This window comes from Mobula birostris, chromosome 13 (assembly GCF_030028105.1).
Source record: "Mobula birostris isolate sMobBir1 chromosome 13, sMobBir1.hap1, whole genome shotgun sequence".
In the NCBI taxonomy this organism is placed as follows: domain Eukaryota; kingdom Metazoa; phylum Chordata; class Chondrichthyes; order Myliobatiformes; family Myliobatidae; genus Mobula; species Mobula birostris.
Genome location: NC_092382.1, coordinates 106,116,668 through 106,260,059, shown reverse-complemented (window position 1 = coordinate 106,260,059; position 143,392 = coordinate 106,116,668). Strand labels below are relative to the sequence as shown.

Sequence of the window (143,392 nt, the reverse complement as noted above, 5' to 3'; positions counted from 1 at the left end):
CCCTGCTGTGGCGTCCATATCCTTCCTGTAGTGAGGTGACCAGAAATGAGCCCAGTACTCCAAGTGGGGTCTGACCAGAGTCCTATATAGCTACAACATTATCTCTCGGCTCCTAAATTCAGTTCCACTCTTTGCCTTCTTCGGGCAATACAGTTCTGGATCCACAAAGCGATGTCCCGTAGGATCCCATGCCTCTTTACTTTCTAAATAAGCCTTGCATGGGGTACTTTATCAAATGCCTTGCTGAAATCCATATAGACTACATCGGCTGCTCTTCCTTCAACAGTGTGTTTAGTCACATCCTCAAAAAATTTAATCAGACTCGTAAGGCAAGACCTGGCCTTGACCGAGCCATGCTGACTATTCCTAATCATATTATACCTCCTCAAATATTAATAAATCCTGCCTCAGGATCTTCTCCATCAGCTTACAAACCACTGAGGTAAGACGCAGTAGTCTATAATTTCCTGGGCTATGTCGGCTCCCCTTATTGAATAAAGGAACAACATCCTCAACCCTCCGATCCTCTAGGACCTCTCCCGTCCCCATTGATGATGCAAAGATGACAACTGTGTACAGTTATGTACCATACACTTGGAGAATCGAGGATCGGACCGCACAGGTCTAACGTGAGTGGAGAAAAGGATTTAATTGGGGAGCCGAGTGACAACGTTTTGTTACCCAGATGGTGGTCAGTATGTAGAACTAGCTGATAGAGGAAGCGGTCGAAACAGATGCATCAGAAACTTGGTCACTCCGGTGCATGACACGTGACCCCGTTAAATGACGTCATTTCTACGAACCCTGACCTGTACTTGCAGTGGGTGACAGCCCGCCGGGTTCCGAGGCAATGGGAGGATCTTCGTCCTCATCGATGCGGGGTTCCTCTTTCCGAAAGTTCAGCTCTGAGTAGGTCGAGTTCAGACCGGCTGGGAGAGAGAGTCAGACAGTCAGATAAGGGACAGAGTGAGAGCGGTAGAGAATGGGGGAAGGAGTTGGGGAGAGACAGAAGAGAGCGGGTGCGAGGCAAGAGAGAGAGAGGGTTAAGTGAGGGGAGAGAAGGAGTTAGAAAGTGAGAGAGATGGTGAGGGAGAAGGGGAATGACAGGACAGAGACGTGGATATAGAGAAAAGGCAAAAACAATGGACAGAGAGGAGACCGCGATGTGGGCATTGGGGAGGAAATACGAGAGAAAGAATGGGGAAAGAGAAAGGAGAGGGGTACAGGGGGAGAGTGTGTTGGGTTAGAGCGGAGTGAGACGTGTGAGAGATGAAAGCAAGGGGTAGGAGAAGGGAGAGGGATGGAGAAGAGAGAAGAGGACATTTTCAGAGAGCGGGGACAGAGCAGTGGGAAGAGCGTCGTGGAGCGCGAGAGAGGGGTGGATATAGAGGAGGACAAGGCGTGGAGGGGAGATCAGAGGTAAACCTAGGGATAGAGAGGGGTGGGAAGAACAGGAGGGGTGGACGGGGGAGGGTTGAGAGTGAGCAGAGAGAGAGGGATAGATTGCGGGGGGGGGGGTTCGAGAGTGGTGGAGACGATGACTGTGATAAAGGAAAGACGGAAAAGAGATGGGGTAATGGGAGAATACGAAGAGAACAGGACAGTGGGAGACAATAGGGGAAATTGTGTGAGAGAAGGGCAGGGGAAAAAGGCAGAGAGGAGATGAGGTGAGAGAGGGTGAGGGAGGTGAGATAAGGGGAAAGAAGGAAAAGAGAGTGGGGTTAGAAGACGGAGGTTAGAGTGGTTAAGGTTTTTATAACACTCCTTTCTCACCGGCGCTCCCACTGTGTCCCCACTCAACACCCCTACGCGGCGCTATCTCATCTCCACCACCCCTGCCACACAGCGCTCGCTCCTCATTGCCCCTTCCTCCACACGGCACCTCCCATGCTATCTCTCCCCACCGACCCTTCCCACAGCAATCGCTCCTCAAAGCATCCCACGACGCTCCCTCTATCCCGCCCCTCCCAGGGCGCAACACTCCTCACCGACCATCAAAGAGAGATCCCTCCTCCTCGCATTTCGCGCGCGTTCCCACCGTCTTTTTTTTTTCGGGTCAACTATGCGCTGCCCTGAGATCTCTCGGCAGCATTGGACAAATCAGCTAAACAGTCAAACCAACCAAGAAAAAACTGACCTCCATCTGTCCGGACCAGGAGCTCAGAAACGGTCTTGAAATTAATTTCAACGCACGATACATCAGGTTCAGCTGGGACCAGAACATCTAGGGTCAGACACAGAGTGAAGTCCCTCCACACAGTCCGATCGCACACTCCCGGGGTCAGACACAAAGTGAGACACCCTCCACACCGTCCCGTCACACACTCCCGGCGTCAGACACAAAGTGAGGCACCCTCCACACCGTCCCGTCACACACTCCCGGGGTCAGACACAAAGTGAGGCACCCTCCACACCGTCCCGTCACACACTCCCGGGGTCAGACACAGAGTGAATCTCCCTCCACACCGTCCCGTCACACACTCCCGGGGTCAGACACAGAGTGAATCTCCCTCCACACAGTCCCATCGTAAACTCCCAGGGTCACACACAGAGTGAAGCTCCCTCCGCACCGTCGTATCACACCCTCCCGGGGTCCAGACAGAGAGTGAATCTCCCTCCACACAGTCCCATCACATACTCCCGGAGTTAGACAAAGAGTGAATCTCCCTCCGCACGGTTGTATCACACACTCCCAGTGTCAGACAGAGAATGAATGTCCCTCCGCACCGTCCCATCACACACTCCCGGGGTCAGACACAGAGTGAATCTCCCTCCGCACCGTCCCATCACACACTCCCGGGGTCAGACACAGAGTGAATCTCCCTCCACACCGTCACATCACACACTCCCGGGGTCAGGCACAGAGTGAATCTCCCTCCACACCGTCCCATCACACACTCCCGGGGTCAGACACAGAGTGAATCTCCCTCCCTCCGCCCCTCTGCTCCACTCACATCGTGAAGGAGACCGTGACTCCGTTTTTGTGAACTTCACGTTCATGTAAGTCTCTTTGTCGTCCATCTTGTCGAGGATTCTCTGCGCTCTCAGCTCAGAAAGGGGAACAAAATGTTTTCAGAGGAAGCCGTGTCGACACCGGGTCAGACCGGCGCCAGCAAACAGCGGAGGAAGGGCTGATAAAGAGACAGGCCGAGAGCAGGGGGGCGGAGATTGAGGGTGTGAGATCTTGTGTTCTCCAAAGGGGAGAGTGGCGGTGGAAGGAGCTGTGATTGTGAGGTTGGGAAGGGGGTTCGGAGAGAAAAAAATGGGTGACTGCGAACAGAAAGGGGGGAGCCGAGAGGAAGTGGTGGGGGGGGGGGCGGGCTGAGGGTCAGGTGCAGGAGAGAATCGGTATAGAGAGGGGGGAAATAGTTGGGGATATTTGAAGAGAAATTAGGGGAGAAAGGAGTAAAGCAGAGGGCGACCTGACGGGGAAAAGAAAGAGAGAGAGAGAGAGAGGGACATGGAGGGAGCGATAATTATGAGAGGGAGCAGAGAGAGTGCTGCAGAGAGGGCGGAGGGATAAATGAGAGGGACGTTGGAGGAAGATAGAGAGAGAAGGGAGGGAGAAAAGAGTGGAAGAAGAGGACTGGAGTGAGATGAAATGAATGAAGAAAGACTGAAAGACTTTCAAGTGATGAAAGACTGGATCGACGAGGCTTACACTCGTTGGAATTTAGAAGATTGAGGTGGGATCTTATTGAAATGTGTAAAATCCTAAAGGGACTGGACAGGCTAGATGCAGGAAGATTGTTCCCGCGGTTGGGGAAGTCCAGAACGAGGGATAATAGTTTTAGGATAACGGGGAAGCCTTTTAGGACCGAGATGTGGAAAAACTGCTTCACACAGAGAGTGGTCAATCTGTGGAATTCTCTGCCACAAGAAGCAGTTCAGGCCAGTTCATTGCTGATATTTAAGAGCGAGTTAGATATATGCTTTGTGGCTAAAAGGATCAGGGGGTATGGAGAGAAGGCAGGTACGGGATTCTGAGTTGGATGATCAGCTATGAACATTCTGAATGGTGGTGCAGGTTCGAAGGGCCGAATGATCTACTCCTGCACCTATTTTCTATGTTTCTATGTTTCTATGTGTCTCTCATGCAGATCACCTATTGTCTGGGAGAATTTTATCCCAAGGTACAAACACACATGGAGAACAAGCGAGCCCCCACCATCCGAGGGAAATGAAGAACTCCCCACAGTCTCTCGCTCTCTCTCTCTCCTCTCTCTCTCTCTCTCTCTCTCTCTCTCTCTCTCTCATTCTCTCTCTACTAATGGATATGTGGGCATTGATGTTTACAGGAAACCAACGCGCGCTGATCGGCATCTACGGTTTGACTCTCATCTCCAATTAGAGCATAAGTTGGGTGTTATCAGTATTTCAGAGAAGTCCAGAAAGCGGGCGGCGACACTGACTGGTTCTTCATCGAAGCAGCAAAAAAAAAATGCTGGGAAGTCAGCCCAACAGAGGGAGTTCAGGAGCTCTTTCAAACACCCTCCATTACTTCTTGTCTATCCCTTTCGCTCTCTGCATAAGTCACTGTCCCCCTATCTATCCCCACGAATGTACCTATCCCGCTTCAGGTTCGCAACTCTTTCCCGCTCCCTCTCTCTCTCTCTGGACACCCACTCGCCGTGTGCCTTTCCGTCTCACTTCCCTCCTCACTAAGCCTATCTTTCTATCCCCACACCTTCAAAACACCACCTTCACTCTGCCCATTCCCTCCCGCGCACACTGAGCTTCCACTCACGGAAATTTAACTGGGTCGTTTCCAGGAAAGTTGCCGCCTGCTTAACAGCTGGGATCGGTTACATTCTCCACAGTCAGTAAGGGCGGAGGCGACAAGAGAAGTGGGGTTTGGAAACGAGGGGGGCAGTTGGCGAAGAGGGTGGTGGTAGCGCGGCGATGTGCTGGAGCGGCTGTGTGTCTGTGTGCATGTGTGTGTCTGTCTGTGTGTGTGCGTGAGAGAGAGAGAGAGAGAGAGAGAGAGAGAGAGAGAGCGAGAGAGAGAGAGAGAGAGAGCGAGCGAGCGAGCCTCGGCATCCTCAGAACAAATACTCTCCTAGTCAGACACGGAGAACAGCACGTTCCAGACCGTCGCATCACACACTCCCGGTGTCAGACATCGAGTAAAACTCCCTCCACGCCTTCCCATGACACACTCACGGAGTCGGACACGAAGGAAATGTACCTCTCCGCCATCCCATCACACATTCCCAGGGTCAGACAAAGAGTGAAACAGAGTGGGTCAGTGGGACTAGTTTAAACACTGACACATGGCCAAGGAGAGAGTTGGACATTGTGATTAGTATGGAGACTGTCACCAGGCTGTGGAGAGAGAGCGGTGTAGTTTGGACAGTTTGGGGACAGACGTGGAACTCTGGACAGTTCCAATGCACTGAATGCAAATCGTCCAGTAAGCGTTCCCATTGCAATAATGATAAGCACCATTTCATTTGCGAGACGGCTGCATCTGTGTGCCTGGATATTCCTGAGGTGATCCACGATCTCTTGAAACAGCCAGTACAGGAGATATGAATCACGTGACAACCTCCTCTTTCTCCTTAGTCTTTCAAATTCACTGTCAGCCCCCACCTGCCCCTCTCCCCTGCTTTAAACGCCTCTCGCTCTATCACTCTCTTTCCCCCAATCTTGCCCACTCTTCCCGCGTCCCTCCAACGTCTCACTCCCCAATCTCATCTAATCAATCTCTCTGCTCTCTCTCTCACGTATCAGCAGAAACCTGTGCCCTCTTATTCTCGATTCCCCGAACCTGGGGACTGTGCGTGCCCAACCTATCTGTGCACCTTGTGGTTTTATGCACCCACCCCTACGCTCCAAGGAATAACGTCTGTTCATACCGCGAGCCCTGGAAACATCCTCGTAAATCTCCCTCTGCACTCTGTCCAGAAACACAACAAAAAGGCAGGCATATCTGCGATCCATACGTGTGCCCATGGCTGCACCTTTAGATTGGAGGTAGTGGGAGGAGCCAAAGGAGATATTCTGAAGAGTAAGGACGCTAGACAGAGCAGAGTGTTAGTAGAGGGGAACTGGTTAGGTCTAGAATCCAAAAAGAAGCGGAGAGCTTTGAGACCTTCCTGGTGGGGGATGGAAGTATACAGGGACTGGACATCCATGGTGAAAATAAAGGGGTGGGGGCCAAGGAATTTATCGTGAGACTTTATTGCAGTTTGAACAGTACAGTTTGCATCAGCTGTGAACGAGACACACTACCCTCACTGTCACACAGAGATGTTCTTCAAAGGGACACTGAAAGAGTTTCGGCGTCACCGACACGAACCACAGATGACACGAACACGCCCTTATCGTGACAGTGACACACTGACAGGCTCTGCACCGTAGCAGAAACTCACCACTCAGCGATACCAACACAGAGTCGCGCCCTGCACTGTAGCTGTGAAACACCCTTACCCGTATGGATAACACCCACCCTCTCCAAAACCCTTCCCCCACTAGGACAAACTCTCCCTCTCCGACAGTACTCGCCGTCACCGTCACAGTCTCCACTACACCAGTCGCGTCTCCGTCACCCATCCCTCACCGATAAGCAACCCCGTCTCTGTGAAACACCCTCCCCTGCACACTTCGCCGGTTCTATCATCCCGTACGTACCCATGCACCCCTCCCCGTCTCCGTGATACACTGAACCCGCTAAACTCTCCCCATCTACGTGTCCCTCCACTCTCCTCCCTCTGTGTCACAGGCAATTGTGGGAAGTATGAGGGGGAGATGACGTCTGGTGTTGCACCTCCCCCATTCCACCGGACATCTATCACCAGGTTCTGAGCCAGTCCACAGCTCTGAATGCACGGTAGTTCCACACCACTTGCATCAGAGTCTGCAGTCTCAGCACCCTTTCCCTGGCCTCCTCTCTCCTCCCCTTCCTTCCTCTTCCAGCAGCACACCGTCCGCTCTCACACACACACACACACCATCTCCGAGAGACACACACTCAATTTGAGATTACTGGAAAGCGGAAGGACTGGATATTGGTGAGTGGGGAGACTGGAGGAGGGGGAGCGTTGTGCAGTTTTTTTCTGATTCCAGTGGAGTTTGCTCCGGTGGGGTGGGAGGTACTTCACATATCTGACCCGGGAATGTGATAGGATAATATATAGGGAGCTGCGCTGTTTGTCTGATCCTGGAAGTGTGTGATGGGACGGTGTGGATGGAGTTCCACTCTCTGTATGACCCTGGAGTGTCTGTCGGGATAGGGTGGAGAAAGTTGCCCGCTGTACCGGATCGAGGGTGTGTGTGATGGACAGTTGTGAGGGAGCGTCACTCAGTATCTGTTTCCAGAAGTGTGTGATTGGATTATATGGAAGGATTCTCGCTTGTTTGTGACTCCTACTCATTGGCCAGTGCATTTCGGCCATGAAACAGTCTCCAATCAGAGACAGGGAGCAAGAAAATGGTGACTCGCAAGTTCTGCTCCAAAGGCTGCGATCAGAACACCCTTTATGTGGCCTCCACTCTCCTCCCCTTCCTTCCTCTTTTCTTAGCACACCATTCCTTCCTTATGATTCTGAGGTGGGTGAGTGAGCAGCCGTAGCTCCTGGTCCATATAGGTACCAATGAAATCGGTATGAATAGGGAGGTGGTTCTGCAAAGTGAGGTCAGGGATTTAGCTACTAAATTAAAGGACAGGACCATTACCCGTCCCGGCGTGTCCAGACACAGGCAGACCATACAGTTTACCACGTGACTCAAGTGTGGTGTCGGTGGGAGGGCTTCAGAATTTGGGAAAATTGTGTTTTTTTTTTCCAAGGAAGGTGGGATCTATACAGAAGAGATAGACGACGGCTTACACCTCAACTGGAGGGAAACTGACATCCCAGAGGGATGTTTTTTTCCGGTACCGTGCATGGGAGTTTTTGGGAGAATTGTTGAACTCGAGTTGCAGGGGGATGGGATTCAGGGTTCCAGAGCAGATAGCGAAGTCGATATGGATACAGATGTTGTTAAGACCTCAAAAAAAAAAAAAAATCAGGAATCAAAAGGTTGTGCATGATCTGTCTGCTGCCCTGGGCTCCGCATATTTTAATGCAGGAAGCTTTAAAAAAAAGGCAGTGAGATCAGGGCATGAATAGACACAGTGAATTATGATTTTGCAGCAATTATTGAGAATTGGTTGTAGGGGGAGCAAGCAGGACAGCACAATATTTCGGGTTTCCTTATTTTCAGACGTGAGAAAGCGGAAGGACTTACAGGAGGAGGTGTGGCATTACTGAACAGAGAACATGTCGCCGAAATGCACAGTCAGGACAGACAAGAGAACTCGTCTAAGTGAGGCATTATGGGTGCAAATGAGGAATACGGGTTGTATGACCATGTTCATGGGGCTACATTATAGACCAGACAACAGTCCACTCGATTAGTAGAAACAAAACTGCATGAGATTACCGACTGTTGCTGAAATACAAGACTGATATAGCAGGCAATTTTAGCTTTTCAATTGAGTCCCATTCTGCAAGAGGACCAGTGCGAGAGATTTTGTCAAAAATATTCAGGGAAGATTACTTACACGGTACGGAGAAATCCCAGCGAGAGGGAAGGCAATACTTGATCTCCTACTGCAAAATGAGAGAAGCCAAGTGTCAGAGGTTTGTGCAGGGGAACACCTTTAATCTGGTGATCAAAATACCATCAGTTTCAAGGTAGTTATGAAAAAGGAGAGGTCCGGCCCTCGGGTTTGGATTCTAAATTGGAGCACGTCCAATTTTACCTTGGATCAAAATGAATTTGGATAAAGTGAATTTGGACAAGTTGTTTTCTTGCAAAGGTGTACCTGGTAACTGGGATCCAAATCGCAGTCTAATCTCAGTGTGGAATGCAATGACCTATACTGTGAATAGTGGGAAGTGTTGACGGAGGGAGGGACATAGGTGTACAAGTCCGGGGTATAAACACTGTGAATGGCGAGGTGTGCCAAGGGACTGACACACGCGCCACCTCGACACCGACACACCCCTTACCGTGACAATGACGCGTCCTTCATTGTGTCACCGATACACCGCCACAGCCTGCGTTGTAATACTGACACACTCCTCCCCGTCTCCATCGCCTGTCTCCTCGCTAACAAACCTCCATATCTGCGTGCCGAATTCCACCCCCTTATCCTTCCACGTATGCGTCACACAGCCCTCTCCTGCACCCCGGCCTGTTTCTGTAATCCCACACCTCCCCTACACCCCTACATCCCTCTGTGATCCACTCCACTCCACCCCTCCCTCTTTCTGTTCAGAGCGAAGTGCGATGAGGGTGTGGAAGAGTTAACGTCTGTGGCCACACCTCCCTCTTTCCAACCGAATATCGATCTCTCGGTTCTCAAACTCTCCAATGCTCGGTGTGGTTGAACCGATTGTGTGGGTTCACCCCAACTTACTCCAGTGGCTTGCACGCCTTCACCGCAAAGCCCGCTCCACACATTCCGTCACAGAAACATACAAAAACTGCAGCACAATACAGGACCTTCGGCCCACAGAGTTGTGCCGGACACGCCCCTACCTTAGAAAATACTAGTCTTACCAACAGCCTTCTATCTTACTGAGCTCCATGTACCTATCTAAAGGTCTCTTAAAATAGTGTATCGTGTCCGCCAACACCACTGTAGCGGGCAGGCCATTCCACGCACTCACCACTCTCTGAGTAAAACATTTACACCTGACATCTCCGCGATACCTGCTCCCCAGCAGCTTTAACCTGTGTTCTCTTGTGGCAACCATTTCAGCCCTGGGAAAAAGCCTTTGACTATCCACACGATCAATGTCTCTCATCATCTTATAGGCCTCTATCAGGTCACCTCTCATTGTCCGGCGCTCCAAGAGGAAAAAGCCGAGTCCACTCAACCTATTCTCATAAGGCATGCTTCCCAATCCAGGCAACATCCTTGTAAATCTCCTCTGTTTCTTTTATATGGCTTCCACATCTTCCTGTATTGAGGCGACCAGAACTGGGCAGAGTTATCCAGGTGTGGTCTGATCAGGGTCCTTAGAAGCTGCAGTATTACTTCTCGGGCCTACGTTCAATTCCAAGAGTCTTGCCATTAATACTACATTCTGCCACATATTTGACCTACCAAAATTAACCACTTCACACTTTTCTGGGTTGAACTCCATCTGCCACACGTCAGTCCGGCTTTGCATCCTATCAGTGTCCCGCTGTAACTCCTGACAGCCCTCCACACTATCCCCAACACCTCCAACCTACCTGAGGCCCTGCGACAATGGAATTTACCATAATGTGCAATCGACCGCAGCAGATCTTGACTTCTGCCGTGTGAACACTAGGGGGCAGCACAGACTGTAGGCCGCGCCACACCGCCCTCACGTTGTGCAGCTCCTTCATTTCCTCTGCCAGAGAACAACATTTGTGTCATCAGGAAACCTACCAATATATTACTCCACTTTCTCATCAACGACATTTATAAAAATCACGAAGACTGAGGGTCACAGAACAGATCCCTGACGCACTCCACTGGTAACCGACCTCCATGCAGAATATGACTCGAGTACAACCACTCTTTGCCTTCTGTGGGCAAGCCAGTTCTGTAGACACAAAGCAATGGCCCCTTGCATCCCATGCCTCCTTACATTCTCAATATGCCTTGCATGGTGTACCTTATCAAATGCCTTTCCGAAATCCAGATACACTAAATCTACTGTTGTTCTTTCATCAATGTGTTTAGTCACATCTTCATAATATTCAATCAGGCTCGTAAGGTATGACCTGCCCTTGATGAAGCCATGCTGACTACTCCTAATCACATTATTCCACTCCAAATATTCATAAAACCTGCCTCTCAGGATCTTCTCCATTAACTTACCAACCACTTAGATAAGACTCACTGGTCTATAATTTCCTGAACTATCTATACTCCCTTTCTGAATAAAGGAACAACATCTGTAACCCTCCAATCTTCTGGAAACTCTCGCGTGCCCATTGCTAATGCAAAGATCATCGCCACAGACTCAGAAATCTCCCCCCTCGCTTCCCACAGTAGCCTGGGGTACATCCCATCCGGTCCCGGCGACTTATCCAACTTAATGCTTTCAAAACGCGCCAGCACACGCTCTTTCTTAATATATAAATGCACAAGCTTTTCGGTTTGCTGTAACTTATCACGACAATCACCAAGATCTTAAGCACAGTGAATACTGAATACAGTATTCATTAAGTACCTATGCTATTTCCTCCGGTTTCATACATACTTTCCCACTGTCATACTTGATAGGCCCCATTCTTCCACGTCTTACCCTCTTGCTCTTCACCTACTTGTAGAATTGCCCTGGGGTTTTCCTGAGTCGTGAAGGCCAAGACCTTCTCATGGCCCCTTCTGGCTCTCCTAATTTCCTTCTTAAGCTGCTTCCTATTAGAACATAGAACATGGAACACTACAGCACATTATAGGCACTTCGGAACACAATGTTGTGCCGACCCTCAAACCCTGCCTCCAGTATAAGCCCCCACCTTAAATTCCTACATATACCTGAGGAGTAGTCTCTTAAACTTCACTAGTGTATCTGCCTCCACCACTGACTCAGGCGGTGCATTCCACGCACCAACCACCACTGAGTAAAAAACGTTCGTGTTATATCCTCCTTGAACTTCCCACACCTTACCTTAAAACCATGTCCTCTTGTATTGAGCAGTGGTGCCCTGGGGTAGAGGCTCTGGCTATCCACTCTATCTATTCCTTTTATTATCTTGTACACCTCTATCATGTCTCCTCTCATCCTGCTCTTCAAAAAGTAAAGCCCTAGCTCCCTTAATCTCTGGTCACAATGCATACTCTCTACACCAGGCAGCATCCTAGTAAATCTCTTCTGTACCCTTTCCAATGCTTCCACATCCTTCCTCTAGTGAGGTAACTAGAACTGTACACAGTGCTCCAAGTGTGGCCTAATCAGAGTTTTATAGAGCTGCATCATTACATCGCGACTCTTAAACTCTATCCCTCGACTTATGAAAGCTAACACTCCATAAGCTTCCTTAACTATCCTATCCACCTGTGAGGCAACTTTCAGGAATCTGTGGACATGTACCCCCAGATCCTTCTGCTCCTCCACACTACCAAGTATCCTGCCATTTACTTTGCACTCTGCCTTGGAGTTTGCCCTTCCAAATGGTGCCACCTCACACTTCTCCGGTTTGAACACCATCTGGCACTTCTCGGCTCACTTGTGCATCCTATCAATGTCTCTCTGCAATCTTCGACAATCCTCTACACTCTCTACACTCTCTACAACACCACCAACTTTTGTGCCGTCTGCAAACTTGCCAACCCACCCTTCTACCCCTACATCCAGGTCGTTAATAAACATCATGAAAGGTAGAGGTCCGAGAACAGATCCTTGTGAGACACCACTGGTCACAATCCTCCAAGCTGAATGTACTCCCTACACCCCGACGCTCTGTCTTCTGCAGACATGGCAATTCTAAATCCTCCTGGCCAAACCTCCCTGGATCCTATGCCTTCTGATGTTCTGAATAAGCCTACCGTGTGGAACCATGTCAAATGCCTTACTAAAATCCATATGGATCACATCCACTACACTACCCTCATCTATATGCCTGGTCTCCTCCTCAAAGAACATTATCAGGCTTGTTAGACACGATCTGCCCTTCACAAAGCCATGATGACTGTCCCTGATCAGACCATGATTCTCTAAATGCCCAAAGATCCCGTATCTAAGAATCTTTTCCACAGGTTTCCCACCACAGACGTAAGACTCACTGGTGTATAATTACTGGACTATCCCTTATGCCGTTTTTTGAACAAAAGGACAACATTCGCCTGCCTCCAATCTTCCGGTACCATTCCGGTGGACAACGAGGACATAATGATCCTAGCCAGAGGCTCAGCAGTCTCTTCCCTCGTCTCGTGCAGCAGCCTGGGGAATATTCCGTCAGGCCCCGGGGACTTTTCCAACCTAATGTATTTTAGCAACTCCAACACCTCCTCTCCTTTATTATCAACATGCTGCAGAACATCAAACTCACTCATATTCTCCTCACCATCAACAAGATCCCTCTCATTGGTGAATACCGAAGAGAAGTATTCATTGAGGACCTCGCTCACTTCCACACCCACCAGGCACGTTTTCCCACCTGTATCTCTAATTGGTCCTACCTTCACTCCTGTCATTCTTTTTTTCTTCACATAGTTGAAAAATGTCTTGGGGTTTTCCTTTACCCTGCGAGCCAAGGCCTTCCCATGCCCCCTTCTTGCTCTTCTCATCCCCTTCATAAGCTCTTTTCTTGCTTCCCTATATTCCTCAATAAACCCATCTGATCCCTGCTTCCTAAACCTCATGTATGCTGCCTTCAAGATTACAAGATTAGCCTTGTAATCTTCTGGATCTCTAACATTTCCTACCTCAGTGAACCTTGAGAAACTTTTTTTTTTCTTCTTTCGAGAATTATTGCACCCTTTGTACGCCACTGTTCCTGTACCCTACCATAACTTCACTGTTTCAATGCAACGTAGATATGCAGAACTCTAGACAAATATCACCTGGATATTTGCCACATTGCCTCCGACTTTTCCCTGAGAACATCGGTTTCCAATTTAAGCCTCCATTTTCCTGCATGATAGCCTCATAATTACCCGTACACTTTTTAAACGCTTTTCTAACTTGTCTGTTCCTATCTCTCTCCAATGCTATTGCAAAGGAGATGGAATTATGATGACTCTCTCCAAAATACTCTCCCACTGAGATATCTGACACCTGACCAAGTTAGTTTCCCAATACCAAACAAGTACAGCCTCTCCTCTTGTAGGCTTATCTCCGTATTGTGTGAAGAAAACTTCCTAAAACACCTAACAAGCTCCACCCCTCTTCTAAACCGCTTGCTCTGAGGGGATGGCAATCGATATTTAGGAAATTAAAACTCCTTCACGACAAATTTATTATTACACCTTTCGAGGACCTATTTCCCGATCTGCTCCTCGATATCGCCGTTACTATAGTTCTCCACACCCCATCCGTTCACACAGACAGACACAGACACACACAAACACACGCACACATACACACACAAACACACACACACACACACACACACACACACGCAGCCCCCCCCCCACACACACGTACACACACACTACACACACCCAAACACACACACACACACACACACACACACACACACTCGCACACACACACACACACACACACACACACACTCACACAGAGCAGAGGGGAGGGAGGGAGCTTCGACTCTTTTTTTTTCTGAATCCGGTAGCGTGGGCCTCGATGGAGCAGGAGGAAGGGGGCGAATTCATAAAATAACTGAACCGAATAGCGTGTTATGAGACGCGGTGGATGCAGCTCCCCTCTGTGGCTGAACCCTGACAGTGCGTGTTACGACTGTGTGGAGAGAACATTACTCAGTGTCTAACTCAGAGTGTGTGTGTTAGGACGTTGTGCAGTATTTTTGTCTGACCCCGGGAATGTATTAGGGACAGGAAAGAGGGAGATTCTCTTTGTGTCTATAGCCGGACGTGTGTGATAGAACAATGTGGATGAAGCTTAATTACTTGCCTAACCACGATCTTTTGCACTGGATCGTTGTGGGGGGTTGGGGGGAGTGGGGCTCACTCTGTGTCTGACTCCGTGAGGGAGATGGGACGGTATGGAGAGAGACTCCCTCTGTGTCTGAGTCAGACAGATATCTGATTTCAGTGTCTCCAAGCAGAGATCAGGAGCCAAGTAAGTGTCACTCACACTGGTCGGCGAGTGGCCATTAAAAAACAGCGATTAGAAGAAGTATCAGCGTTTGAAGAGCAACCAATCAGGGTCCGGAATTTATTAGAAAGGGCCGGTGCAAGCCGAGAGCCAATAATTGGTGTGGGCAGTGCTATCGTGGGGATTTGAGGTTTTAGCTCTTCGATGATTCAGCCAGGAGAGTCTCGGTTGAGAGAAAGTACATAGATGTATTTTCCGTTATTTTACTGTTTCCTTTTTTATAATTGCTCTTTTAGAACAGTAGGCATGCCTGGCTGCAGAATTGAATGTTCCTCTTGTAGGGCATGGGAATGCAGGGAGACCTCAAGTGTCTCTGACGTCTTCACCTGTGAGAAGTGCATCCGGATACAGCTTCCAACACTCGGCGTTAAGGAGCTGGAACTGGAACTGGATGAACACAGGATCATTTGGAAAGCTGAGGGGTGATCGGGAGGACATATTGGGATGAAGTTAGATGCATCGTGTAGGAAAGGGGAAACAGTGTGAAAGTCAGGAAGCTGAAAAGAGTTGTGGAGCCAGAACAGAATATTCTTGTGGCCAATCTCCACGGCAAGAGGTAGACTGGGAGAATCTAATTGGATTGGAGGGATATGGAGATTGCGAAGGCAGAAAGGATTTCACTAGTATAGCACAGAATTGTGAGCGAAGGGCCTGTATTTTTCTGTGATTTATGTCCACTGCTCTTCAGGAGGGGAGAGACTGATTTGAACTCAGAGAGTGGGAAGATCAGGGGTGGAATAGATCAGGGAAAATGACAATTAACAATGTCGAGGAACGATTTTTCCACAGACGACATGGTCAGTGAACGACCCACAGGGAGAGACAGATCAGACTTAAGCATATGGCTAATCTGCGTTTTAACAGCGACCCTCATTATCACGGGTATCTGCTGGAGGATTCATGGTGAGTTTAACACCGGTCGTAACGACCAAACCGCAGAAAATGAAAATGGCCACTATAACAGCGATACACTCCGAACATTACCGGGAAACACCCTTCACTGCGGTACCAACACACCCCTCACTGCGGTACTGACGGGCCCCTTACCATGACTACCACACATCCTTCACCGTGACCCTGACACGACCCTACCAACACATCCGTCAACATAATACCACAAATCCCTCAACCTGATACCGACACACCCCCCACTGTAATAACGATTCACTCTAACACCGACACGCACCTCGCCGTGGCACTGGCAAGTCCCGCACTGTGACACAGACACATCCCTCACTATGACAGAGTCACGTTCCTCATTTTCAAGCCGACTCGTCCCTTATCGTGACACCAACACTCACCGCACTGCATCACCTACATAAGGGTCGCCGTCAAAACAATACATCCCCCATCGTGACACCGACACGCCCCTCACAGCTCGCCTACTTACCCCTCATCGTGATAACAGCACACCACTCAATTTGACACGAGCCATCCACTGTGACGACACGTTCTTCGCCGTGACACAGAGCGACACACACTCACCGAGAACCTTCACTCCCCTCACACTGACAGGGACACGCCACGTGACGCCGCGCCCGCCCCGCACTCTGACACCGATGCTCTCAAAACCCTGGTAACGATCAGCCCCACACCGTGACACCGACATCGCCCTCAACCTGACACAAATCGTCCTCTACCCGTGACACCGATAAACCCCACAACGTAACACAAAAATGGGATGTGAGAGAATTTAAACTGGGAACACATATAATATAGTGCGACGGTTAAATAACAGTGGAAGATTTTCCAAGAGACTCATTAGAGTCCCCAACAATAGTATATTCTGGCTAAAAGCAAGGACAGAACGTATAGGAAGAAGCAGCCTTGTATAAGAAAGGAAATAAAATCTGAGCTGAACGTCCAAAGAAACACGGTGTGTTGGAAGTTTAGGAAGGTAGGCAGAAGGGGCGGCGTGTCTTTCTTGGTAAGGCATGATATTAAATCATTAGAAAGAGGTGACATAGGATCGAAAGGTGTAGAATTTTTTTGGGTTGAGCTAAGAAATTTCAGGGGTTAAAGGACCCTGATGGCAGTTATTTATAGGCCTCCAAATAACTGTAGTGATGTGGACCACAAATTACAACTGGAAATAGAAAAGGCTTGTCAGAACGGCAGTGTTATGATAATTGTGGGGGATTTTAACATGCTGGTGGATTGGGAAAATCAGGTCGGCACTGGATCTCAAGAGAGAGAATTTGTAGAATGTCTGCGAGATGGCTTTTTGAACAGATTGTTGTTGAGGCCACTCGGGGATCGGCTGTACTGGATTGGGTATTATGTAATGAACAGGAGGTGATTAGAGAGATTGAGGTGAGGGAACCCTTAGGAGGCAGTGATCATAACATGATTGAGTTCACTGTGAGATTTGAGAAACAGAAGCCGAAATCCGATGTGTCAGTATTTCAGTGGAGTAAAGGAAATGACAGCGGCATGAGAGAGGAACGAGCCAAAGTTGACTGGAAAGAGACACTGGCGGAAAAGACGGCAGAGCAGCAGTGGCTGGAGTTTATGCGAGAAGTGAGGAAGGGGTAAGACAGGTATATTCCAAAAAAGAAGAAATTTTCGAATGGAAAAAGAATGCAACCGTGGTTGACAAGAGAAGTCAAAGCCAAAGTTAAAACAAAGGAGAGGGCATACAAGGAAGCAAAAAATAGTGGGAAGATAGAGGGTTGGAAAATGTTTAAAAGCTTCCAAAAGGAAACTAAGTAGGTCATTAAGAGGGAAACGATTAACTATGAAAGGAAATTATGAAATAATATCAAAGAGTATACTAAAAGCTTTTTCAAGTATATAAAGAGCAAAATACGGGTGAGAGTAGACATAGGACCGATAGAAAATGATGCTGGTGAAATTGTAATGGGAGATAAGGAGATTGCGGAGGAGCTGAACGAGTATTTTGCATCAGTGTTCACTGAGGAAGACATCAGCAGTATAACGGACACTCAAGGCTGGCAGGGAAGAGAAGTGTGCGCAGTCACAATTACGACAGAGAACATACTCAGGAAGCTGAATAGTCTAAAGGTAGATAAATCTCCCGGAGCAGATGGAATGCACCCTTGTGTTCTGAAGGAAGCAGCTGTGGAGATTGCGGAGGCACTAGCGATGATCTTTCAAAACTCGATAGATTCTGGCATGCTTCCGGAGGACTGGAAGATAGCAAATGTCACCCCGCTATTCAAGAAGGAGGCAAGGAAGCAAAAATGAAATTATAGACCTGTTAGCCTGACATCGGTGTTTGGGAAGTTGTTGGAGTCGATTGTCAAGGATGAGGTTACAGAGTGCCTGGAGGCATATGACAAGATAGGCAGAACTCAGCATGGATTCCTTAAAGGAAAATCCTGCCTGACAAACCTATTTCAAATATTTTGAGGAAATTACAGGTAGTGTAGACAAGGGAGATGCAGAGAAAGTTGTATATTTGGATTTTCAGAAGGCTTTTGACAAGGTGCCACACATGAGGCTACTGAACAAGATGAGCGCCCATGGAATGACGGGAAAGTTATATACGTGGATAGAGCGTTGGCTGATTGGCAGGAAACAGAGACTGGGAGTAAAGGGATCCTATTCTGGTTGGCTGCCGGTTACGAGTGGTGTTCACAGGGGTCCGTGATGGGGCCGCTTCTTTTTACATTGTACATCGACGATTTGGATTATGGAATATATGGCTTTGTGGCTAAGTTTGCTGTCGAAACTAAAATAGGTGGAGGGGCCAGTAGTGCTGAGGAAATGGAGAGTCTGCAGAGAGACTTGGATAGATTGGAAAAATGGGCAAAGAAGTGGCGAATGAAATACAATGTTGGAAAGTGTATGGTTATGGACTTTGGCAGAAGAAATAAGCGAGCAGACTATTATTTAAATGGGGAAAGAATTCAAAGTTCTGCGATGCAACGGGACTTGGGAGCCCTCGTACAGGATACCCTTAAGGTTAACCTCCAGGTTGAGTCGGTGGTGTAAAAGGCGAATGCGATGTTGGCATTGATTTCTGGAGGAACAGAGTATAGGAGCAGGGATGTGATGTCGAGGCTCTATAAAGCGCTGGTGAGACCTTAATTTGAGTACAGTGGGCAGTTGTGGGCTCCTTATTTGAGAAAGGATGTGCTGGCGTTGGAGAAGGTGCAGAGAAGATTCACTAGAATAACTCTGGGAATGAGAGGGTTAACATATGAGGAACGCTTGTCCGCTCTTGGACTGTATTCCTTGGAGTTTAGAAGAATGAGGGGGGACCTCATAGAAACATTTTGAATGTTGAAAGGCATGGACAAAGCGGATGTGGCAAAGTTGTGTCCCATGTTGGGGAAGTCTAGTACGAGAGCGCATGACTGAAGGATTGAAGGGCGACCATTCAGAACAGAGATGCGATTTTTTTTTTTTTAGCCACAGGGTTTGTTGCCACGGGCGGCAGTGGAGGCCAAGTCACTGGGTGTATTTAAGGCAGAGATTGATAGGTATCTGAGTAGCCAGGGCATCAAAGGTTATGGTGAGAAGGCGGGGGAGAGGGACTAAGTGGGGGAATGGATAAGCTCATCATAACATGGCGGAGCAGACTCGACGGGTCGAATGTCCGACTTCTGCTCCTTTGTCTTCTGGTCATATGGCTTATAACCATGATAAAGACACGGCATTCACCGTAACACAATCAAGACTCATCCGGACACCGGCACGCCATTCACCAGAACATGAACAATTCAGTCACCGTATCACGGTCACGACCTTCAACGAGACACAGATACACTCCTAACCGCAACACGGACACGGACCATGGACGTTACACACCCGTGGCAGTCACACTGACCGCAACGTACCCCTCACTGTAACATCGACATTCCCACTGACTGTATTACTGATAAACTCCTCAAGGCAGCAGCGAAACAAACCTCAAAATGACACCGACACGCTTTTTCACTGTAACTCTGAGGCACCGTACACTGTGACACCTTCACGCTCCTCGTCGTGATCCTCACCGCCTCGTGACAAAGACTCAGAAGTCACTGTAACACCCCTTACCGAGACAGTATCACCGCTCAACATAACGCCGATGCACCGCTCACAGAGGCAATTACCCACGCCTCATTCTGACACGGGCAAACCTCTTAGCGTGATACCAAAACACCTCAGCCTGACACTGTTACAACCACCGTGGCAATGACATGTCTCTCACCGTGACACAAAAACATTCCTCTCTATGATACAAACACACCCCACACCATGACAGAGATACTCCACTCACCTTGACAGCACCAGGCTCCTTACTCTGACATTTCCCTCGCCGTGACATCGAGGTACACTTCAATGCGACCCGGCACAACTCTCACCGGGGCACAGAATCACCTATCACGGTGACACCGCCACGTCCTTCAAAACAACTCGATCGTGACCCGCATGATATTGACGCAGACCCCCATTGTGACAACAACATAACCTTCACCGACACATTAATATACCCCTCAGTGTGACACGACAGGCCGACACCTCTCACTGTGACGACCTTCACCGTGACACTGACACAACACTCTCTGTGGCCCGCTCGGTAGCGTGTTGCTGAATCACGTGTCACTGTAAACGTTAATCATCCTTCACCATCTCTCTCAGTGTCACAGATTCGTCAGTCCAAATTCACCGTGGACCGAAATTACGATGAGTTAAACTCAACCCTTCAATCCAAGATCAACGAGATGGAAGCGAAGTACAAAGCTGTGAACGAAACCAAGGCTCAAATCTGTGAATTGTTGACCAGCAGAAGAGGTGAGGCATCATTCTCATCTTTAACCCGCTCCTCATCACAGGGCAGACACAGAGAGAGGAAGCGTCACTCTGTGTTTGACATCGGGAGTAGTGAAGAGACGGTATGGCGGGAGAGTCCCTCTCTGTGTTTGACCTGTGAGTGTGTGATGGTGCTGCGTGCAGGAAGCTGCACTTTATCACTGAACCAACGAGAGTGTGACGGGACGTTGTGGAGGTGGATTCACTCTGCGCCTGCCCAGAGGATTGTGAGACGTATTTTTACAGCTTCACTCTATGTCTGAATCCGGAAATCTCTGATGGGACGGTATGGATCCAGCTTCACTCTGTGTCTGACAGACGGCTTGTGTGATCGGACAGGGCCCAGAGAGCTTCACCCAAGGTCTAACCCCTGAATGGTGTTATGACATGGCGGAGAGAGAGTTTCACTCTGAATCCGGGAGTGTGTGACGGGAAGGTGCAGAGGGGGCTTCATCCTGTGTCTGAATCCAGGAGTGAGTGATGGGACGTTGCAGAGGGGGCTTCACTCTGTGACTGAATCCGCGACTGTGTGATGGGACGGTGTGGAGGGAGCATCACACTGTATCTGATTCCCGGAGTGTGTAATGGGATCGTAGGGAGAGAGAGCGTCTGTGTCTGACTCCGGGAGTGTGTAATGGGACAGTGCAGAGGGCGTTCACTCTATGTGACACCGGATTGTGTTACTGGATGTTGTGAAGGTAGTCTGACCCCGTGAGTGTGCCATGGGAGGGTAAGGGCGGAACTTCGCTTTGTGTGTGAACACAGTGGGGTGTGATGGGACGGTTCAGAGAGAGCTTCACTCTGTGCGTCGCCAGGGAGTGTGTGATCAAACGTAAGGAGGGAGATTTACACTTTGTTAGACTCGGTGGTGTGCCATGTGGCCGTGTGGAGGGAGACTCATTCTGTGTCTGACCACGGGAGTGTGTGATGGGACGTGAGGAGAGAGATTCGCACTGTGTTATTCTCGGGAGTGTGTGATGGGACGGTGAGGAGGCAGGTTCCCTCTGTGTCACACAGTTTGCTCTGTGGTGTGTTGAGAAGACGAAGAGGAGAATCGGTCTCCCTCTGATATTTGTCGTGTGAGCGAAAGGAGTTTCTTTCCGTGTCTAACCGCTGGAGTGTGTGATGGGTTTGTGGAGAGAGAGATTCACAGTGTGTCTCACCAAGGCTCTGTGAGATTAGACTTTGGGGAAGGATCTAAATTCTGATCTTTTTCTCAGGGAGTGTATGAGGGGCGGTGTGGAGGTAGATTCACTCTGTGTCTGACCCCTCGAGTGTGTAATGAAACGGTGTGGAAGGAGTAACATTCAGAATCTAACATGGGAAGAGTGTAATTGGACGGTGTACAGGAAACATCACTCCACGTCTGATCATTGGAATGTGTAATGAGCCCATGGAGAGAGAGGTTCACTCTGTTTCTGACACAGGCAGTATGTGACGTGGCTTTGTAGAGGGAGCTAAACTCGGTGTCTGTCTCCGGGAGTGTATGATGGGACAATGTGGAAGGGAGCCTCACTACACGTCTGACGCCTGTAGTGTGTGATGAGACCGCGGAGAGAGAGATTCCATCTGCTTGTGACCATTTTATTGTGTGATCTGACCTTGTGCAGGAAGCTTAAATCTGCGTCTCATCCCGTGTGTGTATGATTGGACTCTGTTTGTGACACAGTGATGAGGGAAGAAATAGCCGAGGTGGGGAGTGGGTGAGTGTGTTTGGGAGGGTGGGCATGTGTCTGTCTGACATCGGGAACAGTGAAGCGTGCCTGGATGGTGTTCCGCTCTGTGTCTGTTACCAGGGGTGAGTGATAGAACGGTGCGGAGGGAGCATCTCCAGTTTCCCGACCCTGTGTTGTGTGATGTGACGGGGTAGAAGGATCATCATTATGTGTCTGACCACAGGAGTATGCGGTGGGATGGTGCCGACAGCGTTTCATTGCCTGTCTAATCACGGGCGGGAGTAATGGGGCAGTGTGGGCGGAGGTTGACTCTGTGTGTGCCCGCAGGACTGTGTGATGTGACAGTGTGCAGGGAGCTTCTCTCCATGTCTGACCCAAGGAGTGTGTGATAGTGTGGTGGACAGAAAGCTTCAGTCTGAGGCAGAACCCAGGACAGTGTGGAAGGAGCATAAGTCTGTGCCTGACACCGAGGGGAGTATGATGGGCCCGTGAGACAAGAGCGTCATTCTTCGTCTGTTCCCGAGAGTGTGTGACGGGTCATTGCGGATGGAACGCAATGTGTGTCCGACCCATCAGGAAGTCTGTGACTGAATGGCGTGCGGAGACCAACGCTGTATAACTGACTCCGGGTGTCTGTGATGGGTCTGTTTCTGATCCTTCTCGTGTGTCACGGGAGAGTGGAAGAGAGCTTCACTCCATGTCTTTCAAAAGGTGTCAGTAATCAGACGGTGCTGAAGCAGCGACACTGTGCCTGATCCCTGGAATGTGCAAATGGACACTGTGAGAGTCGCTTAACTCTATGCCTGACCGCTGGATTTTATGGTGGGAGGGTATGGAGCAGACGTGTCTCTGTTTTTCACCCGGGAGTGTGTGATAGGATGGTGTGGACGGAGCTTCTTGCGTATCTGACCTCTGTGTTGTGTGATCTGACGAGGAAGAAGAGCAGCAGACTGTGTCTGACCACGGTGAGATAGGGCTGAAAGTGTTTCGTTTTCTGTCTTATCACGGGAGAGTGGAATGGGGAAGAGTAGATACCATGGACATGTGGTCGATGTTTAGAGATCTCTTGCAGGATGTTAGGGATAAATTTGTCCCGGTGAGGAAGATAAAGAATGGTAGGGTGAAGGAACCATGGGTGACAAGTGAGGTGGAAAATCTAGTCAGGTGGACGAAGGCAGTATACATGTGGTTGAGGAAGCAAGGATCAGATGGGTCAATTGAGGAATATAGGGAAACAAGAAAGGAGCTTAAGAAGGGGCTGAGAAGAGCAAGAAGGGTGCATGAGAAGGCCTTGGCGAGTAGGGTAAAGGAAAACCCCAATGCATTCTTCAATTATGTGAATAAAAAAAGGATGACAGAAGTGAAACATAGAAACATAGAAAATAGGTGCAGGAGTAGGCCATTCGGCCCTCCGAGCGTGTACCACCATTCAGTATGATCATGGCTGATCATCCAACTCAGAACCCTGTACCAGCCTTCTCTCCATACCCCCTGATCACTTTAGCCACAAGGGTCATATCTAACTCCCTCTTAAATAGAGCCAATGAACTGACCTCAACTGTTTCCTGCGGCAGAGAATTCACAGATTCACCACTCTCTTTGTGAAGAAGTTTTTCCTAATCTCGGTCCTAAAAGGCTTCCCCTTTATCCTCAAACTGTGACCCCTCGTTCTGGACTTCCCCAACATCGGGAACAATCTTCCTGCACCTAGCCTGTCCAATCCCTTTAGAATTTTATACGTTTCGATAAGATCTCCCCCTCAATCTTCTAAATTCCGGTGAGTATAAGCCTAGTCGATCCAGTCGTTCATCATATGAAAGTCCTGCCATACCAGGAATCAATCTGGTGAACCTTCTTTGTACACCCACTCCGGCAAGAATGTCTTTCCTCAGATTAAGGCAGTGGTCCCCAATCACCGGGCCGCAAAGCATGCGCTACAGGGCCAGGAGAAAACGATATAATTTAGCGATAGGAGTCATCCGAGCCTGTCCTCATTTACTGCCTCGGTCACTGAGGAGCTTGAAAGCACACGACGTCATTACCCGCGCGTCATGCATGTCAGCGCGGGAAGGAGATCAACTCCTCAAGCTTACAAATGACGGCGGGCTGAAAAGTATGTTTGATATAACATCTCTGCCGGCATTCTGGATCAAAGTCACGGCTAAATATCCTGAGATATCATTAGGGTACCAAAACTGCACACAATACTCCAGGTGTGGTCTCCCTAGGACTTGTACAGCTGCAGTAGTACCTCCCTGCTCCTGTATTCGAATCCTTTTGCTATGAATGCCAGCATACCATTCGCCTTTTTCACCGCCTGCTGTACCTGCATGCCCACTTTCAATGACTGCTGTATAATGACACCCAGGTCTCGTTGCACCTTCCCTTTTCCTAATCGGCCGCCATTCAGATAATAATTTGTTTTCCTGTTTTTGGCACCAAAGTGGATAACCTCACATTTATCTACATTAAGTTGCATCTGCCATGAATTTGCCCACTCACCCAACCTATCCAAGTCACCCTGCATCCTCTTAGCATCCTCCTCACAGCTAATACTGCCGCCCAGCTTCGTGTCATCCGCAAACATGGAGATGCTGCATTGAATTCCCTCATCTAAATCATCAATATATATTGTAAACAACTGGGGTCCCGGCACTGAGCCTTCAGGCACCCCACTAGTCTCTGCCTGCCATTCTGAAAAGATACCGTTTATTCACACATTTTGCTTCCTATCTGCCAACCAATTCTCTATCCATAGCAATACCATACCCCCAATACCGTGTGCTTTAAGGTTGCACACTACTCTCCTGTGTGGGACTTTGTCAAAAGCCTTTTGAAAATCCAAATATACCACATCCACTGGTTCTCCCCTATCCACTCTACTAGTTACATCCTCAAAAAATTCTATGAGATTCGTCAGACATGATTTTCCTTTCACAAATCCATGCTGACTTTGTCCGATGATTCCACCGCTTTCCAAATGAGCTGTTATCACATCTTTGACTCTAGCATTTTCCCTACCACCGAAGTCAGGCGAACCGGTCTATAATTCCCCCGTTCTCTCTCTCTTTCTCTCTCTCTCTCTCTCTCTCTCTCTCTCTCTCTCTCTCTCTCTCTCTCTCTCTCTCTCTCTCTCTCGTTTAAAGCGAGGTTGCATTACCCTCCCTCCAATCCTCAGGAACTAGTCCAGAATCTAAAGAATTTTGAAAAATTATCACTAATGCATTCACTATTTCTTGGGCTACTTCCTTAAGCACTCTGGGATGCAGACCATCTGGCCCTGGGGATTTATCTGCCTTTAATCTCTTCAATTTACCTAACACCACTTCCCTACTAACATGTATTTCCCTCAGTTCTTCCATCTCACTGGTCCCTCCGTCTCCTACTATTTAGGGAAGATTATTTATGTCCTCCTTAGTGAAGACAGAACCAAAGTAGGTATTCAATTGGTCTGCCATTTCCTTGCTCCACGTAATCAATTTATCTGTGTTTCGTCTGCAAGCTTGCCAACCCAGCCTTCCACCCCCACATCCAGGTCGTTAATAAAAATCACGAAACGTAGAGATCCCAGAACGGATCCTTGTGCGACACCTCGAGTCACAACCCTCCAATCCGAATGTATGCCCTCCACCACGACCTTATGCCTTCTGCATGCAAGCCCTTTCTGAATCCACCTGGCCAAACCTCCCTGGATCTCATGCCTTCTGACCTTCTCAATAAGCCTGCCGTGTAGAACCTTGTCAAATGTCTTACTAAAATCCATAGAGATCACATCCACATCGATACCCTCATCTATATGCCCGGTCACCTTCTCAAAAAAACTCTATCAGGCTTGTTAGATACCATCTGCTCTTCAAGAAGGCTTAAGGAATTCTTGTCTTTATTAGTCGAGGCATTGAATACAAATGTCAGGGAGTTATGTTGCAACTTTATAAACATCACCAGTTAGTATGAATCAGGCGTTTCGTATGCAGCTCTGGTCATCAGATTATCGGAAGTATGTCAAGGCGCTGGGTACCCACCAGAGAGGTGTAACAGGATGCTGCCTGGATTCGATGGCATGTGTTACAACGAGAGGTCGGACACATGGGTTGCTTCCTGTAGAGCGGAGGAGGCTCCGGGGAGATCCGACTGATCTCTGGAATCCGTCAGACTCCTGTCAGCCAAACACAAGCCAAGGAATTTGGACTCTCAGCGACGACGGCTGACAATAGCTGAGATTGAGAGAGGGAGAGGGTGATCGTGATGGAAGGAGACAGCGTGGATCGTGGGTGGAAGCGAGTCCCAGTGGGAGTCACGGCTGAATTCACGCACAAACTGAAAGTTCTCTCTACAGGTCCGCATAAACAAGAGTCGAAAGAAAACATCGGAAATAGAGCGTACCATAAGATCTGCCTACTCTGCCTCGTTACATCCATCCTCGTCGCGATAGTGGCCGGCCTCTCGATCCATGGTGAGTCGAACGAGCTCCGGCAGGAGTCAGACCATAAACAAACAGAGTGGGATGAAATGTTAGCGCATAACCTCACCGTGACACCGACACGCCCCCCACAGTGACACCGACACACCCCACATCATAAGACTGAGTCTCCCCTCACAAGGCTACAGTAACACCCTTCACCGTGACACCGGCCGTCCCCACACCGTGAAATTCTCACGGCCCACACCGTAATACTGACACTCCCCCTCACTGTTACACGGACACTTCCCTCACTGTGACACCGCCTCTCTCTTCACCGTGACACTTATACACTGCACATAGAAACACTGACACGCCCTCCACCGTAACACCGACACTTCACTCACTGTGACACCGACACAACCCTGTCCGTAACACTGATAAACCGCTCGTTGTCACACCGACAAACCGTTCACTGTAACAGTGACAGAGCAATCTGCGTGATAGCGACACTCACATCACTGTGACACCGGCAATCCCCTCTCTGTGACACCACCACACCACTCACTGTGACATTGGCACTTCCAACACCGTGATCCCGAAGCTCTCCGCACCGTGACATTGACTGTTCCCTCACTGTGACACCGATACTCCCCACAACTTGACACTGAGACTGCGAGCACAGTGACACCGATACATTACTCACCGTGAAACCGACACATATCCCTCACCGTGACACGACACATACCCCGCACCGTGACACTGTCAAGCTCACACTATTACACCGGCACTTCCCTTACCGTGACACTTACACACCCCACACTGTCACTGACACTGCTCTCAGAGTGACAGCGTCACGCCCCTCACTGTGACTCATGCACGCTCCACACTGTGACATCATCACGCCCCTGACTGTAACACCGACAGTCCCGTCACCGTGACACCGACACTCTCCTCACTGTGACTCTTACACACTCCAGACCGTAATATTTGCAGTCCCTTCACCGTGACACGGACACTTCACTCACTGTGACACTGACACAACTCTCTCTGTGACACTGATTCTCCCACTGCGTCACGCCGACATTCCTCACACCGTGTCAGAGTGAGCCCCATCACTGTGACTGACACACCCCTCACTCTGACACCGACACACCTCACACCGTGTCACTGACACACCCCTTACTATGACCCTCAGTATCACGGACTCGTCAGTCTCTGATCACCTCCGACCGAAACTACCGGAGACTTTGGGAACAACATCAGGAGATGAACAGGACCCAACGCCAATGTCAGCAGCAAGTCCGTGAGTTGAACTCAACCCTTAAATCCAGGACATCTGAGAATTCCCGCCTGGATCTCTCCCAGAGAAACTGTCTGAAGAATATTTCCGTCCTCAGCAACAACCTCTCCAAACTCGAAAACAACATTACCGTCCTCAACTCCGATCTCTCAGAGCTGAATCGAACGCAAATCGATCTCCGTCATCAATTCCAGCAGCTCAAAACGAAGTACAGAACCATCTCCGAAAACAAAGCTCAGATTTGCCAATACTTCACCAGCAGAAGAGGTGAGATAACGTCCCCCGCTTCCCCTTGCTCCTCATCCGCGGCGGTGAGAGACGGGAAGGGAGGAGGCGGAGAGCTGTGTGATGGGACGGTGTGCGGGGTGATTCCCTCTGTGTCTGACCCGGAAATCAGTGATGTTACTGTTTCAAAGGATCTACACTGTGTTTTACCTTGGGATTGTGCAATGGGACGGCGTGGAGTAACATGACACTATGTCTGACCCAGGAAGTTTGTGATGGAACGGCGTGGAGGGAGATTCACTCTATGTCTGACCCTGGGAGTGCGGGATCGGACGGTGTGGAGGGAAATACACACCATGTCCGATGCCCGGAGTGTGTGATGAAACAGTGTAGAGGGAGCTTCACTCTGTGTCTGATGCCGGGAGTGTGTGATGGGACGGTGTGGAGGGAACTTCACTCAGTGTCTGATGCCGGGAGTGTGTGATGGGACGGTGTGGAGGGAACTTCACTCTGTGTCTGATACCGGGAGTGTGTGATGGGACGGTGTGGAGGGAACTTCACTCTGTGTCTGATGCCGGGAGTGTGTGATGGGACCGTATGACAGCAGCGCCACCTGCTGTGCTTACTGCGACATTTGGAGGGAGATTCTCTCCCTGCCTGACCCGGAAATCCTTTGATGTTACGGTTTCTATGAATCTACACTTTTTTTTTAACCATGGGATTGTACAATGGCACAGTATGGAGTAAGCGTGCCGCTGTAATTGACCACGGGAGTGTGTGATGCGACGGTGTGGAGGCAGCTTCACTCTGTTACTGACACCGGGACTGTGTGAAAAGACGTTGCGGAGGGTACTTCACTGTGTGTCTGATTCCGGGATCTGTGATGTGACGGAGTAGAGAGAGGTTGCCTTTCTGCGAGCCCTGCTGGTGAAATGAGCGTTCTGGCAAATGATTCACTATTTCCTGATTTGCAGGGCAAACGTGTCCCCAGTACTGGCAGAGAAATAAAGACCGGTGTTATTTCATATCCACGTTGGGGAAATCTTATGATGAAGCGAGGGAATATTGCTCAGACCTTGATGCAAGACTCCTCGAAATAAATTCAAAGGAGGAAAAGGTATGTGTCACATCGTGAGAAGAGATACCAATAACAATGACATACTCCCGGGTTCTAACATGCAGTAAATCAGTCCACAGCGTACCATCACACACTCCCGTGGAAGACTCGGTGAATGTCCTTCCACACTGTCCCATCACACACACTCGCGGTCAGCCAGAGAGTGAAGCTCTCTCCACATCGTCCCATCACACACTCCCGGGGTCCGACACAGAGTGAAGCTCCCTCCACACCGTCCCATCACACACTCTCGAGGTCAGACACAGAGCGAAGCTCCCTCCACACCGTCCCATCACACACTCCCGAGGTCAGACACAATGTGAAGCTCCCTCCGCATCGTCGCATTACACACAGCCGAAGTCCAACACAGAGTTAAGCTCCCACGACACTGTCCCATTACAGACTCCTGGGATCAGACACAGAGTGATGCTCCCTCGACATCGTCAAATCACACATTCCAGGAGTCAGACACAGAGTGAATTTCCCTCCACACCGTCCCATCACACACTCCCGGGATGAGACACTCAGCGAATTTCCCTTCACACCGTCCCATCACACAGTCCCAGGGTCAGTCACAAAGTGAAGCTCTAACAAACCGTCCCACAACACACTCCCGAGGTCAGACGTAGAGTAAAACGCCCTCGACACCGTCGCTTCACACACTCCCGGGGGCAGACACAGAGTGAGGCTCCGACCACAATTTCCCATCACACACTCCTGGGGTCAGACAGAGAGTGAAGCTCCTTCCACACTGTCCCATCACATACTCCGGAGATCAGACGTAGAGTGAAATTCCCTGCACACCGTCCCATCATTCATTCCCGGGGTTAGACATAGAATGGAACTTCCTCGACACCGTCCCTTCACACATCCCGGGGTCAGACACAGAGGGAAGCTCCCTCCACAACGGTCCCATCGCACACTCAAGGGGTCCGAGACTGGGCAATTCCCTCTTTATACCAACGCTTCACATGCTCTCCTGTTCAGGCATGGAGAGAGGCCAAATGTAACCCTCAGGTTCGAGCATCATGCGTTTGTCTGGGCGGGGTCGAGGCGAGACTGTCCACGGCCCGTCCATGCTGTGAAATATCATTTGTATGGATGCTGCGTGATGAGTTCCCCGGTTACAAATTGCTCGCACAAAGTAACGAGAAGTACACCATATGCAATTTAACCTGTGAGCTTTATATTTCTTCATTTGACTGCAGGGTTAGTGTAGAAAACAAGGAGAAAAAAGGCCCATTGTAACTAATCTGTCTAAAACGCTTGTTGTATCTTACTGCCTTCCCGTCCGTTCGTTCTCTATCGATTTCCCCCGGGGTGTCGTCGACTCCCGACACCATTCCAAGTCCGCTCAGGCCTGCAGTCTACGACTTCCCCGTTGTGCCATTTCCTATCTGTATCTTTTCTTGAAATAAAGCCCGAGGAACCCTCGCTGTCGGACACACAAGAAAGAAACCTCCTCCCATCATGGGACGCCGCACATTCCCAAGGCCCCCGTTATCTCTGGTCATAACCCAAACACACTACTGCTGCAGAGAAACCATTACATTAGTAGTGGAACATTTCCCAGCGCGTTACATGCACATTAATCGAAGGGATTTAATTTCACAGGATTTTGTTTCCAGCTCTATCGGCTATGCAGACAGATCTTACTGGATTGGAAAATGCAGAGACGGGTGAGGTTTGGACTCTTGCAGGTCGGTGGTGTGCGAGTGACACGAGGATGTGGGGAGAGCGTTTGAAATTGAGATTAGTTTGTTGACTGATACTGGCTTGTCGGGAGAGGCTGGTGCGGTGGGATTAATTTAGGAACTGACTCAGGATTGTATGGGACAGCACTGTAGTGGGATTCGTACGGCGTTGGAGCTGGCTCTGTACGGAGAGCGCGGTATCATGGGATTAGTTCAGAGTCTGACAAGGGGCTGTGGGGAGAGCGCAGGTTAGAGGGATGAGCTTGGCCACGTTCTCCGGTTGTCTGCTGGGTCTGCTGTGTCTCTGTTGAAATTGTCTAACCCTCTTTGATAGGAATGTGGCCTCTTATCTTCTCTACAAGATGTCCCATGGATCGCCCACCTGCAGTAAGTGCGACTCGTACGGATGGATTTACAATTGCAAAAGTAAATATGGATTCATCTGCGAGAAGACTGCATATTTATACCCGGATATTCCTGAAGAGATCCAGGATCTCTGTCAACAGCCTGACGGGCCGACTTCAATCAAGTGACTACACCCAACTTCTCCCCATTCAATCTACCCCACTCTCACTCTCCCATCCCTTCAATCCCCTCCCACCCTCTCTGCCCCTCCCTTCTACCCCATTCTCCTCCTCTTCTCGCATCCACATTCTCCCCAAATACTCTCCCTCTCCCCATCTGGAGCACTCGTCTCACTTCCCGGCCCCGTTCCCCCCATTTATTCCCCCTTTCCTCCCCTCTTCTCTCTCCGCCCTTCTTATCCCCAACTCATTCCGCTTCCCCTCCTTTCTCTCCCCCTCGGACCCCATTCTCTGCCTCTCCTCTCTCTTTTCCCTCCACCCACTCTGGCCTCAATTCTGTGCGCACTGGCCCTCAGTTCACAACGGCGGTGGGGCGGGGTGGGGGGGGGGGAAAGAATATTCACGTTCACCCAAACTGTGCCTCTCCTGGCTTCATACCAACGCTCCAAGTAACAAAGTTCCATCCTTCTTGCCTTCTCTCCATAACTCAGACCCTCGAGTCCCGGTAACATCTTCGTGAATCTCCCTCTGTACTCTTTCCAGCTCAGTGGCATCTTTCCTACAGCAGCGCGACCAGAACTGAACACCGTACTCCTCGCCGACGTTTTGTACAACTACAACGTGACCTCAGTGCGGTGCAAAGATGTAAAATTAACGTAAATAAGGAAAATTAATAAATACTGAAAAATAGGTGAGCACCATGGGAACGTTCGCAAACTGATACTGACAACACCCTGGAGAAATGCAGCAGGTCGGGCAGCATCCGTGGAAAAGATCGGTCGACGTTTCGGGCCCGAAAGTGAAGGGGCAGATGCCCTATAGAGAAGGTGGGGGAGGGTGGGAAGGAGAAGGCTGGTAGGGTCCAGATGAAAAACCAGTAAGGGGAAAGATAAAGAGTTGAGGGAAGGGAGGCAGGGAGGTGATAGGCCGAAAAGGTGAAGAAAGAATAGGGGAAAACACAATGGGTAGTAGAAGGAGGCGGAACCATGGGGGAGGTGATAGGCAGCTGAGGGAGGGGGCAGAGTGACATAGGCCTAGGGGAAGGGAGGGGGAGGGAATTACCAGAAGTTGGAGAATTGTATGTTCATACCAAGGGGCTGGAAACTACCTAAACTGTATATGAGGTGTTGCACCTCCAACCTGAGTTTAGCCTCATCATGGCAGTAGAGGAGGCCATGTATGGACATATCTGAATGGGAGTGTGAAGGAGAATTGAAGTGGGAGGCTACTGGGAGATCCTATCTGTTTTGGCGGACGGTCCGGAGGTGCTCGACGAAGCGGTCCCCCAATCTGCGCCGGGTTTCACCGATGTAGAGGATGCCACACTGGAGTACCGGATGCAATAGATGACCCCAACAGACTCACAAGTGAAGTGTTGCCTCACTTGGGAAGACTGTTTGGGGCTCTGAATGGTGGCAAGAGAGGAGGTGTAGGGACGGGTGTAGCACTTGCGCTTACAGAGATAAGTGCCGGGTGGGAGATCCGTGGGGAGGGACATGTGGACCAGGGAGTCGCGGAGGGACCGATCCCTGTGGAAAGCTGAGAGGGTGGAGAGGGCAACATGTGCTTAGTGGTGGGGTCCTGTTGAAGGTGGCGGAAGTTGTGGAGGATAATGTGCTGGATCCGGAGGCTGCTGGGGTCGTAGCTGAGTAGAAGGGCAACTCTTTCCCTTCCGTGGTGGCGGGAGAATGGGATGAGGGCTGAAGTGCGGGAAATGGAGGAGATGTGAGTGAGGGCATCATTGATGACAGCAGAAGGGAAACCACGATCCTTAAACAAAGAGGACATTTGAGATGTCCTAGAAGTGAAAATCTCATCCTCGGAGCAGATGCGGCGAGACGGAGGAACAGGGAACAGGGAATTGCATTTTTCACGTGGCGGGGTGGGAAGAGGTACGATTGAGGTAGTTATGAGAGTCAGTGGGCTTGTAGAAGATATCAGTGGACAGTCTGTCTCCAGAGATGGAGGTCGAGAGATCGAGAAAGGGGAGAGAAGTTTCCGCGATAAACCAAGTGAATTTGCAGGCTGGGTGGAAGTTAGAAGTAAAGTCGATGAAATTGACGAGCTCAGCATGGGCGCAGGAAGCAGCACCAATGTAGTCGTCAATGTCCGGAAGGAAAAGTTGGGGAGCAGTACCAGAATAGGTTTGGAGCACAGGATGTTCAACATAACCAACGAAGAGGCAGGCATAGCTGGGGCCCATGCGAGTTCCCATAGCTACACCGTTAGTCTGAAGAAAGTGGGAAGGGCCAAAAGAGAAGTTATTAAGTGTAAGAACCAGTTCTGCCAACCCGAGGAGGGTAGTGGTGTTGGGGAACTGGTGAGGTATATTATCTAGAATGTAGCGGAGGGCTTTGACGCCTTCTTGATGGGGAATGCAGGGGTACAGGGATTGGACATCCATTGGGAAAATGAAGCGGTTGGAACCGGGGAACTGGAAGTTATTGAAGAGGTGGAGGGCGTGGGATGTATCCTGGATGTAGGTGGGGAGGGACTGAACTATGGGTGATAAAATGGAATCCAGGTAGGCAGATACAAGTTCGGTGGGATAGGAGCAGGTAGAAACTATGGGTCTACCGAGACAGCCAGGCTTGTGGATCTTGGGGAGGATGTAAAACCAAGCGGTACGGGGTGTGGGAATTCAAGCAACACACATCAAAGTTGCTGGTGAACGCAGCAGGCCAGGTAGCATCTCCAGGAAGAGATGCAGTCGACGTTTCGGCCGAGACCCTTCGTCAGGACTAACTGAAGGAAGAGCTAGTAAGAGATTTGTAAGTGGAAGTGTTGGGGTAGATCCAATATGATAGCGGAAGACAGGATGGGGAGGGATGGAGCCAAGAACTGGACAGTTAATTGGCAAAAGGGATATGAGAGGATCATTGTACAGGAGGACCAGTGAGACGTAAAAGGAGGAAGGGGCGTAAACCCAGAGGATGAATAAGGGGTATATTCAGAAGGACAGAGGAAGGAAAAGGAGAGAGTGAGAGAAAGAATGTGTGTATATAAATAAGTAACGGATGGGGTAGGAGGGGGCGGGGAGGGTCATTAGCGGAAGTTTGAGAAGTCAGTGTTCATGGCATAAGGTTGGAGGCAACCAAGACTGAATATAAAGTGTTGTTCCTCCAACCTGAGTGTACCTTCATCTTTACAGTAGAGGAGGCCGTGGACAGACATATCAGAATGGGAATGGGATGTTGAATTAAAATGTGTGGTCACTGGGAGATCCTGCTTTCTCTGGCGGACAGAGCGTAGGTGATCAGCAAAGCGGTCTCCCAGTCTGCGTCGGGTCTCGCCAATATATAAAAGGCCACATCGGGAACACCGGACGCAGCATGTCACCCCAGCCGACTCGCAGGTGAAGTGTTGCCTCACCTGGAAGGACTGCCTGGGGCCCTGAATAGTGGTGAGGGAGGAAGTGTAAGGGCATGTGTAGTATTTGTTCCGCTTACACGGATAAGTGCCAGGAGGGAGATCAGTGGGGAGGGATGGGGGGGGGACGAATGGACAAGGGAGTCGCGTAGGGAGCGATCCCTGCGGAAAGCGGAGAGAGGTGGGGAAGGAAAGATGTGCTTAGTGATGGGATCCCGTTGGAGGTGGCGGAAGTTACGGATAATAATATGTTGGACCCGGAGGCTGGTGGGGTGGTAGGTGAGGACAAGGGGGAACCCTATTCCTAGTGGGGTGGCGGGAAGATGGAGTGAGAGCGGATGTGCATAAAATGGGAGAGATGCGTTTGAGAGCAGAGTTGACAGTGGAGGAAGGGAATCTCCTTTCTTTAAAAAAGGAGGACATCTCCCTCGTCCTGGAATGAAAATCCTCATCCTGAGAGCAGATGCGGTGGAGACGGAGGAATTGCGGAAGGGGATGGCAATTTTATTATGAGTTTTCTGTTTATTGTTTTATTTTGTGTTTACGGTTCGCAAACTCATGTCGGAGAGGAAGCCACTGCTTGTAAATTGTTGAGTTTTCCGGCTCCGGTATCCTGATGGTACCGATGAGCACAGGACATTTCCCAGCTGGTGAGGGTCCTTTCAAATATATGCTGTCTTCCCGAGGCATTTCGTCTTGAACATGTCATCGATGGATGGAAGGGTTGTACCCGTGATGGAGTTGATTCAGTCTAGAACATTCTGTAGTCCGTGGCGACCCTCTGCGTTGCAGCCTCCACACCACACGGCCATGCATCAAGTCAAAATGCTGTCCACCGTACAACCCGGGAAAAATACGAAGCTTCAATGAGAGCCCTCATCTCCTCACACTCCTAACGCAGTAATCCCTTTTGTAACGAGAGAGATATGAATGATGGTGAAGGCAATTGCCGAGTAAGGTCCAGAATACACTCCGACTCAGACTCGAAATAAACAAGAGGACAGTGAAGAAATCCAGAGACAAAATCACAAACAGTAGTACTCGAACTGGGTCTCCTACGGTTGAGCATTGAGTGCTCGGCTCGAGACCTTCATGCACAGACATTCCATGCAGCAATGTTGACAGGCAAAAATTGGCAGTCTGACCCTTAAAGGGAAGGTGGCAGCTAACAACACTATGGGGAATGCTTTGTTGCCTCCCAGGTGCCAGAGTACGGGATGTCTGGGATCGGGTCCAGAAAATTCTGAAGGGAGAGGGCGAGCAGCCAGCTCTCTTGGTACACGTTGGTACCAGTGACATCGATAGGAAGATGGAGGAGGTCCTGAAGAGAGATTTTCGGGAGTTAGGAAGGAAGCTGAGAAGCAGGACCTCCAGGGTAGTAAACTCGGGATTGCTACATGTGCCACGTGCTAGCGAGGACAAGAATAGTAGGATCAGTCAGATGAATGCGTGGCTGAGACACTGGTGCACGGGGCAGGGCTTCAGATTCGTGGATCATTGGGATCTCTACTGGGGGAAGTATGACCTGTTCAAAATGGACGGGTTACACCTGAACCCGAAGGCGATCAATATCCTGGTGGGAAACTTTAATAGAGCTGTTAGGGAAGGTTTAAACTAATTTGACAGGGGGATGGGAACCGGAATGATAGAGCAGAGGAGGGGGAAACAGAATTATATCTAAGATAGTGAGCAGGAAGATGTCAGGAAAGACAGACAGGCGTTTGGGCAAATTTGCAGCCATTGGGATAAATTGCGGTGCAATAAAGTTGCGGTGCAATCAAAGCAAAGGTACCGAGTACTGGTCTTAGGTGTTATACTTAAATGCACTCAGCATAAGGAATGAGGTGGATGATCTTTTGGTACAGTTACAGATTGGCAGGTATAATATTATGGTCATCACTGAGACCTGGTTAAAGGATGCATGTCTCTGGTAGCTGACGTCCAAGGATACACGGTGTATCAGAAGGATAGGCAGGTAGGCAGAGGGGGTGGCGTGGGTTTATTGGTAAGAAATGATATTAAATCATTAGAAAGAGGTCACCTAGGATCGGAGGGTGCAGAATCATATGGGTTGAGCTACGAAATCGCAGGGGTAACAGGACACTGATGGCAGTTATATACAGGCTTCCAAACAGCTGCAGGGATGTGGATTACAAAATGCAACAGGAAATAGAAAAGGCTTGTCAGAAGGGCAGTGTTATGAAAATTGTGGGGAATTTAACATGCGAGTGGATGGGAAAATTAGGTCGGCACTGGATCTCAAGAGAGAGAATTTGTAGAATGACTGCGAGGTGGATTTTCAGAACAGCTTCAGGGGAACGGCTGTACTGGCTGGGTATTGTCCAGAGAGATTGAGGTGAAGGAACCGGTAGGAGGCAGTGATCATAACATGATTGAGTTCATGAGAAGCTGAAATCCGATGTGTCGGTATTTCAGAGAAACATAGAAACATAGAAAATAGGTGCAGGAATAGGCCATTCGGCCCTTCGAGCCTGCACCGCCATTTATTATGATCATGGCTGATCATCCAACTCAGAACCCCACCCCAGCATTCCCTCCATACCCCCTGATCCCCGCAGACACAAGGGCCATATCTAACTTCCTCTTAAATATAGCCAATGAACTGGCCTCAACTGTTTCCTGTGGCAGAGAATTCCACAGATTCACCACTCTCTGTGTGAAGAAGTTTTTCCTCATCTCGGTCCTAAAAGGCTTTCCCTTTATCCTCAAACTGTGACCCCTTGTTCTGGACTTCCACAACATCGGGAACAATCTTCCTGCATCCAGCCTGTCAAATCCCTGTAGGATTTTATACGTTTCAAACAGATCCCCCCTCAATCTTCTAAATTCCAACGAGTACAAGCCCAGTTCATCCAGTCTTTCTTCATATTAAAGTCCCGCCATGCCAGGAATCAATCTGGTGAACCTTCTTTGTACTCCCTCTATGGCAAGGATGTCTTTCCTCAGATTAGGGGACCAAAACTGCACACAATATTCCAGGTGTGGTCTCACCAAGGCCTTGTACAACTGCAGCAGTAACTCCCTGCTCCTGTACTCGAATCCTCTCGCTATAAATGCCAGCATACCATTCGCCTTTTTCACCGCCTGCTGTACCTGCATGCCCACTTTCAATGACTGGTGTATAATGACACCCAGGTCTCGTTGCACCTCCCCTTTTCCTAATCGGTCACATTTCAGATAATAATCTGTTTTCCTATTTTTGCCACCAAAGTGGATAACTTCACATTTATCCACATTAAATTGCATCTGCCATGAATTTGCCCACTCACCTAACCTATCCAAGTCACCCTGCATCCTCTTAGCATCCTGCTCACAGCTAACACTGCCACCCAGCTTCGTGTCATCCGCAAATTGGAGATGCTGCATTTAATTCCCGCATCCAAGTCATTAATATATGTTGTAGACAACTGGGGTCCCAGCACTGAGCCTTGCGGTACCCCACTAGTCACCGCCTGCCATTCTGAAAAGGTCCCGTTTATTCCCACTCTTTGCTTCCTATCTGTTAACCAATTCTCCACCCACATCAATACCTTACTCCCAATACCGTGTGCTTTAAGTTTGTACACTAATCTCCTGTGTGGGACCTTGTCAAAAGCCTTTTGAAAATCCAAATATACCACATCCACTGGTTCTCCCCTATCCACTCTACTAGTTACATCATCAAAAAATTCTATGAGATTCGTCAGACATGATTTTTCTTTCACAAATCCATGCTGACTTTGTCCGATGATTTCACCGCTTTCCAAACGTGCTGTTATCACATCTTTGATAACTGACTCCAGCAATTTCCCCACCACCGACGTTAGTCTAACCGGTCTATAATACCCGGTTTCTTTCTCCTTCCTTTTTTAAAAAGTGGAGATACATTAGCCACCCTCCAATCCTCAGGAATTAGTCCAGAATCTAACGAGTTTTGAAAAAATATCACTAATGCATCCACTATTTCTTGGGCTACTTCCTTAAGCACTCTAGGATGCAGACCATCTGGCCCTGGGGATTTATCTGCCTTCAGACCCTTCAATTTACCTAACACCACTTCCCTGCTAACATGTATTCCGCTCAGTTCCTCCACCTCACTGGACCCTGTGTCCCCTACTATTTCTGGAAGATTATTTATGTCCTCCTTAGTGAAGACAGAACGGAAGTAATTATTCAATTGGTCTGCCATGTCCTTGCTCCCCATAATCAATTCACCTGTTTCTGTCTGCAGGGGACCTACATTTGTCTTTACCAGTCTTTTCCTTTTTACATATCTATAAAAGCTTTTACGATCCGTTTTTATGTTCCCTGCCAGTTTTCTCTCATAATCTTTTTTCTCATTCCTAATTAAGCCCTTTGTCCTCCTCTGCTGAACTCTGAATTTCTCTCAGTCCTCAGGTGAGCCACTTTCTCTGGCTAATTTGTATGCTTCTTCTTTGGAATTGATACTATCCCTAATTTCTCTTGTCAGCCACGGGTGCACTACCTTCCTTGGTTTATTCTTTTTGCCAAACTGGGATGAACAATTGTTGTAGTTCATCCATGCAACCTTTAAATGCTTGCCATTGCATACCCACCGGCAATCCTTTAAGTGTCATTTGCCAGTCAATCTTACCAAATTCACGTCTCGTACCTTCAAAGTTACCCCTCTTTAAGTTCAGAATCTTTGTTTCTGAATTAACAATGTCACTCTCCATCTTATTGAAGAATTCCACCATATTATGGTCACTCGTACCCAAGGGGCCTCTCACGACTAGATTGCTAATTAACCCTTCCTCATTGCTCAAAACCCAGTCCAGAATAGCCTGCTCTCTAGTTGGTTCCTCGACATGTAAGTTCAAAAAACCATCCCGCATACATTCCAAGAAATCCTCTTCCTCAGCACCTTTACCAATTTGGTTCACCCAATCTACATGTAGATTGAAGTCACCCATTATAACTGCTGTTCCTTTATTGTACACATTTCTAATTTCCTGTTTAATACCATCTCTGTCCTCACTACTACTGTTAGGTGGCCTGTGCACAACTCCCACCAGCGTCTTCTGCCTCTTAGTGTTACGCAGCTCTACCCATATCGATTCCACATCTTCCCGGCTTATGTCCTTCCTTTCTCTTGCGTTAATCTCTTCTTTAACCAGCAACGCCACCCCACCTCTCCTTCCTTCATGTCTATCCTTCTTGAATATTGAATATCCCTGAACGTTGATCTCCCATCCTTGGTCACTCTGGAGCCATGTCTCTGTGATCCCAACTATATTATAATCATTAATAACAATCTACACTTTCAATTCATCCACCTTATTACGAATGCTCCTTGCATTGACACACAAAGCCTTCACCGCTCTTTTACAACTCTCTTAGCCCTTATGCAATTATGTTGAAAAGTGGCCCTTTTTAATGCTTGTCCTGGATTTGTCGGCCTGCCACTTTTACTTTTCTCCTTAGTACTTTTTGCTTCTACCCTCACTTTACACCCCTATGTCTCTCTGCACTGGTTCCCATACCCCTGTTGTGAACTAACCTCCTCTCGCCTAGCCTCTTTAATTTGTTTCCCACCCCCCAACCAGTCTAGTTTAAAGTCACCTCAGTAGCCCTCGCTAATCTCCCTGCCAGGATATTGGTCCCCTTAGGATTCAAGTGTAACCCATCCTTTTTGTAAAGGTCACGCCTGCGCCAAAAGAGGTCCCAATGATCCAAAAACTTGAATCCCTGCCCCCTGCTCCAATCCCTCAGCCACGCATTTATCCTCCACCTCATCGCATTCCTACTCTCACTGTCGCGTGGCACAGGCAGTAATCCCTTGAGGTCCTTTTTCTCAACTCCCTTTCTAGCTCCCTATATTCTCCTTTCAGGACCTCATCCCTTTTCCTACCTATGTCATTGGTACCTATATGTTCCACGACCTCTGGCTCCTCACCCTCCCACTTCAGGATATCTTGAACACGATCAGAAATACCCCGGACCCTGGCACCAGGGAGGCAAACTACGATCCGGGTCTCTGGACTGCGTCCACAGAATCGCCTAATCTGACCCCCTTACTATCGAGTCCCCTATCACAACTGCCCTCCTCTTCCTTGCCTTACCCTTCTGAGCTACAGGGCCAGACTCTGTGCCGGAGGCACGGCCACTGTCGCTTCCCCCGGGTAAGCTGTTTCCCCCAGCAGTACTCAAACAGGAGTTCCTATTGTTAAGGGGCACAGCCACAGGAGTACTCTCTATTACCTGACTCTTCCCCTTCCCCCTCCTAACCGTGAACCACTTGTCTGCCTCCCGTGGCCCCGGTGTGACCTGTTACCTATAACTCCTCTCTATCAACTCCTCACTCTCCCTGACCAGACGAAGGTCATCGAGTTGCAGCTCCAGTTCCGTAATGCGGTCCCTTAAGAGCTGCATCTCGATGCGCTTGGCGCAGATGTAGACGTCCGGGAGGCTTGGAGACTCCAGGGCCTCCCACATCCGACACCGAGAACAGCAAACTGCCCTCACACTCATACTGCCCCTCTCCTCTAATAACAACAGAAAATGAATCCCAAACCTTCCTCGTCTCGCCCGTTTCCGCCTAAGCCCGTTGAGCCGAAGCCCTTAAGTCTTCACTCTGCTCCCGGCTCACTCCGCCGCCCGCAATCTCCGCTGCCCGCTATATGATGCGTGACAGGTAAAAGAAGCAGCAGAAATTGAAAGCACTTTGGAGCCCAGTGTTGCTATTAACTGATGGTATTTATTAGTAACTACGCAATAGAGTAATATAAATGCAGAGAAATCAGACAGGTTATCAATGAATATTTATTGATGGACAGAGAGACGGGGAGAGATTTGAGTCTGCAGGTGAGCTGACGCCGTCGATCTTCCAGTTATCTTTAGATCACCAACTGTGAACAAAACAAAGGGCACCGTTCTTCTGTGGTGGAATTACCAACCCAGGCGATGTTTGGATACATAAACACCTCCCCACCAGTCTCTCCCTTTTCACACTGCGAGAGTCATTGATCTATTCGCCTGATCGATCCTCCAAAACGATAAACCTCACTCAGTTCCCAAAAACATGTCTGAGGTCTACTGCCTGACCTTTTATTTATTACCTCGTGTTGAATCCCAACTGTTACCCAAACAGTTCCTTCCTTCTCTATCTGTAAGAATGCAGAAGCTGAAAGCAGTGCCCTTGTACAGATGTAACCATGCTGTGAGCAGTCCTCGACTCTCTCTCTCTCTTGAAAACAAATGTCGGTGTTAAATAATTCTGTCTTTTTAACAAGGTTTTTGTGCTGGACACCTCTCTCTCTCTGTCTGTCTTTTTTAAAAGCACAGTACATAGGGGTAAATCAGGACCCCTTCATACAGATAATACATGAAATTGCCATTCCGGTAGGAAACATCCGATACCAGTGGGCAGGGCACTTGGCCCGCTGGTCTTCACCACTGAGGGCACCGGCGTACAGGAGTGAGGAGCTCACATTGCAGTCGGTGTGGCCGCACACAGTTTTAGGGGAAAATGCCATTGAACTGGATAGAATGTGCAGGGAGTTCTACGGGGATATTACTAAACTCGGAGGACTGAGTTATCGAGAGAGGAAGGGTAGGTTGGGACATTATTCCCTGGAGCGTAGTTGTAAACTTACACAGTTCCATAAACACCAGAGGGGCACAGAAAAAGGGAATAGGCATAGCGTCTTACCCAGGGTTGGGTTATCGAGCACCGGACGGCACAGGATTGAGCTCAGAGTGGGTGGAAAGGCGAAAGAGAGAGGGATAAGGGAGACAGATTGTTTAGAGAGAACAGGGAGGGGGGAGAGAGAGAGTGCCGTGGGGGGGCGTGAAAGAAGTGAAAGAGGTGTGCAGAGGGAGCAGAGAAAGAGCGGGCGGAGAAAGCTCGAGGAAATGAGGGGAGGTGACGGGGTAGAGAGAAAGGTGGAGGGAGCGGGGAAGAACGGAACGGGGCGAATAGCGAGAAATGTGGGGATAGATGGCGAGAGAGGTTTGACGATGTTTCGCAGGGAGAATATGATGGCGACAAGAGGAGGTGTGAGAGTAGGAGGGAAGGGGCAGAGAATGTGAGGAGGGAATTTGAAAGGATCGGGGAGTGAGAGTGAAGGGCAAACAAGGAGGAGAAATTGGGGTAAATGACTTGATTCACGTCTCCTCCAGTGGCTGTCGACAGAGATCCTTAATCTTTTCAGGAACATCCGGGAACAAAGGTGCCGACTTTTCGCAGATGAAACGCCAATCACGATTGCAACGGTCGTTCCCTAGATGCGAGTTGCAATCTCTGCAGACGGACGATCTAGAGAACACGCTGTACAGGAGACTCGGGCCCGCATTCCTGTCCAACGGGGATAAGCAATTTAAGCAGAGACAAAACAGCTCCAGCAGAGAACCCGAACCGAGATCGTCCACAAGCTAACCCATGAAATCGCTCTCTCCTAACAGGCTGAGTCAGTCCGCAAACTCATCCCACTCATCCACTGTCAGGCCAGTACCCAGACAGATACCACGGTCCCAATGTCTCCCCAGAATACTGTGGCTGTCCCTAAATTAATCGTACTGATCCAATGTCACCCCACAGCCCCGTGTCTCTCCAAACTAACTCACCGATCCACTTTTTCACCACAGTCCCCTGTCAGTCCCCATACTAATCGAACAGGCCCACCCTCTCCCCTCAGATCTGTTTAACTCCCCGAACAAACCCCACTGTCCCACCGTCTCCGCACAGACTTATGTCTTTCCCGAGATGAATCCCACTTGTCCACAAACTTCCCTCAGCCCTAGTCGGTCCCAGATTAATCCCGTTGCTCTTCCCTCTACCCAGAGCTTCGCGCCAGTCTGCTAACATATCCCACTGCACCGCACTCTCCTCATAGCTTCGGGTCCGTCTCCAGACTTACACCACTGGCACCCTCCCTCCCACATCCGTGCGTCAGTTCGCAAACTAATCCCATTAACCCACTGTGTGTCCACCGCCCTGTATCGGTCTCCAAACTAATCCAGTTGTCCTACTCTCGGCCTTCAGATCTCTGACATTCACCAAACTAATCCTGCTGTTGCTCCCCCTCCTCACAGCCCGGCGACTATCTCCAAAATGATCCCACTCCACCGCGCCCTCCTCACCGACAATCGTCAGTACCCAAATGACGTAATCCCTGTGTTCTGAGCTCTCCCCACTGCCCCCTGGAGGTTTCCGAAATATTCACACTGCTCCGTCCTTCCCCGACAGACACATGTCGGCCTCAAAATGTTCCCATTGTACCAAACTCTCCCGACAACCTCATACTGCCTCATCGTAAACGAATCCCTTTTCCCCCCGTCAGGACTATGTCAATGACCAACTCTCACCCCACAGATCAGTCCAAATCTTACCCGTCTTCGCATTTTGCAATCCAGTATGCACGGTATCGGTACACAAGTTTCTGGGATAGAAAACTCTGGGAAATTAAATTTATCTGATTAATGCCAAGAAACGAAAATTATTTAGAGAGCTTCTCTCGGTTGATTACAACAGGAATCTGTGATGGGATGGTGTGGAGGGAGCTTCGCTTTATGTCTGACCCCGGAGTGTGTGATGGGACGGTGTGGAGGGAGATTCACTCTGTGGCTGAACCCGGAGGTGTGTGATGGTACGTTGTGGAGGGAGATTCACTCTGTGTCTGATCCCGGGAGTGTGTGATGGGATGGTGTGGAGGAAGATTCACTTTGTGTGTGACCCCGGAGTGTGTGATGGGACGGTGTGGAGGGAGATTCACTCTGTGTCTGACCCCGGGAGTGTGTGATGGGACGGTGCGGAGGGAGATTCACTCTGTGTCTGATCCCGGGAGTGTGTGATGGGACGGTGTGGAGAAAGATTCACTTTGTGTCTGACCCCGGAGTGTGTGATGGGACGGTGAGGAGGGAGATTCACTCTGTGTCTGAACCCGGAGGCGTGTGATGGTACGTTGTGGAGGGAGCTGCACTCTGTGTCTGACCCCGAGTATGTGTCTTGGGAGTGTAGTATGGGTGTCACTCTGTGTCTCACCCGGGACTGTGTGCTGGGAGTATATTGTGGGTGTCATTCTGTGTCTGACCCCGGGAGTGGGTGATGATTCCTGTGGGATCTTCTTGTGCTGTGGCACATACCGCTTCATCCCTTGATTTGACTTCAAGCAGACTTGCATTGCGGTTTGAACATTCCTGCACCGCTGTGTTGAAAGATGTATCAAACATGGATACGTAATAACACCGATCTTTATTTTGGATCCACTCCTCGGAACACGTATGCTCTGGAAATTAGGAATAAGTAGCAGTGAATATCATTCCCTACAGTCCCATCACGCACATCGGGGTCAGAGACAGAGTGAATCTCCCTCCATTCCATCCCAACCAACACCACACAGGATCAGACCCTTCTACCGTCATCAATGATGCCCTCACACGCATCTCCTCCATTTCCCGCACTTCAGCCCTCACCCCATCCTCCAGTCACCACAACAGGGACAGAGATCCCCTTATCCTCCCCTACCACTCCACCAGCCTCCGGATCCAGCACATTACCATTCGTAACTTCAGCCACCTTCAACAGGATTCCACCACGAAGCACAACTTTCCCTCTATAACCCTCTCAGCTTTCCGCAGGGATCGTTCCCTCCGCAACTCCCTCATCTACACGTCCCTCCCCTCCCCACGGATCTCCCACGTGGCACTTATCCAAGTAAGCGTAAGTGCTACACCAGTCCCTACACCTCCTCTCTTGCCCCCATTCAGGGCCCCAAACAGTCCTTCCGGGTGAGGAAACACTTCACAATTGAGTTTGTTGGGGCTATTTTTTTGCATCCGGTGCTCCCGATGCGGCTCCTTCTACATCGGTGAAACCCCATGCAGATTGGGTGACCGCTTCGTCAAGCACCTCCGCTTCGTTCGTTACAACAGACAGGATCTACCGGTTACCACCCACTTCAACTCTGCTTCATATTTCCCATTCCGATATGTCCAGACATGGTCTCCTCTACTGCCATGATGAGGCAAAACTCAGGTTGGAGGAGCAAAACGTCATATACCGTCTCGGTAGTCTCCAGCCCCTTGGCCTGAATTCTCTAACTTCCGGTAATTCCCATCCCCTCCCTTCCCCCATCCCATTTTCCTTCTGCCCCCTCCTCCAGCTGTCTGTCACCTCCCTCATGATTCTGCCTCTTTCTACTACCCTTTGTGCTTTTACCTATTCTTTCTACACCTTTCCTGCCTATCCCGTCCCTTCTTCCCCTCCCCCACCCCTTGATCTTTCCCAGTACTGGTTTTTCACCTGGCTTCTACCCGCCTTCTCCTTTCCACCCTCTCCCCACATCTTCTCATAGGGCCCCTGTCCCCTCCCTCTTCAGTCTGACGAAGAGTCTCGGCCCGAAACGTTGACTGTTCGTTTTCACGGATGGTGCCCGACCTACTGAGTTCCTGCAGGGTGCTGCGTGTGTTGCTTTGCTCCCATCATCTGCAGAGTATTTTGTGTTTACCGAGTGAAGCTCCTGGCGTACCATCCTATCACGCACTACCGAGCTCAGACACTAGGGGTCGGGCTCGCCGCCCCATCCCACCACACACTTCCGGGATCAGACTCAGAATATAGCTTCCTCTCACTCTGCTCAGCGATGAGTAGCGGGAGAACGTGTGCGGGTTGGTGTTGTAACTCACTTTTTCTGCTAAATAGCAGTTGGCAGATTTGAGCCTTGACTTCGCTCAGAGTACTGTACTTCATTTCGAGGTCTGAAATCTGTTGATCGAGATTGGTTAGTGTCAGTTTGGAGTTCAGGACGGAGTTTGTATTTTCGTGGACGAAAAATTCGCTTTCGAGGATGGAGAGGTTTTAGCTGAGGACGGAAATATTCCTGAAACAGGTGCTTCGGGAGACAACCAGACGGGAATTCTCAGTTATATTGTATTCAAGGGTTGAGTTCAATTCATTTACCTGCAGTCCACACTGGCGCTGGGTACTGTTCATCTCCTGGTATTGTTCACAAAGTTTCTGGTGCTCTCGGTCGGAGGTGATCAGAGAGTGACGAATCTGTGATACTGAGAATGATGGTTAGGCTGTGTCGGTGTCACGCTAAGGGACGTGTAGTTGTCACACTGTGGGGCTTAACGGAAACACGGTGAGCGGTATGTCAGTATCACGTTGAGTGTCCTGTTGGAGTCACGCTGAGGGACTTGTCCTTATCATGGAGAGCGATGTTTCGGGGTCACATTAAGGATCCTGTCGGTGCTGCGCTGAGGGGCTTGTTGGGGTCACATTAAGGGTCCTGTCGGGGCTGCGCTGAGGGGCTTCTCGGGTCACAGTGTGGTGCATGTCGCTGTCACGATGCGGAACGGTGAGGGGTAATCGGTGTCTGACGTATCTATCCCTTTAGAAAATTTATATGTATCATAAGATGTCCTCTTAATCCCTGCGAAAACAGTGCCAGACGATTCAATCTTTCCTCCTTGTCTATCCACCCTATTTTATGGAATTAACCTGATGAACCTCTTCTGCAGCGCCTCCAAGGCCGGTATACCGTTCCTCACGTGAGGAGACCAGAACTGCACATCGTACTCACGATTTGCAGTTGCACAGGTGCACAGTACCCTATGAAGTTGCAGCTTAAATCCCTGCTCCTGAATTCAATCCCTCCAGCAACGAAAGTCAATATTTCATTTGCAATTTTTTATTCATATAAATAGTTATATCCTCACAGAGGTAGTCGAAAAGGATCTGCCTTTGCTGAATCGATGCTGCGCCTGCTTGATGGATCCATTTCCTTCCACATGCCTCCCTATTTCTTATTTAATGATAACTCAAGCATTTTCCCAAGACCAGATGTAAAACTAACTGGCCAAGAGTTACGCAAACACGAGGATATCTGCAGATGCTGGAATTTCAAGCAACACATATATAAGTTGCTGGTGAAAGCAGCAGGCCAGGCAGCATCTCTAGGAAGAGGTACAGTCGACGTTTCGGGCCGAAACCCTTCGTCAGGCCTACCTGAAAGAAGAGCTAGTAAGAGATTTGAAAATGGGAGGGGGAGGGGCATAGCCGAAACGTTAGGAGAAGACAGGAGGGGGAGGGATGGAGCCAAGAGCTGGAGAGTTGATTGGCTAAAGGAATATGAGAAGATCTTGGAACAGGAGACTTAGGGAGAAAGGAAAGTGGGATGGGTGTGAAAACCCGGAGGATAGGTAAGGGGTATAGTGAGAGAGACAGAGGGAGAAAAAGGAGAGAGAGAGAAAGACTGCGTGTATATAATGCACACATTCCTCGGACTTCGCCGCATCTGCTCTCAGGATGAGGCTTTACATTCCAGGAAGAAGGAGATGTCCTTAACTTCCGGCACCTCCAACGGTATCCCACCACGAAGCACAACTTTCCCTCCTCCCGTCTCTCTGTTTTCCGCAGGGATCGCTCCCTACGAGACTCCCTTGTCCATTCGTCCACCCTATCCCTCCCCACCGATCTCCCTCCTGGCACTGATCCTTGTAAGCGGAACATGTTACACTTGAATCCTAGGGCGACCAATATCCTGGCAGGGAGATTAGCGAGGGCTACTGAGGTGACTTTAAACTAGAATGGTTACGGGGTGGGAAACAAATTAAAGAGGCTAGGTCTGAGGAGGTTAGTTCACAACAGGGGGATGGGAACCAGTGCAGAGAGACGGGGGGTGTAAAATGAGGGTAGAAGCAAAAAGTACTAAGGAAAAGAGTAAAAGTGGCAGGCCGACAAATCCAGGGCAAGCATTATAAAGGGCCACTTTTCAACATAATTGTATAAGGGTTAAGAGAGTTGTAATAGAGCGCCTGAAGGCTTTGTGTGTCAATGCAACGAGCATTCGTAATAAGGTGGATGAATTGAAAGTGCAGATTGTTATTAATGATTATTATATAGTTGGGATCACAGAGACATGGCTCCAGGGTGACCAAGGATGGGAGCTCAACGTTCAGGGATACTCAATATTCAGGAGGGATAGACATGAAGGAAGGGGTGGTGGGGTGGCGTTGCTGGTTAAAGAAGAGACTAACGCAATAGAAAGGAAGGACATAAGCCGGGAAGATGTGGAATCGATATGGGTAGAGCTGCGTAACACTAAGGGGCAGAAGACGCGGTGGGAGTTGTGTACAGGCCACCTAACAGTAGTAGTGAGGTCGGAGATGGTATTAAACAGGAAAATAGAAGTGTGTGCAATAAAGGAACAACAGTTATAATGGGTGACTTCAATCTACATGTAGATTGGGTGAACCAAATTGGTAAAGGTGCTGAGGAAGAGAATTTCTTGGAATGTATGCGGGATGGTTTTTTGAACCTACATGTCGAGGAACCAACTAGAGAGCAGGTTATTCTGGACTGGATTTTGAGCAATAAGAAAGGGTTAATTAGCAATCTTGTCGTGAGAGGCCCTTTGGATAAGAGTGACCATAATATGGTGGAATTCTTCATTAAGATGGAGAGTGACATAGTTAATTCAGAAACAAAGATTCTGAACTTAAAGAGGGGTAACTTTGAAGGTATGAAACGTGAATTAGCTGAGATAGACTGGCAAATGACACTTAAAGGGTTGACGGTGGATATGCAATGGCAAGCATTTAAAGGTTGCATGGATGAACTACAACAATTGTTCATCCCAGTTTGGCAAAAGAATAAATCAAGGAAGGCAGTGCACCCGTGGCTGACAAGAGAAATTAGGGATAGTATCAATTCCAAAGAAAAAGCATACAAATTAGCCAGAGAAAGTGGCTCACCTGAGGATTGGGAGAAATTCAGAGTTCAGCAGAGGAGGACAATGGGCTTAATTAGGAAGGGGAAAAAGGATTTTGAGAGAAAACTGGCAGGGAACATAAAAACAGACTGTAAAAGCTTTTATAGGTATGTAAAACGGAGAAGACTGGTAAAGACAAATGTAGGTCCGCTACAGACAGAAACAGGTGAATGATTATGGGGAGCAAGGACATGGCAGACCAGTTGAATAATTACTTTGGTTCTGTCTTCACTAAGGAGGACATAAATAATCTTCCAGAAATAGTAGGGGACAGAGGGTCCAGTGAGATGGAGGAACTGAGTGAAATACATGATAGTAGGGAAGTGGTGTTAGGTAAAATGAAGGGATTGAAGGCAGATAAATCCCCAGGGCCAGATGGTCTGCATCCTAGAGTGCTTAAGGAAGTAGCCCAAGAAATAGTGGATGCATTAGTGATAATTTTTCAAAACTCGTTAGATTCTGGACTAATTCCTGAGGATTGGAGGGTGGCTAATGTAACCCTACTTTTTTTTAAAAAAGAGTGAGAGAGAAACCGGGGAATTATAGACCGGTTAGCCTAACGTCGGTGGTGGGGAAACTGCTGGAGTCAGTTATCAAAGATGTGATAACAGCACACTTGGAAAGCGGTGAAATCATCGGACAAAGTCAACATGGATTTGTGAAAGGAAAATCATGTCTGACGAATCTCATTGAATTTTTTGAGGATGTAACTAGTAGAGTGGATAGGGGAGAACCAGTGGATGTGGTATATTTGGATTTTCAAAAGGCTTTTGACAAGGTCTCACACAGGAGATTAGTGTGCAAACTTAAAGCACATCGTATTGGGGGTAAGGTATTGATGTCGATGGAGAATTGGTTAGCAGACAGGAAGCAAAGAGTGGGAATAAACGGGACCTTTTCAGAATGGCAGGCGGTGACTAGTGGGGTACTGCAAGGCTCAGTGCTGCGACCCCAGTTGTTTACAATATATATTAATGACTTGGATGAAGGAATTAAATGCAGCATCTCGAAGTTTGCGGATGACACGAAGCTGGGTGGCAGTGTTAGCTGTGAGGAGGATGCTAAGAGGATGCAGAGTGACTTGGATAGGTTGGGTGAGTGGGTAAATTCATGGCAGATGCAATTTAATGTGGATAAATGTGAAGTTATCCACTTTGGTAGCAACAATAGGAAAACAGATTATTATCTGAATGGTGGCCGATTAGGAAAAGGGGAGGTGCAACGAGTCCTGGGTGTCATTATACACCAGTCATTGAAAGTGGGCATGCAGGTACAGCAGGCGGTGAAAAAGGCGAATGGTATGCTGGCATTTATAGCGAGAGGATTTGAGTACAGGAGCAGGGAGGTACTACTGCAGTTGTACAAGGCCTTGGTGAGACCACTCCTGGAGTATTGTGTGCAGTTTTGATCCCCTAATCTGAGGAAAGACATCCTTGCCATAGAGGGAGTACAAAAAAGGTTCACGAGATTGATTCCTGGAATGGCAGCACTTTCATATGAAGAAAGACTGGATGAACTGGGCTTGTACTCGTTGGAATTTAGAAGATTGAGGGGGGATCTGATTGAAACGTATAAAATCCTAAAGGGATTGGACAGGCTAGGTGCAGGAAGATTGTTCCCGATGTTGGGGAAGTCCAGAACAAGGAGTCACAGTTTGAGGATAAAGGGGATGCCTTTAATGACTGAGATTAGGAAAAACTTCTTCACTCAGAGAGTGGTGAATCTGTGGAATTCTCTGCCAGAGGAAGTAGTTGAGGCCAGTACATTGGCTCTATTTAAGAGGGAGTTAAATATGGCCCTTGTGGCTACGGGGATCAGGGAGTATGGAGGGAAGGCTTGGGCGGGGTTCTGAATTGGATGATCAGCCATGATCATAATAAATGGCGGTGCAGGCTCGAAGGGCCGAATGGTCTACTCCTGCACCTATTTTCTATGTTTCTATGTTTCTATGTGCTACACATGCCCTTACACTTCCGCCCTCACTACTATTCAGGGCTCCAATCAGCTCTTCCAGGTGAGGGGACACTTCACCTGTGAGTCGGCTGGGGTGATATACTGCGTCCGGTGCTCCCGATGCGGTTTTCTATACATTGGCGAGACCCGACGCGGACTGGGAGATCGGTTCGCTGAAGACCTACACTCTGTCCGCCAGAGAACGCAGGATCTCCCTGCGGCCACATATTTTAGTTCAAGGTCCGATTCCCATTCTGATATATCTATCCACGGTCTCCTTTACTGTAAATATGAAGCTACACTCAGGTTGTAGGAATAACACCTTATATTCCGTTTGGGTAGCCTCCAACTCGATAGCAGGAATACTGACTTTTCAAACTTCCGCTAATGCCCCACCTCCACCTCGTACTCCATCCGTTATTTATTTATATACACCCATTATTTTTCTGTCTCTCCGTTTTCTCCCTCTGTCCCTCTCCCTACACTCCTTGTCCATACTCTGGACTTTTCCCGCACTCCCCCTTTTCTTTCTACGTAGTCCTCCTGTCCTATGAGCCTCTCATTCCCCTTTTGTCAATTAACTGTCCAGCTCTTGGCTCCATCCCTCCCTCTCCTGTCTTCTCCTATCGTATCTCATCTCCCCCTTCCCCTCCCACTTTCAAATCTCTTACTAGCTCTTCTTTCACTTCGGCCTGACGAAGGATCTCGGCCCGAAACGTCGACTCTATCTCTTCCTAGAGATGGAGCCTGGCCTGCGGCGTTCAGCAGCAACTTTTCCCTGTGTGGCCTATAGTTACATGCCTTTTGCCTACATATTTTATTTTTCAACACTGGCCTGACATTTGCCTTCTTCCAATCCGTTGAGATCTGCCCAGCTTCCAGAGAATTTTGGTAAAATTTTGCCAAAGATTCTGCCATAACCTCTGCCATACTTTTCAGTACCCTGGGGTGCATTCGATCAGGACGAGGGGAGTGGTCTATCTCTAGGCCCACAAGTTTCCTCAGCGCTACCTCCTTAGTGATAGCTATTGTATCGAAGTCCTCACCTCCCATCGCATCCATAACATCGCACTTTGGCATATTAGTCGTGGCCTCCATTGTGAAGACCGACACAAAATAGTCATTCAGAGCGTCTGGCATTTACTCACTATCAAATATCAATGCCCCTTCTCGTCTTCCACGGGACCTACATCCACTTTTGCCAACCTTTCCTCTTTATAAAATTATCCAACCTTCGACTATTCGCTTTTTTATATTTTATGCTGGTTCATTTTCATAATCTAGATTCACTTTCTTTATTGCTCACTCAATAGCTTCTTTGTTGTTTTTTTATTTTAATATTTCCCCAAACACACTCCTCCTGGCGAATTTGTACGCATGAGTTTTTAATCAGATAGCTATATAACAATTACAGCACAGAAACAGGCCATCTCTGCCCTTCCAGCCCGTCCCCAACTCTTACTCCCACGGACTTGCACTTAGCCCATAACCCTCCATTATTTTCCTGCCCATATATCGATCTAATTTAACTTTAAATGACAACATCAAACATGCTTCAACCACTTCTGCAGGATGCTTGTTACACGCAGCTACCACTCTCTGAGTAAAGAAATTCCCGCTCATGTTACCCCTAAACTTTTGCCCTTTAACTCTCAACTCATGTGCTCTTGTTTGAATCTCCCCCACTCTCAATGGAAAAAGCCTACTCACGTCATCTCTATCTATCCCCCTCATAATTTTAAACACCTCTATCTAGTCCCCCCTCAACCTTCTACGCTCCAAAGAATAAAGACGCAACTTGTTCAACCTGTCTCTGTAACTTAGGAGATGAAACCCAGGCAACATCCGAGTAAATTTCCTCTCTACTCTCTCAATTTTATTGACATCTTTCCTATTTTTCGGTGAAAATAACTTTACACAATACTGAAAATTTGTCCTTCCCAATGCCTTATACAATTTCAACATTACAACCCAACTTCTATCCTCAATGTTCTGATTTATAAAGGCCAGCATACCAAAAGCTTTCTTCACCAGCCTATCCACATGAGATCCTCGGTCAGGGAATATTGCACCATTATTCCTAGATCCCTCTGTTCTACTGCATTCTTCACTGCCCTACCATTTACCATGTATGTCCTATTTATTAGTCCTACCAAAATGTAGCACCTCACATTTATCTGCATTAAACTCCATCTGCCATCTTTCAGCCCACTCTGCTAAATGGTCCACATCTCTCTGCAAACTTTGAAAACCTACTTCATTATCCACATCTCCACCTATCTTAGTATCAGCTGCATACTTACTGATCCAATTTACCACCCCGTGATGCATATCATGAATATATAACAGAAACAACTTTGGATCCAGTACAGATCCCTGAGGCACACCACTAGACACTGTCCTTAAATCTGACCCACAGTTATCCACCACCACTCTCTGGCGTCTCCCATCCAGCCACTGCTGAATCCATTTTATTACTTCGATATTAATGCCTAACAATTGAACCTTCCTAACTAACCTTCCGCGTGGAACCTTGTCAAAGGCCTTACTGAAGTCCATATAGACAACATCCACCGCTTTACCCTCGTCATCTTTCCTAGTAACATCTTTATACGTTCAATAAGATGAGGAGAATGTAAGGGTCACGGTGAGTGTGTGTCGGTCTCATGGTGACAGGCGTGTCTCTGTCACAGCGAAGAACGTGTCGTCACAGTGCTGGGCTCGTGTCAAAGTGAGTGGTGTGCTGTTATCACAATGGGGGGTGAGTAGGCGAGCTGTGAGGGGTTTGTCGTTGTCACGGTGGGGGATGTGTTGTTTTTACGGCGACCGTTATGTCAGCGATGCAGTGCGGTGACTGTTGGCGCCACAATAAGGGAGGAGTCCGATTCAAAATGAGGAACGTGACTATGTCACAGTGAAGGATGTGTCCACGTCACAGTGCGGGATGTGTCGGTGCCACGGTGAATGGCGTGTCGGTGTTACAATGAATCGTTATTACAGTATGGCGTGTGTCGGTATCAGTTTGAGGGATTTGTCGTATCATGTTGAGGGATGTGTTGATGGCTGTCGTGTCGGGGTCACGGTGATTGGTGTGTGGTAATCATGGTTCGGGTCCCGTCAGTACCGCAGTGAGGGGTGTGTTGTTATCACTGTTCCGGGTGTTTCGGGGTAATGTAGGGGAGTGTCGCTGTTAGAGTGGTCATTTTTATTCTCTGTGGTTTGGTCGGTACGAACGGTGTTGAACTCACCATGAATCCTCCAGCAGATACCCGTGATAATGAGAGTCGCTGTTAAAACGCCGATTAACCAATGCTTGAGACTGATCGGTCTCTCCTTGTGGGTCGATCACTGACCATGTCGTCTGTCGAAAAATCGTTCCTCGACATTGTTATTCGTCACCTTCCCTGATCTAATCCAAGCCTGCGCTTCCCACTCTCTGAGTTCAAATCCGTCTCTCCCCTCCCGAAGAGCAGCGCACGTAAATCACAGAAATGTACAGGCCCTTTGGCCACAATGTTGTGCTATACCAGTGACATCCTTTCTGCCGAAGCAATGTCCATCTCCCTCCAATCCTTGTCACCGCTCGAAAGAAATACACCGGCTGTCTGAACTCCCTGTACCTCTCATAATGTATAAACCTGCGTCTCCTCCCCGACCCCCCACATCCCCAGACTCCGCTGCTGCAGAGAAATACAGCGGATGTACGGTGTACCAGTGTATATCGTAATGATACAGAACTGTATCAGTTCACCCAACAGACTCCACCGAACCAGGTAAATACACAGTCTGTCTGGGCCATCTGCTTATAGATTATACTCTCTGTTCCAGGCACCCCCACACTCTTCCCGTAACCGGGCGACCAGAAATCAAATAGTGAATTCAGAAAGGTCAAATTCTTTCCCAATTCCTATCTGCCCTGTCGCTCGTTTCATTTGTTCTGCTCTGCATTCACAGTGTGTGAAACCCATCCGTGTACACCGAACTCACTCTCTCCTTCAAGATTTCCCACTCCTGCCGGTCCAAGACTTCCCCAAGGGCACTGTGGTTAAATAGCGCTTGGGCTTCAAATTACCAGCTATATTATTAAGGCATCTGTTAGTCTTTCGAGACCATGGATCTGTGCCAGGAAAGCCTTCACTATCCAGGGCGCAGGCCTGGGCATGGTTGAATGGAAGACCGACAGTTGCCCTTGCTGCAAGTCTCCTCTCTCCACGACAACGATCTTGTCCAAGGGAAGAGCAAGGGCCGATACCGGTGCCGTCGCAGAGCACTGTGTGGTTAAGTGCCTTGCTCAAGAACGCAACATGCTGCCTTGGCTAGGGCTCGAACTCGGACCTTCAGGTCGCTAGTCGAATGCCTTAACCACTTGGCCACGTGCCCACTGCCAGCTGCACCACTGCCAGAAAATAGCCTCTCCCAATCCACCGATTGCTTAGGAGGTTGGCCACAAGGATACAATATTCTGCTCCGGCTGTTTTAACCCTTTCAGCCTCCTGACCATCACCCTGTTTCCTCTGACCTACACGGTGGGCGTAACTTCCTCCCAATATGTTCTCCCTATCACCCCCTCAGCTTTCCGAATGATCCTGAGTTCATCCAGTTCCAGTTCCAAATGCTTAACTCCGAGTGTTAGAAGTTGCATCCGGATACACTTCTCACAGGTGAAGTAGTCAGAGGCACTGGAGTCTCTCTGCCGTCCCGTGTCCTACAGGAGAAAGATTCAATGCTTCAGCCAGATATGCCTACTGTTCTCAATGTGTAACTGTAAAGAAGGAAATAATAAATAAACTGAAAACAAAGCTATGAACAGTTTTGTGCTTTCTCTCACATCTCCTACAGGAAAGAAATAGTGGAATCTTCCACCCTCCCCTCTGTGTGTGTGTGTGTGTGTGTGTGTGTGTGTGTGTGTGTGTGTGTGTGTGTGTGTGTATGTGTGTCTGTGCCTGTCTGAACGGATGGGGTATGGAGAAAAATAGTAACAGCGATGTGGAGGAGCAGATAGGGAAATAGATCCTGGAAAGATGTAATCATAACACCTTATTATTCAAGGTTACCGGTGTTTCAGATGTGATAGAGGCAGAGGAATGAAAGGTGGGGTGGGGGGGGCGTGGTGTGGTAACATTGCTTGTCAGGGAAAATGATACAGCAGTGGTCAGGCAGGGCAGGTTAGAGGGCTTGTCTACTGAGTCCCTGTGGGTGGAGCTGAGAAACAGGAAAGATACGGCTACATTAGTGAGTTTGTATTATAGACCACCCAATAGTCAACGAGAACTGGAGGAGTAAATCTGCAGAGAGATAGCAGGCAACTGTAGGAAACATAATTTGTAATGGTAGGGGATTTTAATTTTCCACATACTGATTGGTAGTCCAATATTGTTAGGGTTTTAGATGGTTTACAGTTTGTGAAATGTGTTCAGAAAAGTTTTCTAAATCAATATATACAGGTACCAACTGGACGCGACCTCTAGATCACAATTCGGAAACGAGTAAGGACAGGTGATGGAAGTGTGTCTAGGGGAGCACTTTGGTTCCAGTGATCATAAAACCATTAGTTTCAACTTGATCATGGACAAGGATAGTTCTGGTCCTAGGGTTGAGTTTCTAAACTGGAAGAAAGCCAACTTTGAAGAAATGAGAAAGGATCTTAAATGCGTGGATTGGGATAGGTTTTTCTCTGGTAAAGATGTGATCGGTAAGTGGGAAGCCTTCAAAGTAGCAACGTTGAGAGTGCAGAGCTTGTATGTTCCTGTCAGGATTAAAGGCAAAGTGAATAGGAATAAGGAACCTTGGTTCTCAAGGGATATTGCAATTCTGATAAAGAAGAGGAGAGAGTTGTATGACGTGTATAGGAAACAGGGAGTAAATAAGCTGCTTGAGGAGTATAAAAGGTGCAAGAAAATACTTAAGAATGGAATCAGGAGTGCTAACAGAAGACATGAGGTTGCCTTGGCAGTCAAAGTTGAGGATAATCCAAAGAGATTTTACAGGTATAGTAAGAGTAAAAGGATTGTAAGAGATAAAATTGGTCCTCTTGAGGATCAGAGTGGTCGGCTATGTGCGGAACCAAAATAAATGGGGGAGATCTGAAATGGATTTTTTGAGTCTGTATTTACTATGGAAACTGCCACGAAGTCTATAGGATTAAGGAAAACAATTCGTGAGATCACGGAAAATGCACAGATTGAAAAGAAGGAGGTGCTTGCTACCTTGAAGCTAATTAAAGTGGATAAGTCCCCGGGACCTGACAGGGTATTCCCTCGGACCTTGAAGGAGACTAGTGTTAAAATTGCAGGGGCCCAGGCAGATATTTTTAAAATGTCGGTATCTCCGGGTGAGGTACCGAAAGATTCGAGAATGGCTCCTGTTGTTCCGTTGTTTAAAAAAGGATCGAAAAGTACTCCGGGAAATTATAGGCCGGTGAGTTTAACTTCGGTAGTAGGTAAGTTAATGGAGGGAGTACCAAGAGACAAAATCTACAAGCATTTGGATAGACAGGGACTTATTAGGGAGACTCAGCATGGCTTTGTGTGTGGTAGGTCATGTTTGACCAATCTATTGGAATTTTTCAAAGAGGATACCAGGAAAGTGGATGAAGGGAAGACAGTAGATGTTGTCTACATGGACTTCAGTAAGGCCTTTGACAAGGTCCCATATGGGAGGTTAGTTAGGAAAAACAGTCGCTAGGTACACATGGAGAGGTAATAAATTGGATTAGACATTGGCTCAATGGAAGAAGCCAAACAGTGGTAGTAGAGGATTGCTTGTCAGAGTGGAGGCCTGTGACTAGTGGTGTGCCACAGGGATCAGTGCTGGGTGCATTCTTATTTGTCATTTATATCAATGGTTTGGCAGATAATGTGCTGAACTGGATGAGCAAATTTGCCGATGATACAAAGATTGGAGGAGTAGTGGACAGTGACGAAGGTTTTCAAAGTTGGCAGAGGGACTTGGGCCAGCTGGAAAAATATCTGAAAAACGGCAGATGGAGTTTAATGCATAGAAGTGTGAGGTATTGCACTTTGGAAAGACAAACCAAGGTAGAACATACAGGGTTAATTGTAAGGCTGTGAGGAGTGCAGTAGAACAGAGGGATCTGGGAATGCAGATACAAAATTCCTTAAAGTGGAGTCACAGGTAGGTAGGGTCGTAAAGCGAGCTTTTGGTACATTGGTATTTATTAATCAAAGTATTGAGTATAAGAGCTGGAGTGTTATCATGAGGTTGTATAAGGTATTGGCGAGGCCAGATCTCGACTATTGTGTTCAATTATGATCACCAAATTACAGGAAGGGTATTAATAAGTTTGAAAGAGTACAGAGAAGGTTTACAATGATGTTGCCGGAACTTAACAAACTCAGTTACAGAGAAAGGTTGAATAGGTTAGGACTTTATTCCCTGGATCGTAGAAGAATGAGGGACAACAATTGTTCACCCCAGTTTGGCAAAAGAATAAATCAGGTAAGGTAGTCCACCCGTGGCTGACAAGGGAAATTAGGGATGGTATCAATTCCAAAGAAGAAACATACAAATTAACCAGAAAAAGCGGCTCACCTTAGGACTGAGAGAAATTCAGAGTTCAGCAGAGAAGGACAACGAGCTTAATTAGGAAGGGAAAACAAGATTGTGAGAGAAAACTGGCAGGGAACATAAAAACTGACTGTAAAAGCTTTTATAGATATGTGAAAAGAAAAAATAAAAAGACTGGTAAAGACAAATGTAGGTCCCCTACAGACAGAAACAGGTGAATTGATTATGGGGAGCAAGGACATGGCAGACCAATCAAATAACTACTTTGGGCCCGTCTTCACTAAGGAGGACATAAATAATCTTTCGGAAATAGTACGGGACAGAGGGTCCAGTGAGATGGAGGAACTGAGGGAAATAAATGTTAGTAGGGAGGTGGCGTTAGGTAAATTGAAGGGATTGAAGGCAGATAAATCCCACGGGCCAGATAGTCTGAATCCCAGAGTGCTTAAGGAAGTAGCTCAAGAAATAGTGGATGCATTAGTGATAATTTTTCAAAACTCTTTAGATTCTGGACTAGTTCCTGAGGATTGGAGGGTGGCTTATGTAACCCCGCCTCTTAAAAAAAGGGAGCGAGAAAAAACCGGTGAATTATAGACCGGTTAGCCTAACATCGGTGCTGGGATAAATGTTAGAGTCAGTTATCAACGATGTGATAACAGCACATTTGGAAAGCGGTGAAATCATCGGACAAAGTCAGCATGGATTTGTGAAAGTAAAATCATGTCTGACAAATCTGAAAGAAATTTTTAGGATGTAACTAGTAGAGTGGATAGGAGAGAACCAGTGGATGTGGTATATTTCGATTTTCAAAAGGCTTTTGACAAGGTCCAACACAGGGGATTATTCTGCAAGCTTAAAGCACACAGTATTGGGGGTAAGGTAGTGATGTGGATAGAGAATTGGTTGGCAGACAGGAAGCAAAGACTGGGAATAAACGGGACCTTTTCAGAATGGCAGGCAGTGACTAGTAAGGTACAGCAAGGCTCAGTGCTGGGACCCCAGTTGTTGATAATATATATTAATGACTTAGATGAGGGAATTAAATGCAGCATCTCCAAGTTTGCGGATGACACGAAGCTAGGCGGCAGTTTTAGCTGTGAGGAGGATGCTAAGAGCAGGCAGGGAGACTTGGATGGATTAGTTGAGTGGGCAAATTCATGGCAGATGCAATTTAATGTGGATAAATGTGAGGTTATCCACTTTGGTGGAAAGAACAGGAAAACAGATTATTATCTGAATGATGGCCGATTAGGAAAAGGGGAGGTGCAACGAGATCTGGGTGTCATTATACACCAGTCATTGAAAGTGGGCATGCAGGTACAGCAGGCGGTGAAAAAAGGCGAATGGTATGCTGGCATTCATACCAAGAGGATTCGAGTACAGGAGCAGGGAGGTACTACCGCAGTTATACAAGGCCTTGGTGAGAGCACACTTGGAGTATTGCGTGCAGTTTTGGTCCCCTAGCCTGAGGAAAGACATTCTTGCCACCGAAGGTGTCCAAAGAATGTTCACCAGATTGATTCCTGGGATGGCAGGGCTTTCATATGATGAAAGATTGGATCAACTAGGCTTATACTCGTTGGAATTTAGAAGATTGAGCGTGGGGGATCATATTGAAAAGTACAAAATGCTAAAGGGCTGGACAGGCTGGATGCAAGGAGATTGTTCCCGATGTTGGGGAAGTTCAGAACGAGGGGTCACAGTTTGAGGATAGAGTGGAAGCCTTTTAGGACGGAGATTAGGAAGAACTTCACACAGAGACTGTTAAATCTGTGGAATTCTCTACCACAGGAAACAGTTGAGGCCAGTTCATTGGCTATATTTAAGAGGGAATTAGATATGGCCATTGTGGCTAAAGGGATCAGGGGGTATGGAGAGAAGGCTGGTGCAGGGTTCTGAGTTAGATGATCAGCCATGATCATACAGAATGGCGGTGCAGGCTCGAAGGGCCGAATGGCCTACTCCTGTACCTATTTTCTGTGTTTCTATGTTTCTATTTGATAGAGTTATATAAAATTACGGTGGGTATAGATAGAATGAATGCAAAAAGGATTTTTCCACTGAGGCAAGGGGAGATAAAAAAAAGGACATGTGTTAAGGGGAGGGCTTCTTCACACAGAGAGTGGTGGGAGTATGGAATGAGCTGCCAGACGAGGTGGTAAATGCGGGTTCTTTTTTAACAATTGAGATTAAATTGGACAGATACATGGATGGGAGGTGTATGGAGTGATATGGTCTGTGTGCAGGTCAGTGGGACTAGGCAGAAAATGGTTCGGCACACCCAAGAAGGGCCAGAAGGCCTGTTTCTGCGCTGTAATTTTTCTACGGTTTCTTTGGTTCACAACAGTCTACGATCTCTCGACAAATTTGTTTCCCTTAATCGAGCGGACTGTTGTCTGGTCCATAATGCAGCACCATGACATGGTCATATATTTCTTATTCCTCATTCTCACCCATAATGCCTCACTTAGACAAGTTCTCTTGCCTGTGCTGACTGGGCTCTCCGGAGACATTTTCTCAGTCTGGTAATGTCACCCCTCCTCCATTGATTCCTTCCGCTTTTTGACCACTAAAAATAGGGGAACCCGAAATCTCGTGCTGTCCGGCTTGCTCCGCCTGCAACCAAGTCTCAATAATGGCAACAGTATTATAATTCAATGTGTTGATTCATGCCCTGAGCACATCCGCCTTTACTTAAATCGTCCAGCATTGAAAGTTACGCAGATTAGGACACCAGTAACAAACATGCTGCAATCTGAGGCCCACGTCCCTGCAACTCGAGTTTAACAACTGTCCCCAAAACCCTCATGCACAGTTCTGGCAAAACTTCTCGCTGGGATATTCGTTCCTCTCCAGCTTAGGTGGAAACCTTCTCCATCTCTTCCGTAAAGATCCCACCTTCCTTGGAAAGGTCACAGTGATCCAAAATTTTGAAACCCTCCCACCTACACTTTTTTTTTGACCACGCGCTAAACTGTACGGTCTTCCTATGTCTGATCTCACTGTTGCAGTGGTCCTATCCTTTAATTTAAAAACTGAATCACTGACGTCACTTTGTCTGAACACTTCCCTATACACACTGATGTTATTGGTACCTATATGGGTCAGGACCACTGGCAACTCACTACTTGAGTTAAGAATCATAGAGAAGGAATTGTGTGCTGTGGGAAAAGGGAGGGAGTGGAGGAGAGTGGAGGCCACAAACTCCCGGGTGAGACACAGAGTGAAGCTCCCTTCAAACCGTCTCATCATCTCATCACACACTTCCGGGGTCAGACACAGAGTGAATTCAACCCACACTGTCGCATTAGATACTCCCGTAGTCAGACACAGAATGACGCTCCCTCCACACCGTCCCATCACACACTCCTGTGTTAGACACAGAGTGAAGGTCCCTCCACACCGCCGCATCACACAATCCCGGGGTCAGACACAGAGAGAAGCTCCCCCCACACCGTCCCATCACACACTCCCGGGTCAGACACAGAGTGAATCTCCCTCCACACACTCCCGGGGTTAGACAGAGAATGAAGCACCCTCTACACCGTCCGATCACACACTCCCGGGGTCAGACACAGAGTGAATCTCTCCCCACACCGTCCCATTACACACTCCCGGGGTCAGACATGTGTTGAGGCTCCTTCCACACTGTCACATCACACACCCTCGGGTTCAGAATTGATTGCAACTCCCTGCAGACTGTCTCTTCACAGAATGCCGGAGTAGAGCCAAAGTCAAGCTCCCTCCGCACTGAAAAATCACAAGCCCCAGGGTCAGACGAAAAGTGACGCTGCGTCCACACTGTCTCATTAACAAGCCCTTGGGGTCAGACAAAGTTTGAAACTCTCTCCCTCCATCCTTCTGTCCCACTCACCTCGGGAAGGAGACAGTGAGTCCGTTTTGTGAACTTCATATGCAGGTAATTTTGATGTCGTCCTTCCTGTCGGCGATTCTCTGTGTCTCTGAACTCAGAAAGGGGAAGCAACCTTGGTCTGAAGAAACCCGTGATGATAAGTGAGTCAGACCGAAACCTGCAAACAGCAGATGAACAGCCGATGGAAAGAGGAACCGAGAGCAGGTTGTTGCGGGAAGTGTGGGTGGAGTTCGTGCGAGAGGGTTGTCGAGAAAGATCAGAGTGGCGGGGGGAGCAGTAGTGAGAGTGGGGTGAAAGAGGGGAAGAGAGAGAGAGGGGGTGATTGGGGGTCGACAGGGCGATTTAAGTGGGTAACGGTGGACTGAGTAGATAGAGGGCATGAGAGAAGAGGGAGTGTTTTGAGATTGGACGGTGGGTGTGAAGGGAGTGATGGAGATGGAGAAACGGGAGGGGACGAGGGAGATGGATAGAGAAATAGAGTGGTAGTGGGTGCGTGGATAAGGACGGGAGAGAGGGAGAGATGGAATAAGAGAGAGTGGAGAGGAGGGTAGGGAGCAGAGAGAGGGAGAGAGATGGAGTGAGAGGGAACGAAGAGGAGGATATGGAGGAGAGAGAGGGTGGTACAGATGAGAGAAAAGAGCGAAGGAAGGGACGGATGAACGAGAAGGAATACGGACGATTGAGGGAGAGTAGTGGAAGGGGAGTGACAATAATGGAATGTAAGAGTATACGGAATGTCAGAGGGATTTGTGTCACTCACACAGAGCCTATATTTTCCCAGAGATTTGCATCCCCTGGTTGGATTCCCTTTTCCGCCTTCGACGGCCCACTGCTCCTGCCCATCGCCGGGAATTCAGACCACGTGTCTCCGAGAAACCACGGCCCCAGGGCAAACACCCAAACCCCACGGAGGTGAGTGACCCCTCTCACTCCGAGTAGAGTCAACAGCTCCCCACCAAACATTCCCTCCACAGCTATTCCTCGTCTTCCACTTCCAGTGACGCAGTCTATCTTCCCTCCTTATCCCATGTCTTTCTCTCTCTCTGTCCCTTCTCTCTCACCACTTTGCCTCCACCATTCATCTCTCCTCTTCTCTCCCACCTTCCCCCAATCTCACCTCTTCCCCATTACCTTACCCCTCTCCCACATCTGCCTGCCCCTCTCTCTTTCTCCCCTGCACCACCAACTCACTTGTCACCCCGATTCAGAGATATCGCCCTGCCCAACCATTCCCCGACTCTTCCGCCTTTCTAGTGGAGGCGGGCGTGTGGTGGTTGAGTTTGGGAACTTGATACTATTTTCACCGATTCAACCAGCCATGTCTCAGATTCCTTTTTTCCTCCCCATTACCCGCCCCTCCTTTGCTCCATATCCCCCCCACCCTTCCTCACTCCTCCACTCAACCTTCCTCTTTCTCTTGCAGCACTTCATTCCTGTTTCCCGCTTGCCCGCTCGCTCCTGCTTTCGTCTCCCACTCACCGTCCTTCTCTCCCCGCAGCTCCCAGCCTGCAACTGGTCCTTCTGCCTTGCTTCCCTTCTTTCCGTCCCCACCACCTCCCAACCCGTCCAATGCGCTCACCCCAACTCCCTCTCCCAGACCTATATTCCCCTCCCCATACCAGTATCCCCTTCATTCATCTCTTCCCTCCTCTTTCTTCATTCAACTCCCTCATCCTCCCTTCTCATTCTTCTTACCTCCCTCCAGACCACTCATTCCTCTGTCTCAGGAGCCGGGATTCCGAGGAGGAGTTTCCTCCCACCTTTGTGCTCCGTCTCCTTTTCACCTCCCAACTTCAGCGCCCCCCACCTCCCATCCCTCTACTTGACAATCCCTTTCCTCATCTCTCTGCCTCTCTCTGTCGCCTTGTTTTCTCCTCCATCACTCCCGTCCGTTCCTCCCATATCCTACTCCCCCTGCTTCTCCGCTTCGCTCCACTTTCCGCCTCTCCACCCTCCCAATATTGGTAACGTACCTCCTCTGCTCCTTCTCATTATGCGCCTCTCCACTCACCACCATCCTCCATCCCTCTTCTCTTTCTCCATCATCCTCTCTCGCTCCCTCACCCTCCCACCTTTCTCCTTCCCTACTTTTTTTCACCTCTTTGCCACATCTCCCTTCCTCTACTTCCCACTGTCCATATCGCAACCCTTCGCCTTCTCTTTTCATTCCTCTTGCCCGCTCCCTACCCTCATCTATCCCCTCACTCTTCAGCCCGCCATCGACTTCTTCCCTCACCCTCCCTTCTCTCCCTACCGATATATCCCGCCCGCTACATCCCTCCCTCCTTCTACGACAGAAAACTCTGTGTCCACTCTCCACCCTCCCCACAACTCCCCCGCGCCCCTTCCATCCTTTGTAAATTGGTGGAAGGATGGGTTTCATATTATTCTCTGATGGGCTTTGTGGAGAGGCGAGGAGAGGAAGGGAAAGAGAGGAGGGTTTTGCATGGGAGGGAGGAGTGAGGGTGGTAGAGGGTCAGGTTATGGGAATGGAAAGTGGGAGGGAGGGACACGCAAGTTGTATGAGAGGGCGGTAGGTCAATGGGAGGGAAGCGGAGGGTGGAGATGGGTCGGAGGGAGTGAACGTTTCGAGAGGGAGACAAAGGGCATCAGGACAGAAGGAGATAAGATCACGGAGGTTGGATGAGAGATGATTGTGGAGTTATCCCGGGGGCGTTGTGGAGCTTTGGTTCAAGATTAGCTGTGGAGTAGAGGGTGGATTTGAGGCTTGATAACACAGGCGAGGTCATCTTTTCCCCAGCCCTGATGGTGCCTCGATCAGAAGGAGAATGGGGATCTGAAAAAGAGGGAGAGGTAGACGGGGTAGAGAGGTGAGGAAGAGGACAGAGGAGATTGGAAGGGTGTCAAAGGGGCTTTGAATTGGGGTAATTCTGCCAGGTCACCCTATCCTACACTCTTGCAGTCTCTGCCTCTCTGTGAAGGTTTGAAAAATCCGGTCAGGAATATCCCAGGAAGGGACGGCGCACGGCGAGGTGAGAGCCAGCGTGGATTCCCCTCCACGTCCCTCTCCTTTTCACTACACCACCCCGTTTCTTCTAGCTCTTTCTGCACCCTCCTTGTCGCCTTTTCCTCTCGCTTTAACTCATCAGGCTCTCTTCTCACTCAGCCTCCCTCTCCCTCCCCGATCCCTTCAACCTCCCTCTTACTCCCCCTCCATCCTCATGCTCCTTCCTCCCTGTGTCTTACTCAGGTTCGCTGCCCACCAGCCACGCCATCTCTGTCAATTTCCCTTCCTCTATTTCCATATCTTCTCTCTCCGTCAACCCACCCCCACTGTGACACCTGTACCTCTCCCTCTCCCTCTTTCTCTCTCTTCAACCATCTCCAAATTTCTCTTACCTCACTCCATCCATTCTTCTTCTGTCGCCATCATTCTGTACCAACTCCTTTCTCTCACTTCGACCACCCTCACTCTTTTCTCTCCCCACCTTCCCTTCTCTCCCCTACTCTCTACTCTCTTTATCTTCTTTATCCTACCTTTCTCACCCTCTTGAACTGCCCCTCACTCTCCCACTCTCCACCCTCCTCCTCTTTCTCTGCCCTTCCTTTCCCCTCTCTCCTTCTCCAACTCTGTCCCTCTCTCTTTCTATCTCTCTGCCTTCCTTCTCAATCCGAGTCCTTTTCCCTCGGTTTACACTGTTTTTTTTTTTTTCTTTCGGTATTGCTCAGTGCCTCCCCCTCACTATCCTTCATGAATGACCCTAACCTGCTCCTCTCTTCAGCTCCCACCCGATCTCTATCACCTCTCTCCCTATGCCTCTCTATCTCATTGTCCCTCTACATCAGCTCTCTGTTTCTCTCTTCCCTCTCCCTTGCTCCACCACCCGAAAGCTCACCCTTTCTTTCTTCCCAGTCTCTCCACCCGCACTGAACTCACACCTGATGGTTGTCTGATAACTAGCCGGCCGGCTGTTCTGTTCCCAGGAAAGGCGCCACCCGCTGGGCAGGTCGTGAAATGGCCAGACATCCCCGTCACCATTTTTATCATCGCAGTCGAGATCGGTCACGTTCTCCGTTCTCCGAATACTGGGCCCGTGTACCTCCCTCAGTAACTGGATGCGGGACATCCTCACCGGGAAACCTCAGTCAGTGCAGATCGGCAGTGACATCACCGATCTGCAGATAGCGCTGAGGAAGCAGAGAGGCTACAGAAAGTTTCAGCGAGATTGGACGAATGGGCAAGGAAGAGGCAGATGGATGAAGTGTCGGGATGTGTATGGTCATGCACTTTGGTACAAGAAATGAAGCCGTAAGCAATTTTCTAAATGGAGAGAAAATCCAAAAATCTGCAGTGCAACGGGAATTGGGAGACCTCGTGCAGGATTCCCGAAAGGTTACTTTACAGTCGATTTGGTGGACAGGAAACAAAATATCATGTTCGCACTGGGGTCATGTCAAGAGGTTTAAATATAAAAACAAGCGAAAGACGCAGCAAGGTTTCACTACTAAAGCTGATGTAATGGCTGGTCGAAAAAGTTGCACTGTTAGGGTAATGGTTTCTCTGCAGAGCAACGTTTGGGTGATGACTGGAGATAACAGGACTTTGGAATGCAGGGGCTATTCAATGGGGGAAATGTTGTTCTTTCCTGTGTGTCTGGGAGCCGGGTTGTTCGCGTTCGTTCGTCGGAGAGCGATGGAGAGAGAGGACACGAATAGAGAGGGTCAGAAGACCACGGGGCGGAGTGGACTGAGGAGCGACGGTCCAAGGGTCGGCTACACTTGGAAGCTGACGGGACCAAATTAAAGAAAGTGAGCCCCAACGATGGGCAATGGACTGCTTCATGAGAGTGGGCCCTCTTCTTTTTTATTGTTTTTTTTTTTACTAACCATGTAGTTCAAACTAAGAATTATAAAGATCAATCGTTTAATCGCATATTGGGTAGTGTTTGATATTTTGCGTTGCGGATTTGTAACCGGGCAACAGATCACGCAGCATCCACACGAAGGAGATTTCTCTGTCAGGCGGCGCCGGAAGTTGTTTTCCCCTTGAAGATCCCGTGCGAGCCGAGGCTGAGGATTACACAAGGATGTGACACTAAGGCTCTATAAAGCATTGGTGAGGCCTCACCGTGTATTGTGAGCAGTTCTGGGTCCGTTTCCAAATTCGGCCAGATGCTGCTTGCATTGGAAAGGGTTGAAAGGAGGTTCACGGGAATAACTCCGGAATTGAAATGCTTATCAAATCAGAAGCGTTTAATGGCTGGAACTCAGAATAATGAGGTGACGCTGAAACCAATCTCATGTTTAAAGGCCTCAACAATGAATATGTGGAGAGAAAGTTCCCCGTGGTGTGAAAGTCTAAAATCAGTGGAGACACAACGGAATGGAGTTCTGACCTTTACGAACGGATTAGGGAGGAATTTATTTCGCCATAGCTTGGTAAATCTGTGGAATGTGTTATACGGGCGGCTGTGAAGTCTGACATTGGGTATATTGAAGTGAGAGTTTGCCAGTTTCTTGATTTGTCAGGGCATGAAGGAATACGGTTCAAATGCAGGAAATTGGGGCTGTGAGGGAAATGGATGAGACATAATGGAATGGCGAGCAGACTGCATGGGCCAAATGGCATAACACTGCTCCCATATCTTATCGACTTTCTTTTTTTTTGAAGTTGCTGTGTTGCTGGATGTCACCATCTCAGTGGATCTATTCTGGGCCAAACACATTCATGCAAACACGAAGAAGGTGTCATGTTCCCGCCTGAACAATGTCGGGACGCCCATTCTCCAAATGTGGTGAGCTGACCCTTTAAGACTCAGGCTGCCAATTATTGTCCGTCAGCATATCTTCATGGAAAGTCTGTCGTTAAAGGCCACTTGTTAACCGTGGGAGACGCGTTGCTGGTACGACTGCTTGTGATTTCGGTTTTGGATATCATTAGTATTTCGAGTCTGTGTCGGAGTGTTTTCCAGACCACACTGTGCACTTGTTTTCACCACCACCCGAAGCTCTCTCCTTGCAGAAGAGTTTGCCACGTCTTTCACTGAAGACTCGCAACATTCTACAGATGACCGTCTGACATGTCGCATCGCCGGCTGGTGTGGAGGCTGCAACGCACATGGTCGCAAGAGGCTGCAGAGAGATGTAGACTGACACTCCCAACACGCTGGAGGAACTCAGCAGGTCGGGCAACATCTGGTCGGACTGTAGAGGGAAGGGGCCCTATAAAGAAGGTGGGGGGAAGGTGGGAAGGAGAAGGTTGGGAACACCCCAACTCTGCTGGATCTCACAGTAGACACCCACTTGAACTCTGCTTCCCACTCCCATTCATCCTGTCATGATGAGGCTAAACTCAGGTTGGAGGAGCAACACCTGATATACCGTCCAGGTAGTCTCCAGCCCCTTGGTATGAACATAGAATTCTCCAACTTCCGGTAATTCCCTCCCCCTCCCTTCCTCTATCCCCATGTCACTCTGCCCCTCCCCCAACCTCCCTATCACCTCCCTCATGGTCCCGCCTCCTTCTACTACCCACTGTGTTTTCCCCTACTCTTTCTTCACCTTTCCTGATATCAGCTCCCTGCCTCCCCTCACCCACGCTTTATCTTTCCCCTTATTGGCTTTTCACCTTGAACCTACCAGACTTCTTCCTACCACCGTCGCCCCAGGTTCTTTATAGGGCCTCTGCCACTTCCCTTACAGTCCTGACGAACGGCTCCAACCCGAAACGTCGACCGATCTTTTCCACGGATGCTGCCCGACCTGCTGAGTTCATTCAGCGTGTTGTGAGTGTTGCTTTGATCCCAGCATCTGCAGATTATTTTGTGTCGGGATGTAGACTGAACCAGCTCCATCAGGGGCACAACGCTCTGCGGCATCGAGGACATCCTCACGATGCGATGCTTTGAAAAGGCGGCGTCCATTACTGAAGCTCCTCACCACCCGGGACAATCTCCCTGCTCTTTACTACCATCGGGGAAGAGGCACAGGGACCTGAGATCTCAGCCATTCAGGAACTGCTTCTTTCCCTCGTCCACTTTATTTTGAACACATGAGCACCAACTCCACATTTTTTTGCGGTATTTATTGTCGCTTTGTACTTAACATTAATTTCACATTTTTGCGCCTTACTATCCAGCAAAAGATTAAATCTCAGGCGGTATAGGTCACTGATAATAAATCACCTGGGAAACATGCGATACATTCTCTCTATGCTGGGAGAGTGGGCACGCTGGCCTTCATCAGTCAGGGCATGAGTACAGGAGTCGGAAGGACACGTTCTAGTTCGACAAGATATCTGTGAGGACGCACTTGGAGTACGATGTTGAGTTTTGGACGCCCTGTTGTGGGAAAGATGCCACTGATCTGGAAAGAATGCAGGGGGACATTTACGGGGATTTTGCCTGGGGTCGAGGGACAGAATTATGCAGAGAGGTCGGAAACGTTGAAGCTTTATTCTGAAAGGGGTACGGATAGGACGAATGCGTGTTCTCTATATCCTCAGGGCTGGGGTAGAGAGAACATTAGGACACATGATTGAGGTGAGAGTAGCTGAAGAGAGAAGAGGGAGAGCGATTGGATTTTGTAAAAAAGGAGAGAGGGAGTGGGAGAGAGACGGAGTAGAGAATCGAAGGATTGGGAGAGAAGAGGACGGGGAGAGTGAGACAAGAAAGTGAGTGGAAAGAAATTCGGATGAAATGGGGGAAATGGGAGGGGAGGAGATATGAGGGAGAGAAGGAGTTTAGAGGAACGAGGGTAAAGAGAAGGCGAGATGGCGAGTAAGATTGTGATGCATAGAGGGAGCAGAATAGGGTAGGAGCGAAGGGCAGAGGATGGGGTTTGTGACAGTCGGGGGGAGAAAGAAAGTGTAGTCATTTGATTCAAGTAGGGCCGACAGGCTTTTGACAAAGTCTCCGGATCTTTTCAGGAATATCCAGGCACACGGGTGCCGTCTTCTCACAGATGAAACGGTGCTGATCATTTTTGCAATTGTGAAGCCAACTGGATTTACACTCACTGCATTCGAACTTTCCAGCGTTCACCTTGTACACGACATTAGAGGCCACTTTCCTGTCAAGGAGGGGTAAACAATTTCAAAAGGAGCAACACAACTCCAGCAGACAGTCCTGTGTCAGTCCCCAAACTACTCCCACTGACTCAATCTTTCCTCACCGACCGGTGTCAGTCCACACAATACTCCCATTGACTTAATCTGTCCTCACCGAGCGGTGTCGGTCCCCAAAATACTCCCACTGACTTAATCTTTCCCCACGTACCTGTACGATTTCTTAAAACACTCTCACTGACCTTCTCGCTCCCCACATACCTGTACGAGTTCCCAAAACACTCAGTGACTCATTCTCTGCAGCCCTGTGTCAGCCCCAGATTGATCCCTTGCCCAACTCTCTCCCCACAGAGCTCCGGGAGTCCTCAAAATAACCCCACGATCCATTTTTCTCCCTACAGCCCTGTGTTACTTCCCCATTACTCTCAAAGCCCGCCTCTCCCCACGGTCCCGTGTTAGGCCCTAGGATACTCCCACACTTCGAACGTCTCCCCACGGAACCGTGTCAATCTGCAAACTAATCCCACAGCTCCACTCTCCCCACAGGCCGGTCTGATTCCCCAAAATACTTGCACTGATCCACTTTCTATCTGAAGGCCGCTTCTTTTTCCCCGAAATACTCGCACTCCCTTTTCTCACCCCACAGCCCCATGGCATTACCCAATATAATCCCACTGTTCACCCCCTTCTCGCAGCCCGTATCAGTCCCCAAATAATCTCCCGACCCATTCTCTCTTCAAAAACCGACATGAACCCAGATCTCACCCGGCTTTGCATTTTCCAATCCAGTATGAATTATTTTGGTCGCCGACAGCTTTGTTAATAAATTTCTGTGAAATATAATGGCTGTCATTAATGATTCAAAACGAGCACAATTTAAGGAGCGTCACTCACTTTCTGACCGCCGGCGAGTGTGATGGGACGGAGTGGAGGGATCTTCACTCAGTGTCTGCCCCAGGAGTGTGCTATGAGACGGTGTGGAGGGAGATTCACTCTGTGTCGGCCCCCGGGAATGTACGATGGGACGGTGGGGAGGGAGATTCACTCAGTGTCTGCCCCAGGAGTGTGCGATAGGACGGTGTGGGGGGAGATTCACTTTGTGTCGGCCCCGAGAATGTACGATGGGACGGTGTGGAGGGAGCTTCACTCTGCGTTTGCCCCCGGGAGTGTGTGATAGGACAGTGTGGAGGGAGAGTCGCTCTGTGTCTGACCCCGGGAGTGTGTGATGGGACAATGTGGAGGGAGCTTCGCTCTGTGTCTGACCCCGGAATATGTGATGGGACGGTGTGAAAGAAGCTCCACTCTGATATGGATATGTCTTCTGGCACATACCTCTTCCTCATTTGAATTTATTTCAAGAAGCTTTGAGTCAGAGTTTGAACAATTCTGTTTCGCTCCGTCGTAAGATATTTCAAATGTGGATATGAAATAACAAAGGTCTTCATTTCTGATCCAATTCCGGGAACACGCTTGATCTGGAAATCATGAACACGGAACAGTGAATCCCCCTTCATTACTTCCGCTGGGGAAAAAAAAAAACATCCCTTCACACCGTCCCATCACACTCACGCAGTGTCAAATACAGAATGAAACTCCCTCCACAGCGGTCCCATGACCCATTCCGGCGTTCAAACACAGAATGAAACTCCCCCAGACCCTTCCAACACACACACCCGGTGTCAGACATGGAGTGAAGCTCACTCCGCACCGTCCCATCACAGACACTCGGCGTCAGTGACATGCCGAATCTCCATCCACACTGTCATATCACACATACCCAGGGTCAGACAGTGAGAAGCTCCCCCGCACGGTCTATCAGAAACACACGGGTTTAACCGCGGAATGACGCACTGCCGGCGTCAGACCCTGAGCTAATCTGTCTCCGGAGCACCGCATCACGCACTCCCGGGTACAGACACTAGGTGTCTCTCCCTCCACACCTCCCCATCACACATTCTCCATGTAGGACACTAGGTGGCGCTCCACCCCACCGTCCCATAACACACACTCGGTGTAACCCTACGGGTGTCGGTCCAATCGCATCCTCATAATGAACATTCCCGAGACCAGCCACAAGGTATGGATTCCTCTTTCTATCCCGTGATTAGGAACTGGTGAATGGCGGCTGTTATCTCACCTTTCCTCCTCGTCAGCAGATGGCAGATTTGAACCTTGGTTTCGTTGAGAGCTCTACACTGCATTTCGAGGTGATTGAAATTTCGGCGGAGATCGGTTTGCGTTTGATGCTGAACAGAGAGATCGGTGCTCAGGACGGAGAGGTTGCTTTCCAGGACGAACGATTTGTTTACTAGGATGGAGTAGCTGTTTTGGAGTTTAAACAATTTGTGTTCGAGGATGGAGACGTTGTTGCTGGGGACGGAAACATTATTGAGACATTTATCCTGGGGGATGTCCTCGCGGGAATCCTCTGATGTCATTGGTTCAAGGGTTGAGTTCGGCTGGTGAATTTGCAGTAGACATTGGCACTGGGTCCTGTTCATCTCCTGATGTTGTTCCCAAAGTCTCTGGTACTTTTGATCGGAGGCGATCAGAGACTGACGGATCTGTAACACTGAGAGAGAGAGAGGGTGAATGGTGTGTTGGTGTCACGGTGAGTGGCGTGTCGGTGTTGTATTGAGGGATGTGTCGACATCACGACGATGAGTGTGTCCATGTTCCGGTCAAAAGCCTGTCACTGTCGCGGTGGGATTTGTGACGGCGTCAAGGCGAGAACCGTTTCCGTGTTGTGGAGAGGCGCGTAAAGGCTGTTTATGTGTTCCTGTGAAGAGCGTGTCGGTTGTCACGGTGAGAGGTGAGTCGGTGTCACTGTGAGGTGCATTTCTGAGTTATGGTGATGGGCGTGTCGGTGTCATGGTGAGATGCTACTTTTTACATAAAATATCAGCAATGTAGATGAAGGAATTAATAGGGTTTTGGCCATGTTTGCGGAAAGTTCAAAGATAAGTAGAGCGGCTGGTGTTGCAGAGGAAGAGGAGAGGACATAGAAAACCTACATAGGTGAGGAGAATTGGCCAAGAAGTGTCAGGTGGAATACAATGTCTGTTCAGGCACTTTTAAGCAAGAAGTAAAAGCGTAGATTATTTTCTAAACGTAGGGAGAATTGCAAAGGGACTGTAGAGGGCGATATTGGGTTTATTTAGTGCAGAGGTTAATAGATTCTTGATTAGTCAGTGTATGAAGCGATACGGGGAGGAGGCAGCAGATTGGGGTTGAGAGGGAAATTGATCTTCCATGATGAAAAGGCGGAGCAGGCTGGAAGAGCCAAGCGGCCTAGGCCTGCTCCTGTGTCTGAATGTCTTATGGTCGTATACTCATGGCGACACTGTGTGGGTGTTACTGTGAGAAATGTGCCGGTATGACTTTCAGAGCGGGTCCCTTATTCGGAACCGGGCATTTCCAGGTCACGGAGATGGGTGTGTCAGTGTCACGGTCACGGCAGTTTCCGAATGAGCGTGTCACGAGCAGGTGCGGGTTCCCGCCCGTGTCGCTGTACGGGTAGCGATGTTGTCACGCTGAGGGGCGGGCCGGTGACGACGTGACCGCGTCACGGTAATGGGCCTGTTAGTGTTACGAAGAGGGTCATGTCGTTATGACATTGAGAACTGTGTCGGCGTCACTGTGATGCATAACGCGGGCACCTCAATTCTTTCGGTTTCCTTACGGCCGGACACCATCCGGAGCCCGTTCGACTCACCATAGATTGAGAGCCCGGCCACTATCGCGACGAGGACGGAGGTAACTAAGCAGAGTAGGCAAATCTTCAGGGAGGATCTATTTCCGGTGTTCTCTTTCGGCTCTTGTTTATGCGCACCTGTAGAGAGACCATTCAGTATGTGTGAATTCAGCCGTGACACCCACAGGGTTTCGCTCCCACCCAACATCGGCGCTCTCTACGTACCACGATCACCTTCTTCCCCCCCTCAATCTCATCAACTTTCCAGTTGGCATCGCTGAGAGTTCAAATTCCATGACTCTGGAAAACTCTGACAATTGTCTCACTGATTCGAGGGGCGTTTTACTTTCTCCAGTGTGATCGATGAAGTTCGAGTCCTGGATGTTGTCCACATGGACCTGAGTTGGGCGTTTGAGTCAGTCCCTCAGGAGAGCCTTATCCAACAGATTATGATAAATAGGATACACGGGGAATTGTCCGTTAGCATTCGGAGTTTGTTATTTTTCAAAGTTGTAAATTGTTCGGAAATTAGTTTAGGATTACATTGAAGAATTGCTTTGTCCTGAATGGCGGGGTGGTTCAGGATTAAATATAAAGAAATCAAGAAAGAAGATTTGATAATAAATGTATTTTGAATGCTGAGATTTTAACTTTGAGTTGGCCTGTTTACACAAGCCACAGAGTGCTGACGAATGGAACTTATTCTCGCTTGTGGTCTGTGATTAGTGGCGTTCCGCAGTGACCTGCGCGGGGACCTCTGGTATTGTTGATGGATCGGACTGACATGGATGAAAAAGAAAATGGGTGGGTTGGTAAATATGCAAACGACCCAAAGTTTGGTGACATTGTGGGCAGTGTAGAAAATCGTCCATGGATTCAGTGGAATATCGATCAATTGTTAATGTGGGTGGAGAAAAGGCAGATGAAGTTTAACCCGGGTCAATGTGAGGTTTTGCGCTTTACCAAGTAAATGTGAAGGGACAGGAAACAGTTAACGGCAGAATTTAAATGGCGACATACGAAGGGATCTTGGGATTATCGTGCAGGGCAGTAGGGTGTTAAAGAGTTGACTTTAGACTGGACTTCGACAACGTCCCTCTCATGGGAGAGTCATTCACAAGTGTGCGATGCATGAGATCTACAGTGAATAAGCCGTTCGGATTCCGAATTGGCTTGTCTACAGAACACAAGAGGCCGGAGGCCGTTGGTTGGTTGTCAGTGACAAGTGGTGTTACGTACGGATCCGCAATGGGAAATCTGCCGTCTGTGGCAAAAGCTCAGATGAGAACATGGATAATAATCTAGCCATTGCACGTTTAGGACATCCCGCCTGGTAGATTTCGTAAATTGGTTTATTATTGTCACACATAGAACACACACCAACCATTTCACCACATAACAGACTCACAGTGTTATTCTGAGTACATTCCCTTTGGTATTAGACATTTCAACGTTGGTGAAGAGGTACTGACAGTCTAATCTCTCTGTGCTTCTCATATTCTAAAAAAAGAATCCTCTGTCTCAACTTCCGCCGTTCCAGAGAAAATAAACCAAGTGTCCAACCTCTCGTTGTTACACATGTCATCTAATCTAGGCAGCGTCCTGTTCAAACTCTTTGGAGACACTCCAAAGCCTTGACATCCTTCCTGTAATGGGGTGACCGGAACGTTGTACAATACGCCTGATACAGCCTAATTTGAGCATTATAATGTTGCAACACAGCGTCCTGACTTGTTAACATAATGCCCGACTAATAAAGGCAACCATACTTATCGCCTTCTTAACAAAGATCACAGAATTGTACTGCACATACAGGCCCTTCGGCCCACATTGTTGTGCCGACCCTCATAACCTGCCTCCCATAGAACCACCCACCTTAAATTCCTCCATATACCTGTCTAGTAGGCTCTTAAACTTCGCTAGTGTATCTCCCTCCACCACTGACTCAGGCAGTGCATTCCACGCACCAACCACTCTCTGAGTAAAAAAACCTTCCTCTAATATCCCCCTTGAACTTCCCACCCCTTACCTTAAAGCCATGTCCTCTTGTATTGAGCAGAGGTGCCCTGGGTAAGAGGCGCTGGCTATCCACTCTATCTATTCCTCTTATTATCTTGTACATCTCTATCATTTCTCCTCTCATCCTCTGTCTCTTCAAAGAGTAAAGCCCTAGCTCCCTTAATCTCTGATCAAAATGCATACTCTCTGATCAAGTCAGCATCCCAGTACTTCTTCTTTGTACCCTTCCTAATGCTTCCACATCCTACCTCTAGTGGGGTGGTAAACAGTGAATACAGTTATCTCTGTAGTGGGATCTCGATTAGGTGGGGAAGTGGCCGAGTGGGCAAGTGCAATTTAGATCAGAGAAATGCAAGCTATCCTATTTTAGTATGGCAAACCCAGGGTAAGGCTTTCACACGGGGGGGGGGGGGGGGGAGTGCGGTGCAGGTAGTCCTGGTAAGCGTTGTCGAAACAGAGGGACCCAGGGGTACAGAAACATGGTTCCCCGAAAGTGGATTCGCAGGTAGACAGGGAGCCTGGGGACTGTTATAGAACGAAGGGACTCATGGGTACAGGGACACGGTTCCCTGAAAGTGGAGCCACGGGTAGACAGGGAGCCTGGGGAGTGTTGTAGAACAGAGGGACCCAGGTACAGGAAAACAGTTCCTTGAAAGTGTAGTCACAGGTAGACAGGGACCCTGGGGAGTAATGTAGAACGGGGATGCCCAAGGGGGGAGGGACACGGCTCCCTGACAGTGGAGTCACAGGTAGACAGAGACCCTGGGTAGTGTTGCAGAACTGAGGGACTCAGGGATGCAGGGACACGGTTCCCAGAAAGTGGAGCCCACGTAGACAACGACTCTGGGGTGTGATGTACAACAGAGGGACATAGGGGTTGCATGTACATGATTCCCTGAAACGGAGTCGCAGGCAGACAGGGACCCTGGGGACTTGCAGATCAGTGTGATCAAGGGGTGCACGGAAATAGTTCTATGAAAGCGGAGTCACAGGTAGACAGGGACACTGGGTAGTGTTGTGAAACAGAGGGACACAATGTACAGAATCACGGTTCTTTGAAAGTGGAGTCACACGTACTCAGGGACCCTGGGGAGTGTTGTAGAACAGAGGTACCCAGGGGTGCAGGGACACGGTTTCCTGAAAGGGAAGTCACAGGTAGATGTGGCGGTGATTTCGGGAGGGAACAGAGGGGAACGAGTGGGAGAGGGTGAGAGAGAGAGGGGGTGAGTGAGGGGGAGACAGATGGGGTGAAGAGTGACAGAGGGTGAGAGACAGGAAGAGAGGAAGGAGAGGACGGAGAGGCAGAGAGAGTTTGAAAGAAGGGGAGGGGTGAAAAGGGGAAAGGGGAGAGGGGGAGTGGATGATAGCGGGGAGAAGGGGAGAGAGAGGGGGTGAGAGAAGAGAGAGGTGATGACAACGGGGGGAATGTGGGAGGGGTGAGAAGAGAGAAGAGAATGGAGAGAGTGAGTGAGAAAGAAAGGAAAGGAAAACCATATAACCACATAACCATATAACAATTACAGCACGGAGACAGGCCACCTAGTCCCACCGACCTGCACACAGCCGATAACCCTCCATTTCTTTCCTGTCCATTTAGCTGTCCAGTTTCACTTTAAACGACAACATCGAATCTGCCTCAACCACTTCTCGTTCCACACAGCTACCACTCTCTGAGTAAAGAAGTTCCCCACATGTTACCCTTAAACTTTCCCCCTTTAACTCTCAACTCATGTCCCCTTGTTTGAATCTCCCCCTCTTTCAATGGGAAAATAAGCCTATCCGTGCCAACTCTATATATCGCTCTCATCATTTTAAATACCTCTATCAAGTCCCCCCTCAACAGTCTACCTTCTAAATAATAAAGACCCAACCTGTTCAACCTCAGAAGAGGTTGAGGAGAGGGAAAGAGATAAAGGGAGATTGTGGAGGCTGGAAGCAGAAGGGGAGAGAGGGGTGAGATAGTGGGGTTAGAAACGAGAGAGAGTGGATCTAAAATGTTATCGAACTCTCGCCCTCATCACCGCCTCTACCATTCCCGTCGCTACACAACAGACCTCCAACGGCCCTCCAAAATCCCATGGCATCACCCAGTGCTCAGTCCTCAATGCCTCTTCCTTCGCACCGCCTCTCCCACAACATTCACACCACGGCGCCCTTCCCACAGAATGTTCTTCTCCCACGCCACTCTCTTCTCACCTCTTTCATAACGCTCCCTCCATAGAGACCCTGCCACGGCGCTCCCTACACCCGGCCCTTCCCAAAACTCACTATCCTCACATAAGCCGCCACCAGTTAACAATGCCTCCTCTACGACGCCGCTCCAATGAATTCCCTCTCAATCAGGGAATCACCGGAGTCAACACGACAGTTGCCCTGAACAGCATTAGAAACGTCTCCTAAACACAGTCAGAGCAATGAGAATTACAATGATACCCATCTGTCCGGACCAGCAACTTAGAGAGGGCCCATGTACGAAACATCTGTTTCAGCTGGCGATAGAGCTGTGCCGGTCAGAGACAGAGTGAAGCTCCCTCCGCACCGTCCCATCACACACTCCCGTGAGCAGGCACAGAGTGAAGCTCCCTCCACACTGTCCCATCACACACTCCCGCGGTAATAAAAAGAGTGAAGCTCCCTTCACCCCGTCCTATCACACACTCCCGTGGTCAGAAACAGAGTGAAGCTCTCTCTGCAGCGTAATATCACACACTCCCCTGGTCAGACACTGAGAATCTCCCTCCACAACGGCCCATCACACACTCCCGTGATCAGACACATAATGGGGCTCTCTCCCTCCGTCTTTCTGCCCCACTAACCTCTGGAAGGAGACCGTGAGTCCATTTTGACGATCTTCGCATTCATGTAAGTCTCGCACTGTCCTCCTGTCGAAGATTCTCTGAGTCTCTGAGCTCAGCGAGGGGAAGGAGCAGTTGTTAGAGGAAGCCCATGTTGACAAGGGGGTGTGACCGTCACAAACAAACACCGGATAAACAGCTGATAAAGGGACCAGGGGGAGGAGAGAGACTGAGGGTGTTGGAGAGCGTGATCCAGTGAGACGAGAGTGGCGGGGCAAAGAGTGGTGAGAGTGGGGAGTTAGGCGGAGAGACAGAAAAGGCAAGATCGGGGTTGGCGGAGAGAGAGAAGCAGATAGCGGGGGCAGAGTGGGTAGCGAGGGGTGAAAGATGGGGTAGTGTGAGAAGAGAGCTGGGAAAGTAAGACAAGTAGACATGGCGAAACAGGGGGTGGGGGAGAGAGAGGTGGAGCCATAGAGTGTGAGGAGTCGGAGAGGGATTGGGAGAGACAGCGGAAGAAAGAGGGAAGAGAGGAACCGGGAGGGAGGGATGAGCGATTAGGAAGGTAGACGATGGGGGAGAGAAGAATCGAAGGAGGGCGATTGAGGAAAGGCATGGACAGAGGAGTAGAGAATGATGGCCGGCTAAGGAGGAAGGAAATGTCGGAGGGATTCGTGTCACTAATAAAGAGCCTCCATTTTCCTGCAGATTTGCACCGTCCCAGTTGCTTCCTGGTTTGCGCGTCGGGCGCTCCCTCAGCTCCGGCTCATCGCCGGGGCTTCAGACCCTCTGTCTATGAGAAACCACGGCCCCGGTTAAAACACCCAGACCCACCGAAGTGAGTGAGTGCACTCCCTCAGACTGAGGTGAACGGCTCTCCTTACCCATCATCTTCTCCAAGGTGGCGGTCGAGGGCGTTAGTGGAGGAAGTGCAGGCGGAGGAGGTTGAGGTACACACTCTCCCGCGCCCCGTTCGGTGTGTCGCGCCTGAGAGAGGCTCCGGCGCCTGCGATAGGGGACAGGGTGGGGGGAAGAAGGGAGGGGAGGGGACAGATGTGAAAAGGGGTATGTTGCGGGCGGTATAGTCATGCTAAATGAGAAAGGCGTGGAGGGTGGGGATGTGAGAAGAGGGAGTTCAGGAGAGGGAGGATTGGGAGGGAGTAGGAAATGGAGGTAAGAGTGTGGTGGGGGATGTGTTCGAGATGGGGAAGGCCAACTTGGACGGGAATGGAGGGGGCAGTTATGGAGTTATCCCAGGAGGCGGATGGAACCCCTCATAAAGATGAGGACCGCGTTAGAGGGCGGGGTGTGGGCCAGACAACACAAGATAGAAAATCTTACCCCAACCTCGGAGGGAATGTTTCCCCTGTCTGAGATGAAGTGGGATGTTCCGAAAAAAAAAAAAAAAGAATAGGCAACGTAGAGGGGTGAGGAGGGGGCACGGGACCTTAGAGAGGCAACGAGGTAGCTAACGATTAGGGGAATCCTGCCTCACGCCCCCCCCCCGCTACCCTTCTCTTGCTCGTCTCTGTCTGTGTGTCTCTGCCCCTCCGTGAAGACTCTAAAAACCGGGATAAGAATATCCCCGCGCAGGGAAAGGTGAGGACCAGAATGGAGACCTCGCGTCCTCCTTCTTCAATTCTCTACCCGCCGTCCAGCTCCTCTGCATCTCCCTGTCCCCCTCCTCTCGCTTTTCCTCCCCTCTTCCTTTCCATCGTCACCTTCCCCTCCGTGTCTCTGTTTGCTCCCGCGTCCCTGCCCGTTTCACCGTCGTTATCTCTCTCCGTCCCTCTTTCTCCATCTCACGGTCTCTCTCCATTCTCCACCCTCACAAGAACATTTCTATCCACCCCCTCTCGTTCTTTACCTCTCTCTACATTCTGTGGCCCCACACTGTAACATCCCTATGCCCCTCACACTATCTCTACCCCTCGCTACCTTTATCAGGCCGTAGTAAACGAAGTCAACTGGAACATCACCCAATCATTGGTTCAGGAATGGGGATGACACCTGGGTCAAGGTCAAATTTCCTGACGTGCAAGCCTTCACAGAACACATCGACTCGGTGGATAAAAACATTAAATTTCCACCAGACGACGTCAGGAGCAACGTACTGCTTTTTTCAGACTGTGTGGTACTTATCAAAGGAAAAGGACATCTGGATATTGAAGTTTCCAGGAAACCAACGCATGCAGATCACGATCTACGGTTTGACTCTCATCACCCATTAGAACATAATTGTGGGTTATCAGAACACGAACATCAACGCGCCGAGAATAAACTCACTAACATTACAGCAAAAGACAGAGGGAGCTGGTATTTGAGCGATGTCTTGAAAGCGTGCAGCTACCCTGACTGGACCTTCGTCAAGATAGTAACAACAACAACAACAACAACAACAAAAACCGTAGGGACGTCAGCCCAGCAGATAGTGAAAAGGAGCAGAGGAGACGGAATCGCAGTCATCCCAGACGTAGCTGGAGTTTCAGAGTTACTCAGGAAGGCTTTCAACAAACACCATTTGGGTTCCGAATTGGCTTGTTCATAATACAGAACACAATACAGAATACAGGACGTCGCTGGTTGGATGTCAGTGACAAGTGGCGTTACGTACAGCAATGAAACCTCTGCTGTCTGCAGCAAAATCTCGGAAGAAAAACGGGATAATAATCTAGGCTTTGTATGTTTAGGACATTCCGCCTGGTAGATTTGGGAAATTGGTTTATTGTTGTCACACACAGAACACAGACCAACCAGTTCAGCACAGAACAGACCCATAGCGTTATCCCGAGTACATTCCCTCCGGTATTAGACATTTCAACTCTGGTAAAAAAGGTACTGACAGTCTACTCTATCAGTACCTCTCATAATCTTATAAACCTCTGTCATATCTTCACTCGACTTCCGCCGCTCCAGAATGAACAACCCAAGTATCCGACCTCTCGTTGTTACACATGTCATCTCATCCAGGCAGGGTCCTGTTAAACCTCTTTGGAGGCTATCCAAATCCTTGACATACTTCCTATAATGTTGTGACCGGAACTTTATACAATACGCGTGGCCAAGTGGTTAAGGCGTCGGTCTCGTAATCTGAAGGTCGCTACTTCGAGCCTCAGCTAAGTCACCGTGTTATGTCCTGGAGCAAGGGATTTACCACACATTGCTCTGCGACGACACCGGTGCGCAGCTGTATGGGTCCTAGTGCTCTTCCCTTGGACAACATTGGCAGCGTGGAGAGGTTAGACTTGCAGCATGGGCTAGGGCGGGTCCTCCATATAATCTTGCCGAGGCCTCAGTCAACATCGAAAATCGATGGACAACCGAAGAAGACTACAATATGCCTGATACAGCGTAATTTGAGCACTATAATGTTGCAATAAAACTTCCTGACCTGTTAACATAATGCCCGACTAAATACCAGCAACCATGCCATTCGTCTACCTAAGCACCCCATTAACCTGTGTAGCCACGAGCATAGACACTGGACCCCAAGATCCCACTGCTTTGGGTGTTGACTTTAATAGTGTGCTTTCTCTTCGCAGTTGACATACAAAGGTGCAACATTTTATGTTTGACTGGGTTAGACTCCGTCTGCTCGGTCTCCAAACCATATCTGTAACTGATTGAAATCTCACTCAATTATTTGCCAGTCTTCTCCACTCTCCACAACACCACCTATCCTTGTACCATCTGCAAACCTACTAACCGGCTGATCTACATTTTCATTCATATCATTTATATACATCACAGGCAGGAGAGGTTCCAGATACATTCAGAGATACAGATCACCTTATTGGAGGAGAACAAATTGAATCACTCATAGAATGCAGAATAAAGAATACAGGGAAAAAACACTACAGGCAGACAATCAGGTGCAAGGAGATTGTCAAGTCAAGAGTTTATTTTATTGTGGCGGGGGAATAGTTTGATATCAGCCGTGTAGCAAGGTTCTAGATGTTAAACTGCTCTCGAGGATGATGAGGAACTCAAGTTGATCTGTGTGATTCATTTGGTTTTCGAGGACTGAGCAGGTAGGGATGACAGATGTAATGTGTACAGATTTAAACGACGTCACAGATGGTTTAACCTCCAGACGTTTAATGTCGATGGCCGTTTCCCAGGCCAGCAGCCCGTCACTGATGGTGCTCGGCAGGGAATCTCGGATGGGTCCAGTGATCTTTGTCAACTATATTTACCATTTGGAGCAGATTTTAGAACATACGGTTGGGAAGCTTGCAGACGGTCCTAACGTTGGCGCCGTGGTAAACAATGAATGCAGTTATCCCTATAGTGGGATCACGATTGGCTGGGGTACTGGGCGATTGGGCAAATACAATTTAGATCAGAGAAGAGAAGGTTCTCGTATTTCAGTATGACAACCCAGGCCGTGTCCTTCACATCAGTGGGATGGGTGAAATTACTGGAAAGTGCTGTAGAACAGAGGGGCGCAAAATAGAGGAACATGGTTCACTGGAAGTGCTGTCACGGGTAGACAGGGACCCTGAGGAGTGTTGCAGAACAGTTGGATCCAGGGGTGTAGGACACGCCCTGAAAATGAAGCCACGGGTAGATGGGGCGGTGAGGAAGCTGGAGAAGAGAGGGAAACCAATGGGAGAGATTGAGACAGAAGGGAGAGAGACGGGGAGACAGATGGGGTGAAGAGTGACAGAGGCTGAGAGACAGGAAGAGAGGATGGAGAGGACGAGGAGGGACGATAGATTTTGAAAGAGGTGGCGAGGGGAGAAAGGGGGGAGAGGGGGAGAGGGAGGGGGTAGTAGAGGGAACAAGGGGAGAGGGAGGGGGAGAGACAGGAGAGAGGGGATGACAGGGGGAAAAAGGGGAGGGGTGGGAAAGGAAGTGGGGGGAGAGAGAATGGAGAGCGTAAGTTAGAAAGAAAGGAAGAGAGAAAAGGGAGATAAATTGAGAGTGGGTAGTCAGGAAGCAGAAGGGGAGAGATAGTGCGGTTAGAAACGAGAGAGAGTGGATTTTAAAGTGTTAATGACCTCTCTCCCATATCACCTCCTTTCCCAGTCCCGTTGCTACTCAACAGTCCTTCAACGGCCCTCCAAAATCCCATGCCGTCACCCAGCGCACACTCCTCAACGCCCCTTCCTCCGCATCGCCTCTGCCACGACATTCACACCACGGCGCCCTTCCCACAGAATGTTCTTCTCCCACGCCACTCTCTCCTCACCCCTTTCATAACGCTCCCTGCATAGAGTCCCTGCCACGGCGCTCCCTACACCCGGCTCTACCCAAAACTCTCTATCCTCACATGCGTCCCCACCTGTTCACAATGTTCCCTCTTCGACGCCGCTCCAATGTATTCCCTCTCAATCAGGGAATCACTAGAGTCAACTCGACACTTGCCCTGAACAGTATTAGAAACGTCTCCTAAACACAGTCAGAGCAATGAGGATAAAACTGACGCCCATCTGTCCGGACCCGCAGCTTAGAGAGCGCCCACATAGGATACATCAGGTTCAGCTGGGGACAGAGCACTGAGGGTCAGAAACAGAGTGAATCTTCCTCCACACCGTCCTATCACACACTCCCGGGGAGGGACACAGAGTGAATCTCTCTCCACACTGTCGTATCACATACTTCTGGGGACAGACGCAGAGTGAATCTCCCTCCACACCGTCCTATCACACACTCCCGGGGTCAGACACAGAGTGCGCTCCCTCCTCACCGTCCCATCACACACTCCCGGGGTCAGTCAGGGAGTGAATCTCCCTCCACACCGTCCTATCACACACTCCCGGGGTCAGACACAGAGTGAATCTCCCTCCACACCGTCCCATCACACACTCCCGGGGTCAGACACAGAGTGAATCTCCCTCCACACCGTCCCATCACACACTCCCGGGGTCAGACACAGAGTGAATCTCCCTCCACACCGTCCCATCACACACTCCCGGGGTCAGTCAGGGAGTGAATCTCCCTCCACACCGTCCTATCACACACTCCCGGGGTCAGACACAGAGTGAATCTCCCTCCACACCGTCCCATCACACACTCCCGGGGTCAGACACAGAGTGCACTCCCTCCACACCGTCATATCAGACACTCCCGGGGTCAACATTGATTGAAGCTCCCGCCACTATGTCCCATCACACACTCCCGGGGTCAGACACAGAGAGAATCTCCCTGCACATCGTCCCACCACATACTCGGTCAGGAAGCGAGTGAATCCTCGTCCGCCAGTCCGATCACACACACCCGTGATGAGCCAAATAATGGGGCTCTCCCGCTCCGTTCTTCCTTCTCACTCACCTCTGGAAGGACACCGTGATTCCATTCTGGCTGACTTCGTTTTCATGTAAGTTCGCTCTGTCCTTGTGTCGAGGATTCTTTGCGTCTCTGAACTCAGCGAGGGGAAGGAACCGTTGTCAGAGGAAGCCCGTGTTGACAAGGCGGTGTGACCGACACAGACAAACACCGGATGAACAGCTGATAAGGATTCTTGATTAGTCAGGGCATGAGGGAATCAGGGAGACTGCAGGAGACTAGGACTGAGAGGGAAATAGTTCGGCCATGATGAAATGGCGGAGCAGGCTCAATGGGACAAAGAGCTTAATTCTCCCTCTCTATCCTGTGATTTTATTTCAAGTTCCTGTGTTGGTGTATGTCAGCATCTCAGAGGATCTACACTGGGCATGCAAACACGAAGACGTTATCTTCATCGACAGGCATCCAAGATTCGGAAACTCCATTCCCCGGAGTGCGGTTAGCTGTCACTTTCCCTTTAAGGATCTGCCTGCCAATTTTTGTAACTCAATAGTTGAAGGGCTCGTGGTGCAGAGGATCCATGCATAGTACTACAGATTGTGATTTAATCTTTGGATTCCGTTACTGTCGTCTTGTGTATTTCAATTCTGAGTCTGAGTGCATTCCGGACAGACTCTACACCTGTTCACCACCACCCATACAAAAAGGTATTGCAAAGTCAGGGGTCTGAGGTGATTTGCCTTTTTCATTGAAAATCAGGAAACGTCTACAGATGAACGTGGGGAGCATTCTGACATGCAGCATCGCCGCCAGACGTGGAGGCTGCAACGCACAGGGTCACGGGAGGCTGCAGATCAAACGCAAAGGTCACAGGGTCAAAGGCACCATCTAACTCAACATCAGGAAAATCTTCAAGATACGATACCTTCAGAAGACGTCATCTGTCACTGAGGCACTCACCCAGGGGCAAGCTCACTGCTCATTACTACCATCGGGGAAGAGGTACAACAGCATGAAATCTCAACGACTGAGGAAAGCTTCCTTCACCTCCCCCATCCTATCTTTGAATGCATGTGCACCACCTCCACATTTTTGCGGTATTTATTATTTTTGTGTATTTTACATTAATGTTACATCTTTGCGCCCCACCGATCCTTGAAAAGAACAAATCTCAGGTGGTACAAGATACAGACAATAAAACAATCTGTGAACTGGGGGAGAGGGAGGCAAGAAATCGAAGCCAAGGAAAATGGGGACGCCATAGGGGGAGGTAGGATGGGAGGAGGATGAGAGAGAGAGAGAGAGAGAGAGAGAGAGAGAGTTTAGATGAAGGATGGTAAAGAGAAGGCGAGATGGCGAGTAAGAGAACGATAGATGGAGAGAGGAGAATAGCAGAGATGCGTGGGACAGAGAGTTGGAGAGAGAGATAGAGGAAAAAAGCGGGGTCGTATTCGATTCAAGTCGTTCCCACTGGCTGTTGACAGAGGTCCTTGATCTTTTCAGAAATATCTAGACACAAAGGTGCCGACTTCTCACAGATGAAACGGTGCTGATCATTACTGCAACTGTGAAACCAACGGGATTTACATTCACTGCATTCGAACTTTCCAGCGTTCATCTTGTACACGACATTAGAGGCCACTTCCCTGTCAAAGAGGGGTTAAAAAATTTCAGAAGGGACAACGTACCGCCAGCAGACAACCCTGTGTCTGTCCCCAAAATCACTGACACACTCCCTCACCATTGACCTGTGGCGGACCCCAAAATGTCTCACTACCCCACTTTCCCAGCACAGCCCTGTGTCAGTCTCCAGAACACAGACCCACTCTCTCCCTGCAGCTACCTGTCAGTCTCCAAATTAACACCGTGCCTCACGGACTGCGCACAGACCGGTGTCAGATCCCAGAATAATCCCAGCACCCCACCTGCTCCCGACAGGCCCCAAAATACACCCATAGCGGCACTCTCCCCCCAAGGCCACATGTCAGTTCACAAAATACTCCCATTGCTTCACAGTCTCCCCACAAGCCTGACTTACACCCCAAAATACTCTCACTTCCCACTGTCACCCTACGTCCTCAGGCCCGTCCCGGAAATAATCCCACTGCCCAGCCTTCCTGTGTCAGAACCAAAACATTCCCACTTCCCACTATCTTCCCAGAGTTCACGTCAGTCTCCACATTAATTCCAGTATACACACTCTACCAGCAGCCCATGTCGCTTCCCAGACTCGTCCAATTGCCCTCTCTTCCCCCCTCAGATCTTTTAAGATGTTAGTTGTCCTGTGGAATCAGCAGTTGGTCTGCCACCTGTCTTCAGGGGAGAGAGAGATGAAAACAATGGAGCAGCATGTGGAGATTTTAATGAAGGAAGGAGAGCTGTCAAGAGCGGCTCCCCCTTTGAACTCCGAACTGTTTGAAGTGATGGGCAGACGATACCCCAGCAGGGGGATAAAAAGGGACAGGTTTGCTAAGGCAGACACACACGACACCCGAGGTAACAAGACCCTGGAAACGGTGCGTCTCTCACAAGTCGGTGGGAAGTACCGGGCCATAAACGCAGAGGGTGGAAAGGCACGATCGGCGGGAACCTGGTGTGTGTCCACCCTTGCCTGGGTGCCAAGTTCAGCGCAGGGAAACGATCGTATCTGGAAACGGAGGGGTCACGGTCGGTGACCTCAGATGACATTACAAAGGACTCGCCCGACAGCTGACTGCGAAGGTCTGTGTGTGGAAGCTGTTTGAATATTCATTCGTTTTTGCTCTCTCTCTCCTTCCCCCACACTGTCCATCTCCCACGGCAGCGATTACTGCGAACTGAACTGAACTTTGCGTCACTTTGAAACTGGTCATTTGCCCCTAGACAACAACAGAGCTTGATTGATCCTGTTATCTGAATTCTGTGTACGTGTATGTTTATCATTGCTGACTGTTGCATTCATTATCCTTTTGATTAGAGTACTGTGTTGCTTGTTTCTTTAACAAAACTTTCTTAGTTCTAGTAATCCAGACTCCAACTGAGTGATCCATTTCTGCTGGTTTGGCAACCCAGTTACGGGGTACGTAACACAAAACACTCCCACTTCCCACTATCTTCCCAGAGTTCACGTCAGTTTCCAAATTAGTTCAAGTATACACACTCTACCAGCAGCCCATGTCGCTTCCCAGACTCATCCAATGGCCCTCTCTTCCCCCCTGAGATCTGTATGTCCCAAATTAATCCCAGTGCAGCACACCCTCACCGCAGTGTCCTTCCTCAAAATACACCCACTGACACAGTTCCTTCCCAAAGACCTGTGTCAGTCCCTAGTAAATCTAAACGCCCCACTCTCTCCCCATAGACCTTTCTCTGTCCTGAAAATGCTACCAAATCCCACACCCTCACCACAGTGCCCTTCCTCAAAATACTCCAACTGACACACTTCCTTCCCAAAAACCTGTGTCAGTCCCTGAGTAAATCTAAACACCCCACTCTCTCCCCATAGACCTTTCTCTGTCCTCAAAATGCTACCAAATCCCACACCCTCACCACAATGTCCTTCCTCAAACTACTCCCAATGACACAGTTCCTTCCCAAAGACCTGTGTCAGTCCCTGAGTAAATCTAAACGCCCCACTCTCCCCATAGACCTTCCTTTGTCCTCAAAATGCAACCAAATCCCACACTCTCTCTACAGAACCTTTCAGTCCGCAAACTAATCCCGGTCCGCTCACTCTCGCCACCCGTGTCAGTCCCCAAACTAATCCCACTGCCCACTCTCACCTTGCAGCCTGTATCAATCCCTAAACTAATCCTACGACAAACATTCTCCCCAAAAAGTTGCATGAAGCCAAATCTCACCCGGCTTTGCATTTTCCAATCCAGTATGAACTGCGTTGGTCGTGCACACCTTTGTTAACAAAATTCTGTGAAATTAAATTCCTGTCATTAATGTTTGAAGTCCAGCACAATTTAAAGAGCGTCACGTTATGTCTGACCCTGCGAAAGTACGATGGTACGCTGCGGAGGGAGCTTCACTTTGTGTCTGACCCAGGGAATGTGTGATGACATGGTATGGAGGGAGATTCACTCTGTGTCTCAGCACGGCAGTGTATGCTGGGACGGTGTGGAGGGAGAGTCACACCGTGTCTCACCCCAGTAATGTGTGATGGAACGGTGTGCAGGGAGATTCACAGGGCGTCTGAAGCAGGGATTGTTTGATGAGACGGTGTGGAGGGAGATTCACACTCTGTCTGACCGCGAGAATGTGTCATGGGACGGTGCGGAGGGTGATTCACATTGTGTCTAACCCCGGGAGTGTGTGATGGGACGGTGTTGTGGGAGCTTCACTCTGTGTCTAACACCGGGGCTGTGTGATGGGACGGCGAGCACGGCAGTCCACTCCGTGTCTGACACCGGGGCTGTGTGATGTGACGGTGTGGCGGGAGCTTCACAGGGTGTCTGAAGCTGAGAGTGTTTAGTGGGACAGTGTGGAGGGAGATTCACATTGCGTCTGACCGTCGGAGTGTGAGATGGAACGGTGTGGAGGGAGATTCACTCTGAGTCTGACCCCCGGAAGTGTGAGATGTGACGGTATGGAGAGAGCTTCACTTTGTGTCTGACCCCGGGAGCGTGTGATGGGACGGTGTGGAGTGAGTTTCACTCTGTGCCTGAATCCTGGAATGCGTGATGGGACTGCGCGGACAGGGATTCACTTTGTGTCTTGCCCCGGGTGTGTGTGATGGTTCGGCGTGGAGGGAGATTCACTCTGTGTCAGAACACCGGTGTGTGTGATAGGACATTGTCGGGGAGTTTCACTCTGCGCCTGTACCCGGTAATGTGCGATTGGACGGTGTGCATGGAGATTATTTCTTTGTCTGACCCCGGGATAGTGCGATCAAAGGTTGTGGAGGGGGCATCACTCTGCAACTGACCCATCGAGTGTGTGATGGGACGGTGTGGAGGGATAATTACTCTCCCTCTGACCCCTGGAGTGTGTGATTAGGCGGTGTAAAAGGAGATTTACTCTGAGTCTGACCCGAGGTGTATGATGGGGCGGTGTGGAGGGAGCTTCACATGGCGTCTGTCTCAGTGAGCGTGTATTCGTAAGGTATAGAGGGAGCTTCACACGGTGGCTGAACCTGGAAGTGTGTGATGGCACAGTGTGGAAGGAGCTGCACTGTGTGGCTTATATCGGGAGTGTGTGATGTTGAAGAGTAGCGGGAGCTTCACTCTGTGTCTCACTCTGGGAGTGTGCAATGGCGGTGTGGAGGGAGCTTCATGCGGCGTCTGACCCTGGGAGTGTGTGATGGGACGTGTTGACGGTGATTCACACGACATCTGACCATGGGAGTGCGTGATTTGACGATGTACAGTGGGCTTCCCTCTGTGTGTGACCCGGGGGTGTGTGATAGGACAATGTGCATGGAGATTCATTTTTGCCTGACCCTTGTAGTGTGTGATAGGACGATGTGCAGGGAGCTTCACTCTTCGTCTGACCACGGGTTTGTGTGTTGCGACGGTGTGGAGGGAGCTTCACACGGCGTCTGACACAAGGCGCACGTAACGGGACTCTGTAGAGGGAGCTTCTCGCTGTGTCTGACGCCGGGGTGTGTGACGGGACGTTGTGGAGGGATCTCCGCTGTGTGTGTGACCCCTGTAGAGTGTGGTGGGACGGTGTGGAGGGTGGCTCTCTCTGTGTCTGATTCCGGGAGTGTGTGATGGGACGGTGCAGTGGGAGCATCACTCTGTGTGTGATACGAAGAGTTTGGAGGGACATTCAGTTTTTGTCTTAGACCGCGATTGTGTGATGGCAGAGTTTCTTCCCAGGATGTGACTTACCTCTTCCTCGGTTGAATTTATTTCAAGAAGCCTTGAATTGAAGATTGTACATTGTTCTTTCGCATCCCGGTAGGATGTTTCAAACGTTGATTTGAAATAACAACGGTCTTTATTTCTGACCCAATCCTTCGAACACGTCGGCTCTGGAAAACAGGAACAAGGAACAATGGTTGTCTCTCCGCACCGTCCCATCACGCACTCCCGGGGTCAGACACAAAGTGAAGCTCCCTCCGCACCGTCGCCTCAGCATCTACCGGGGTCAGACACAAAGTGAAGCTCCCTCCGCACCGTCGCCTCAGCATCTACCGGGGTCAGACACAGAGTGAAGCACCCTTCACACCGTCCCATCACACACACACTGTATCAGACACAGAGTGAATCTCCCTCCGCACCGTCCCATCACACACTCCCGGGGTCAGACACAAAGTGAAGCTCCCTCCGCACCGACCCTCAGCATCTACCGGGGTCAGATACAGAGTGAAGCACCCTCCACACCGTCCCATCACACACTCCCGGGGTCAGACACAAAGTGAATCTCCCTCCGCACCGTCCCTCAGCATCTACCGGGGTCAGACACAGAGTGAAGCACCCTCTACACCGTCCCATCACACACACACTGTATCAGACACAGAGTGAATCTCCCTCCGCACCGTCTCCTCAGCATCTACCGGGGTCAGACACAGAGTGAAGCACCCTCTACACCGTCCCATCACACACACACTGTATCAGACACAGAGTGAAGCTCCCTCCGCACCGTCGCCTCAGCATCTACCGGGGTCAGACACAGAGTGAAGCACCCTCCACACCGTCCCATGACACACACACTGTATCAGACACAGAGTGAATTTCCCTCCGCACCGTCCCCTCAGCATCTACCGGGGTCAGACACAGAGTGAAGCTCTCTCCACACCAACCTAGCACACACTCTCAGAGTCAGACTCAGAGTGAAGATCCCTCCACACCGTCCCATCACACACACCAGTATCAGACACAGAGTGAAGCTCCCTCCACTCTATTCCATCAAGCAGTCTCCAGTCACAGAGAGCGAATCTCCCTTCACATTGGCACCTTACACATATTCGTTGTCAGACAGAGAACAAAGCTCCCTCCATTCCGTCCCATCACACACTATACGGGATCAGACCCTTCTCCAGCATCTCCTCTATTTCCCGCACTCAGCCCTCACCTCGTCCGCCCGTCACCACAACAGGGACAGAGTTCCCCTGCTCCTCACCTTCCAGCCCACCAGCCTTCGGATCCAGCACATTATCCTCTGCATCTTCTGCCACCTTCAACAGGACCCCACCACCAAGCACATCTTTCCCTCTCTACCCTGCTCCGCTTTCCGCAGGAATCGTTACCTCCGCGACTCCCTCGTTTACACGTCCCTCCCCACGGATCAATGACCGGACAATTATTCCTGCAAGCGTAGGTGCTACACCTGTTCCTAAACCTCCTCTCTCATCACTGTTCCCAAAATGTCTTTCCAGGTGAGGCACACTTCACTTGTGAGTCTGTTGGGGTCATTTAATTCATCCGGTGCTCTCGCTGCGGCCTCCTCTACATCAGTGAGACCCGACGCAGATTGGGGGATGACTTTGACGAGCACTTCCACTCCGCTATAACAGACAGGATCTCCCGGTTGCCACCCACTTCAACTCAGCTTCACAATCCCATTCTGATATGTCCATACATGGCCTCTTCTACTGCCATGAGGATACCAAACTTGGGTTGGAGGGGCAACACCTCATATACCGTCGGGGTAGTCTCCAGCCCCATGGCATGAACATTGATTTCTCCAACTTCAAGTAACTGCTTCCCCCTCCCTCCCCCATCCTAGTTTCGTTCTGCCCCTCCTCCAGCTGCCTATCACCTCCCTTATGATTCCGCCTCCTTCTGCAACCCTTTGTGTCCTCATCTATTCTCTCTTCACCTTTCCTGCCTATTCCCTCACTGCCTCCCCTCCCCGCCTCCCCTCCCCGACCCCTTTGTCTTTCCCCTTACGAGTTTTTCACCTGGCTTCTACCTGCCTTCTCCTTCCCACCCTCCCCCACCATCTTTTCAGGGCCCTGCCCCCTCCCTCTTCAATCCTAATGTAGGGTCTCGGGCCGAAACGTTGACTGTTCGTTTCCACGGATGCTGCCCAGCCTGCTATTTCCTCCACCCTGTTGTGTGTGTTGCTTTGACCCCAGCATCTGCAGAGTATTTTGTGTTTAAATAGTGAAGCTCCCGGCGCACCATCCTATCACGCACTACCGAGCTCTGACACTAGATGTCGGGCTCGCCGCCCCATTCCACCACACACTCACGAGATCAGACTCAAAATATGGCGGAGTAGATTGCGGTGCGACGCAGCGAGCGTGGCCGTTCCGAATGAATATCGGTTATGTGTAACTAGGGGGCCGTGCACAATGTGGATTTGTTGGAGAGAGCCGGGAGAAGCGCAGGGGAACATCTGGAGTAACTCCTGAAATGCTGCTGCTACTGTACGCTCTAGAATCTCCGGAGACGAAGGCCCCAAATCCTCAGCTTTGCGTTACGCCTGTTGCCGGGGCCGGGGTCGAAGCGCTCGTCAGAGATGCTACTCAGTGCTCGGATTCGAAGAAATGGTCGGAGCCTCGGAGTTTTCGGACGGACTCGGAGACGGACTGTGGTCGGATGCTTCCAGGATGCCGCATTGGCAAGTTGGCGGCGCTGGAGGTTTACCGCCTGCGTGAGGTGATGGGACTTTCGAAAGACTTTGAGACTTCTACTGTGCCATGGCCTGCTCTTATCAAATTACGATATTGCTTTGCACTGTTGGAACTATATTTTAAAATGATGTGTTTTTTTGTTAGTTTTTAAGTCGGTTTGTTAGGTGTTTTCGTGATATCATTCTGGAAAAAAAGATTTCATCAATTCTTAATGCATGCATTACTAAATGCCATAAAGGCGGACAGCGTGTCCTCATATTAATAATAATAATAATAATAATAATAATAATAATAATAATAATAATATAGCTTCCTGTCTGTCTGTTCTGCGATGAGTAGCGGGAGAACGCGTGGTGCGGGCTGATGTGTTAACTCACCTTTTCCGCTGAACAGCAGCTGACAGATTTGAGCCTTGGCTTCAGTCAGAGCACTGTACTTCATTTCGAGTCTGCGATCTGTTGATGGAGATCGGTCAGTGTCAGATTGGAGTTCAGGACGGAGTTTGTGTTTTCGTGGACGAAAAAATTCGCTTTCCAGGATGGAGAGGTTTTGGTTGAGGACGGAACTATTCCTGAGTCAGGTGCTCTGGGAGAGAACCAGGCGGTAATTCTCAGTTATATTGTATCCAAGGGTGGAGCTTTATTCATTTACCTGCATTCGACACTGTCGCTGGGTCCTGTTCATCTCCTGATATTGTTCATAAAGTTTCTGGCGCTCTCGGCCGGAGGTGATCAGAGAGTTACGAATCTGTGATACTGAGAATGATGGTGAGGCTGCGTCGGTGTCACGCTGAGTGACGTGTAGGGGTCACACATGTGAGCCTTGTCGGCATCACCTGAGCGGTGTGTTAGTATCACGTTGTGTGTCCCGTTGGAGTCACGCTGAGGGACTTGTCGGTATCATGGAGAGCGATGTTTCGGAGTCACATGGAGTGTCCTGTCGGTGCTGCGCTGAGGGGCTTGTCAGTGTCCATATGTAGTGCATGTCGCTGTCACGATGCGGAATGTGTTGGTACAACGGTGAGGGGTTGTCGGTGTCTAACGTGTCAAAATTTGTTTCAGTGAGATGTCCTCTTACTCTGCTGGATCCCAGCGAGTACAGTCCTATGCGACTCCATCTCTCCTCAGTCCAACCCCCCTCATTTCTGGGGTCAACCTGGTGAACCCCTTCTGCACTGCCCCCAAAGCTAGTATATCCTTGCTCACGTGAGGACACCAGAACTGCACACAGTACTGCAGATGTGGCCTCAACAGTACCCTGTACAGTTGCAGCATAACCTCTCTGCTCTCGGATTGAATCCCTCTGGCAAAGAAGACCAATATTCCATTTGCAACTTTTGTCCATATCAATAGTTATATCCTCGCAGAGGCAGTCGAACAGGATCTGCCTTTGCTGAACCGATATGCGTCTGCTTGATGGATCCATTTTTTTTCCACGTGCCTCGCTATTTCTTCTTTAATGATAGTTTCAGCATTTTCCCAATTACAAATGTTAAGCCAGCTGGCCTATAGTTACCTGCCTCTTGCCTACATGCTTTTAATCAACACTGTCCTGACATTCGCCCTCTTCTAATCCGCTGGGATTTGCCCAGCTTCCAGAGAATTTTGGTAAAATGTTACCAAAGCCTCTACATAACCTCTGCCATTGATTTCAATAACCTGGGGCGCATATCATCAGGTCCAGGGGAGTGGTCTATCTATAGGCCCACAAGTTTCATCAGCAGTACCTCCTTAGTGATAGCCATTGTACCGAGGCCCTCACCGCCCATCGCATCCATAACATCGCTCTTTGGTACGTTAGTCGTGTCCTCCACCGTGAAGACATTTGCTCACTATCCAATATCAATTGCCCCTTCTCGTCTTCCACGGGACCTACATTCACTTTTGCCAACCTTTCCGCTTTACAAAATTATAAAAAAAAAACTTTGACTATTCGTTTTTATATTTCGTGCTGGTTTATTTTCATAATCCAGCTTTATTCCTTTACTGCTCGCTCAGTGTTTATTTTTTTTATTGTTTTCCAATATTTCCCCAATCACACTCCTCTTGGAAACTTTGTACGCATGAGCTTCTAGTTTGGTGCCTCCTTTTGTTTCTTTATTTCTCCAAGGTTGGCTCTCCCCATCCATACTGACCTTGCTTTCAGCTGGAATATACTTTGTTTGGGGACTGTAATGAATCTGTTTGAAAATCCTCAACTGTTACTTAACCGTCCCATCATATCGTCTGAGATCCCAGTTTACACTCGACAAATTCTCCCTCATCCCATTGTGGTGTTATGGTGCTGGGTTTATCTGTGTCACGGGGCGAGGACGATTGGTGTCAGGTTACAGAACATAGAACATAGAATAGTATAACACAGTACTGGCCCTTCGGCCAACAATGCTGTGCTAATCCTCAAACCCTGCCTCCCCTATAAGCCCCCACCTTAAATCCTCCATATACCTGTCTAGAAGTCTCTTTAAACTTCACTAGTGTATCTGCCTCGACAAGTGACTCAGGGCAGTGCACTCCACGCACCAACCACTCTCTGCGTAAAACACCTTCCTCAAATATTCCCCTTGAACTTCCCACCCCTTATCCTAAAGCCATATCCTCTTGTATTGAGCAGTGTTGCCCTGGGGAAGAGGCGCTGGCTATCCACTCTATCTATTCCTCTTATTATCTTGTACACCTCTATGATGTCCCCTCTCATCCTCCTTCTCTCCAAAGACGAAAGCCCTAGCTTCCTTAATCTCATCTCATAATGCATGCTCTCTAAACGTGGCAGCATCATGGTAATTCTCCACTGTACCCTTTCCAATGCTTCCACATCCTTCCTATAGTGAGGTGACCAGAACAGGACACAGTACTCCAAATGTGGCCTAACCAAAGTTTTATTGAGCTGCATCATTACCTCGCGACTCCTAAACTCTATCCCTCGACTTATGAAAGCAAAGAACCCATAAGCTTTCTTCACTACACTGTCCACATGTGAGGCAACTTTCAGGGATCTGTGGACATGAACCCCCAGATCCCTCTGCTCCTCCACACTACCAAGTATCCTACCATTTACTTTGTACTCTGCCTTGTAGTTTGTACTTTCAAAGTGTACCACCTCACACTTCCCCGGGTTGAGCTTCATCTGCCACTTCTCAGCCCACTTCTGCATCCCATCAATGTCTCTCTGCAATTTTTGACAATCCTCTACATTATCCACAACACCACCAACCTTTGAGTCGTCTGCAAACTTGCCAACCCACCCTTCTACCCCCACATCCAGGTTGTTAATAAAAATAACGAAACGTTTAGGTCCAGGAACAAATGCTTGTGGGACAGCATTAGTCACAATCCTCCAATCTGAATGTACTCCCTCCACCACCACTCTCTGCCTTCTGCAGGCCGGCTAATTCTGAATCCACCTGGTCAAACCTCCCTGGATCTCATGCCTTCTGATGTCCTGAATAAGCCTACTGTGTGGAAACTTGTCAAATGCCTTACTAAAATCCATATAAATCACATCCACTGCAGTACCTTCATTTATATGCCTGGTCACCTCCTCAAAGAACTCTATCAGGCTTGTTAGACACGATCTGCCCTTCACAAAGCCATGCTGACTGTCCCTGATCAGACCATGATTCTCTAAATGTCCACAGATCCTAACTCTAAGAATCTTTTCCAACAGCTTTCCCACCACAGAGATAAGGCTTACTGGTCTATAATTACCCGGACTATCCCTACTACCTTTATTGAACAAGGGGACAACATTCGCCTCTCTCCCATCCTCCGGTAGCATTCCTGTGGACAACGAGGACACAAAGATCCTAGCCAGAGGCTCAGAAATCTCCTCCCTCGCCTCGTGGAACAGCCTGGGGAATATTCCATCAGGCCCTGGGGACTAATCTGTCCTAATGTATTTTAGCAACTCCAACAGCTCCTCTCTCTTAATATCAACATGATCCAGAGCATCAACCTCACTCATATTGTCCTCACCATCATCAAGTTCCCTCTCATTGGTTAATACCGAAGAGAAGTATTCATTGAGGACCTCGCTCACGTCCACAGCCTCCAGGCGCATCTTCCCACCTTTATCTCTAATAGGTCCTACCTTCACTCCTGTCATCTTTTTTTTTTTTTGCTTCACATAATTGAAGAATGCCTTGGGTTTTTCCTTTACCCTACTCGCCAAGGCCTTCTCATGCCCCCTTCTTGCTCTTCTCAGCCCCTTCTTAAGCTTTCTTGCTTCCCTATATTCCTCAATAGACCCATGTGATCCTTGCTTCCTAAACCTCATGTATGCTACCTTCTTCCACCGGACAAGATTTTCCACTTCACTTGTCACCCACGGTTCCTTCACCCTACCATTCCTTTTCTTCCTCACCGGGACAAATTTATGCCTAACCTCCTGCACGATATTTCTAAACATCGACCAGATATCCATAGTACATTTTTTCTGCAAAACCATCATCCCAATTCACACCTGCAAGTTCCAGCCTTATAGCCTCATAATTTGCCCTTCCCCAATTAAGGTTGAGGACGATGTCGCTGTCTCTGTTTGGGGCTTATCGTTGCCACGGTTTTGGGAGTACCGGTGTCACAGTGCGCGTTCTGAGGAGGGGCGGCGTCACGTGGCGTGTCCCTGTCGGTGTGAGGAGCGTGTAAGATTCACGGTGAGTGTACGTCGGTCTCATGGTGGGGGCGTGTCTGCGTCACTGCGAAAAACGTGTCGTCACAGTGGGTGGTTCGTGTCAAAGTGAGTGGTGTGCTCTTATCAGGAGGAAGGGTGAGTAGGCGAGCTGTGAGGCGCGTGTAGGCGTCACGGTGGGGGGTGTATTGTTTTGACAGCGACACTTACGTCGGTGATGCAGTGCGGTGAGTGTTCGTTTCACGATAAGGGGCGAGTCGGTTTCAACGTAAGGAACGTGACTATATCACAGTGAGGGACGTGTCCATGTCACAGTGCGGGACCTGTCGGTGCCACGGCGAGCGGCGTGTCGGTGTTACAGTGAATCTTTATTACAGTGGGTTGTGTGTCGTTATCAGGTTGAGGGATTTGTGGTGTTATGTTGAGGGATGTGTTGATGGGGGTCCTGTCAGGGTAACGGTGAAGGATGTTTCGTAGTCATGGTAATGTTGGGAGTGCGTCGCTGTTACAGTGGCCATTTTTATTGTCTGCGGTTTGGTCGTAACGACCAGTGTTAAACTCACCATGAATTCCCCAGCATATACCCGTGATAATGAGGGTCGCTGTTAAAACGCCGATTAGCCATTTGCTTGAGCCTGATCTATCACTCCCTGGTGGTCGTTCACTGCCCATTCCGGCTGTGGAGAAATCGTTCGTCACTTTGTTAGTCGTCATTTACCCGGATCTAATCCACCCCTGCTCTTCCCTCCCTCTGAGTTCAAATCAGTCTCTCCTCTCCTGAAGAACAATGAACGTAAATCACAGAAAAGTGCACGGTCTCCGGTCACAATTCTGTGCTATACCAGTGAAATGCTTTCTGCCTACTGACTGTCTGTTCTCCCTGTGTATAGACCTGCATCTCATCGCCGCTCAGACTCCAGTGCTCTAGAGAACTGCACCGGTTGTCTTTCGCAATGATACAGAACTGTACCAGTTCCACCCACAGGCTCCCCCGCTCCAGAAGAATGGACGGTCTGTCTGGTCTATCTGCTTACAAGTTACACTCTCTATTCCAGGCAGCGTCCCGGTGAAGTTCTTCTGCATTCTCTCTGAAGACCCCCACACTCTTCACGTAACGGAGCGACCAGAAATCAAATAGTGAATGTGGAAACGTCAAACTCTGTCCAAATTCCTATCTTCCCTGTCGCTCGTTTCCTCTGTTCTACTCAGCATTCAGAGTGTGTGTAACCGATCCGTGCACACCGAAGTCCCCCTCTCCTTCAAGATTTCCCACTACTGCCGGTCTGGTCGTTTCCCTTGGGCACTGAGGTTAAATAGCGCTTGGGCTTCAAATTACCAGTGTGACGGGATCCTGAATTATGCCTATGAACTGTGCTTTTAAAAGAGAGAGAGAGATGTACAGCTGAAACACCTTGTTATTAAGAGAGAGAGAAGCGAAGACGGGTCACAGTTTGCTTGGAATTTCTGCAAGGACACTGCCAGATTCTCGGTTCCTGCAGAGAGAGGAGGGAGGACGTACTTGATGGATAGCTGGTGATCAGCATACGGAGATAAGTACAAGCTCAGTTGGTGCTGAGACAGTCATGGTTTTGGACATTGGATGAGCTTTGCTGTGCCCACAGAAAGGTGGGTTTTTTGGAGGATCGATCAGGATAATCGATCAGTGGCTGTCGCAGTGTGGAAAAGGTGTGGGCGATGGGAAGTTATTCGTGTGTCCAACCATGCCTGGGTTGACAACTCCCCCACGAAAGACGGTCACCTTGTTGTGGTCATATTCGGTGACTTTAAAGGTCTCCAGGAGGACAACGGGAAGAATCGACGGCAGCGGCTTACTCGAACAACCACAACACTTCTCTCTCTACATCAGTACGCAACTGAGTACCACGAACTGGACTGAACTTCACCCATCATCGTAACACTGTGTCCATTTATCCCCCAGGCTTGCAGAAGCTCGTTGCTTGTTGTTTATGTATGTCCATACTTATACATGTATGCTAACCTGCTTGGTTTATCTGAGTTTATATTACTGTATTGCGTAGTTACTAATAAATAGCATTAGTTAACAGCAATACCAGACTCCAACATGTTTTCCATTTCTGCTGGTTCTTTAACCCGTCACGGGGGTAGGTGACAAAATTGGGTCTACGTCCGGATTTGAACAAATTATGTGGGGAGTTGTTTGAATTGATTGGGGAAAATCCTTTTTGATTTGTTTGTGTGGAAAAACAGCAGAAATGGAGGTTAGTGTTGCCAGGTTTCTGTTGGAACTAAACCCTGAAGCTTTGGAGAACACTACGAGGAATGTGCTGTTGGCAATCGTTCAAAGGTTAAGACTCAAGGTGACAACTAAAATGAGGAAAGCTCAGATGCAGACGGTAATAGCCCAGCATTATATAGTTAAGTTTGGAGAGGAGGCGTTAGAGTTATCCGATCGAGGTAAACTTACTGACCCTAAGATTCAGCTTCCGGTCGAACAATTCAGGCTGGAGTCTGAGGACAGGATAAGCCAGCATGAGTTGCAACTGAAACAATTCGAGACTGCTGAGGCAGAAAAGCAGAGAGATGAGGCCGAAAGGCAGAAAGAGTTCGAGAGGGAGATGTGGTAGCGGAGAAGTTTAGTGTCAGGTCAGGCTGATTTTTACAGCTCGAAAGAGCTTGTGTTGATTGATGAATTTAAGTGTTGTGCACCCGATGATGTAAGGGCATACCGAGACGAAGAGAATAGGGGTCTGCTAAGACAACAGGCGAGGCTGTTTTAACCCACGAGGTTGAGTTTACTCCGGATGAGAGTTTCCCAGAGAGTAGCTAGGAAGATCGGGGTGACCTTGAATTTCAAACTGGGACAAGTGATGACAGCCCAGAAGAGGCAGCTGTCACGATTGCCTGTGTTCAGGTTATTGAATTGCCTGTGCAATCACAGGGTACTGAACCTTGGGTTGAGGCGCAGTTAAGGTCTCAGGTGTCTGATTCGGTTGAAAAGGAATGCAGTCCTTCTGTGGCAGATGGACTTGGTTCCGTGAATAAGGGGTTAACCTTTGTCCCAATGGAAATTGAGGATTCACAGTCACTTCTATTAGACGGTGTTCTAAAATTTGGTGATGAGATGAAAATTGCTGAGGTAAATGTTACTGCAGATATTGTGAATAGTGTTGTTTCTGGACTTCCGAACAAAGTACCTGCGAAGTTGGGAACGGTTTCGCGACCTTTGACCCTGTTTTCAGGACAATGGCCTGCCTAGGAAGTATGGACCACTCTGTTCAATTTTGTTTTAACATTTGGATGTAAACACCTTCAAGGTTATGGAGCTGCTTTTCACGATTGTGATGTGGAGAAAAAGGATTGGTTTGCTTTTCAATAGTCATTTGAATAGGTTACTACGGAGACACATCGAGCTGAAGGTTGTAGTAATCAAATAAATGGATTGTTTGGGATTTTTCACAATATACGCATGGTTTTCGTAAGTCTGGTGATTGTGCTGAGTTTAGTAAACATTGGGGGAGGTTGACACCTATTCAAGGTGATGTATATCCAGTATAACGAGCAAAGCTGCTGCTAATGACACACGCATGGAGACTGATGTTTACCCTGCTGCGTAGTCACTCGAAGCACGTCTAAGAATTCGCCTGATGCTCATATATGAATTACCAGAGACTTTCTTACCGTCCCTATACCAGCAGGACTTAAAGGTTCGTGGGGCTGATGACAGTATGGTTGATGAGAAAGCTTTGTCCTTATCTAGAAAACAATTTACAGAGGAACAAAAATGAGATTCTGAAATCGTGGCTTTAAATGGGACAGCTCTCACACAAGAGGAGGCTAAGAGAGAGTCAGTAGGTTACTACGTTAAAGATAGGGTACGATGCAGCAGGTTCAGCTGTGAGAACAACGATGAGCGTCAGAAACTGACTGGGGCTCCCTCCACACACTCCCATCACACACTCCCGAGGTCAGACACTGAGTGAATCTCCCTCCACACACTCCCATCACACACTCCAGAGGTCAGACACAGAGTGAAGCCGCCTTCACACCGTCCAATCACACACTCCCGGGGTCAGACACAGAGTGAAGCTCCCTCCACACCGTCCCGTCACACACTCCCGAGGTCAGACACAGAGTGAAGCTCCCTCCACACCGTCCCATCACACACTCCCGGGGTCAGACACAGAGTGAATCTCCCCCCACACCGTCCCATCACACACTCCCGGGGTCAGACACAGAGTGAAGCTCCCTCCACACACTCCCATCACACACTCCCGGGGTCAGACCTAGAGTGAATCTCCCTCCACACCGTCGCATCACACATTCGCGGGGTCAGACACAGAGTGAATCTCCCTCCACAACGTCCCATCACACACTCCCGGGGTCAGACACACAGTGAATCTCCCTCCACAACGCCCCGTCACACACTCCCGGGGTTAGACACAGAGTGAATCTCCCTGCATACCGTCCCATCACACACTCCCGGGGTCAGACACAGAGAGAATCTCCCTCCACACCGTCCCATCACACACTCCCGGGGTTAGGCACAGAGTGAATCTCCCCCCACACCGTCCCATCACACACTCCCGGGGTCAGACACAGAGTGAAGCTCCCTCCACACACTCCCATCACACACTCCCGGGGTCAGACCTAGAGTGAATCTCCCTCCACACCGTCGCATCACACATTCGCGGGGTCAGACACAGAGTGAATCTCCCTCCACAACGTCCCATCACACACTCCCGGGGTCAGACACACAGTGAATCTCCCTCCACAACGCCCCGTCACACACTCCCGGGGTTAGACACAGAGTGAATCTCCCTGCATACCGTCCCATCACACACTCCCGGGGTCAGACACAGAGAGAATCTCCCTCCACACCGTCCCATCACACACTCCCGGGGTTAGGCACAGAGTGAATCTCCCTCCACACCGTCCCATCACACACTCCCGGGGTCAGACACAGAGTGAATCTCCCTCCACAACGTCCCATCACACACTCCCGGGGTCAGACACAGAGTGATTCTCCCTCCACACCGTCCCATCACACACTCCCGAGGTCAGACACAGAGTGAATCTCCCTCCACAACGTCCCATCACACACTCCCGGGGTCAGACACACAGTGAATCTCCCTCCACAACGCCCCGTCACACACTCCCGGGGTTAGACACAGAGTGAAGCTACCTCCACACAATTCCATCATACACTCCCGGTATTAGACAGAGAATGAAGCTCCTTTCACTCCGTCCCATCACGCACTCCCGGGGTCAGACACACAGTGAAACTCTCTCCACATCGTCCATCATACACTCCTGGGGACAGACACAAAGTGAAGCTCCCTCCTCGTTGTCTCATCATATATCTCTGGGGTTCATATGTATAGTGAAGCATCACTCATCTTCTGGTTTTTAAATGTTTGATGCTCCACGCACACCGTCTCTTCACAAAATGCCGGAGTCAGATACGGAGTTACGCTTCCTCCGCACTGAAAATCACAAGCCCCCAGGGTCAGACCCAGATGGACACTACTTCCACACTGTCCCCTCAGAAGCCCTCGGGGTCAGACACTGATTGAAACTCCCTCCCTCTGTTCCTCAGCCTCACTCACCTCGGGAAAGTGACCGTGAGTCCGTTTTTGTGGATTTCATATTCATGTAAGTGTCGCTGCCCTCCATCCTGTCGCCGAATCTCTGTGTCTCTAAACACAGAAAGGGGACGCAACAGTGGTCAGAAGAACCCCGTGTTGATAAGTGAGTCAGACCGACCCCAGCAAACAGCACATGGACAGCTGATGCAAAGAGGAACCGAGCGCAGGGTGGTGCGGGAAATGTGGGTGGAGTTTGTGCGAGAGGGTTGTCGAGAAAGTTGAGAGTGGCGGGGGGAACAGTAGTGAGAGTGGGGTGAAAGAGGGGGAGGGACAGAGAGCAGGAGGTTGGGGGTCGGTGGAGAGATTTAACTGGGTGACGGTGGACTGAGTAGGTAGAGGGCATGACAGAAGAGAGAGTGTTGTGAGAGTGGTGGGGGAGAAGGGAGTGATGGGGATGGGGAAACGGGAGGGGACGAGGGAGATGGACAGAGAAATAGAGGGGGAGGAGATTGGGAGAGAGAGCTAGAAAGGTGGGGTGTTGATAGGGAGGAGAGAGCGTGAGAGGGATATACAATAGGAGGGAGAGGAGAGGAGGTGAGGGAGGATAGAGAGTGTGGCACGGAGAAGAAAGTGGAGTGCAGGAAGGAGGGATGAGGGATAAGGAATGTAGACGTTGGAGGGAAAGTAGTCGGAATAGGTTGAGATAGGAATGGAATGGAAGGAGGGAAGTAGAAACAGATGGCGGGGGTAAGGAATATTGAAGGGATTTGTGTGACTCACACAGAGCCTCTGTTGTCCTGGAGATTTGCATCCGCCTTGCCGGATTATGTTTCGCGCGTCGGACGCTGAACACTGCTCTTGCTCATCGCCGGGCTGCAAACGCCTTGTGTCCGAGAAACCACGGTCCCAGAACAAACACCTAACCCACCGAGGAGCGGGAGGAACCTCCCTACACGTAGATTCAACATCTCCCCTACAAACTCGTTCCCTCCACTGGGTTTCCTCGTCCTCTTCTTCCAGTGACGCACACTGTCTTCCTTTCTTTCTCCCATGGTTCTCTCTCTCTCCCTTTCTTTCTCCCATGGTTCTCTCTCTCTCCCTCTCTCTCCTCCCTCATATCTCTCTCTCTCCCTCTCTCTCCTCCCTTGTATCTCTCTCTCTCGTCCCTCATCCCTCTCTCTCTCCTCCCTCATATCTCTCTCTTTCTCCCTTTCTCTGCTCCCTCATCTCTCTCTCTCTCTCTCTCTCTCTCTCTCTCTGTCTCTCACACACACTCTCTCACTCTCTCTGTCTCTCTCCCTCTCTCGCCTCCCTCATATTTATCTCTCTCTCTTTCTCACTGTACTTTCTCTGATGCAGAACAGCAAAAGCGTGCGTTCTGGGGCAGAAAATGTGGACGGCGCAGGGTACATACAGTGACATGCAAAAGATTGGGCACCCCTGGTCAATAGTTCTGTTACTGTGAATAGTTAAGTGAGTAAAAGATGAAATTATCTCCAAAAGTCATACAGCTAAAGATGCAACATTCTCTTCAACATTTTAAGCAAGATTAGTGTTGTATAACTTTCGTGTTTTACAATTTTAGAGTGACAAAAGGAAAGGATCTCCACGCAAATTGGTAGGCACTCGAAGAGAATTGAGCTCCCAGATAACTTTTACCAAGGTCTCAGACATTAAAAAAAACTGGTTAGGGCTATGGCTTGTTCACAGTCATCGTTAGGAAAGGCAAGATGATGCAAATTTTAAAGCTTTATAAATACCTTTACTTTGCATACTTTATCCCAACAATCAGCAGCCATGGGCTCTTGTAAGCAGCTGGATAGCACACTGAAAATTAAAATAAATGATGCCCACACAGCAGGAGAAGGCTCTGAGAAGATAGCAAAGCGTTTTCAGGTAGTCATTTCCTCAGTTCGTAATGGAATTAAGAAATGGCTGTTCACAGGAACGGTGGAGGTCAAGTTGAGGCCTGGAAGGCCAAGAAAACTTTCGAGAGAACTGCTCGTAGGATTGCTAGAAAAGCAAATAAAAACCCCCGTTTGACTGCAAAAGACCTCCGGGAAGATTTAGGAGACTCTGGAGTGGTGGTGCACTGTTCTATTGTGCGGCGACACCTGCCCAAATATGACCTTCATGGGAGAGTCATCAGAAGAAAACCTTTCCTGTGTCCTCACCACAAAATTCAGCGTCAGGAGTTTGCAAAAGAATATCCAAACAAGCCTGAAACATTTTAGACACAAGTCCTGTAGACTGATGAAGTTAAAATAGAACTTTTTGGACGCAATGATCAAAGGTATATTTGGAGAAAAAAAGGGGGCAGAATTTCAGGAAAATGACTCCTATCCAGCTGCTAAGCACGGGGGTGCATCGATCATGACGTGGGATTGTGGTGCACCCAGTGGCAAAGGAAACATTTCACTGGTAGAGGGAAGAATGACTTCAACTAAATACCAGCAAATTCTAGAAGCAAAGATTTCGCCGTCTGTAAGAAAGCTGAATTCTACAATAGGACAATAATCCGAAACACAACTCAAAATCCACAATGGCTCCCTCAAGAGGAGAAAACTGAAGGTTTTGCAATGGCCCTCACAGTCCCCTGACCTAATCTTCATTGAAAATCTGTGGATAGATCTCAAAAGAGCAGTGCATGCAAGACGGCCGAAGAATCTAACAGACCTCGAAGCCTTTTGCAAGGAAGAATGGGCGAAAATTCCCCAACCAAGAATTGACAGACTCTTAGCTGGGTGCAGAAAACTTTTAAAAGCTGCGATAAAGCCAACGTGGGCTTTACTACGTACCGACCATGCAGGGTGCCCAAACGTTTGTTTCGGGCCCTTTTCGTATTTTTGTTATTTTGAAGCTGTAAAAGATGGAAATAAAAACGAAATCTTGCTTAAAATATTGAAGAAATGTGTCATCTTTAACTCTATGCCTTTTGGAAATCAGGTCATCTTTTACTCGCTTAGCAATTCACAGTAACAGAGGTTTTGTCCAGGGGCGGCCAGACTTTTGCCGGCCACAGTATATTCCAAAAATGAAGAAATTCTCAAATGTGAAATCAGTCACCGTGGAAGGCACCAGGACTATGCCTGAAGCTGTAATGTGCAGAAGAAGATAAGCTACTGTAACTAGAGAGAAGCTGCACAAAAGGCGGAAAGACCTAAAGGGATATAATTCACCCGGACCAGAGGAACCGCACCCTCTGGTTCTGAAAGAGGGAGTGTTAGAGTTTGTGATGGTACTGGATATAAACTTGGACTTTGGCATGATGCCAGAGGACTGTAAATTTGCAAATGCTACTCCACGATTTGAGAAAGGAGGAAGGCAGCATAAAGGAAATTATTTGACCAGGTATCCCGGCCTCAGTGCTTGCGAAGATCTTGGACTCAATTGTGAAAGGACGAGGTGATGGATTACTTGGTGACACAGGACTAGATAGTGCAAAGTCAGCATTGCTTCCTTCTGGGAAAATCCTGCCTGACGAACCTGTTGAAATTCTTTGAGGAGATTACACTAGTATAGATGAAGTGGATGCTGCATTTTTGGACTTTCAGAAGTCATTTGATAAGGTGCCACACATGAAGCTGCTTACCAAGTTAAGAGCCAATGGTATTGCAGGAAAGGCATTAATATGGTTCGAGCTTCGGCTTATTGTTAGGGGAGAGCGAGTGGGAATAAAAAAGACCCTTTTCTGGCTGGCTGCCAGTGGCTAGTGGTGTTCTGCAGGCGTCAGTCGTGGCTTTCTAAGCAATTGTGGGCCTCACCTTCAGAACTGTGAGCGTTTTGGGCCCCTCAGCTGAGAGAAGATATGCTCCTATTGAAGAGGGTCGAGAGGAGGTTTACAAGGATGATTCCAGGAATGAAAGGGTTATCATACGAGAAACGTTTGATGGCTCTGGGTCTGTACTCGCTGGAGTTCAGAAGCATTGGGGCGGGGACGGATCTAATTGAAACCTTTCCAATATTGAAAGGTCTGGACATAGTAGACGTGGAAAAGATATTCCCCATGGTGGGAGAGTCTATGACAACAGGGCACAGCCTTAGGACAGAGGAGCGCCATTTCAAAACAAAGAGCCTGGTGAATTTGTGGAATGTGTTGCCACATGCTGCTGTGGAGGACATATCGTTGGGGGTATTTAAGGCAGAATTTAAAATGTTCTTGATTGGACATGGCATCAAACGTCATGGGGAGAAGGCCGGGAACTGTGGTTGAGGTGCAGACAGAAAAAGGATCAGACATGCCTGAATGGCGGAGCAGACTCGATGAACCAGATGGCTTAATTCTGCTCCTATGTCTGATGGTCTTATGGTCTGACTGGGTGGACCGCTCTGAAAGATGGTCTGCGACGCTGGGAGGGATGGCTGACAGGACATAGGCCCGGCGTGAGAAGCAAAGGTTTAGGGTGGAAGTTCGTTTCTCAGACTGGAAGCCAATCACAAGCGATGTTCACCGGGGGATCGGTGGTGGGACCCGTGATCTTTGTCAACTGCATCGACCATTTGTAGCAGATTATATGAGACTCGGTTGTTAAGCTTGCATTCGACACTAAAGTCGGTAGCATGTTAAACAGGAAGGCAGTTTTCTCTGACAGTGGGATCTCTATTAGCTGGGGAGATCGGCCAAGAAGCAGCAAATCAGTTCGACAACTCTCCCTGGGTGTCACGCCATCTAGCATCTCCCTCTCCATTCTGTCCTCTGCTCTGCCTCCCAGTCTCACCGTTCCATTCATTCTCTGTCTCTCCGTACCTCCCACTCTTACACTTCCAGAGCGATCCACTATGTGGGATCTCGATGATGGAATTGTTAAATTCACCGTAAATTACATCTGCCAATCGGAACAAATTAGTCAGTCAAATCACCCTGGTTCCCACGCCATTATACAGAGTAGCCGACAAAATGGAAAACATGGTAATGAATTTCCCAATACAACCCCTCTACTGTCCTGCTTGCATGAACCGTCTTGGTTCCTCACTGAAAATATAGAAACTGCTCCGCCCTTGACCGCATGAAACTGCAGAATTTTGTGGAAAGAGCTCAGCTCATCTCTGAAACCAGCCTCCCCTCCGTGAACTTTGTCTGCACTTCCTGATTCCTCGTTAATGCAGCCTTCATCAGCAAGCCAACCCGGACATTCTCTCTTCTGCACCCTCCAATCGAAGTGAAGAAGCGTGCAGAGACCTATACAAGGCTATTGACAAGGGCTCAGATGATGGACCGCTCCAGAGGGTGATGTGGAACCAAAGGAAATCTCCTTGACTAATTTGACTGAGGGATGATTGATCCACGACCGTGTTTAACAGTTGGAGAAGGATTCCTTTTATGAAATTCTGCATCCTTTTTTCTCCAAGCTTACCTTTGCTCATTGCCACCAAAAAGTTCAATTCAAGAGGTTCAAAGCAAAATCTAAGCAAGCCTGATGCATTTTGGAAACAAATCCTGTGGGCTGATGAAGCTAAAGTAGAACTTTTGGGCCGCAATGAGCAAAGGCATGTTTTGAGAAAAAAAAGGTGCGGAATTTCATGAAAGGAATCCCTCCCCATCTGTTAAGCACGGGGACGTATTGATCATGCCTTGGGCTTGTGTTGCAGCCAGTGGCATGAAGAACATTTATTGGTCGAGGGAAGAATGAATTCAATTAAATACCAGCAATTTCTGGAAGCATACATCACACCGTCTGTAAAACAGCCGAAGATGAAAAAGAGCAAACACGAGGAATTCCTCAGATGCTGGAAATACAAGCAGCACACATCACAGTTGCTGGTGAACGCAGCAGGCCAGGCAGCATCTCTAGGAAGAGGTACAGTCGACGTTTCAGGCCGAGACCCTTAGTCCGGACTAACTGAAGGAAGAGTTAGTAAGAGTTTGAAAGTGAGAGGGGGAGGGGGAGATCCAAAATGACAGGAGAAGACAGGAGTGGGAGGGATGGAGCGAAGAGCTGGACAGGTTATTGGCAAAAGGGATATGAGAGGATCATGCGACAGGAGGCCCAGGGAGAAGTAAAAGGGGGAGGGGGGGAAAGCCGGAGGATGGGCAAGGGGTACAGTCAGAGGGACAGAGGGAGAAAAAGGAGAGTGAGAGAAAGAATGTGTGTATAAAAATATAATAACGGATGGGGTAGGAGGGGGAGGTGGGGCATTAGCGGAAGTTAGAGAAGTGAATGTTCATGCCATCAGGTTGGAGACTACTCAGACGGAATATAAGTTGTTGTTCCTCCAACCTGAGTGGGGCTTCATCTTTACAGTAGAGGAAGCCGTGGATAGACACGTCAGAATGGGAATGGATGTGGAAATAAAATGTTTGGCCACGGGGAGATCCTGCTTTCTCTTGCGGACAGAGAGCAGGTGATCAGAAAAGCGGTCTCCCAGTCTGCGTCGGGTCTCGCCAATATATATAAGGCCACATCGGGAGCACCAGACGCAGTATATCAACGCAGCCGACTCACAGGTGAAGTGTCGCCTCACCTGGAAGAACACTCCAGGGCCCTGAGTGGTTTTAAGGGAGGAGGTTTAAGGGCATGTGTAGCACTTGTTCCACTTACAAGGATAAGTGACAGGATGGAGATCAGTGGGGAGGAGTGGGGGGACGAATGGACAAGGGAGACGCGTAGGGAGCGATCCCTTCGGAAAGCAGAGGGGTGGGAGGGAAAAATGTGCTCAGTGGTGGGATCCCGTTGGAGGTGGCGGAAGTTACGGAGAATAATATGTTGTACCTGGAGGCTGGTGGGGTAGTAGGTGAGGACTAGGGGAACCGTATTCCCAGTGGGCTGGCGGGAGGATGGAGTGAGAGAAGATGTACAGTTATGGGGGAGATGCGTTTGAGAGGAGAGTTGATGTTGGAGGAAGGGAAGCTTCTTTCTTTTAAAAAAAAGAGGATATCTCCCTCGTCTTGAAATAAATGTTATGTCCTTAAAGATGTCATAACATTTTTTAATAGAACAGAATATAGAATAGTACAGCACAGTAAAGCCCTTCGGCCCACAATTTTGTGCCTACCCTCAAGCCCTGCCTGCCATATAAGCCCCCACCTTAAATTGCACCATGTACCTGCCCAGTGGTTTCTTGAACTTCACTTCACTTGTGTATCTGACTCCACCACTGACTCAGGCAGTGCATTCCACCCACCAACCACTCTCAGAGTGAAAAAAAAACTTCCTCTAATATCCCCGTTGATCTTGCCACTCCTTACCTTAAAGCCATGCCCTCTTGCATTGAGCAGTGGTGCCCTGAGGAAGAGGCGCTGGCTATCCACTCCATCTATTCCTCTAATAATCTTGTGCACCTGTATCATGTCTCCTTTTATCCTCCTTCTCTCCAAAGAGTAAAACCCTAGCTCCCTTAATCATAATGCATGCTTTCTAAACCAGGCAGCATCCTGGTAAATCTCCTCTGTACCTTTTCCAATGTTTTCCAGTGTTTCCACATCCTTCCAGAATTGAGGTGACCAGAATTGGACACAGTACTCCAAGTGTGGTCTAAACAGAGTTTTATAGAGCTGCATCATTACATCGCGACTCTTAAACTCTATCCCTCGACTTATGAAAGCTAACACCCCATAAGCTTTCTTAACTACCCTATCCACCTGTGAGGCAACTTTCAGGGATATGTGGACATGAACCCCGAGAACCATCTGCTCCTCCACACTACCAAGTATCCTGCCATTTACTTTGTACTCTGCCTTGGAATTTGTCCTTCCAAAGTGTACCACCTCACACTTCTCCGGGTTGAACTCCACCTGCCAATTCTCAGACCACTCCTGCATCTTATCAATGTCACTCCGCAATCTTTGACAGTCTTCTACACTATCCACAACACCACCAACCTTTGTGTCGTCTGCAAACTTGCCAACTCACCCTTTTAGCCCCATTTCCATGTCGTTAATGAAAATCTCGTGAAGTAGTGGTCCCAGAACAGATCCTTGTCGTACACCACTAGTCACAAACCTCCAATCTGAGTGTACTCCCTCCACCACCACCCTCTGCCTTCTCCAGGAATACCAATTCTGAATCCACCTGGCCAAACTTCCGTGGATGCCATGCCTTTCAATGTTATGTCTTTAGTAAATCAGTTTATCTTTTACTCGCTTAGCTATTCACAGTAACAGAAATTTTGACCTGGGGTGCCCAAACATTTGCATGTCACTGTGTACAAGGCTGTTAACAAGGTCTCAGATGGCAGACTACACTGGAGGGTGATGCGGAACCCAAGGAGATCTCTCTGACCAATTTGATTGCGGCTCACTGATCATTTCGAGATGGTAGAAGTAATCATTTGAAATGTACACAGATTTTAAAAGGCCCCAGAGGAATGGCTGACTGGATGTACAATTGGTTCGGCGTGAGGAGCAAAGTTTTAGGGTTGAAGTTTGTTTCTCAGTCTGGAAGCACGTCACCAGCGCTTTTCGCCAGAAGGGTGGGCGCTGGGACCAGTGATCCTTGTCAACTATATCCACCATTTCTAGGAGATTATACAAAACGCAGTTGGTCAGTTGCAGACGACAGTAACGTTGGTGGCGTGGTAAACGGTGAAGACAGTTACCTCTTACAGTGGGATCTCGATTAGCTGAGGAAGTGTGGTGAATGCAATTTAGATCGGATATGTGCAAGGTATCGTATTGCAATTAGGCAACCCCGGGGAGGTCTTCCCAGGGGAGAGTTGTAGAACAGACATGAACACGGTTCCCAGAAAGTAGATCACAGCTAGACAGGGCGGTGAAGAAGGCGTCTGACGCGCAGGCCATCATCAGTCAATTCAGTGAGCGCAGGAGTCGGGAGGTGACGTAGCAGTTCTACAGGACGTAGGTGAGGCCGAAGGGAAAAGGGGCAGAGAGCGCTGCGGGTAGGATTGAGGGGTGAGAATATGGTGTGAGTGTGTGCACGGGAGAGCGAGAACGGAAGACCAGCGAAGTGTGACAGAGGAGACAGGATTGAGAACGTGGTCAATGAGAGAGGGAAGAGAGAATGGAGTGGGGCAGAGAGATGAGCAGAGGGTTAGGAGAACGAGCAGGCGAATGTGGAGAGGGAGGGGAAAGAGACTGGGCAAAGAGGTGAGGGAGAGGATTGAGAGAAACAAGACAGAGGAGGAGGGAGAGGAATATGAGGGCCGGATAGCGTGACAGGCAGGGCAGGGGAGAGGGAGAGAAGGGAAGAGTGAGAGGTTAAAAGAGGGTGAGGGTGGGGCCGGTAGAGGGAATTGGGAGGGAGAGCCACCGTGGAGAGTGAAAGAGAGGGAATGAAGAGAATGGGAAAGAGAAGGAGAGACATGGGCATCATGGGAAGATGAAAAATGGGAGAAGAGATGAGAAGGGGCCAGAGTAGTACAGGGGTTAACAGAGTGGGAAGTAAAAGAATAGAGTGGGTGATAGAAATCGCTAGAAAAGAGGAAGAGATAATGCATGAGTGTGGAGAGAGAGGAGGGAGAGTTGAGAGAAGGCGGAGCGATTGTGGGGTTTGAAACGGGAGAGAGTGGGAATTAAACTGTAATAAAATGCTCAATAGTCAAGGACTCTCCAAACCACTCCACCCCCAACCACGGCGTCACTTATTCACCTGTCGTCCCACAGCGCCCCCACCTTTTGCCGCCTCAGTGACACATCCGCACCACAGCCCCGAATCCAACCTCCCATGTCATTCCGTTCTCCCACACCACTCTCCACCCCATTGCACAGGGCTCCCTCTATAGCGCAGCCTCCTCTCTGAGGACCCCACCCCCACAACGTGAAGTCTCCACCCCCCCCCCCCCCAGTCTCCTATCGCACGAATTCCTTCTGCGGTATCACCAGCAGGAAATCGTTGGGGTCAACTGTGCGCTTGACCTGGGATCTCTCGGCAAGATTGGACATATCGCCTAAACACAGTCATACCAATAAAGATGAAACTGACCTCCATCTGTCCGGGGCACAGAGAGAGACGTCACTTTAGGTTCCACGTACAATGCAGCAGGTTCAGCTGGGAAAACAACGGTGAGCGTCAGAAGCTGTCTGGGGCTCCCTCCACACCCTCCCATCATACACTCCCGGGTTCAGACACAGAGTGAAGCCGGCTTCACACCGTCCCATCACACACTCCCGGGGTCAGTCACAGAGTGAATCTCCCTCCACACCATCCCACACACACTCCCGGTATCAGACAGAGAGTGAAACTCTTTTCACATTGTCCCGTCACACACTCCCGGGGTCAGACACACAGTGAAACTCTCTCCACAACGTCAATCACACACTCCCGGGGACAGACGCAAAGTTAAGCTCCCTTCGCGTTGTTCTTCACATATCCCCGGAGGTCAGATGTATACTAAAGCATCACTCGCCCTCTGGTTCAGAAAAGTTTGAAGCTCCCGGTACACCGTCTCTTCACAGAATGCCGGAGTTAGATACGGAGTGACGCTTCCACCGCACTGAAAATCACAACCCCCAGGGTCTGACCCAGAGGGACACTACTTCCACACGGTCCCCTCACAAGCTCTCGGGGTCAGACACTGATTGAAACTCCCTCCCTCTGTTCTATAGCATCACTCACCTCGGGAAAGAGACCGTGACTCCGTTTTTGTGGATTTCATATTCATGTAAGTCTCGCTGTCGTCCATCCTGTCGCCGATTCTCTGTGTCTCTAAACAGAGAAAGAGGAAGCAACAGTTGTCAGAAGAAACCCGTGTTGACAAGTGAGTCAGACCGACAACAGCAAACAGCAGATGAACAGCTGACACAAATAGGAACCGAGAGCAGGGCGGTGCGGGAAATGTGGATGGAGTTTGTGTGAGAGGGTTGTCGAGAAAGATAAGAGTGGTGGGGGGAACAGTAGTGCGAGTGGATGTGAAAGAGGGAGAGGGAGAGAGAGTAGGAGCTTGGGGGTCGGCGGAGAAATTTAACTGGGTGACGGTGGACTGAGTAGGTAGAGGTCATGAGAAAATAGAGAGTGTTGTGAGAGTGATGGGGGAGAATGTAGTGATGGAGATGGGGAAACGGGAGGGGACGAGGGAGCTGGACAGATAAACAGAGGGGGAGGAGATTGGGAGAGAGAGCAACAAAGGTGGGGCGTTGATCTGGGGGGAGAGAGCATGAGGGAGATATAGAATAGGAGGCAGCGGAGAGGAGGAGAGGGACGATAGAGAGCGTGGCACGGAGAAGAAAGAGGAGTGCAGGAAGGAGGGATGAGGGACAAGGAATGTAGACGTTGGAGGGAAAGTAGTCGGAAAGGTTGAGATAGGAATGTTATGGAAGGAGGGAAGTAGAGACGGAGGGCGGGGTAAGGAATATCGAAGGGATTTGTGTGACTCACACAGAGCCTCTGTTGTGCTGGAGATTTTTTGCAACCCCCTGGCCGGATTATTTTTCGCGCGTCGGACGCTGAACACTGTCTTGCTCATCGCCGGGCTACGGACGCCTTGTCTGCGAGAAACCACGGTCCCAGAACAAACACCTAACCCACCGAGGAGCGGGAGGGACTTCTCTACACGTAGATTCAACACCTCCCCTACAAACCCGTTCCCTCCATTAGGTTTCCTCGTCCTCTTCTCCCAGTGGCCCACTGTATCTACCTTTCTTTCTCCCTTGGCGCTCTCTCTCTCTCTCTCTCTCTGAGCCTTCTCTGCAACAGCAACAGCGTGCGTTTCTGGGACAGAAAACGTGGACGGCGCAGGGCAGATACAGTGGCATGCAAAAGTTTGGGCACCCCTGGTCAAAATTTCTGTTACTGTGAATTGTTAAGTGAGTAGAAGATGAACTGATCTCCAAAAGTCATAAAGTTAAAGATGAAATATTCTTTTCCAGATTTTAAGCAAGATTAGTATTATTTTTAAGCAAGTATCATTTTTGTTCTGTAAAATTTTAGAGTGAAAAAAAGGAAAGGAGCACCATGTAAAAGTTCGGGAACCTAAAAGATTTGAGCTCTCCGATAAATTAAACCAAGGTCTCAGACCTTGATTAGCTTGTTAGGCCTGTGGCTTTTTTTTCACAGTTATCGTTAGGAAAGGCCAGGTGATGCAAATTTCAAACCTTTATAAATGCCCTGACTTCACAAAACTTGTCCCAACAATCATCTGCTATTAACTCCTCTAAGCAGCTACCTGCACATAAAAACTAAAGTAAATGATGCCCACAAAGCAGGGGAAGGCTATAAGAAGATAACAAAGCTTTTTCATGTAGCCGTTTCCTCAGTTCGTAATGTAATTAAGAAATGCAGTTGTTACGAAGCAACAGGTTTCGTTTTTGTGGACTGTCACTTTAAGAGCGCCTAAGTGAGGCGGGACTATAACGTCAGTCACAGGCTGACACTTCAGACTGTGAGCTGAACCACAGAGAGAGAGAGAGACTTTATCGTTAGTCGCAGTCGCAGCAGCAGCAGAGAGAGAGAGAGAGAGAGAGAGAGAGAGAGAGAGAGAGAGAGAGAGAGAGAGAGAGAGAGAGAGAGAGAGAGAGAGAGTGAGAAAGAGAGAGCAGACCCGCTGATGAAACTTCAGCTGGTCACTGTGATGGTTTGAAACTCTTTCAAGCGCTAATGATTGGGTTAAATATCGACACACGGTGCACAACGTATGTTGGACTGTCACTTCGTATCATCAAAAGGGATGGATTTTATTTGGAATATCTTGTGGAGACCACTATTGTGTTAACCCTTGCCTAGATATGTTGTGTGGCAACCACTTAAAGACGGTACCTTTGTGACAGATCACTTTCTGTGATAACTCTTCCGTGGATTTTGAACGATACAACAGACAAGATCTTCCACGACGATAATTTCGTTCACCTGTGAAATTCGACGTAATCACCTTTTCGCTGCGTTTCACCCAGCATTACAAATATCTCTCTCCTATCTCTCTCTCCGTGGATGAATTGAAGTTTCCTACTTTACTATCTCAAGACTCTACGCCTTTGTTTCCCCAAGCTCCGCTTCCTTTGGGAGCTATATTTGCACATATATACACATAACACTGATAACATTTGTTTATGTTGGTTGATTTGTCGTACTGGACAGACCGATGCAAAGAGAAAGCACCACAAAAAACACTAACACACGTAATTCTTTTTCAAACCTTTATTCTTTACTCACTGCATGCTATGGGGGTAGTTACAGACTGATCTCCCAGAAGAGCCAGTCCAGACACTGCCCCCGAATGACGCAGTTCTGCACAATTTATAACATTGATCAGGTAGCAGAAAATCTTAGGATTACAAGTTTAGATAATATTAGAATCGTTTCAATCACATGCTCAGATACAATTAGATGTAAAATAATCATTGGTCAGTTAGTTATAATTATTTTAAGCCAAAGCTAGCCCATCAGTTCCTCATTCGTACTCTTCCCCTTTTCTCCACAATACTTCCCATGTTTAGTTATACCTTGAGCTGCTTCTGCAAGATCGGATGGTTCCTTATTTGAGCCTAAGCCTATCTGTAGAGAACAATGACTATGACGTCACCGGTTGCTGGGTAAAGTTCATTTTTGACTGTCCAAAACAGTAAGCTAAGGCGCCCACAAGGTGATTGATCATTAATTAATCATTGTTCTTCGTCTATAACCCTATTTACCTACCACTTTACACCATCAGAGTTACGGCATTATAAGGTAGATACTGATGAAGATTTTAACATTGAAACCTGACTCAGTGTGACATCTCTTGCTGCTGGTTTATTTATAAAACATGACAGTTCGTAACAAATTGAGTGCTCGTCCGCGAAATGAACAAAACTTGGATTACCGATGTTATTGGCTAATTCTCTTTTGATTTACTTGCGTATGAAAATCAGCAGTAATGGATATTAATGCAATTCTAGAAGCACCAACCCTGTGGCATGAGAAAAAGCCAGAAAGGATGAAGGATGACTATTGATGATAGGCTGACCCTTAAGGAGGTAAAGGGGTGTATGAGAAAGCCAGAAATTCAGAGGAAAATAGTTGAGCACTGTACATCTACGAAGCTGTTTGATGAGAAGGTGTTAAAAAAGGTTTCCTGTAAGGAAAGAGGAGATCCAGTTACGACTCGAACAACTGAGGTTTTATATGTTTAAATGAGAGGCTGGAGAAAAAGAGAGACAGAGGATATTTGATGCTAGACAGACAGACAGACAGAGGGAGGAGCAGGGAATCAAAGGTGTTTTGAAGCTGAGGAAGCAGAAAAACAAAGGCATTTTGCGATGGATGTGTTAAGGCCCGAAAAAGAAGTTGCTGGCTCTAAGCAGCTGGTGGTACCGTTTAATGGCAGGCAGGAAGTTAAACTGGTCCCTCCATCTGATGAGACTGAGGTTGATAAATACTTCCAGCATTTTGAGAAAGTTGCTCAGAGTCAAAAGTGCCGAAAGAAAGCTGGTCTGTTTTGTCGCAGAGTGCAATTAAGGGTAAGGCTCAACAAGTTCACTCTGCCTTATCAGTTGGTGATCCAGGTAATTATGAGACAGTGAAACGGACTGTACGTGAAGCCTGTGAACTGGTTCCAGAAGCCTATAGGCAAAGGTTTAGAAATTTGAGGAAATCTGTGAACTAGACTTACGTACAATTTGCTTATAAGAAGATTGTGTGTTTTCACCGGAGGTGCACATGTAAAAGAATGTGAATGATGATTTTAACTGCTTGAAAGAGTTGGTCTTAATTGAAAAATTTAAGAGGTGCGTCCCTGATGACATAAAGGTATATTTAGATGAAAAGGATGCTGCCACTTTGCAGCGGTCTGCTAGATTAGCATATGCATTAGCTTTAACCCACAAGGTTACGTTTACCCCGTGTAAGAGTTTACCACAGAACCATAGAACCATAGAAACTACAGCACAGAAACAGGCTTTTTGGCTCTTCTTGGCTGTGCTGAACCATTTTATGCCTAGTCCCACTGACCTGCACACGGACCATATCCCTCCATGCACCTCCCATCCATGTATCTGTCCAATTTTTTCTTAAATGTTAAAAAAAGAACCCGCGTTTACCACCTCGTCTGGCAGCTCATTCCATACTCCCACCACTCTCTGTGTGAAGAAGCCCCCCCCCATGCTCCCTTTAAAATTTCCCCCCTCACCCTTAACCCATGTCCTCTTTTTTTTTCTCCCCTTGCCTCAGTGGAAAAAGCCTGCTTGCATTCACTCTATCTATACCCATCATAACTTTATATGCCTTTATCAAATCTCCCCTCATTCTTCTACGCTCCAGGGAAGAAAGTCCTAACCTATTCAACTTTTCTCTGTAACTGAGTTTCTCAAGTGATTTGATATTGTTGCTTACAATCAGTGCCACGCCAGCCGCTTTACCTACATTCCTATCTTTCCTATACACTGTGTATGGTTCGACATTCAGCTCCCAATTCCATCCATTATTTAGCCATGATTCGATGATGGCCATAATGTCATGTCTTTTAACCTGTAGCTGTACAATAAGGTCATCCACATTATTTCTAATGCAGCGTGCATTTGAGTACAGTACATTTAGATCAGTATCTGTTACCGATTTCGTTGTATTTCCATGGCTCAGCGAATTCTCCTGGCTATTCACCTGCCTGTCCATCTTGCTATCTTTGCCGCACCAGTAGCTTTGACTTATTTCTATTTCCCTCTTCCTTGGCCCTAACACCCTAGCTTCCCTCCCCCTGCCAGCTTAGTTTAAACCCTGCCTGACAGCTATATTAAACAATACCACTCTGATATTAGTACCATTTGAGTTCAGGTGTAACCCATCGTTTTTGTATAAGTCACACCACCACCAAAATAGATCCCAATGATCCAATAATTTGAAGCCCTGCCCCCTGCACTAATTACATTGTCACACATTCATCTGCTTAATTCTGCTATTCATGCCTTCATTCGCGCGTGGCTCAGTCAATAATCCTGAGATTATTACTCTGGAGGATCGGCTTTTCAATTCTCTTTCTAGCGTCCTGTAACCTACTGAAGCGGTGAAGTGTGTAGAGAGAGGGGGCTATGGTAGAGAAAGGGTGGAAGTTAGGAGGGAAAGTGAGAGAGAGGGATATTGGGCGAAAGGGGAGAGTGGAGGAAAGGTAGAGAAGGAGAAGGAGAAAAAGAGAGGAAGAGGAGAGCGAGAGAGGGATTGGGGTGAACGGATAAAGAGAGTGAGACACACAAACACTCACACTGAAGGCAGAGAAGAAACGGGAGAGATTGAGGTGAGCGGATAAAGAGAGAGAGAGAGAAAGGAACACACACACACACACACTGAGAGACAGAGAAAAAAGGGAGAGATTGGGGTGAGCGGATAAAGAGAGTGAGAGAGAGAAAGGAGCACACACACACACTGAGAGAGAGAGAGATAGAGAGAGATTGCCATGGAGCAAGGAAGGAGAGAGAGAGCACGCCACGGACGAGGAAGGCGAGGGAGCCCTGTGGATGGAACGAGTTTTGAGGGGAGGTGTTTACTTCACTCGGGGGAGGGGGGGTGGCTCACTCACTTCGTTGTGTGTTCGGGCTTTGATTTCGGGTCGTGGCTTCTCGTCGACAGAAGGCCTGGAGCCCCAGCGATGAACAGGAACAGTCCAACGCGCAAACCAGGTACCAAAGATGGATTTATATCTCCAGGAGAGTACAGGCTATGTTTGAGTGACAGAAATCCATCCGACATTTAGTCTTTCGTTCCCTCCTGCCTTCAATATCTTCTCTATTCCTTCCATTCCATTTCTCTTTCTCCTCCTATTTATCTTCTTCTCTTCATCCTTCGTCTAAATTCCTTTCATTCCTCGGTCCCCACGCATTTCTGTGCACTCACTGCAGCGCTCCCCTCCCCCTCCATCTTCTCCATTCTGCCCCTTGTCATTCCGGCGCACACTCTCTCTCTCTCTCTCTTTCTCTCTCTCTCTCTCTCTCTCTCTCTCTCTCTCTCTCTCTCTCTCTCTCTCTCTCTCTCTCTCTCTCTCTCTACGCTCCAGGGAATAGAGTCCTAACCTATTCAACCTTTCTCTTTAACTGAGTTTCTCAAGTCCCGGCAACATCCTTGTAAACCTTCTCTGCACTCTTTCAACCTTATTTATATCCTTCCTGTAATTTGGTGACCAAAACTGAACACAATACTCCAGATTCGGCCTCACAAATGCCTTATACAACCTCATCATAACATTCCAGCTCTTATACTCAATACTTTGATTAATAAAAGCCAATGTGCCAAAAGCTCTCTTTACGGCCCTATCTACCTGTGACGCCACTTTTAGGGAATTTTGTATCTGTATTCCCAGACACCTCTGTTCCACTGCACTCCTCAGTGCCTTACTATTAACCTGTATGTTCTACATTGGTTTGTCCTTCCAACATGCAATACCTCACACTTGTCTGTATTAAACTCCATGTGCCATTTTGCAGCCCATTTTTCCAGCTGGTCCAGGTCCTGCTGCAGGCTCTGAAAACTTCCCTCACTGTCCACTATACCTCCAATCTTTGTATCATCAGCAAATTTGCTGATCCAATTTACTACATTATCATCCAGATCATTGGTATAGATGACAAATAACAATGGACCCAGCACTGATCCCTGTGGCACACCACTAGTCACAGGCCTCCACTCGGGGAACCAATTCTCTACCACCACTCTTTGGCTTCTTCCACTGAGCCAATGTCTAATCCAATTTACCACCTCTCCATGTATACCAAGCGACTGAATTTTCCTAACTAACCTCCCATGCGGGACCAAAATAGTATCATGGATAGTCAGGGCAAACCAGAATTTAAATCCGGGGCCAGTAACAAAAGTAAGGATGAAGGGAAGCAAGTGAAGGAGAAATATTCTGGTCTTACTTGTCAGTCTTGTCAGAAAACTGCTGACATTATGGCTAATTGTTCAATTCTAAAGAAAACGAAGCAAAAGTAGGTGGTCCCAAATGTTTGTATTCAATGTTGTGAAACATCTATAAACCCACAGGGTTCCACATATTCGTCCTTGAAGATAGACTCCAATAACTTTTCAACTACCGGTGTCAGACTAATATGGCTGTAATTTTCTTTTTGCTGCCTCCCTCCTTTCTTGAACAGCGGAGCTACACAGCGGAACAATGCCAGAGACTATTGATCCCTGGAAGATCATTTCCAATGCCTCCACAATCTCCAAAGCTAGCTACTTCTGAATCCGTGGGTGTACCACATCCGAATTGGGAGACATATCTATTCTTAGTCCATTTAGCTTCCCGAACACTTTCTCTCTACTAATCTTCACTGCACCTAATTCCATTTCCAGAGACCTCTGGCTACCAGGTATGGTGCTGATGTCTTCCACTATGACGAGTGATGCAAAATACTCGTTTAGTTCCTCTGCCATCTCTTTGTTACCCATTTTTTTTACAGCATCATTTTCATTCGGTCCTATATCTACCTGTGTCACTCTTTTACTCTTCATATATTAGAGAAAAAAAACTCTTAGCATCATTTTTTTATGTTAAGTGCTAACTTCCTTTCATAATTGATCTTTTCTTCCTTGAGGACCTTCTTAGTTTCCTTCTGTAAGTTTTTAAAAGTTGTCCAGTCCTCAGTTTTCCCGCTAATTTTTGCTTCCTTGAACGCCACCTCTTTTGCTTTTATTTTAGCCTTAACCTTTCTCGTTAGCCATATTTGTACCATTTTTCCACTCATGATTCTCGTTTTTCTTGCAATATATATATATTTTTTCCTGCACTTTCCTTGTTCCTTGTTGGAATTTCATCAAATTCTGCTCTACTCTCCCTCCATCTAGCTTACCTTTCCAATCGACTTGGGCCCGTTCCTCTCTCATACCACTGTAATTTCCTGTGTTCCACTGAAATATCGATATAGCTGATAGCAGCTTCTCCTTTTCAGATTTGAAACTGAACTCAGTCATATCATGATCATTACTTCCAAGTGTTTCCATTACCTTTAGCTCCCGAATCGACTCTGGTTCATTGCACTGCACCCAATCCAAAGCAGCCGAACCCCTGGTGGGCTTATGAACAAGCTGCTCCAAAAAGCCGTCCGGTAGGCATTCTATAAACCCCCTCTCCTGCGATCCAGTACCTTTCCAACTTCCCCAATCCACTTTCATATTAAAATCCCCCATAAATATCTTGACATTTTCCTTCTGACACGGCTTTTCAATTTCCAGCTGTAACTTGTCGTCTACCTCCCGGCTGCTGTTTGGAGGCGTGTATATAAGTGCTATTAGTCTGTTTTTACCCTTGTCATTTCTTAACTCGACCCATAAGGATTCTACCTCTTCTGATCATATGTCGCTTCTTTCTAGTGATTTGATATTGTTGCTTACAATCAGTGCCACGCCAGCCCCTTTACCTACATTCCTATTGTTCCTATACACTGTGTATGTTTCGACATTCAGCTCCCAATTTCATCCATCATTTAGCCATGATTCGATGATGGCCACAATGTCATTTTTTTTATTTTTTACCCGTAGCTGTACAATAAGGACATACACATTATTTCTAATGCTGTGTGCATTTACGTACAGTACATTTAGATCAGTATCTGTTACCGATTTTGATGTATTTCCATGGCTCAGCGAATTATCCTGGCTATTCACCTGCCTGTCCATCTTGCTATCTTTGATGCACAGTAGCTTTGACTTATTTCTATTTCCCTCTTCCTCGACCCTAACACCCTGGTTTCCTGCCCTCTGCCAGCTTAGTTTAAACCCTGCCTGACAGCTATATTAAACAATCCCACCCGGATATTAATACCATTTGAGTTCAGGTGTAACCCATCGTTTTTGTATAAGTCATACCACCACCAAAATAGATCCCAATGATCCAAGAATTTGTAGCCCTGCTCCCTGCACCAATTACATTGTCACACATTCATCTGCTTAATTCTGCTATTCATACCTTCATTCGCGCGTGGCTCAGTCAATAATCCTGAGATTATTCACTCTGGAGGATCGGCTTTTCAATTCTCTTTCTAGCGTCCTGTAACCTAATGAAGCAGCGAGGTGTGTAGAGAGAGGGGGTAGGGTTGAGGAAGGGTGGAAGGTAGGAGGGAAAGGGAGAGAGAGGGATATTAGGCGAAAAGGGAGAGTGGAGGAAAGGTGGAGAAGGAGAACGAGAAAAAGAAAGGGAGAGGAGAGAGAGAGAGGGAGAGATTGGGGTCAGGGGATAAAGAGAGTGAGAGAAACACACACTCACACTGAGAGACGGAGAAGAAAATGGAGAAATTGGGGTGAGCGGATAAAGAGAGTGAGAGAGAGAAAGGAACAAACACACACTCACACTGAGAGACAGAGAAAAAAGGGAGAGATTGGGGTGAGCGGATAAAGGGAGTGAGAGAGAGAAAGGAGCACACACACACACACTCACACTGAGAGAGAGAGGGAGATTGCCATGGAGCAAGGAAGAAGAGAGAGAGCACGCCACTGGACGAGGAAGGTGAGGGAACCCTGTGGATGGAACGGGTTTTGAGGGGAGGTGTTTACTTCACTCGGGGGGTGTGGGGAGGCTCACTCACTTCGGTGTGCGTTCGGGCTTTGACCTGGGGTCGTGGTTTTCTCGCGGAAAGAAGGCCTGGAGCGCCGGCCATGAGCAGGAACAGTGCAACGCGCAAACCAGGAACCAAATATTGATTCATATCTCCCGGAGAGTACAGGCTCTGTCTGGGTGACAGAAATCCCTCCGACTTTTAGTCCTTCGTTCCCTCTTGCCTTCAATTTCTTCTCTATTCCTTCCATTCCTTTTCTCTTTCCCGTCCTATTTATCTTCTTCTCTACATCCTTCGTTTAAATTCCTCTCATTCCTCGGTCCCCACGCATCTGTGTGCACTCACTGCAGCGCGCCCCTCCCCCCCTCTCTCTCTCTCTCTCTCTCTCTCTCTCTCTCTCTCTCTCCCCCACCTCTTTACCCCCTCTCTCTCCCAATCTCTCACCGAAACTCCTCATCCTCTGTTCTCTGCATTCCTCCTCCATACTCCCGTGTCCACATTTCCGTCACGCTTACCGTCCATCTGTCTCCACACGCACCCCCTTCTCTCACCCCCTCTACCCTCTCTACACTGCTGCTCCGCTGTCTCCGTTGACCCCTAATCGCCCCCTCTCTCCCCTCCCTCTCTTTCTCCCCACTCTCAATATTCTCCCAACACCCGTCACTCTAATCTCTCTCGACCAGGCTCTCCCACGTCCTCATTCTCTCTGCTCCCCGCATTTCCTCTCCCAGCTCTCGGTTCCTCTCTTTATCAGCTGTCCATCTGGTGTTTGCTGGAGTCGCTCTGACCGTCTTCTCAACACGGGCTTCCAGTGAAAAAGGTTCCTTCCCCTTCGTCAGCTCAGAGACGCAGAGAGTCCAGAACAAGATGGACGAGGGCAAGACTTACGTGAATGTGAAGTTCGCAAAAACGGGCCCGCAGTCTCCTTGAAACGGTGAATGGGGCGAAAAAACTGAGGACGAGAGCTCCATTCTGTGTTTGATCCCGGGTGTGTTTTATCGGACAGGTGGAGGGAACCTCACGGACGGGAGACGCGATGCGGAGTGAGCTCTGTTGGAGGGTTGGTGAGTTGCCTGCCATCTGGGGAGTGGCCTGGAGGTAGCGCCGGGAGAGGCGGTGTAGGGGGAAAGCTACGGTGTAGGGCGAAGAGAGAGTGCTGCCGGATGTGTCAGTGAAGAGAGATTGTCATAGGCAGGGCGGCGTGGAGGTTGTACCGTGGGAGGGGTGTTGAGCAGGGGGCATTGAGAAAGGAGCGCTGTGGGGATGGGCGGAGAGTAGGATACACCGGGGGGGGGGGGGCTGATGAGTATAGAGAACAGCGGGAGAGACGCTGTATAGAATTTTAACCTCATTATACTCTTTCTTACCCCATTCTCTATTCTCTCTCTCCCTCTCTGCCTCTCTCTTCCCCTCTTCTCGCTCCCCTCTTTCTCCTACTATCTCTCCCTCACCCTCTTTCCCCCCTTTCGCGTCCCCTCCCTTTATAATCCTGTCTTTCCATTTTCTCTCACACCTTCTCCCCGTCTTTTCCTCTTCTCTCTCGACTTTCACCTTCCTTCCTCTTGCCTCCCTCCACCTCTCAACCCCTTTTCTCTCTTCCTTCCCTCCTCTTCCTCCTTCTAACCACACTCCCCTTCATTCTCTTTCACTGCCCAAGCGCTGTACCGTCTCACCTCTATCACACCACCCCTCTCCCGCTCTTCCTCTTCCCGAGCTTTCTTTCCCTTTCTGTCCGCACACTCTTTGCTTCCACTCACCCTCTCGCTCCTTGCTTTCACTCTCAATCTATTTCCCTGTTTATCCCCTCTTGCTGTCGCCCCATTTTCCACTAATCCCCCACTCCACACACTCTCAAACGGGAGGTAGGGTGGGGAGGATGAGGCGAGCTTGACCAAAATGGGCTTCAGCTATTTGTATCAATGGGTTCTTTTTCAAAAAAGCAGCGACCGGTACAGAAAAAGACGGCTTTAATTCAATATAAGTTGCATTGCAATTCAACCATACATGAATACCCATCAATACAGTCAAACGAGTCTGTGTTACTCCAGGACACAGATACCAAACACAAAACCAACGGCCACACAACGGCATAAAACACACATGACATGTAGAAGGTAGAAAGATCGCAAGCGGATATACGATATCAGTAAAAAACATTCATGCTATATGTTTGTATTTCATGTATTATTCCGACTCGCTATAACAGGTAATCAACTATCACCGCGATACTGACGCAGCCCTCTTCGTGACACCAAAAAAAAAAAATAATCTGGCTGGTAACCTGATCCACCCCGCAGCGTGTCGCAGACACGTACCTCACGATGGCGCAAACGCTTCTCACTGTGCCAACAGCACATCCCTCACTGTGACACCCTCACCGTGTCACTGACACACCACTCTCCGTGACCCGCTCAGTAACGTGACTCTGACACAGCGTAAACGCCAACTCAGATCACCTCCGCCCGAAACTACAAACTCCTTGGGGAAGAATATCAGGAGATGAACAGGGCCAACCCCAATGGGGTCTCCCAGTCCATTAGTTAAATTCAAACTTTCTATCCAGGATATCTGAGATTTCCCACCTGGATCTCTCCCAGAGAACCTGGTTTAGGGCGACTCCGAAACAGGCCTCACAGTAACACCGACACGCATTTCACCGTGACTCTGAGACATCACTCACTGTGGCACCTACAGACTCCTAAACTTTGACCAGTCCAGCTCCTCACCATGACAAGGACTCACAGATCACTGTAACACCCTTCACCGAGACATTATCACCCCATCAACGTAACACCTACAACCGCTCACTGAATCAATTACCTGCACCTCACCCTGGAACAGGAACACCCCTTACCCTGATGCTGACACCTAAATTCACAATGACATAGACATTGTCCTCTCGGTGACACCGGCACACACCTCAGCGTCACACTGTCACACACAGCGTGGCCATGACATGCCTCTCACGGTGACACAGACACACTCCTCTCAATGAGAGAAGCACCCACACATTACACATATTCTCCACTCACCGTGACACCACCAGACCCCTCACTCTAAAATTTCTCTCACTCTGACTTTTCCCTCACCGTGAGGTCGAGAAACACTTGATTGTGACACGACACAACTCTCGCCGGGACACAGAAACACCTATCACGGTGACACCATCACGACCCTCACAGGAACTCGAACACCTCAGCGTGACACGACACGCCGACGCCTCTCACTGTGACAACCGTCACCGTGACACTGACACAACACTCTCTGTGACCCGCGCGGTAGCGTGTTGCTGAATCACGTGTCACTGTCAACGCTAAACATCCTTCACCATCTCTCTCAGTATCACAGATTCGCCAGTCTCAGACCACCCTCGACCGAAACTGCCATGCTTTAAACTCAACCCTTCAATCCAAGTTATCTGAGATATCTGATCTCCGTCACCAGTTCACTGAGATGCAAACGAAGTACAAATCTGTCAACGACAGCATGGCTCAAATCTGTGAATTGTTGACCAGCAGAAGAGGTGAGCCATCACCCCCTCTTTAACCCGCTCCTCATCACAGGGCGGGATAGAGAGAGGAAGAGTAACTCTGTGGTTGACATCGGGAGTATGTAAAGAGATCGTATGGAAGGGGATTCCCTCTGTGTTTGACGGGTGAGTGTGTGATGGTGCTGCGTGGAGGAAGTTTCACTCTGTCACCGAACGCAGGAGAGTGTGACGGGGCGGTGTGGAGGTGGATTCACTCTGTGTCTGACCACGGGATTTTTAGACGTAACATTACAGCTTCACTCTATGTCTGATTCCGGAATCTCTGATGTGACGGTGGATCCAGATTTACTCTGTGTCTGACATGCGGGTTGTGTGATCGGATAGGGCCCAGAGAGTTCCACACCATGTCTGACCTCTGATTGGTGTTATGGCATGGCGGAGAGAGAGTTTCACTCTGAATCCGGGAGAGTGTGATGGGACAGTGCAGAGGGGCGTTCACTATATTGACACCGAATTGTGTGATTGGATGTTGTGAAGGTAGTCTGACCCCGTGAGGGTGCCATGGGAGGGTGAGGGCGGAACTTCGCTTTGTGTGTGAACACGGGGGGGGGGGTGGGGTGGGATGGTTCAGAGAGAGCTTCACTCTGTGAGTCGCCAGAGAGTGTGTGATGAACCGTAAAGAGTGGGATTCACACTTTGTTAGACTCGGTGGTGTGTGATGTGGCCGTGTGGAGGGAGATTCATTCTGTGTCTGACCACGGGAGTGTGTGATGGGACGGTGAGGAGGCAGCTTCCCTCTGTGTCAAACAGTTTGCTCTGTGGTGTGTTGAGAAGACGTAGAGGGAGAATCGGTCTCCTTCTGATATTTGTCGTGTGCGCTAAAGCAGTTTCTTTCCGTGTCTAACCGCTGGAGCGTTTAATGGGGTTGTGGAGAGAGAGAGAGATTCACAGTGTGTCTGACCAAGACTGTGTGAGATTGGACTTTGGGAGAAGGATCTAAATTCTGATCTCTTACTCAGAGAGCGTATGAGGGTCGGTGTGGAGGTAGCTTCACTCTATGTCCAGGCGTAGGAGTGCGTGATGGGATAGTGTGAAAGCAGCGACACCTGCTGTCTGAATCCGGGAAGCGAAGTTGTGGAGGGAGGTTGACTTCTTCTGATCCCATTCGGTGTGATGGGAGTTATGGACGGAGATTCACTTTTTTTTCCCTGATTTGCAGAGCAAACGTGTCCTCAGAACTGGATCGAAAACGAAGATGGGTGTTATTTCATATCCACATTGGAGAGATCTTATGCTAGAGCGCGCAAACATTGTTCAAAATTTGATGCAAGGCTCCTCGAAATAAATTCATATGAGGAAAAGGTATGTGTCAGAGAGTGGGAATTAATATGAACAATAATTCAACACTCCCGGGGTTAAAGAAAGATCCAATCATTCCACACCGTCCTGTCACACATTACGGGGATAGACACAGAGTGAATCTCCCTCCACACCGTCCCATCACACACTCCCGGAGACAGACACAGAGTGAATCTCCCTCCACACCGTCCCATCACACACTCCCTGGGTCAGACACAGAGTGAATCTTCCTCCACGCACACCGTCCCATCACACACTCCCGGGGTCAGACACAGATTGAATCTCCCTCCACACCGTCCCATCACACACTCCCGGGGTCAGATCCAGATTGAATCTCCCTTCACACCGTCCCATCACACAGTCCTAGGATCAGATACTGGGTGATTCCATCTCTGACCCATTTCTTCACTTTTTCCCATGGTCACCCATGGAGAGAGGCGAAATGTAACCCTCAGGTTTGACCAGCATGAGTTTGTCTGGGGGTCGCGGGGGTGGGGTGGGGGGACACTACCTCCGGCCCGGTCAAACTGATAAATCTCGTTGGTGTGGATTTTGCGTGATGTGTTATCCGGTTACAAATCAATTCCACCAAGTACAGCAAATCCAATTACTCGGCTGAGCTTTGTGATTCTTAATTTAACTGTAAGGTTAGCATCGAAAACAAAGAGAAAAGGGCCCATTATAACGAAAAAGTCCAATGTGCTCCTTGTCGCTCATTGTTTTCCTGTCCGTTCGTTCTCCATCGATTTCCCTGGGCGTTATCGACTCCCGACCCCATTGCAAGTCCGCTGAGGCCTGCAGTCTGCAAGTTCCCCGTTCTGGCATCTTGCCTTTGCATCTCTTCTCGAACAAAAGCCCGCGAATCCGAAGCTTCTCGGATACACAAAAAAGAAAACACTCTGCCATGGAGTAAAGCCAGATCTAACATACAGAGAGGCTTTGAGGAAAGAGAAGCAGAATAAAGACAGTACAGGCAGTAAGGTAGAAGGGCTGAAATGTGTGTACCTCAATGCAAGAAGCATCAGGAACAAAGGTGATGAACTGAGAGCTTGGATACATACATGGAATTATGATGCAGTGGCCATTACAGAGACTTGGCTGGCACCAGGGCAGGAATGGATTTTCAATGTTCCTGGATTTAAGTGCTTTAAAAGGGATAGAGAGGGCGGAATAAAGGGCAGGAGGGGTGGCATTACTGGTCAGGAATACTATTACAGCTACAGAAAGCGTGGGTAATGTAGCAGGATCCTCTTTTAAGTCAATATGGGTGGAAATCAGGAACAGGAAGGGAGCAGTTACTCTACTGGGGGTATTCTATAGGCCCCCTGGTAGCAGCAGAAATACAGATGAGCAGATTGAGAGGTTGATTTTGGAAAGGTGCAAAAATAACAGGATTGTTATCATGGGTGACTTTAACTTCCCTAATATTGATTGGCACCTGATTAGTTCCAGGATGGATGCCTGTCACAGTATGTGGACAGGGGAAATACCATACTAGATCTTGTACTAGGTAATGAACTGGGTCAGGTCACAGATCTCTCAGTGGGTGAGCATCTGGGGGACAGTGACCACCGCTCCCTGGCCTTTATAATTATTATGGAAAAGGATAGAATCAAAGAGGACAGGATTTTTTTTTTAATTGGGGAAAGGCAAATTATGAGGCTATGAGTCTAGAACTTATGAGTCTAAAAGGCGGGTGTGAATTGGGATGATGATTTTGGAGGGAAATGTACTATGGATGTGGTCGATGTTTAGAGATCTCTTGTGGGATGTAAGGGATAAATTTGTCCCGGTGAGGAAGATAAAGAATGGTAGGGTGAAGGAACCATGGGTGACAAGTGAGGTGGAAAATCTAGTCAGGAGGAAGAAGGCAGCATACATGAGGTTTAGGAAGCAAGGATCAGATGGATCTATTGAGGAATATAGGGAAGCAAGAAAGGAGCTTAAGAAGGGGCTGAGAAGAGCGAAAAGGGGGCATGAGAAGGCCTTGGCGAGTAGGGTAAAGGAAAACCCCAAGGCATTCTTCAATTATGTGAAGAAAAAAAGGATGACAGGAGTGAAGGTAGGACCGATTAGAGATAAAGGTGGGAAGATGTGCCTGGAGGCTGTAAAAGTGAGCGAGGTCCTCAATGAATACTTCTCTTCGGTATTCACCAATGAGAGGGAACTTGATGATGGTGAGGACAATATGAGTTAGGTTGATGTTCTGGAGCATGCTGATAATTAAGGGAGAGGAGGTGTTGGAGTTGTTAAAATGCATTAGGACAGATAAGTCCCCGGGGCCTGAGGGAATATTCCCAAGGCTGCTCCACGAGGCGAGAGAAGAGATTGCTGAACCTTTGGGTAGGATCTTTATGTCCTCGTTGTCCACGGGAACGGTACCGGAGGATTGGAGGGAGGCGAACGTTGTCCCCTTGTTCAAAAAAGGTAGTAGGGATAGTCCGGGTAATTATAGACCAGTGAGCCTTACGTCTGTGGTGGGAAAGCTGTTGGAAAAGTTTCTTAGAGATAGGATCTATAGGCATTTAGAGAATCATGGTCTGATCAGGGACAGTCAGCATGGCTATGTGAAGGGCAGATCGTGTCTAACAAGCCTGATAGAGTTCTTTGAGGAGGTGACCAGGCATATAGATGAGAGTAGTGCAGTGGATGTGATCTATATGGATTTTAGTAAGGCATTTGACAAGGTTCCACATGGTAGGCTTATTCAGAAAGTTAGAAAGCATGGGATCCAGGCAGGTTTGGCCAGGTGGATTCAGAATTGGCTTGCCTGCAGAAGGCAGAGGGTGGTGGTGGAGGGAGTACATTCAGATTGGAGGATTGTGACTAGTGGTGTCCCACAAGGATCTGTTCTGGGACCTCTACTTTTCGTGATTTTTACTAACTACCTGGATGTGGGGGTAGAAGGGTGGGTTGGCAAGTTTGCAGACGACACAAAGGTTGGTGGTGTTGTAAATAGTGTAGGGGATTGTCAAAGATTGCAGAGAGATATTGATAGGATGCAGAAGTGGGCTGAGAAGTGGCAGATGGAGTTCAACACGGAGAAGTGTGAGGTGGTACACTTTGGAAGGACAAACTCCAAGGCAGAGTACAAAGTAAATGGCAGAGTACTTGGTAGTGTGGAGGAGCAGAAGGATCTCGGGGTACATGTCCACAGATCCCTGAAAGTTGCCTCCCAGGTGGATAGGGTAGTTAAGAAAGCTTATGGGGTGTTAGCTTTCATAAGTCGAGGGATAGAGTTTAAGAGTCGCGATGTAATGATGCAGCTCTGTAAAACTCTGGTTAGGCCACACTTGGAGTATTGTGTCCAGGTCTAGTCACCTCACTATAGGAAGGATGTAGAAGCATTGGAAAGGGTACAGAGGAGATTTACCGGAATGCTGCCTGGTTTAGAAAGTGTGCATTATGATCAGAGATTAAGGGAGCTAAGGCTTTACTCTTTGCAGAGAAGGAGGATGAGAGGAGCCATGATAGAGGTGTACAAGGTAATAAGAGGAATAGATAGAGTGGATAGCCAGCGCCTCTTCCCCAGGGCACCACTGTTCAATACAAGAGGACATGGCTTTAAGGTAAGGGGTGGGACGTTCAAGGGGGATATTAGAGGAAGGTTTTTTACTCAGAGAGTGGTTGGTGCGTGGAATGCACTGCCTGAGTCAGTGGTAGAGGCAGATACACTGGTGAAGTTTAAGAGACTACTAGACAGGTGTAAGGAGCAATCTAAGGTGGGGGCTTATATGGGAGGCAGGGTTTGAGGGTAGGCACAACATTGTGGGCCGAAGGGCCTGTACTGTGATGTACTATTCTATGTTCTATCATGGGAAGCCACATGTTCCCAAGGCCCCGTTATCTCTGGTCATAACCCAAACACACTGCTGTTGCAGAGAAACCATTACGTTAGCAGTGAAACTTTTCCCAGGGCGTTACATGCACATTAATCGAAGGGATTTTGTTTCACAGGATTTTGTTTCCAGCCCTATCAGCTATGAATACGGAAGTTACTGGATTGGAAAATGCGGAGATGGGTGAGGTTTGGACTATTACAGGTCGGTGGTGTGACAGTGAGACAAGGCCGTGGGGAGAGAGTCGGACAGTGGGATTAGTATTCATACTGACACTAGGCCATGGGGAGAATGGGACTGTGGAATTAGTTTGGGTACTGACACAGATCTGTGGGGAGAGAGTGAGTCAGTGGGATTAGTCTGTTGACTGATGCCGGGTTGTCAGGAGAGTTTGGTCCAGTGAGACTAATGTGGGAACTGACTCGGTACTGTAGGAAAGAGTGGTGTAGCAGGAATCGTCCGGCCAAGAACCCTCGGCTGTGGGATTCGTACGGCGATGTTCTCCGGCCTGTGGGGAAAGGGCGATGTCATTGGATTAGTTTACAGACTGACAAGGAGATGTGGAGAGATCGCAGATTAGTGGTATAAGTTTGGCAACCGTCTCCGGTTGTCTGCTAGATCTGTTTTGTCTCTGTTGAAATTGTCTACCCTCTTTGATTGGGATGTGGCCTCTTATCTTCTGCACAACAAATACTCTGGATCCGCCACCTGCAGTAAGTGCGACTCATATGAATGGGGTTACGCTTGCAGAAGTAAATATAGATTCATCTGCGGGAAGACTGGATATTTCCACCCGGATATTCCTGAAGAGATCCGAGGTCTCTTACAACAGCCTGTCGGGTCGACTTCAATCAAGTGACTACACCCAACTTCTCTCCATTCAATCTACCCCTCTCTCAATCCCCCATCCTTTTATCCTTTCACATCCTCTCTGCCCTAACACCAACCCCATTCTCCTCCTCTACTCGCGTCCCCATTCTCCCGCACTACTCTCCCTCTCCCCATCTAGTCCACACTTCTCCCCTCCCGGCTCCACTCCCCACATTAATTCCCCCTTTCCACCCCTCTTCTCTCTCTGCCCTTCCTTTCTCCAACTCTTTCTGCCTCTCCCTCTTTCTCTCTCCTTCGGACCCCATTCTCTGTCTCTCCTCTCTCAGTTCACTCCACCCACTCTCGCCTCAATTCTGTGCACACTGGCCCTCTGTTCACTAACGTAAGGGAAAGAAGACTGTGCACACTCACCCTGTCTGTGCCTCTCTTAGCTTCATACCTACGCCTCAAGGAACAACGTTCCATCCTTCTTGCCTTCTCTCCATAACTCAGACCCTCGAGTCCCGGCAACATCCTCGTAAATCTCCCTCTGTACTCTTTCCGGCTCAGTGGCATCTTTCCTACAGCAGCGCGACCAGAACTGAACACCTTACTCCCAACGCGGCCTCACCGACCTTTTTTTTACAATTACAACCTGGCTTCAGTGTGGTGCAAAGATGTAAAACTAACGTAAATTAGGGAAATTAAAAAAAATACTGCAAAAAATGTGATACTGAGGGCGTGTTTAAGTGTTCAGGGAGCGTTCGCAATCTGATGGCGGAGGGGAAGCAACTGTTTGTAAATTATTGAGTTTTCAGGCTCCTGTACCTTCTCCCCGATGATACCGATGAGAACAGGGTATTTCCCGGCGGGAAAGGGTCCTCGCTGATGGATGCGATTTTCCCGAGGCATTCCTTCTTGAACACGTCCTCGTTGGAGGGGAGGGCGCTGCCCGTTATGGGGCTGGCTGAATCTAGAGCATTCTGTAGCCCGTGGCGACCCTCTGCATTGCAGCCACCAAACCAGCGGCCATGTGCAAAGCCTAAATGCTCTACACAGTACATCCCTAGAAATGTGCTGGTCTTCAATGAGAGACCACGTCTCCTCATACACCTAACGCTGTAATCTCTCCTGTAACGAGAGAGATATTGATGGTGGTGAAGACAAGAGCCGAGTAAGGTCTCGAGTACAGTCCGACTCAGACTCCAAATAAACAAGTGGACAGTGAAGAAGTCCAAAGACTAAATCACCAACTGTAGTACTAGAAACGGATCTCCTACGGTTGAGCACTGAGTGCTCGTCACGAGCCCTTTATTGGCAGACATTCCAGGAAGCAATGTTGACAGGCAATCATTGGCAGTCTGAGTGTGAAAGGGCAGGTGACAGCTGAGCACACTCCGGGGAATGGGAGCGTCGTAACCTGGATGCCTGTCGCTGTTCAGTCAGGAGCATGGCACCGTCTTCTGTTTGAATGAATGCGTTATCTCCACCCAGATGGATTCAACATTCTGCTCCGTAGATCTTACATCGCCCCTTACGATCGCTCTCATCCTATCCTTAATTAAGAGCGCTAACCCACCTCCTTGACGTTCCTGCTTGCATTTCCCTATTACCTGGTATCACTGGATATTTAATTTCCAAACCTCTCCACCCTGCGAGCACGTCTCCATAATGGACATTAAAACATTCCCCTCTGTACTGATTTGTGCCACAAGTCCACTGACCTTATTTGGAATAATATGGACATTCTGATAAAGAACCATCATACTCATTGTGCGTTTAAAACCATGCCATCTTTCTCTGTTTATTCTTGAAATGTCTTCGCTTCACTTCACTCCACTCTTACTTTTCTCTTTTCTTAATCTTTTGATTTTAGTTTATCTTTATCCACACTTTTCTCTTTTATTTTATCCATTCCCCGCCTCTATGATCACACCCCAGACTATTTAATTTAAATCCACAGCTCCAGTTATGCGACTCGCTAGGATCCAGGTACCATCACGGTTCAGTTGGAGCCCGTCCCATTGGAATTGCTCCCTACTTCCCCAATACTGGTGCCAATTTCCCATGAATTCAAGTCCACTCCTCCCACAACATCTATTGAGCCACGCATTTAACTTTCTAATCTTCGAAACAAGGAGATCACCTCCCTTTTGATTCTGCTCTTTAAGTCCGTAGCTGCTGAAGTTCCCTCAGAAGAGTCCTTGTCCTCGATCTACCGATGTGTTGCATGTATCCAGTGACTTGGCTTCCACCGCCGCCTGCTGCATGAAAATCCTCAAATTCACGCCCCCCCCCCCCCATATCATCTGACTTCCTATTTATGTCACAGTATTGGTTACTAACTGCCATTTAAATAACTCCTCCTTTCTTTGATTGTATAAGAAATGCAAGCAGGCAAATGTCCTTCACGCTGCCGAAAAATCGTAACATCGATTGTCCATCAAATAACGCTGCCCTCGGTCACCATGCCAACTTACGAGCTGCTCGGTGCCATCTCCGACTCAGCAGAAATCCAAATGTTAGCCAGTTCTTTCTCGTGCCTTAAAGTGACAGTCAACAGTTGGTCATGTAGCTCCCTCTCTCTTTCTCTCTCTCTCTCTCTCTTTGCAAAACGTCATGTCGGTGTTAAATTTCCTACTAACTCTTCATTCAGTTAGTCCTGACTAAGGATCTCGGCCCGAAACGTCGACTGTAACTTTTCCTCTAGATGCTGTCTGGCCTGCTGCGTTCACCAGCAACGTTGATGCGTGTCAGTGTTAAATACTCTTTCTCTCTCTTTTCAAAAGCAAAAGTTCATAGGGGTAATCGAGCACAGTTCATTGGGGTAATTCAGGACCCCGTCACGGATGTAATGGCGCAGGGGAAGAAGCTGTTTCTGAATTGTTGTGGGTGGGTGTTCTGTCTCTCAGAGCTATCAAATTTTCCTCCTATAACAAGACGTCTTGTCACTCTCGGGAAGCTTCTTTGAACCCACTCCAATGTCTCACATCCCTTGTGAGATAAGCGATAGAAACCCGCTCACAAAACTCCAAATGTGGCCTCACTGGCGCCTTATTCAGCCTTAGAATGATGTCGTTGCGTTTACGTCCCTGTCCTGTACTTGCTGGGAGTCAGAGTAATGAGGGGACCTGAAGACACAGCCTGAGAATAGATACACACAGTGACATGCAAACGTTTGGGAAGCCTGGTCAAAGTTTCTTTTTCTGTAAATACTTACGTAAGTAAACGATGAACTGAACTCGAAAAGGCATAACATTAAAGATGAAACATTCCTTTCAACATTTTAAGCAAGATTAGTATTCTTTTTAAGCTAGTATTATTTTTGTTTTGTAAAATTTTAGAGTGAAAAAGGAAAAAAAGCACCATGTAAAAGTTTGGGCACCCAAGATATTTGAGTTCTCAAATAACGTTCACCACGGTCTCAGACCTTAATTAGCTTCTTAGGACTATGGTTTGTTCACAGTCATCGTTACGAAAGGCCAGGTGATGCAAATTTCAAAGCTTTATATCTGCCCTGACTTCGCAAAACTTATCCCAACATTCAGCAGCAATTAACTCCTCTAAGCAGCTGCCTGCACATAAAAAAAAAACTAAAATAAATGATGCCCACAAAGCAGGAGAAGGCTATAAGAAGATAGCAAAGCGTTTTCAGTGAGACGTTTCCTCAGCTCGTAATGTAAATTAGAAATGCAGTTGTTACGAACCCACCGGTTTCGTTTACTGTGGACTGTCACTTTAAGAGCGCCTAAGTGAGGCGAGACTATGACGTCAGTCACAGGCTGACACTACGAACTGTGAGCTGAACCACAGGGAGAGAGAGAGACTTTATCGTTAGTAGCAGTCGCAGCAGCAGCAGCAGAGAGAGAGAGAGAGAGAGAGCACGAGACAGAAAGAGAGAGAGAGAGAGAGAGGGGGAGAGAGAGCACGAGACAGACAGAGAGAGAGAGAGAGAGAGAGAGAGAGAGAGAGAGAGAGAGAGAGCAGACCCGCTGATGAAAGGGGTGGATTTTGATTGGAATAGCTTGTGGAGATGACTATTGTGTTAACCCTTACCTACGTATGTTGTGTGTCATCCACTTGAATACGGTATCTCTGTGACAGGTCACTTTCTGTGATAACTCCTCCGTGGATTTTGAACGATACGACAGACAACAACTTCGACGACGATAATTTCGTTCACCTGTGAAATGCGACGTAATCTCCTTTTCTCTGCTTTTTTCCCGAGCGTCACAAATATCTCTCTCATAAATCTCTCTCTGTAGAGGAACTTAAGCTTCCTACTTTACCATCTCAAGACTCTAAGCCTTTGTTTCCCGAAGCTCTACTTCCTTTGGGAGCTATATTTGCACATATATACACATAACACTGATAACATTTTTTTTTATCTTGCTTGAGTTGTCGTACTGGACAGACCGATGCAAAGAGAAAGCACCACAAATACACTAACACACGTAATTCTTTTTCAAACCTTTATTCTGTACTCACTGCATGCTATGGGGGTAGTTACAGACTGATCTCCCAAAACATTCAGTGCAGACACTGCCCACGAATTACAGAATTATCCACAATTTATAACACTGATCAGGTAGCAGGAAATCTTACGATTACAAGTTTAGATAATATTGGGCATTAGTTCAATCACATGCTAAGATACAGTTAGATGTGAAATAATCATTGGTCAGTTAGTTATAATTATTTTAAGCCAAAGCTAGCCCATCAGTTCCTCCTTCGGACCTTCCCCTTTTCTCCAGAACATTCTAGCCCCTGCACTATACTTCCCATATTTAGCTATACCTTGAGCTGCTTCTGCAAGATCGGATGGTTCCTTATTTGAGCCTTTGCCAATCTGTAGAGAACAATGAATATGACGTCACCGGTTGCTGGGTAAAGCCTCTTTTTGACTGTCCAAAACAGTGAGGTAAGGCGCCGACAAGGTGATTGATCATTAATTAATCATTGTTCCTAGTCTATATCCCTATGTACCTACCCCTTCACACCATCAGAGTTACGACATTATAAGTAGATAGTGATAAAGATAATGGTTTTAACATTGAAACCTGACTCCGTGTGAAATCTCTTGCTGCTGTTCTATTTCTGAAATGTTACAGTTCTTAAAAAAATCGGTGCTGGTCCGGGAAAAGAATAAAAATTGGAGCTTATTGTTCGATTGATTAACGATCGTATTGGCTATTTCTCTTTTGATTTACCTGTGTGTGAAAATCAGCAAAAATGGATATTAATACAATTCTGAAAGAACCAACCCTGCGGCATGAGAAAAAGCCAGAAAGGATGAAGGATGACTATTGGTAATAGGCTGAACCTTAAGGAGGTAAACGGGTGTGTGAGAAAGCAGAAATTCAGAGGAAAATAGCTGAGCACTATACACCTACGAAGCTGTTTGATGAGAAGGTGTTAAAAGGGATTCCAGTAAGGAAAGAGGAGATCCAGTTACGACTCGAACACATGAAGTTTGATATGTTTAAATGAGAGGCTGAAGAAAAAGAGAGACAAAGGATATTTGATGCTAGAGAGGCAGACAGACACAGGGAGGAGCAGACTATCAAAGGCGTTTTGAAGCGGAGGAAGCAGAAAAAACAAAGGCATTTTGCGATGGATGTGTTAAGGCCCGAGAAAGAAGTTGCTGACTCTAAGCAGCTAGTGGTACCGTTTAGTGTCAGGCAGGAAGTTAAACTGGCCCCTCCATCTGATGAGACTGAGGTTGATAAATACTTCCAGCATTTTGAGGAAGTGTTTCGGAGTCAAGGTGGCCGAAAGAAAGCTGGACTCTTTTGTTACAGAGTGTAATTAAGGGAAAGGCTCAAAAAGTTTACTCTGCCTTATCAATTGGAGATGCAGCTAATTATGAGAGAGTGAAGCGGACTGTACTTACAGCCTATGATTTGCTTCCAGAAGCCGATAGGCAAAGGTTCAAAAATTTGAGGAAATCTCTGAATTCGATTTACGTGTAATTTACTTATGAAAATCTGGGTGCTTTGACCGGTGGAACACCTCTAGATATGTGAATGATGATTTTAACAGGTTGAAAGAGTTGGTCTTAATTGAAGAATTTAAGAGGTGCGTCCCTAATGACATAAAGGTATATACAGATGAAAAGTATGCTGCCACTTTGAAGGAGTCTGCTGTATTAGCATATGAATTTATTTAACCCACAAGCTTAAACCTTCCCCGAGAAACAGCTTCCAAAAGAGTAGCATGGATAGTCTTGGTAAACCAGAACTTAAATCCGGGATTAGTGACAAAAGTAAGGATGAAGGGAAGCATGTGAAGGAGAAATATTCTGGTCTTACTTGTCAGTCTTGTAAGAAAACTGGTGACATTATGGCTAATCGTTCAATTCTAAAGAAGAGGAAGGAAATAAAGTTTGTCCCAAATGAATGTATAGAGTGTTGTGAAACATCTATAAACCCACAGTGTTCAGCACTTTCGTCCTTGAGGATCGACTCCAATAACCGTCAAACTACCGATGTCAGACTAATATGATCCCTAGTCTTTTTGCTGCCTCCCTCCTTTCTTTCATTGGAACTACATTTGCGACCTTCCAGTGCTCCGGAACAATGCCAGAGTCTATTGATTCCTGGAAGATCATTTCCAATGCCTCCACAATCTCCAAAGCCACCTCCTTCAGAAGCCGTGGGTGCTCCACACCCGATCGCGGAGACATATCTATTCTTCATCCATTTAGCTACCCAAGCACTTTCTCTCTAGTAAACTTGACTGTACCTAATTCCATTCCCAGGGACCTCTGGATATCAGGTAAGTTGCTGATGTCTTCTACCGTGAAGACTGATGCAACATACGCATTTATCACCTCTGCCAACTCTTCGTTACCCATTATAATTTCTCCAGCATTATTTTCAATAGTTCGTACGTCTACACGTGTCATCTTTTACTCTTCATATATTAAACAAAAAAAAACATAGTATCCTTTTTATGTTAATTGCCAACTTCATAATTCATCTTTTCTTTCCTTAAGACTTTCTTAGCTTCCTTCTGTAGGTTTTTAAAAGTCGTCCATTCCTAGCTTTCCTACTATTTGCTTCCTTGTACGCCGTCTTTTGTTTTAGCCTTAACCTCTCTCGTTAGCAACATTTTTGCCATTTTTCCACTCATGATTTTCTTTTTTCTTGGAATATATTTTGCCTGAACTTTCCTTATTTCTTGCAGGAATTTCATCCCGTTATGCTCTACCGTCCCTCCATCTAGCTTACTTTTCCATTCGACTTGTTGCCAGTTCCTCTCTCATACCACTGTAATTTCCCTTGTTCCACTGAAATACTGACACAACTGATACTAGCTTCTACTTTTCAAATCTGAAACTGAACTCAATCATATTATGATCACTATTTCCAAGGGGTTCCATTACCTCCAGCTCCCTAATCGCCTCAGGTTCATTGCACAGCTCCCAATCCAAAACAGCCGATCCCCTGCTGGGCGTATGGACAAGCTGCTCCAAAAAGCCACCCCGACTTTCCAAATCCAATGTCATATTAAATTTCCTCATAATTATCTTGACACTTTCCTTCTGACATGCTTTTTCTGTTTCCAGCTGTAGCTTGTACTTGCCATCCCGGCTGCTGTTTGGAGGCCATTTGAGTGCTGTTAGTGTATTTTTACATTTTCCATTTCTTAACTCGACCCATAAGGATTTTATCTCTTCTCATCCTGTGTCCCTTCTTTCTAGTGAGTTGACAACGTTGCTTACCATCAGGGCCACGCCACCCCCTTTACCACCTCCCTATCTATCCGACACAATGTATATTCTTGGACATTCAGCTCCCAATCACATCCATCATTTAGCCTTGACTCGGTGATGGCCGCAATGTCATATCATTTAGTCTGTAGCTGTACAACAAGGTCATCCACTTTATTTCTAATGCTGCGTGCATTTAAATACGGTATATTTAGATCTTCATATGTTACCGGTTTTGCTATATTTCTATCGCACACCAAATTATCCTGCCTATTCACCTGCCTGTCCTTCTTGCCATTTTTGCTGCAGAGTATCTTTGACTTATTTCTATTTTCTTCTTCCTCGGCCCTAACACAGTGGTTTCCTTCCCCCTGTCAGCTCAGTTTAAATCCTCCCTGACAGCTGTACTAAACACTCCCGCCAGGATATTAGAACCTTTGAAGTTCAGGTGTAACCCCTCGTTTTATGTATAAGCCTTACCCCCATAAAATACATCCTAATGATCCAAGAATTTGAAGCCCTGCCCCCTGAACCAGTTACTTAGCCACACGTTCATCTGCTTAGTTCTATTATTCTTACCTTCATTAGCGGTTGGCTCAGTCAGTAATCCTGAGATTGTGACTCTGGACGTCCGGCTTTTCATTATTTTCCTAGCTTCCAATAATCTAAATGAAGCGGTGAGGTGTTCAGAGAGAGGGTGTAGGCCTGGGGAACGGTGGAAGGTGGGAGAGAGAGGGAGAGAGAGGAATATTGGGGGAAAGAGGAGGGTAGGGGTAGGATGGAGAAACAGAGAGAGAGGAAGGGAGAGAGAGAGCACGCACCACCGGACGAGGAAGGCGAGGACGCCCTGTGGATGGAAGGAGATTTGGGGGGAAGTGTTTATATTATTCGGAGGACGGGGTGCTCACTCACTTCTGTGTGTGTTCGGGCTTTGATTTCGGGTCGTGGCTTCTCGCGGACAGAAGGCCTGGAGCCCCGGCGATGAACAGGTACAGTCCAACGCGCAAACCAGGAACCAGAGATGGATTCATCTCAGCCGGAGAGTACAGGCTCTGTATGAGTGACAGAGATCCGTCGGACATTCCCTCTTTCATTCCCTACTGCCCTCAATATCTTCTCCCTTCCTTCCATTCTTTTTTCTTTCTCCTCCTATTTATCTTACTCTCTACAACCTTCGTCTATATTCTTCTCCTTCAGCGCTCCCCACGTATCTCTGTGCACTCTCTGTAGCGCTCCTCTCCCCCTCCCTCTCCTACATTCTGTCCCCTGTCCTTCCGGCTCTCTCTCTCCCTCTCTTTCTCCCGTTCACCGACTCTTTACACCCTCTCTCTCTCAACCTTTCGCCGAAACTCCTCACCCTCTATTCTCCATTTCCCTCCTCCCTACTCCCGTGTCCCCATTTCCGACACGCTTACCTTCCATCTCTGTCCACACATTCCCCTTTC

The 143,392-nt window shown here is 48.5% G+C and overlaps 5 protein-coding genes across 9 annotated transcripts in view; 1 reads left to right on the top strand and 4 right to left on the bottom strand.

Moving 5' to 3' along the window:
• The window catches only part of LOC140207282 (C-type lectin domain family 4 member C-like), a 131,312-nt gene extending 128,161 nt beyond the window's left edge, over window positions 1–3,151 (bottom strand). For both annotated transcript variants that reach the window (XM_072275761.1, XM_072275762.1), the window contains exons 1-3: window positions 2,955–3,151; window positions 2,138–2,224; window positions 810–929 (exon numbers count right to left, since the gene is read on the bottom strand). In XM_072275761.1, the coding sequence (XP_072131862.1) occupies window positions 810–929; window positions 2,138–2,224; window positions 2,955–3,021 (274 nt within the window). In that variant the 5' untranslated portion in view covers window positions 3,022–3,151. The remainder of the gene's footprint in view (window positions 1–809; window positions 930–2,137; window positions 2,225–2,954) is intronic.
• LOC140207284 (uncharacterized) overlaps window positions 1–32,162 on the top strand; it is a 47,441-nt gene extending 15,279 nt beyond the window's left edge. Inside the window, exons 2-8 of the mRNA XM_072275765.1 lie at window positions 15,561–15,674; window positions 20,364–20,516; window positions 26,547–26,663; window positions 27,808–28,179; window positions 29,106–29,254; window positions 30,869–30,933; window positions 31,283–32,162. Of these exons, the coding sequence (XP_072131866.1) occupies window positions 15,561–15,674; window positions 20,364–20,516; window positions 26,547–26,663; window positions 27,808–28,179; window positions 29,106–29,254; window positions 30,869–30,933; window positions 31,283–31,481 (1,169 nt within the window). The 3' untranslated portion in view covers window positions 31,482–32,162. The remainder of the gene's footprint in view (window positions 1–15,560; window positions 15,675–20,363; window positions 20,517–26,546; window positions 26,664–27,807; window positions 28,180–29,105; window positions 29,255–30,868; window positions 30,934–31,282) is intronic.
• A 9,415-nt stretch (window positions 32,163–41,577) lies between these two features.
• LOC140207281 (C-type lectin domain family 9 member A-like) lies at window positions 41,578–63,055 on the bottom strand. 3 transcript variants are annotated; one of them, XM_072275756.1, is made up of 7 exons: window positions 62,931–63,055; window positions 54,778–56,234; window positions 46,762–46,930; window positions 46,488–46,566; window positions 44,946–45,088; window positions 44,193–44,257; window positions 41,578–43,158 (listed from the first exon to the last, which is right to left on the bottom strand). In XM_072275756.1, exons 3-7 carry the CDS (start codon window positions 46,792–46,794, stop codon window positions 42,969–42,971), a joined length of 510 nt encoding a protein of 169 aa, XP_072131857.1. In that variant the 5' UTR covers window positions 46,795–46,930; window positions 54,778–56,234; window positions 62,931–63,055; the 3' UTR covers window positions 41,578–42,968. The 3 variants fall into 3 exon arrangements, 2 of the variants coding, with proteins under 2 accessions (XP_072131857.1, XP_072131856.1); XM_072275755.1 differs by having other exon boundaries at window positions 46,762–46,865; XR_011888545.1 differs by lacking the exon at window positions 41,578–43,158 and having other exon boundaries at window positions 43,192–45,088; window positions 46,762–46,865; window positions 54,778–54,890.
• A 6,917-nt stretch (window positions 63,056–69,972) lies between these two features.
• LOC140207791 (uncharacterized) lies at window positions 69,973–85,804 on the bottom strand. 2 transcript variants are annotated; one of them, XM_072276353.1, is made up of 7 exons: window positions 81,329–81,350; window positions 79,486–79,573; window positions 74,672–74,788; window positions 73,094–73,528; window positions 72,289–72,431; window positions 71,722–71,786; window positions 69,973–70,961 (listed from the first exon to the last, which is right to left on the bottom strand). In XM_072276353.1, exons 2-7 carry the CDS (start codon window positions 79,529–79,531, stop codon window positions 70,772–70,774), a joined length of 996 nt encoding a protein of 331 aa, XP_072132454.1. In that variant the 5' UTR covers window positions 79,532–79,573; window positions 81,329–81,350; the 3' UTR covers window positions 69,973–70,771. The 2 variants fall into 2 exon arrangements, with proteins under 2 accessions (XP_072132454.1, XP_072132455.1); XM_072276354.1 differs by lacking the exons at window positions 79,486–79,573; window positions 81,329–81,350 and adding an exon at window positions 85,738–85,804.
• A 1,012-nt stretch (window positions 85,805–86,816) lies between these two features.
• LOC140207790 (uncharacterized) lies at window positions 86,817–114,989 on the bottom strand. The gene is made up of 9 exons (XM_072276352.1): window positions 114,906–114,989; window positions 114,273–114,338; window positions 104,416–104,505; window positions 102,488–102,562; window positions 99,391–99,504; window positions 94,582–94,659; window positions 91,512–91,654; window positions 89,532–89,596; window positions 86,817–87,338 (listed from the first exon to the last, which is right to left on the bottom strand). The coding sequence occupies exons 1-9, from the start codon at window positions 114,970–114,972 to the stop codon at window positions 87,149–87,151; spliced, it is 888 nt and encodes a 295-aa protein (XP_072132453.1). The 5' UTR covers window positions 114,973–114,989; the 3' UTR covers window positions 86,817–87,148.
• Between the last annotated feature and the right edge of the window lie 28,403 nt (window positions 114,990–143,392).

Excerpts from the sequence above, each read along its gene's own strand:
- LOC140207281 (XM_072275756.1), bottom strand. The coding sequence starts at position 46,794 with ATGAACAGTACCCAGCGCCAGTGTGGACTGCAG. Across the intron at positions 46,567-46,761 it reads AGCGCCAGTGTGGACTGCAG|ATTTCAGACCTCGAAATGAA; the intron begins GTAAATGAATTG and ends CTCGATCAACAG. Across the intron at positions 45,089-46,487 it reads ACTGCTATTTAGCAGAAAAA|AGCATACGTGTTCCGAGGAG; the intron begins GTGAGTTACAAC and ends CCTAATTTCCAG.
- LOC140207791 (XM_072276354.1), bottom strand. The coding sequence starts at position 85,783 with ATGAAAACGAAGTCAGCCAGAATGGAATCACGGTGTCCTTCCAGAG. Across the intron at positions 74,789-85,737 it reads ATCACGGTGTCCTTCCAGAG|GTGCGCATAAACAAGAGCCG; the intron begins GTGAGTGAGAAG and ends GTCTCTCTACAG. Across the intron at positions 73,529-74,671 it reads GGCCGGGCTCTCAATCTATG|TGTTACAGATCCGTCAGTCT; the intron begins GTGAGTCGAACG and ends TCTCTCTCTCAG.
- LOC140207790 (XM_072276352.1), bottom strand. The coding sequence starts at position 114,972 with ATGGACGACAGCGAGACTTACATGAATATGAAATCCACAAAAACGGAG. Across the intron at positions 99,505-102,487 it reads GTCCTGCTGGTATAGGGACG|CCGGAATGGGCAGTGAACGA; the intron begins GTAAGAAAGTCT and ends ATTTCTCCACAG. Across the intron at positions 94,660-99,390 it reads TATATGCTGGGGAATTCATG|ATCGCAGACTCGAAATGAAG; the intron begins GTGAGTTTAACA and ends CTCCATCAACAG.